At 39.9% G+C, this 131,209-nt stretch overlaps 5 protein-coding genes across 6 annotated transcripts; 2 read left to right on the top strand and 3 right to left on the bottom strand.

Annotated features, from left to right (window-relative positions):
• Positions 1-52,493: 52,493 nt before the first annotated feature.
• LOC146708426 (uncharacterized) lies at positions 52,494-59,025 on the bottom strand. Its single transcript, XM_085460303.1, has 4 exons — positions 57,822-59,025; positions 57,586-57,719; positions 57,256-57,358; positions 52,494-56,307 (listed from the first exon to the last, which is right to left on the bottom strand). The coding sequence occupies exons 1-4, from the start codon at positions 58,123-58,125 to the stop codon at positions 55,106-55,108; spliced, it is 1,743 nt and encodes a 580-aa protein (XP_085316429.1). The 5' UTR covers positions 58,126-59,025; the 3' UTR covers positions 52,494-55,105.
• A 4,820-nt stretch (positions 59,026-63,845) lies between these two features.
• Positions 63,846-67,377, bottom strand: LOC146708427 (uncharacterized). Its single transcript, XM_085460307.1, has 4 exons — positions 67,113-67,377; positions 66,014-66,147; positions 65,439-65,535; positions 63,846-65,288 (listed from the first exon to the last, which is right to left on the bottom strand). Exons 1-4 carry the CDS (start codon positions 67,375-67,377, stop codon positions 64,120-64,122), a joined length of 1,665 nt encoding a protein of 554 aa, XP_085316433.1. The 3' UTR covers positions 63,846-64,119.
• A 54-nt stretch (positions 67,378-67,431) lies between these two features.
• On the top strand, positions 67,432-84,488 carry LOC146708428 (uncharacterized). 2 transcript variants are annotated; one of them, XM_085460306.1, is made up of 5 exons: positions 67,432-67,495; positions 77,506-77,666; positions 77,759-77,852; positions 78,536-80,895; positions 81,075-84,488. In XM_085460306.1, exons 2-5 carry the CDS (start codon positions 77,580-77,582, stop codon positions 83,085-83,087), a joined length of 4,554 nt encoding a protein of 1,517 aa, XP_085316432.1. In that variant the 5' UTR covers positions 67,432-67,495; positions 77,506-77,579; the 3' UTR covers positions 83,088-84,488. The 2 variants fall into 2 exon arrangements, with proteins under 2 accessions (XP_085316432.1, XP_085316430.1); XM_085460304.1 differs by lacking the exon at positions 67,432-67,495 and adding an exon at positions 68,639-69,298.
• Positions 84,489-85,877: 1,389 nt separating this feature from the next.
• Positions 85,878-94,308, bottom strand: vwa11 (von Willebrand factor A domain containing 11). The gene is made up of 18 exons (XM_085460309.1): positions 94,214-94,308; positions 93,379-93,568; positions 92,880-93,016; positions 92,634-92,778; positions 92,406-92,499; positions 91,879-92,013; positions 90,271-90,457; positions 89,983-90,152; positions 89,662-89,774; positions 89,423-89,539; positions 89,151-89,324; positions 88,901-89,033; positions 88,647-88,799; positions 88,418-88,510; positions 87,747-88,018; positions 87,433-87,566; positions 86,687-86,846; positions 85,878-86,551 (listed from the first exon to the last, which is right to left on the bottom strand). The coding sequence occupies exons 1-18, from the start codon at positions 94,306-94,308 to the stop codon at positions 86,171-86,173; spliced, it is 2,883 nt and encodes a 960-aa protein (XP_085316435.1). The 3' UTR covers positions 85,878-86,170.
• Positions 94,309-105,936: 11,628 nt separating this feature from the next.
• Positions 105,937-111,560, top strand: LOC146708430 (prostaglandin D2 receptor 2-like). The gene is made up of 2 exons (XM_085460308.1): positions 105,937-106,076; positions 109,083-111,560. The coding sequence occupies exon 2, from the start codon at positions 109,100-109,102 to the stop codon at positions 110,444-110,446; it is 1,347 nt and encodes a 448-aa protein (XP_085316434.1). The 5' UTR covers positions 105,937-106,076; positions 109,083-109,099; the 3' UTR covers positions 110,447-111,560.
• The last annotated feature ends 19,649 nt before the right edge of the window (positions 111,561-131,209 follow it).

Raw genomic sequence — 131,209 nt, forward strand, 5'->3', positions numbered from 1 at the left:
TGCATCCCAGTATCACAGCAAAACGTGTAATTGACACACCGTTCCTGCTTTGCCTCTCTAAATTGTGAAATAGACACAATGGCAAAATTTGTTCCAGTAATCTGCAGTAAGACCAGAGGGAGATATTTACAGATATTATTACAGATGTGTCAATAACAGACACTGTGAACACATTTACATATTTGCCACCTAGCTTAATCATTTCCGATGTTAAGGACCCTGGAATGTACTTCATGTGTTTTTTGCTTATTGCCGACTTTAAATATATTATCTAACACTGCTGGTAATTCAATCTCTGCATGCAGTAATGCAACTTCTGCATGCATGTCTATGTCCATCCCATCGTGTCCATTGGACCGGTGTATCTATTACACATTTTGCCATGATATCGGGTTGATTCTTCAGTTGAATGAAGATGTGCAGGATGTGTTCTCATCATGCTATTGACTCATGGAAGAGAAGATGGAATGTCGATGATCTCACAGCATCCTTTTTGAACTCACTCCAGTTCCTCCGGAGGGCTTTTGTCAGCCCAGCTCAAACTGGGCTGGCATACACAAAGGCTGGACAAATGAAGGTCAGATGAACTTGCTATACAATTTCACACAGGAGATCAGAGGTCTATCCTACAAAGCAGAAACGGGTTATTAATAAGGTTGTGCTCAGTTTATCCCTGCTATTTTTTTTTCTTTATATACATATATTGGAGTCTAAAAAGGTCCCTATATAGGGGCATAACAAAGAACACAATGCTAAAGCCTTAACGTTATGTACTATTTACATAATCGTGGGCGATCGTGGCTCAAGAGTTGGGCGTTCACCTTGTAATCGGAAGGTTGCTGGTTCGAGCCCCGGCTTGGACAGTCTCGGTCGTTGTGTCCTTGGGCAAGACACTTCACCCGTTACCTACTGGTGGTGGTCAGAGGACCTGGTGGCGCCAGTGTCCGGCAGCCTCGCCTCTGTCAGTGCGCCCCAGGGTGGCTGTGGCTACAATGTAGCTTGCCATCACCAGTATGTGAATGGGTGGATAACTGGATATGTAAAGCGCTTTGGGGTCCTTAGGGACTAGTAAAGCGCTTTATAAATACAGACTATTTACCATATTTGCAAATGATCCTATAGTTAACAGTTTTGTGTAACATTGCTTCTTGCTTTCTCTTACCTGCTCTGAGACTTCCAGAGTTGCAGCTGAAAGAATAGTTAAAATAAGGCACAGTTATGCATCTGAGCCTGAGGGAGAGATGTTTAGGAGGCAATCACACACATAAGGCTAACCCAGGGATACAAACAGTCTTTTCCTGGTTAACTGTGGTTCAGCTACGGTGTTCTAGAAAGATGACAATTGCAATTGTATATAGTGAGCAAAACATAATGTTTGAATCTTGTTAGTCTTTATAGACTAGTATAGAGTTTTACTGGTTTCTGTGTTGTATAAGTGACTGTTTAACTTTAATTACGATGAAAACATCATAGTTAGCTGACAAAGGCTCCAAGTTATGCACCGCTAATGCAGCTCTTTGTGTCTGTGTGCTGTATTCTGTAACCTCAAGAGTCTGCCAACTGTCCCAGTTATGTTCCTTTGGCTCCTTAAACCTGTTCCGATGAGTGTAAATATAGGACTCATAGAATCCCCATTTAGTTCCATTAGCAGTGACCTCAGTGCCATTTGACCTCCACACTCCACAGACCTGTCATAGAGAAACATGGCAGGGCCACCACAATAGGGGTTTTTCACCCACGCACACAATCCAGAACTCTCTCTTACTTTCTGTGTCCATCTCATATACACATGCAGCTACACGCACAACACAAACACACACAGACCCTTTGCTTCCGTTCTTTCTTTCAATCATCACAAGTGTGAGAAATGTGTACACACGTTAGGAAAACAGAGTGTATACACATACACTTGGACTGACCACACACAAGCATGCACACACAAACACACTGGGCTCTAAGGGGACCCAGGGAGACATACAGGGACCGCAGGTTTCAGCTTCATCCATCACCACTAAGCCCACCTCTCCATTTCACCACCTTCTATCCATCCATCATTTTCTCTCCCTCCCTCTCGCCATTGTATTCTACCTCCTTCCTCTCCCCTCCCCTCTCCTCTCATTCTCCTCCTCCTCCCTCTATTTCTGTCATCTCTTCCAACTCTCTCTTTTATGCTCTCACTCATCTCTTTCCCACTAACCTTTAAGCCAACCTCTGCCTTTGAGCACAGTGCTCTCGATCCATCTTAGCCACATCTCTCCCCTCTGCTTTCCCTCCCAATCTTCTCCATCTACCCAAAATTTCCTTTAGCGTGTCCATCTGCTTGCTTCACTGTCCTCTCCATTTATCTTTCTCTGAGCCTGCTTCTCATCTTCCATTTCTGAATTTCTCCCTCATTGGGCGCTTTCTACCCTTTTTCCAGCATGTTGCTTTCAATTTTATTACTTCTACCCCTTTTCCAGGTCAGCTTTTCTTACCTTTTCTTCTACAGCCATTGTTGTTCTGCGATACACCTACATCCCAAATATCAAACCTTCATCAAACAACATTCACGTGAAGATTATTTTGGAGGTGTATGGTAAATCAAAATTAGTTTTTTTGTTTCCAAGACAACTCCTGTCTTCCACTGGCTTCACCCATTTTAGTGCAATCATGTTTCAGTTGTTTTAGAGCGTCACCTTTCATTGTGAACCTGCCTCCAGCTGTTCATCTTCATCAACCCTGACTTTAATTTATCAAGTGATCTGGATTTGATGTGGATTTAAGTAGAGAAATCAATACTGGATCAGGGCTTTCACCTGGATTCTCTATGTCAATCAGTTTAATGGAGCAAGTATTTAGAAACGTAGCCCCTCTTTTACGATCAGTGTTTTTTCCATTTGAGAAACACAGTGAACACACAAACAAGCTTCTGTCATCCTCCCAAAACTTTCACGAGTCCTTCTGGTGTTATTATGTAGCTCTTTGTGAGTGTGGTGGTGACGGTGGACCTGTGTGTGTAAGTGTGTGTGTGTGTGTGACATTTAATATCATAGCTCTCCCTGGCATGCTCTTCATTACACTGCACTCAGTCTAATTTCATCGGGGCCTGCAGCCGTTTGAAAACAGGCCAAATACTCGATGAGAGATGAAGAGAGGAAGAGGAAGGAGGGGAAGAAAATGGGAGAGGTGAAACTCAGAATGGGTTGTTGATATTAACCAGCAGCTGGTGGGACATGATGTAGCTATGTTCGGCCACGCATCCACATCTGCTGCCTCCCACACAGTTCTGCATTAATCCAATTCACAGAATTAAAAGCTGAAGGATGTTTTGCTTCTTTACCCCTGTAACCCCCTTCCTCCTCCTTTCTTTCTTTTCCCTTTTCCTCTTGCTCTCTCTCTCACTCTCTCTCTCTTGCTCTCTCTCTCTCTCTCCTTCTCTCTCCCGCTTTCGCTCTCGCTTGCCGTCTCTCTCTGTCTCTCAGCAAGAAGGATAGGCGCTAAGATTAATTCCCTATTTTTCCTAGGGTATTTGATAAACAGCCATTCATCTTTGGGACATAGGCGAAAGACACTGTATGAATCTGCATAGAGAACAGAGAGAAGCACCAAGATGAGGTATATGAGCGAGCAAAAGTACAGGGGAGAATGAATAGATGGAGGTGAAATCAGAAGAGCAAATGAGAACGATTAAGAAAGGAAAAGTTGGGGGGAAAGGCAAGGACGTGAGGAAATAAGTGACTGTTGTAGCATGAGGGCAACAGATTAAGATCAGATGAACAGACCATAAGCTTGCCAATTCAAGAAAAATCGAATTGAAACTTCCCATTCCTGTTTAAATAAATGAGAATACGACAGAGATTATCAAGACATTTCAGCTCAGTTGGTATGATCAATAAAAGAGCAATAAATTCTTATATGGTTGCACAAATCTGTTCTGAAGACCCACCTTTCAACTTTTGCATGTGCATACGCTGATGAAAAGAGGATTTGGAGGGAGGTTGCAAAGTGGCTTGCATATGCAGAACAACTGTTGTCAACAACTGTTGTCAGGATCAGATATTTGATATTTGCAAATTGGAAGGGTAGGAGAGCAGTAGCAGAAACATTAGCTGACACAAGCTGGCACTGAAATCACTGGATCTGCATTACAGCTGAGCCCGACTTCCTCCATTGTGACATTTTCACGGTTAGTGTGAACCTTTGGTACTGACCTATTTACCAGCTGTGGCACTAACAGCAGCTGCCTCATACAGTTTCCCTCTTTTACACTTTCCTCTTTGTTTTGAGCGTTTGGCCGTGTGTTATGATACCAGCTGGGCAAAACACTAATTAGCTAGCCAGCTTGCAATTTTTTCGAACGCGGGAAGAACACAACACAGATTGTGCAGAGGTTGCCAGTGACTCAGCAAGGGTGGTGAATGAAAAGTGAATGAAAGTCATTTCATGTACTGTAATCACTGCTTACATTAGCAAGACAGTCTAATGAGCTTGGCATAGTTTGCCAAGCTCATTTAATTTCCACTTTATTTTTAATCTTCTCTCTTTTTAATCTTTTGACAGGAATACTGGAGATGGGTGAGGAATTAAAGGTATAATAAAAGGTTATTTATAATAATAATGGATTGGATTTATATAGCGCTTTTCAAGGCACCCAAAGCGCTTTACAATGCCACTATTCATTCACACACTGGTGGAGGCAAGCTACGGTTGTAGCCACAGCTGCCCTGGGGCAGACTGACAGAAGCGAGGCTGCCATATCGCGCCATCGGCCCCTCTGGCCAACACCAGTAGGCAAGTAGGGTAAAGTGTCTTGCCCAAGGACACAACGACCAGGACAGAGAGCCCAGGGATCGAACCGGCGACCTTCCGGTTACAGATGCGATTCCCAACCCCTTGAGCCACGGTCGCCCCGTAGTAGGTTATTTGGAAACACACCACACCACAAGTGTGCTTAAAAAACACTTAAGCAACTTTAACTTTAGATTTTTGGCGTGAGTCAGAATCCAGCTGTCAAAGAGTTTCCACTGCTTGTTGTTACATCATTTTGTTCTCAACAAACTACATGGTGTATGTCATTAAATATTTTCAACTTAAATATTTCATTCAACAAGCTCTGATCTGCAGTTTAGGTGTAAATTTTTAAGCAGTTTATTTGCAAGCATGATATAAACCCAGATGTACATATTGCTCTGCCTCATGAAACCCACCCAGCAAAACGTGAATACAATTCAATTTTTAACTGTTTATTAGTTTGACTATCTCAGCTCAAAGAGTTTTGTGTATGTGTGCTTATGTGTGTGCATGACAAGTGCTTTAAGAAGTGAATGACAGCTGTCGTTCAGCTGCTTACACTGGACCGTCTTGCCACACTGATAGAATTAAACAGGACATTCGTGCCTCATTAACAGTTTGAGTCCAACCTCTGGTTTATACTCACCGCATTAAAGGCTGAACCTCTTCTAACTTCCTGTTTGAAAACTCTAAAAAGATAAGGTGTATTTTTGTCTCAGAGCAAACCGAGGACATGTGTTTGAAAGCTCTAATTGTGTTATTTTTATTGATAGATGCTGGGAGGCTGGTGTATCTCAAAGTGTTGAAATAAGGTGAAAGCGCTCTCTCAGCCCCTGTGCAAGTCAATATCTTGACTTTAAAGCAATTGACAGGTTGTTTTTGTGAACAAATCCCTCAGTTTTGACATGTAATCCTGTCTGCGTAGCGCTCCGTCCCTCATCTAGTCTTTTCCTTGTCAAACAGGGCTAGTGCCTGATTTTATTTGGCTGCCACAAAAAAGGCAAAGCCAGTGACGACGGGAGTGGAATAACACAAATGTGATGTTCTTTTTTCTCAGCTGTCTCGCTCTCTCTTTCTTGTTGACTGTTTGTTTTCCACTTTCATTTTTTTATTTAACTCTGCCTAACCCTAGTTTTCTCTTCTGTCCTCCAATTTTCCATCTCCCCTACCATTTTCCTCTCCATAGTTGTTTTTCAGATCTCAATGAAGAAAGAAGTAATTATTATTATAAAAACTCTGGCCTTCTCCTACTCCACTCTTGCTTCATTCTCTTCTGACAGGCATTTAATTTGTTTCTCAGACAGCATTTCACCTTGATCGGGACACTAAATCCTCCAATTAAATCACCCAAATTGGCACTCTGGGCACAGCCAGAGGTTGGGAGGGTGAGCAACAGCAAAGGTGATATATACAACACCACTGTATACCACCGTTATGTGTGTGTGCGTGTGTGTTTTGACAGCAGGGATTGGCTATAGCTGGTGAGCTGACTCCATCTGTCAAAAGGCCCCCAGCCCAAGGCTAAAGGTGCTATCTGTCATGCCAGATGACAGGGACTGGGAGTCCATGACAGGGGGGTTATCATATCACAGCAGCTAAGAACGGAGGCAGAGAGTAGTAGAAGAAGGAGGGAAGAACTGTAAACTAAGAAAGGATTATGGTTAGACTGAGAGAGAAAAGATAAAGAAAGCAAAAATGGAACAGTAGAGGGGAGCAGAGGAAGGAAGAAATTGGATGTATTGTATGTATTGTATCATAGGAGGAATTAACACGTGTCTTGGGTGATTTAATTGCAAGATGATCATTCTCAGCACACAGGATCGCACTGAGAAAAAAAACTAACAATAATGCACCACTTTGGGTACCTGTGGCTATCGTCAGCCGTTTGGCCACTGTGTTGTGCAAGTAAAAAATAATCTGCTTTAGAGTGAGTGACTGGCCAAGCTTGACTCAAGATTATTAGGGCAAAAGTTTGGCTTTGATAGTTTATAAATCTACGCAGGTTTGCAAAAAAGGAGCTGTGCAAGGCTATGACATTTGACCTTGTTCATGTTCATTTGCAAAGCATAGCGTAATAAAGTGAGATCCTATTTCAAGTCATCTACAGGCGTATATGGAGAAGCATTCTAATACTAAAAACTAATACGCTCTCAGCTTGTGACTGGATCAGCCAAGATGCATGTCAATGTCAGGTATGAACAAGGGTCAAACATGCATAGATGGAGGACGGATGAATCGAGGAAAGACCTGCTTGGAGACTAGCAAAGAGGAGGAAAAGAGAATCGGGGTGAGGAAGAACACTTTGAGCAGATTGGACTTGAATCAGTAATAAGACAAGGTAGGAGGTGAGGTGAGAGATGAGCTACTCTATCTATGACCAATGGAGGATGGAGGATGAAAGGGAAAGGTATAGCTGGGAGAGAGGCAAAGGAAAATCGAGGAAGAGGAAAGTGCCGTTAAAATCAGAGAAGATTTGCTTGGATGTGCTTTCAGAAACTCACACAGCCCTTGCACGCACACACACACACACACACACAAGCACGCACACACACACACCTTAGGTGTAACTCTCTTTTCAATTACTTGTGACAGCTGCTGTCCCCCTGATCCATGCAGCTACTGTGGCAATGGTGACAGGAATTATGGTGGAGCAGACAGGTGAGTCAGAGGGGAGCACGGGGTGGGAGAAGGCGTGCAAATGGACAGAAGGCCATGGATAAGTCTGGAAGGTATAAGTTGGACAGGAGAGATTCAATAACAAACTTAAGAAACAAGATGGAAAATACATTATTGGTAATATTTAAATAGAAGATTTGCTAATAAGCATGGATGATTTATGTACTGTGGCAGTGGTGCCAAATTTTTAATAAATAAATAGACTGATAGAAGAATGAAATGGAGTTACATCTATGTAGTGTTTTCTGTTACTAATTACTCAAAGCACTTATCACCACTAAGTGCATTTCGGCCACCTTTTTCACACATACAGTATACAAACACGGCACTTGATTCTATTCACTTAAGTGCTTTAATTACCTTGCATGAATACCAACGGCCAGTTTTGAATCACCAGTAACCTGATAAACACATCTTTGGGCTGTGGAGGGAGACCAGAGTACCTGAGGAAAGCCAAGACACTCAAACAAAGACGATTCTTGCTGAAGTGCTAATATATTTCTATGTATTTGAATAAAACATCTTACCACTGATATTGATTGAATGGTCTGTGACCTACATTTACCTTTACAGTGTGCAATTTCTGCCACTTAGTTTAACTACTTTGACCACCACACTTGAGCAGACTTTATTATGCCAGCTTATTTATTTTGCTCTTTGAATTGTCTTACTCTTTTTTTTATCACTATTTCTTACTCGCCTTTACGATCGTCACGCTGCACAGTCTCTTTTGATGTCACCTGCCTCACCATTGAGGTTTGTCTTTGGGTTCAAGCCCTGACAGTTATGGACCTTGCAGGCTCAGAATGGCTCTAAAGTGTTCTCTCTTCTGCCACTTATCATGAGGAATAACAACTTCCTTTAACCGAATGACTGGCTGCCTCCAAGGTATTAGCTGCATAATCTGTGGTGTCAGCGTAGTTCTAGAAACAGTTTTTCTTGTCTATAGCTCTTTGCACCTTTCCAGGTCTACATTTCAAGGTTGAACAGACAAGCTTCTGTCACATTTGCTTTGCCGTGAAGATTCCTGTTACCCAGCTTATGTGATAACTGTTTCATCTAATTCCATTGAGCCTCAATCAGCTGAATGTTCCTATAAAACCGTAAGTCAAGTCAAACATCCTGATTATCCAGGTGGACAGGATGGTTCTTCTTGCCTACACCTCCAAGAGACATGTCTGCAGAATTGTGCCCACCACACACTTCACAGTTCCTCCCTCAGGCTCTAAGCTTTTCAGTGATTACCTGCCTTCTCCTTCTCAACCCTAAAAAGCAAGTCAGCATCCTTTCACTCAAGCTGTACATGCTGTCACAAGTACAGTACATGTTATAATTAGCCCTTTTGACTGGATGCCAAATGTCAAGAAGGTACATCTTTTTTTAGGAAGAGAAAGACAGGAAGCATCCACACAAAAGCAACAGCAAATGCTTTTAGTATTTCTTTCTTCTGCTAGTCACCTAACGTTGTCATTTCCTTCCTGCTCCTTACCATTTTTGTATTTTTTTAGTAAAGGAGACTTCACCACTATCTCTGTTGCACTTCAGTCTGGCTGTCCTTGTCTTGACCATCATTCAGACTTCTACTAGTTGCCTATCCACTGTTTGGTTTGTGTATCTACCCGAGTATTCTGAGCTAGGAGAGCTTGAATAAAAATCTAATTTAACCACTGTATCTTGGGTCATTTAATCTAAACAACACAGATGTGCAGTCATCAGCAAAAAAAAACTGTTGATGCTGTCATGAAATGTTTTGATAACAGTATTAAGAAGCATAGGGAAACTGGAAAAAAGGAAAAACTATATATATAGTTTGTGCTTTGGCCTCAAGATGTTTGGATTCCATACGGTTGTCTAACACTTTATGGGAGAGGGAAACAAGAAGTTGTTGGGTTGTTGTCTTATTTTTAGTTATCTCTGTTACACAAGAGAGTATCACAGAATCAACATCTGCAGGTATAATTTGAACTGGATACTGCAGACAGGGCTCAAAACAGAGAGCCAGAAACATGCCTTAAAAGCATCTCTGTTGGGCTTTAAACTTATTTCAGTCATGTTCGGCTGATGTTTCAAACAACCCAGCGTAAATAGTGGGAAGCATCGGTGGTTGCCTGTTAGCAATTGTTATACAGTAGGGATCGCACACAGGCATGCATGTGTGCACACAAATACACACAAAGATGAATGGCTTTGGGATCTGAAGAGAGTAAACTGTTTGCTCCTTTGGAGAAAGTCTTCAGCATGTCTGTGCACCCGGTGCTGCTAGAGTGTGTTGCTCACTGTGTGTTTAACCCACCACCCTTTAGGGAGGCTTGTGGGTGGTTTTGGAAAGGGATGACAGGATCAAAAATAGGTGTACCATGCATACGCTAGAACACCTGCACACCCAGATAGACACACATGCATGAACACATGCTTACACACATGCCCCGTACACTAACTGACTGCTTGAGCTTGTTCCACTGGGTGCCTGCAGGCCCACCAACATACCCATCATTAGCCAGGTCTATTTTAAGAGATGAAAGTGACTTTTCCACGAATTGTGTAGACTCCATATATGTGATTATTATTCACGTAAGTATTGTAGATTCAAACATCCAAAGAATTATTCGATATCACTAAATTTATTATAACTGGGAATTTCCCTGTGTTATCAGTGAAAGCGTGTTGAAAAACCCCCCCAATAAAATTGATGTTGCTTTTTTGTAGAAAAAGTATATAAATATGTACATTTTAAGTGTGTAATCAGAATTTAATGATCTTTTTAGTAACATGGAAAATGATGCGCTCATTTCTCCACAAGTATATTTTCATGCTTGGTGAAGCGCGCAGTGTTGAGAATCTTCCCAGAGATTCTGAGCACAGCAGACTGATCCCTTTGAAATGTTTGCTGTAATTAGAGTTTTCCTAAATGCAATGAAGTAAAACAAAATTATGGGAAGACTCTGCAGTCTTTATGAAACAGAAATCACTGATCACGTGCTGAGTAAATGTGGCAATGTGTCAGCTGGAAACATTTCCTACTACATTAAGTTTCAGATCATCTTAAAGGGATTCCTGCATATGTACTCGTACACAAACAGCAATTGCAGGACCTGGAGGTGTGGTTTGGCTCGCTGTCCTTTTGAAAAGACATAACGATGCAACTAAGCTTAAAACAGACGAAATGACATGTTGCAGAAGCTGTGGCAGCCACTGTTGCCTTAAATACTGAAAAATTGACCAACAGTAGTACCAGCAAAGCCCCAACTAGATAGTAATTCTCCAACAAAGCAGTAAAAAAGGCACATTGCTAACTTTTCCTTGTGTTGTGCATTTTATCAAATTTTCTGTTAAATGAAATGAAATGAAAATTAAATGTTAATTGAAATAACACTAGGCTAGGCATGAATAAATTGATAATTTCCCTTTACTCTCATAGTCATAAATGCGCAGTATGCACAATAATAAAGTGTCCAATAATATTCTTGAGGTGACTTCAGATTACATGTATATGGTCATATAAAGGTGAACAGTGAAAGACAAAATAAACAGGACGATCCAAAGCTCAGTGTTGGGAGCTTGGCTCGCAGCTATACTGCAGCTACACAGCAGTTAATCTGTTCTTATAAGAGTTGGATGCACTGAATACATATTTCACAATATAATCACATCTCAGCACACAGACTGGGTGCTGTTTCTTCCTCATAATTCCTAATCTAAATATTAGACAACACACACACACACACACACACACGTGCACTCCCATCCATAACAAAGTGTGACCTGGCCTCTGTTTATGAGCAGATGTTAATATTTGTCAAATTACAATCATCTTGCGCAGGGTTTAATAATCACACAGTTGCACACAAACGCACGCACACACACACGTTGTCCAGGTGGAGCACTACCCCCAGCATTCAAGAGGAAGAGGCAAAATTACCTCGCCGTTGGCATGGCAATGGCTCATTGGAGAAAATGGCTTCTGCTCCTCCCCAGCTGAGCTCCTCACATCCTGCCAGGGATGATGGATCAGAGTGAATAAATGAATACGATAAAAGAGCACGAGAATAAAAGAAAACAGGTAAGAATGTTTACTGAGGCCAAGAAACAGACGAACAAGCGGATGAGGAGAAGACAGAGCAGTTGCTGTGATGAGAAAAAAGAAAGAAACAAAGTCTAAATGAGCAGTTAGTGGTTTTTCAGAAGCACCTGTGGCTCCAATACTCCTGCTCAGAAAAAGGCTCTCTGTTTCAATGCATTATGTGAATTTGAAAAATGATATCTATTTGGCTATTTACACAATAGATTCAAAAGATTGAATCTGTGCAACTAAAACTATCAAGTTGATTTCTGTAGTGCTGTAGTCCAATAAACTCATACAGTACTCCAAAAAACAACCAAGATATGAGGAACTTGAAAGCATCATACGATGGTTTATATTCATCTCACTCTTTTCTTCTAATGAGCAACAAATGATCCTGTTGTTAAAATTAAGGCTCAAGAAATGTACCGTCCCTCTGAGCTCAGTGTTTCATCTCATTATTACAAAGGCTAAGATACTTGGGATATTCACTTCGTAATTAGGCCATACTTTAGGTGTGAGGTGCCCAATTAGAGCGCCACAGTATGCTTATCATCTAATGAGCAACATATTTTGTCTAATTTGATACAAAGTACACAGTGTTGTTCATTTCTAGTAACAAAAAGGGGGCAATCAAATTATGACCATAAATATTATCAGTCTGGTTTGATTTTATCACAATCTTAAAAATTATAACCTCAGTGAAAAAACATGCATCTACTAAAATATCGAGGTATTTCATCTCCGAAGCCCAAAACACGAGTCAAAAACAGAACAGAAAAGAAAATAAGCCTAACCTTGTTTTTCTTTTGGAGCCAAAAGGAAACACAAAAAGGAGCGCTGGGCCACAGGTGGTAAAATGCTTCAGGTAGGAACTACTACAAATTGTTCCCAATTGACATTTTTCTCCATTCCACATCTTTTTGGGATTTGAATCTCCATGGCTACAGGGGAGAGGAGTGGATCAAACCTAATTCAGTTCACTTTTAGCCCTGTTATAATGCTGGCACTGTTATAAACCAGCTGTTCACGGTGAGCAATCAAGTTCAAAAGTGTATCAGGGCCTATGCTATGAGTGAGCCAGAGCCACGCAGGTATCTTATAGTACAAATGATCACACTGTTAAATAAATACACGTGAGTATTCAGCAGTGAAAAGGTCTCAATGTGTGTGTAAAATCAGGTTCTTTCAGCAAACTTTCTTTTCTGATTGGAAAAAGGCACCTATTGCCTTACCTCTTCTCTGGATATGAGGAGCATTTCTTTGCTCTACTTTTAGTTCCGACACTCCAGAGCCCACCCAGGGAACCATTTAGGAGACGGAAAGGCAAAGAAAGACAAAGAAAATGCCTTTACTTCTACCTCATCAAAGCCTCCACAGGGGACCTGTCTCTGTTTTTTTGTTCCCTTTGTATTGCTCTGCCCATCAGTTCCAACAATGCTTCACAAAGCAACCAGAACAGGCTGTAATTTCATTGCGCTACCTGGTTGTCTTGGAGATTCCTTCTGACCAATCAACAACTTTGTATCTTGTTTGCTCTCACAGCTTAAAAGGTAAAAAAGAAAAGAAAAAAAAGCAGAGCTCACTATGTTTTTTTCCCCTCCCCTCAGGGGTCAACTTTAGTTTGGGCTGGCTGGCTTCTTGTTCTACACTTCTAATTGGGCAGAAAGCTCACTGATCAGTTGACACAAGTTTACACCAATTCTTTCTAATGAGTCATACACTATAGTGGGCTATAGCTAGCCAGGGTTAAACCACAGTCCAGAGTGTTTGAGTTCTCTGTTCAGGCTAAAACCATAACAAATACCCTTGTACTGTACAAATATAAGATAATTGACTTTTGTGTCCTTTCAAATATAAAGTTTGAAGAAAATAACTAAAAGTTTGAACACTGGGAACAGTTTGCAGACGATTTTGTGCCAAAGATATAGTATATGAATTGTACTTGTCTAGCCCAAAAGATATCTGCCCTTCAAATTCAAGGACATAAATTTAAAGCAGGAACAGTCAGTATCAGACAGTCAGCAATGATTACAAGGATTCATTGGAGTAAAATATGTTTTTTCCTTTTCTTACTTTTATTTCTGCACAAGGAAAAGATGCTGTTTCTAAGATTTTACCAAGTATTTCTGTTTGATTTTGTGTTTATTTTGCATCCGCTTATTCTCATTCTGCCACCATATGTAAATACAAATGCAAATTTGTGGGGATTGTCTTCAAACAGTCTATCCTGTTTGTGCCTGCATTACCTATTGTGACACATGACCAAGAACGTCTGTATTTGCACTGCCGAGAAGTAAAAACTGAGGGATTTACTTACAATGTGATTTGTCAATAAATGAGCTGTACATCCATAATTATATTTTTAACAAAATTAAATATAGCAGTCAACAACTTCCGGTGGAAACTGGTTGGTTGTTGCAGTTCAGTGGACACAGAGGTCACTAAAAGAATTTTAGCCTTTCCATAAAAATGTGATGCTTAAGACTTTGGTTATCAGTGATTTGATGGCATGTATAGTTTTTGCTGTTTCAGCACACAAGTAAGCACACACACTGGTAACCACCAGTCACTTGAGGAAAATGTGTCCTCAACTGGTTGGTAAGTTGTTGCAGGAGGCTGCTGCCGCACCAACAACTTTCTTGTGTTTCTGTTAGTTGCTGACAGATTGATGAAGTTAAACATCATTTGAATGGAAGACACCATCTTATCTGCAAACACTTGTCAAGTGGTGAAATGTGCAACGAAAACCAGAAACACGGACATTAGACCTTCATAGAAAAATTCGACTTGTTGAAACATGTTGGTTTCAGCTGTAAAGCAAAACTTTTACTTTGAAAGAAAACAGTCTCCATTTTCACTTTGCATTGCACTTTTTCAAGTTTCATTGAAGCTCATGGGTTATCAGAATCAGAATCAGAATACTTTATTCATCCCGAGGGAAATTAGGGGTTACAGCAGGCAGCACGCTAATGGCGCATGCGCACTCACAAAGGAACCTTCTGACCAACTTTACACAAACATCACATTGGGCAGGCATGTCAGAAGGTAGGCTGATAGGAAAAAAACAACGAAAATACACTACATGAGGTAAGAGGAGGAGAAAAAAAAACTCCACTCAGACTGAGCTCCTAGTGGGAGAACAGTTTGATAAAAGAAAAAACACCTCAGCACAAAAGCACATGATTATCAATATACCATAGAAACACAAGACAAGCAACAGGGGCGGGTAAAGGGTAAGAGAGAGCCAGCGTAGACAGCGCATCCGGTCCTGCAGCATCTGTGCTGGTCCAGTTGACTGCTATCATCCCCGGTAGGGCACAAGCATCGAAGGCGTTGGAAAGGGAGGGGGATGAGTGAGTGCTTATCAGTGTAAGTGTGTGTGTGTGCGTGTCCATAGTTTAGCTGAGACAGTGTCCTTCGGCCTATCAGGCTAAGTAAACAGTCCTCCAGCCAATCCAGGTGTCCTTCATGGGGCGGGAAGAATAGTCATCACACAGTCGTTATCAGGGAGTTGTTTTGGTGGGCTCCAGCCTTGGGCCTGCAGCTAAGGCCGTGGTGTCCAAATGTTGAATATTGTTGATTTCTCCTTTGTGAGCAGCTCGAATTCTAGCACTCCGAGGCTGGTCTCTCGATCTCCCGTTGAAGAGATGCGAGCCTCCCCATGATGGTATCAAACTTCTGTTCCGTGGTGTTGTCAGTCTTTTGATTCTGAGACCTCACAACTGCAGTGATCCGTTCCGCGATGTTTTCCAACTGTCGCTCAAGGGTCTCATTTTGAGCAGGCCTCTCTCTGATGTTTCCCCTCATACGCTCAATGGTGTTGTTTTGAGCCTTCACAGCAGCTGTAAGCGTCTCCAAGGTGTTGACCATATTACGTTCGTTGTGAGAGGTCGCACCTCGTCCCGTCGCTTCGAATCCAGCGGGCAGCCTTGTGGGGGTTTGAACAGCCGGTTCCGCTTTCTTATTTCTCTGATAAACCAGGGCTAAGCCAACGCCGATCAGCATGAACCCTGTTATCATGGTTCCGAATAGGTAGATATCTTCAGCGTCCTCAATCGACAGTCCCGCCAGGCACACGGTCCTCCAGTTCTCCACCCGTCCATCGTGTAACCAGCAGGGAAAGTCCCTCCAGGGCACTCAGGCTCTCCCGAGCCCCGACTTCTCGTTAAGGGTGTCAATAGCACTCAGAGACCAGTTGATCAAATCCATAATTCTCTTTTAGGTTTAGAGAACGACAGTGAGAGACTGTTCCAGGGAAAGTAAATTCACACAAGACAAGACAAGGACATAGAGGCGAAGCAGGGAAGATAAGGGTGAGGAGGAGAGGAGAAAGTGCGACCGCCTTCGCTGAGAGCTCAAGAAAGAGCTAGCTAGTTAGCAAGCTAGTTAGCAAGCGTTTGCAGATAAGCCAGTGTCTTCCATGTGCAACTATATCAATCTGCTGACAACCAATGCAATCACAAAAAGGTTTTTGGACACTGAAATGTCTTTGCGGCCAATTTCACAGTGCAACCCCCAGCAACCAGTCAACACCTGGTAAGGGGCTATCATTTTTTTTCCCTATGGACCAGAGGTTGCGAACGGTTCTGCTACAGGTCTTTAGGCCTGTGTGACTAAGACCAAAGTTTGTTCAGACAAGCTACTCAACTGATTCAGTGTCATATACATTACAAATGCAGTATTTTTCATCTCTACCTGTAATGAACCATATCAAACGGAAAATGCAGAACACAGGATGCAACAATAAAAATCCATAACAATCCTGGACTTTCCTTCCATGTAGAGGAAATACCAATCGGTCAGTCAGGTCAATCCATCTATGCCAAAAATCTACCAAAGGTCACTTTCTGCTTCCCTGTGAGATGCCAGTGGCTTTGAAAAATTGCAGCATCTGACACCACAAGAATGACAATGGGTCAAGTTGAATCTAGCTTGGGAATGCCAAACTTCTAAACAAAGAGTAATGACAAAATAGCCGATGGCTGAAGCTAATAAACGGCTTCTGGTTTGTTCCCTTGGGTTTGCTGTTTGTTTTTGTAAACACAAAAGAAGATGAACTACTATCAGAGTGAAAAGTTTCCCAAATACTTTGTTCTTTAAACAAAAAAGCCTTATAGCTCAGTGTCCAAACAAAACTGTAAGTGGCTTCATGAAATCTCCTGAAAACATTAATGCGTCTGAGTTTCTCCATAAAATATCAAAGGTAAGGTAGATTTAAAGCCAAGCTTTTCTTTTTCATAAGCTTTGTCTGATAACTTTCCATTTGGTACCTGGTGCTCTTTTCACCTTCTACCGTTTACTGAAATTTGAGCTTCTGAATTCTAAAATGGAAATTTGTGCACTCTGTGGTGGCCTCAGAAGTTTCCACAATGGAGTGTAAAATCTGGTGTCAAAAGCATTTTTCTTCTTTTTGATTAAAATCCCACAATTCAAGGCTTTGACGGTGCTGCAGTGAATCCACAGCTGCAGCATTTGTTCAGTATAGTCTGAGGAGAGCGATCTGAGAAGCTGGGAACACTGTCGATTAATAGTTTTTCAGGGAAGACATACATGAGAGAGACAATACTCTTGTTGGAGAATGCCTGTTAGGTTTGCACTTTTACACTTCAGATGAACTCAGAAATGACAAAAACAGTTTCCAGAAAGATTTCTATGATAATTACGGTGGCACTGGCTGTCAAGCTAAACAACAAAAACTATGTTTCGAAGAACAACAGAGACACACAGCAGGAGCTATTTACTGTCGCACGTAAATACTGAGATTAGCTCTTCTAGTTTTAAACATTCAGTTATGTTTTTGTGATCATTCACAATATACACAGGCTGGTTTTCTCAGGCTCAGGCTATCCAAAGAAGAAAGTTCATCAAGATGAGGAAATTTACAGGGGTGCCTCCTTGACCAACTGAGGTGGAGGATAACAATTTGTAAAACACTGCTGCCTTCAGGCAAAAAAGGAAATACGATGAAAAATATGTAGGGAAGATTCAAAAGTCTGATTTTTTTTCCTTTCTTCTCTTTTCATTCTTATCTATATTTAACACCCCCTCCCTCCCTCCCTTCCTCCCTTCTTCCCCTCTGCAAAGCTCTCTGTGCCTCTAACTCTTTCTTGGTATCTTACACCTCAAATGGTGCAGAGACAGACTCACAGTTCACTTCATCTACTCTGCTTCCCAACAGAACAGACAGTTATGTGCTCTCACAACATGCAGTTATGGAAGCGCACTTACGTGTAACTTCCACACACACACATGAATACACCCTCTGACAAGCACAGAGTTGCGCATGGCTATGTGAAAAGTGGTTCACGCACACAACTGCCTAGTGGTAAGCTACATAGTCACTTGGCATGACACTCACATACACAAGCACACACATACATGAGTCATTTATATGGGCAGCCAAATGGACTACCAAGTGCTGCTTCACCTCCCATAAAGCTGCCATAAACCCTCTCTGCCTCTGACAGTTGACTGATTGGTGTTATAACAAGGCAGGTATGTGTGTGAAACTGGTGGCATATATGTGTGTCCATACACTGAGGTGGACAAACTGCCTCTTACTGCCAGGTGTGGATCTAAAGAAAGACAAATGTTTCATAAGGCAATTATCTTAGTAAAAATGGCACCCACAGTTAATAATATCTCCATAATTATTGGTGTAAAATGCAAATTTCAGTTCTTGTGAGCCATATATAATAGTGGGTGGTTTTTACTGACATTAATGTTTCGATTGTCCATCTTAATTTATTTTCTGCTCATTCAGACCTGCTGATGGTTCCAACACCATCATTAAGTTTGCAGATGACACCACGGTGATTGGCCTCATCAGTGACAACGATGAGGCCGCCTACAGGGAGGAGGTGGATCGTCTGGCTGAGTGGTGCGACAGAAACAACCTGCTGCTTAACACCGAGAAGACCAAGGAGCTCATCGTGGACTACAGGAGGAATGCTGACCCACATCCACCCATCCACATTAAGGGGACGGCTGTGGAGCGTGTGAGCAGCTTCAAGTTCCTGGGAGTCCACATCTCCGAGGATCTCACCTGGACGACCAACTGCTCCAAGCTGGTCAAGAAGGCTCACCAGCGCCTCTTCTTCTTGAGGACTCTGAGGAAGAACCACCTGTCCTCAGACATCCTGGTGAACTTCTATCGCTGCACCATCAAGAGCATCCTGACCAACTGTATAACAGTCTGGTACGGGAACTGCTCTGCCTCGGACCGGAAGGCGTTACAGAGGGTCGTGAAAACTGCCCAGCGCATCGCCGGAGCACCACTTCCTGCCATAAAAGACATCTACAGGATGCGGTGTCTGAAAAGGGCTGGGAAAATCATCAAAGACCCCAGTCACCCATCACATGGACTCTTCACCCTCCTGCCCTCTGGGAGGCGCCACAGGAGCCTCCGGACTAAGACCACCAGGTACCGGAACAGCTTCTTCCCCACAGCTGTCAGACTCCTGAACTCTGCCTCCTGACATCTGACCCACGTTAAACTCATGGACTGAGCATACACACCCCCACAATGGACAACTGTACCCTCAAACACAATAATAACATGGACTGAACCACCACTCACAACCACTAGCACTTTATATAGCCTCTGTAGAAACTATCTACACCCTCACTTATCTTAACTGCACTACTGTATAGCTCTGTGTAAATAATCATTCTGTACATTCGATCATTTTTAATCCTACAACTGTTTACAACTTGCATAGTTCCCATTTCTGTATAGCTGTATATCTCAGATTCTGTAAAGTTATTTATTTCATATTCTGTATAGTTTTTCATATTTATATCCTGTTCATAGCCTGCACATAGCTTGTACTCACTACAGCCTGTACATACTTATAGTTATAGAATATTCACAACATACTCCATACCGTGTACATTATAACATACCATAATAGACCCATTTCTGTAATATACTCACATATCTATATTATTGCTAATATATATTGTAATATATCTATATCACTAAAGTACTTCTGGATGGATGCAAACTGCATTTCGTTGCCCTGTACCTGTGCATGTGCAATGACAATAAAGTTGAATTCTATTCTATTCTTCTATTCTATTCAGAGTTTTTTTTCCCAGTCAAATCAAAATACCTGAAACATATACTTTAAAAAAGCTGCATTGTCTATGTTTCTCTCCCTGTAAACAAGGTCTAGATTTTTTCTCTCTCTCCTCCACAATAAATGTGTATTTGCTTGGAATTTGAAGCAATGATTCTCTCCCATCCAGCCACAAGAGCATACTGATATTGGGCATAGGTCGGGCATTAAGGTCACACAGTGATGTCAGATGTTGAGGTTTGCTTCACAGTTGGCATTCCAATTTATCCCAACGATGTTATATGGGGTTGAGGTCAGGGTAGTGTGGAGTCTAATTAAGTTCTTCCTCGACAAACCCAGAAAACCATTTCTTGTTTTAATTTTTTTTTATTCGATATCTTACACTGCAGAGGCAGAGAAAGGAGGAAAGAGAGACACAAAGAAGGTCCCAGACAAATATTAAGCAGGCCATATTAAAGTCCCACAGTAACAAAGTGTTAGCCACTCAAGACAATGGAGCCATAGGGACTGCTGTTGTTGTGTCGTGTATGAGAACGCTGTCATGTTAAGACAAGACTAAGATTTTCTAAACTGTGCACTATTGTCTGTGATTCCCAACCAGGGAAGAGGATAAGATACCCTTAGGGGTATTTTTGTAGTACACGCCCTACAACAAACTGTCACTTATGCAGGCACAAAATGCAGTTACAAGCAAAATATGTCTGAACTCTTACCTAAAAATGAGTCTACCTACTATGTGTGTGTGTGTGTGTGTGTGTGTGTGTCTCGACCTCAATTGCACTCTGTCTCACCTCTCACCTCGCCAACTAAAGCTCATAACCTCTTACCAGACAGAAGCCACTCTCATATATGTAACAATCTAACTGAAACTGTGTACGGAATATATTGAATAAATGCTTTAATCAAATGCCACTACTCAAAGCTTAATAAAAAGGATATAAACGAATAAAAGATAATAATGAATAACATGGCATGTATGTCTTGTAAGCGTGTAGGCAATCCTTCCATAGCTCTAAGTCACTTTGCACAATAGATCGTCTGGACCTAGCGCCAGACGAAGCTTCTGACCCTCAATTAACTGACTGAGCTTCAACTCTTTAAAAAGCACAAACTGCAGGGTGTGTATAAAAACAGTTATAACTGCACCAGAGCTAAAATTGGTCATTGCATGATGAAAACAGAGTAATGCCATGCAGTGACTAAATTGTATATTTGAATCAAAGTTTTTAAAAAGTCAAAGTGGTTGATAAAGTATAGGTAAACAGCTGAAGTTTTAATTTATCACAATGGATGGACAAACTGAATGAATTGTTAGCTGATTGCCAATAAATTAGTAGGTGAAAATAGTAGAGGAATGGTTAAAACGGTGAGTCAATAGTTAAACAGTTCACTGACAGTTCACTACCATAGCTCTATGTGGCATATATGAAGGGATCCTTCCACCTCCACAGCCCTATTCATGTGACAGGGAGGTGGAACCACTAACACATAATATAGTTGTAGGTTTTTAGAATGAAGTCCAGTCAAATTGCATTTTTAACTTCTACTGTCATCTCATGGAAATCCGCCCAGCTAATTGAACTTTAACAAAAAGCATTCCTCGACACCACCAAAGACTATCGGCTGACCCGATGCATCCATCAGTGTGTGTGTGAATGTCAGATAGAAAGCGCTCTGACAGTTTGCTTCCAAGGAGGCTCAACAGGTAAGTTTTTCTTCTGGAGTGTCAGCCAGGTTTCTCTACTGACATATAAGGTTAATTTAGGAAATTTGCAAACCACACAAAGGATGTGTTTGTGTTAACACAGCTAAGACCCAATACCCTGACCATTGAATGAAAACCAATCCAATACAATTTGTAAAACACCAAATGATATATTCAAACACATCAATCACAAAAGCCAAACAAACACACCAGTCAACCAGAAAATTCAGTGCGCACAGCCCATAATTTTGCTTCACAGCAGTTGCTTCAGTTCATTCATAAAACAGAAAACAAAGAAATCCACTCCAGGGTTTTTTGTTTTTTTTTATCCGTTCCTCGGTTCATTCCAGTAAGGTAATGTAGATCCCTCAGAATACTTTTTAGTTCTTCTGCTCATTTATCACACTCTTTATACAAACAGCCGAGACCCTAAATCCACCAGGTTTATAGTAAGTTATAGGAGATAACTTATGGCGCCCAAGCAAGCTGACAGTCCCTCCTGGTCTGTTTCTTTAACTGTTTCCACTGTACTTCAGGGGAAATGCATGTCACTAACGCAAGATTAGCTTAGCCTGTGAACTCACTGTGTGAGGAGGTTAAACAATGGCGAATTTCTGCCGGTATGCACATTTGTTTGGCCACAACCAACACAAGGTCTGTCTGTTGATAATTACGGACAGAATTACTACTAAAACTAAAAAAAGAAGGTCTTTGGTAGTGAATGTCTGCCTGACGTCTGAAGAACCATGGGCATCACCGAATGCTGCTTTTCCTCTCATGAGATGCTCTGCAAGGCCTTCAGTTGTGGATTGTTTGTGGAGCTTTTTGCCTTCAATTTGTATTCAGTTACAGAAAAACATGTTCTACTGGGCTGATACCTGTCCACTGAAGAATATTGCATTACTTTGAGAAACCTTGAGAAATTCTTGGATTTGCTTTTTGCATTATCCATTTGCACTGTGGACTACTGCGCAGTTTTGTAGCATTTAGCTCAATCTGACTGGAGAATAGCCTTGTGCACTTCAGTCTGGTATTTCTATCAGCAGTCACGTCATCAATAAATTCTACAGATCTGGTTCAATACATTCCCTTGCCATTGCATTGCCTCCACAATGTTTGACTGAACTTGTGGTATTTTAGGGATTATGAGCTCTCACTTTCCTTGGTTCATCTTGGTTTCATCTGTTCAAAGAACTGTGCAGAGATTTTTCCCTCTAAATTTATTCTGGGCGTCCTATTCTCAACCAATGGCTTGCACCTTGTTGTCAACACTCTGAATTTAGATTCATGCAGATGTTTCTTGATTGCAGACTTTGACATTGACACTACCCCCTGAAGAGTTCTTCACTCTTCAGTTTTTCATTGGTAATCCACTTTATTTGTCTTCTGTGGTGTCACAAGCCTTTTGATGTTGCTGAGGTGGCAGAGTGCATTCTTTCTTTTTTAAAAATACATGAGATTGTTCAATAACCACTCCTAAAATTGTTTGCATCTCTCTGATGGGTTTATTTGGTTTATCAGTCTAATTATGCCCTCCTTCACTTGCATCCGCATCATTTTGGACCACACATTGGGAGATCAAGTGAACAGCTACCAAATGTTAATTCAACACTTGGAAACAACTCCAGATGTTTTATCAGCTTACCAAACACACACACGCACACATGCTTTTGCATTCCTTAACCCTTCAGAAATGGAGCAGTGGTCTCTCTGATTCATATTGTCTCTCCTCTGCTCACATTAAAATTGGTACACTCACTCTTACTGACTCCCTCCCACTCTCTGCCTCGAACACATACACACACACACATCTGGCACAGGCACACGCACACAACAGCCCACAGCGGTAGCAGTGCTACCCGGTGTGGACAGCTCCATCTATTGTCTGTGAATAATGTCCAAGGTCACTGTGCACTCAGAGGGTGATCATAAAAACCATACGGCTGCTAACCACAGGCCCAACCACTGAATTAGACAGATGCTGGGTGAAACAGGGAGAGATGAAAACAGAGGAAAAGGAGGAGGTAAGCGAGAAAGTGTGCCAGTAAGTGAGCGATGGAGAAAGAAAGGGTGCAGCACAGAGAAGAGGAGGGATAGAGATAAAGGGCGGAGGGAAAGCAGGGAACGCAAGCAGTGGATAAGCATGGGTGAGGAGGAGAGAGGCATCTGATACCCTCTCTGCCTCTCTCTCTCTCAGATCAGCTTATCAGATCACAGATCACAGAGGAAGACAGCAGATCTGCACTCCTAATTTCACTCTTGCTTACTACTTGCAAATGTGGGAGCTTTTGAGTTTTTGTCACATCCAGGGACCAAATCTGAACTTCACGCCAGTTGACCAAGGACAGCTTGTCAAACCAGAGACACAATCTATTTTCCAAATTTGACTTCAGTGCACTTTCACTCAGCACACTAATAGACGGTCTCTCCCTTAATTGGGGTTTCTTAAGGTCAGGCCTCATGGAAATTAACAGAAAAGATTGCAATATTTGCTAAATTGACTGTGTGTAACAAAAAATCCATCCATCCATTTTTTTAAACAATTTATCAGTCTAGGGTTGAATAGAGCCTGGAGCCTATTCCAGCTGGTTGCCAGAGGTTGCCAGACCATCACCGGGCTAGCATAGATGTGTTTGGATTTCAGAAGATGACACATAAAGGCACACGGAGAGCTTTCAGTTTCCTAATGAGTTAGTTAGGAGACCAACAGCACTCCGATGAATACAAGGGTGCAGTTAGGAGCTGGTTTGAGTTGTTATTATTGTAGATGTATACTCTAGGCACAAAAATAATCAAGAATATGAAACTACAACTTAATACTTTGCTTTGCAAAAAACAACAACAGCAACAACAAAAATACATTACCAGCACTGAAGGTATTAAATAGTGGTTAATGGTTCCTGTTTGCACTTTCCATAATGCAAGATTTAGTGAAGATTGTAAGAAAGGCAATAGCAATTGTAGGTAACAATACTAATTAGTGGTAAGTTGAATAGCAGGTTTGCACATATATTGAAATGCAAGTACTGCCATTTTTTTCAAGGTTTTGTTCATCAGCTTGCAAAAACTCTTGAACTCCCTCCATCTTTATGAAGTCTCAAAATCGGATCATACTTTAGTCAAATCCTCATGAGGCAGAGCAATGCTAAAAGATATACAATCCAGGGAAAACCCATTTTTTCCTTGGTTGTACCGTCACTAGCATCAGATTAAAGGTTCTAAAAATAAGCAAATACAGTTAAGATTAATTATATATTTTAAGAGTCTCATGCACCACTACTACACCACTACTACTCAGTGCACCACTACTAAAAATGAAAGGCTTAATTTTAAGAAAATGTAACATTGTATGTATGACCCAAATTGTCTTAAGGCTTACAATGAATCAATCACTGTGAGGGTACTAGGATCACATCTGCAGAAAAGGAAAAAAAAGTTGTTAATTCATATTTATCTCACTAATTTATCGTGTTTTTTTATTCTTGAGCTTCTCATTTTAATAGTTCATGACAGAATATAACTTTTACAGGAATGTTTAGCAATTTTTTAAAAAAGGAACACATGAAGCTAAAACCAAGACAGGTAGACAGAAACATCACTGACTGGTAATGTTGCTGTGTATCTTTTGTACATAAGCATTTGTTACAAGGTTCAGCCACTTAAGCACTTAAGCTTAAGGCCAGGTTATGCTCTACAAAATCTAGTTTATAAGCAAAAGGAGTTTATGGTTTCTCTGAACAGTCACAGACAGAAACAAGATGATACAATCATTTAAATATGTAGATGAGAGCACATATTTTTTAGACAGTTTCTCCTGGAAGGCATTAAGAGTGTTTCACTTGGTTGTTCATGTAAAAAATAACCGAAATGCTTGTGTAAATGATCAAAAACCAGGGCTTAAGGGAGAAATTCAAACTCTGCCTCTTTTTGCAACAACACCTTGCCAGTTGCTGCATAAAATAGGTGGGAATGCTGGATTGTTAGTAGTAGAAACTTAAAGAAATGGTCAGATAAACTCTTCACACATTCCATCACAACCACCAACACCACCATCAATAAATGGTCACATTTCATATTCCAGAGTCGCAGCTGCATTTAGTACAATCATTATTTCCTTTTCTTTCTTTCTTTCTTTTTAAATGAACAGCAGATAACAAGTTTAGATTTGGGGCTGCTGCATATTATATTTTCACACTTAGAGGGTACACCACAGAAACGGGAAACCAGATTCATCTGTAAGCTTTTCTTTTGTAGTCCACACTTGGGAAGTTTTCTTACAACTAGACCCTCAAATGAAGCTATAATACACTCACTCCAATTAATTCAATTTGAAAATGATATTGTGGGCTGTTGTAGAAGTGAAGAAGTGTTGCTCGCTGTGTCAATGTCTAAACCCAGAAATAAAGATGCAGAAGTGTGTCTGCTTGGCATATTGGCAAAGTAAGCTGCTGGGTACAATTTTCACTCAAAGCAACATTTTCTTTCATATTGGAAGGTATGCAAATTAAGATGTACCCGAGGCTACCAATGATGAGGAATTTGTTTGCGTGTCAGTCATGAATGAGATCATTTCAAGCACAGCGAGAGCATGAAAATGGCATACCGAGGCACAGCAGGCAAAATATCTCCAATTAGTGTCTGCACAAAATGTTAGGACTGATGAGGGAATCTCATATATGTGATCACCCAAACAACCTCTACCTTGCATGTGTAAGTAGTTCTCCAGGTCCAGTGCCATATACAGCCTATGTATGGAATGCACACGATCTTACTCTCTTGGGAAAGATAATAATTTAGTGGCTTTTGACAAATTTGGAGAAAAGAGAAAAGGAACTATAACTTCAAAAAGACATTTGATGCTCTAAAGGTCTTTTAAAGGAATCAAAATAGGTTCCGCTGAAATAACTCCCACAACAGCCATGGAGAAGTGTGCAATAACTACTACATGTTTATGGATTACTCTACTGACCTTTTGTTATTGTGAGTGGTTACAATAAAGTATATTGAGCATTCAATCATAATATACAACAAGAATTATTAATACCATTAAAAAAAAAAAGCAATTACATTGAAAAAGTTACCTTTAATGAAGCATGTGATTAAGTGTCATTTTCATTTAATAAACTGTATAATTATGGCACCAGGAATAGAACTAGTTATTGGCTTTGCTCCTGTTTAAAGATCATGACACAACATATACTGCTCAAAAAATGAAAGGAACCCTTTCTTTCTCAAAAATGAAAAAAAAAAGTCGTGCTGGATATCTATATTTATATGGACTGGGGAATTAAGGCATGCCACATTGTTTAATGGAAATCAAAATAGCGTAGGCTAATGGCATTCATTGCCATTGCCTAATCTGTACAGCTCTGTGTGTCTCTCCATGAATATGCTTCCCCAGACAATCACTGACCACCACCAAATTGGCTACCAACAAATTGGTCATGCTGAACAATGTTATAGGCAGTATTATGTGCTCCACAGCCTCTCCAGGGCCTGTGCTGGACCTGCCAATTCTGGTATTCTAAATGACTCGACTGCACCAGGAAGTGTACGCAGGGCTCACTAGAGGACGCTGGGCCCTCAGGCCACCCTCATTAAGTCTGTTTTTGATTGCTTGGCTTGAGACTTTCACACCAGTAGCCTGCTGGAGGTCATCTTGTAGGTCTGGCAGTTCTCATCCTGTTCCTCCTTGCACAAAAGAGCAGATACCAGTCTCGCTGATGGGTTATGGACTTTCTACAGCCATGTCCAGCTCTCATAGAGTAACTGCCAATCTCTGGAATCTCCTCCATGCTCTTGAGACTGTGTTGGGAGACAATGCAAACCTTCTGGCAATGGAACAAATTGCTGTGTCATCTTGGAGGGTCCTACCTGTGCAATCTCTGTTCCTCATGCTACCAGTAGCACAACGCCAAAGCAGCAGAAACCGATTAACAACCCCCTCACCTATTTAACAGCCCTAATCAGTATCCCAGAAGTTTTAATGACTTGTTTCTATACCCGGATTAAAACGAGTTCCTTTAATTTTTTTTAGGTATTTTAGTTTAAGTAGCTAACACTTTTTCACACAGTAAGACTCGAGTTCCATTGGGTACAAAATTCTTTACCTTGAGTTTAAAATGAAGTCTGCAGTGTCAAAATAATTAGATTAGATGTGTGGGAAGTCCAAGTATGTATGACAGATGTACACTATTACATGTTATGCATATATGATTATATGGCGTGTATGCTCATTTTTAATGTATTAGGGGACCAAGATAAATTTAAATGCTATACACTGCCCATCAGTTGAAGTCAATAAAAATCAAACAATCATGGGATGCCACCCCTTAGTGAAAGTACGTAATTTAAAGCTAATAAGCATCACAAAAACCTAGAAAAAATTATTACTATTGCAAAATCTACTGAAATGTGCTGTACAGCACACATATAGGATACATTTTGGGATACTAAACATAAACATTTCACAACAAGCCCAGTAAAATACACTGTATTATAATATTATAATATAATATATCATTATGTTCCAAAGTAATTTATGACAACTGAATGTTAAAGCAAAAAATTATTTATGAAGAACTCGCAACATCAAAGTCAGAGCAGCTTATATAAAGCCAATATCTATGGCGCCAAGTAGACGTGAGGTTGGAGAGTGAGGAAACGATTTAGAGTGGGTATTGCAAATCAGAGGGATTCCGAGGAGAAACCCTGAAAGCACAAAGGGTCAAAACCAGCTGGGGGAATGCAGGCACCGAAAGAGAGAGCTAGAGAGGAGATAAGGGAACGAGGCAAGTATAGTGATTAAGTAAGCATATGAAAGACACTAAACTAGAGCCTGACGTTTACCACTTAAGCATCAGTGCAAGCTGATGAAGAGTGGGTGAATGAACTTGCTGTTAAATGGATAGGAGGCTTGTGAGCTAATGGAAAACAGGTGCGCAGTTGGAGGCCCGGCCAGGCGCTGACTGAGAGCCGCACCTCCTGACGGGCCTCACCGGAGCTGGAAGATTCACCTACATGAGAAGGGTAAGAGATTAAGAAGATAGCAAGTGCAAAAAGGAAAGAGGGAAGGAGGAAGGATACTGATACTGCCAGCCTGTGACATTATATTATTAATGATAAAATACAGCAAGTAAATGAGCGACATGAACAGTGGGAGGATCCATAAATATTGAACAGAACCATGCTCATAAAATAAATATAAAACATAAAGAAGTAATGAAAAACCTATTAACCTGCTATAAAATATTTGTTTTATATATGTGCATTTGTTTTGTATTTAGTAGGTACGTATCATCTGATTTTATTGGATTTTAAAATTGCAATGTTTGTTTTTAATGCCACTTTTGGTTTTTTTTATTCAACAGGTGTGATGGTGCCATATTTGTCAGAATGCGCGTTACTGCATGTGTGAATTATTGTGTGTGTTTTGCCTGCTTTCCCCCATATCCCCATGCACCTTCGTAATTAGTGTGTTCTTGGTAATGTAGTCTAATGGCTTCACGGGAACACTCTGAAATGCTGATGAACATCTGTTTGGCAGAAAGCTCAGAAAACACACGTTCCGTCTATGTTGGTCTCAAACCCAGATAGAAATGCACATTTCCTACAGTTTGCCATCCAAGTGACTTTGTGTGTATGCAAATCTATGTGAAGAACATAAATGTCATGAGCTCGGAAGAATTGATCCAGCTGAAAAACTTAAACACCTGTAATTATACAAATATCCCTGCATAACATTTTGCTTCGTTAATGTGGCTGCATAGCAGAATCAATTAGCATTTTAGACATGCTCAAACATTTAAGTACACACGCAGAAACCAAATCCTTCACTTGTTTATCTCAGCGGTGAAGAAGAGAATTGTGGATGATTTTACACTCTTTCCATTCCCTTAATGCCCATTAAGACACATACAGTCATGCTGAATTCATAGCAGCTCTCTGACATGGAACACTTTCTACATGAGAACAGGTGGCTGTGTATGTTTGTGGCCTTGTTAGGGCTGTACAGTGTGCTGCCCCTACCAAGGTCAAAAAATGTCTCAGCACACCCTAGGAGAAGGAACAGGGCATTTTGTGTGTGTGTGTGTTGGTGTGTGCACCCCTGCCAGCTGGCAGGGACCCAACCTGCTATCAGTGTCGCGCCTTCTCCTGGAGACAGATCCGCTGCCTAGTTAAGAAGGTAAGCAGAGAATCTGATGCCTTCTCTCACTCTGGCCTCTCCTCCTCTCTTTTTGTCCTTCTGTCATTCTCTCAAATGTCAGGGCAAAGCAAAAAAGGGCAAAAAGTGTGCATGTGTGGGTGGTTGGCTCTGCAGCAATGTATTATGGTGCAACCAGCCATAGTCATGTCTAGGATCCAACAGTTTGCATGCTATAACCTGAGGCACATCCTTCAGAGGGACCAAAACATACAGTTATTGTGACACAATATGACTGACATTCATTTATTTCTTTCTCTCGAATACTCAGACTGCAGCGTGGAAAGATGAAGGGACGGTGGGATGCAGGGATGAAGGAGAAGACGGATGCCAAGAGAGGGAACCATGCGACGACGGCGGCTTAAACAAGCTGCCTAATTGGACACAAGAGGCCTCACAAGTTTAGTGGCAGAAGACTTCAAAAACACTTTTCTAATACAAATACAACCAGGAGAGGCACATAAAGGGGCGCAGATAATTACAGACAATTGTCAAAACATGTACATAAACACACAGCAGTAAATGCAAAACAGAAACGGTGATGCGAGCAGCAAACTTGTATAAAATAATTATTGTCAGAAAACATAGTGCACACACACACACACGAACAGAAAGTAAAGAGCAGTGCTGTGGAGGGCTTGTGTCTTCCACTGACACATGTACATGTATAAGCTTACCAGCACACACACATACACACACACTTAATATAATAGGAGTCCCTCAGATCACAAAGCAGCTGCATTATTTAACAGTAGGACTAGGATAGCCTCCAGTGTGTGTGTGTGTGTGTGTGTGTGTGTGTGTGTGTGTGCGAATCTCCTTTTCCAGCTATAAATACACCTGCATCTGAGAATCCCCTTGTTCTTTTTGCTGTTTTCCTCTGTCTCTCCTCTGCTTTATTCACTGTCTCTCTCCATCTGCACCGGAACTGTTATACTCCACAGCGATTCATCACCATTTGAAATGTTTCTCGACTTAAATCTAAACGTTACCCAGCATGGAAGCAGGATTCAGTAATATATGATATTATAGGAGACGGAAAAGTAGTGTCACTGTCTGCTGTTTTTATTCAAAACCAGCCATCAAGATGATATGTATCATTTTCCCACCAGGTTAGGGTGTGAGTTCACCTATGTTTCCTGTGAAAATGATTGTTAATACTATAAATGTCACTGATATGTCTCTAGAGTAGAATGCAATACGAGCTGTTGCACCCACACACTGGATCAGTCTCAGGCAGCGTCTGATCCAGTGCTGCTTATAGCGCCCATGTTGTAGATGAAAGACATGTGCTTCATTTCTAAATGGAAAATATTTTAATCAAGAACACGTCCCTCCTAAATGAGAGATTTTTACACTTGTTTACTGGCATATTTATAAATATGGTTAATATGCTTTAACACATATAGCATGATGGGCTTTCTCTTTCACATTCCTGAAGCTTGCAGATATGTTTAATTGAGCATCTCATTTGCATACTCCACTATATCCGGACAGACATTTCCTAAGGATTGCTACTGTACTGGTGCATAACAAAATAGCTGATCTCCTGGGTGATGCATTTCAGAAAAACCCATAAATTTCATGTCCTGCTACTTCGGTGTCTGTTCCAAGTTATATCTTGTTCTTTTACCACTTCCGGTTTTATTTTGTGTATTTAGCTCAACTCTGTGTCAGATCCTCCACTTTCTGCCCTTGTGTGTTTCCTTATGTTGTGACTGTGCGCCACCCTATTATGTTCCACCACTGCCAAATTATCCTTCCCCCTTGTGTATGTCTCCCCCTGTCTCTATGTCAGATTGTCTTTGTATCATGTGTTGAGCATTACAACAGTTTCCTCCATGTGCAAGGCTTCCTGTGAGCCTGACATTGTCTGTCTTTGATTTTTTTTTCTTCTGCCTTCTCCCTCTGGTTGTGCTTGCATGGTTCAACTAATAACCCGTGTACCGAACAGTTTTTGCCTCAAGTAGAGTTTTTCTTTTTCAATTTTAATACTGCCTCTGGTGTCATGCATTTAAGTCTACCTGTTCCTGCCAACCAATCATTACCGGTATCTGTTATCTGTGATAATTCTAACATATTGACTGCAAGATTAATTTACCATGACAATCAGCTTTTCTCATATTCTTGACTTCTTCTTGTTCTCGCATGTTAGAGAAAATTCGCAATAAGAGGAAAATGTTCAGATCATCGGCACCAAATTTCATTGCAGAAAACCAAATTGTTGAATAAGAAAATCAAAATAAAATCTTATGATTGTCCTAGAAAGAAAGTCGTGTGATGACTACAGTAAATCGATGTCATCATCTGAAAAACATTGATTCTTCTACAAGCATTTATGGCCATCCATCCTATAATTGTTATTCAAATTCTAAAGAGGAAAACCGCGGCTCATTAACAGAGCCACACAAATTAAAGCTTAATGATCTAATTCCATAAGTGTTCATGCGACACCGAGCCTTCAGAATCCTTCCGTTTTCTCCAATTCATCATAAATATGAATTATAATCACAAATGACTGTCAGGGGAAGTTTGCCAGTTCACTTGAATTTAATTAGTGCATTGATAACTTTCTCATTTTCATGTTCTGTTCTGTTTTAATACTATGTTGCAGATATTTTGTAGAATCAATCCAGTATCTCAAACTGAGAGTAAAGAATACCCAGCAAACCAATACTTTCGAATTTTGTCACATGGGAGGCAATTAAAATAATGCCAAGCAGCGTACTTTAGATGGGCAGACATGCATGCATGTACACTATCAACTTATGGCTGGATGTGGTCTCTTTGACTCTACTAACGATCAGAAACTGTGGCAGTTGATGGGAGCACAGCTGGATAAATATTCAGCTCAACTAAAAAGCTGAGACACAGCTAAAGACAATCTTACAATTGGCTGTACCCAAACCCCCTGACTCGCTGGACCACACAGTCGTGTGGGAGCACACACACACACACACACACACACCGAGTGAAATGAAAATATTTCAGTCTGGAGAAATTATTACATAATATAGCGTGAACTGAAATGGAAGGGAAGTCGCTTACAGCTATCCAAGGTCTTCATTTTGTCATAATATTTTATTGAACTTGAAGTGAAGATAAAGTGAAACAAAACCAGTAAAAAGCTGCAGCTCTATTAGAAGTAAGACGTAACATATATTATAGATGATTTATTTTATCTCAGTTACTTAACAGGATTGTTTTCATAGTTAGGTGGTGGAAAATTCTTAATAAAATATCACTGGGGCAATCATGGCTCAAGAGTTGGGAGTTTGTCTTGTAATCGGAAGGTTGCCGGTTCGAGCCCCGGCTCGGACAGTCTCGGTCATTGTGTCCTTGGGCAAGACACCTTACCTACCGCCTACTGGTGTTGGCCAGAGGGGCTGATGGCGAAATATGGCAGCCTCGCTTCTGTCAGTCTGCCCCAGGGCTACAACTGTAGCTGCCTCCACCAGTGTATGAATGTGAGAGTGAATGAATAGTGGTATTGTAAAGCGCTTTGAGGGTTCCTGAAAAGCGCTATAGAAATGCAATCCATTATTATTAGTATGAAAAGACTGTGATCTCAGGTAAAAACTAAAGTCACCATGGAAACCTCTGTTTGATGGCACCAAAAGGAGTGTATCATCAGCAAAGAGCAAAAATGCAATTTTAAGGTGACTAAACCTTAGCAAAAAAAATAAGATTATTAACATTCAAAGGATACACTTTAGCTCACACTACCTTTCATCAATATGTTGCAGGTTAACGTGTCAGAAAAGATTCTAAGAAGATAATTGCTACTTTATTTTAGCTATTCTTATTTAAACAATATTCATAGAGTTTTTGTGCATTTTGTGACTCTTGACTTTTACCAGCATGTTGCTGAATCTTTTCCCCAATGATTTTAGATTGCTCTCGAAGGAATAAGGAATCTTTATTTGGCGAAAGAAAGGTGTATTAACAGACATGTACACTCAGTGCACATGAGTCAGTGTTGACGGGACTGCTGAACGTCACGTTCAAGTCGTACCCCTTCACACTCACATGAGAACACACAGGCCATTAGGACAGAAATGCATTTGAGGCACTTTGTGGTATTGATTTTTGTTTACTAGTAAAAATAGAACAACTTTCAAATGTAGATCAATAGTCACACTATTTCTGCTTTCACGAAACAGTACCAAAAGGAACACAAATGTACACATACTCAGTCTAAGAACAGTCTTGCACTTACCGTAGATGAGGGGTGGCGAGGTCCAGGAACCAATCAGATAACAAAAGAGAAGACAAAAGCATGTGTGGGGAAGGAAAAATATGAGGACACAATAGCTGAGAACAGGCACTTCGGCTGCGGGGTACAAATGCACTTAAGCTGTAGCCTACAATCTGTCAGTCCACTGCAAGGAAAAATAGAAGATGATTGAGAAGAGAGCACAGTGAAAGAGCATTGTTCTTTTTCTTTTTTTCCGTTCAATAAGACCAACAGAGAGCAAAGACGTGTTCCACATAAAGCTAATTAATTTTTGCTGCCTCTTGCCACTAATATGCCAAAAGAGGGATTCTTGTCAAAACGGTGAGATACAAAGTGCTTGCTCTGACACAGGCAACTGACGGAGTCCAGCCACAAAAATAAGTGGGCCCAGTGCAAGTCATTGTAAACTGAGAGGGTAGGGTGAAGGAAAATAACTCTGTGTTTTTGCCCTTCTGGCCATGTAAGTATTTCGCCTTCTGAGCCATTCTGATAGTTGTTTTTTATGCAGATGACTTGTAGTTGTCTAAAAAAAATTTTTAATATTAAGTAGAATTTGGCCTCAATTTTTTTTAGTGTTGCTAAGGGTTTATTTTGATTTGTCTCCTGTTTTTATTTTTCCCCGCTGTTGCAGCTGTCTTCCATGGACAAACATGGAAAAACAAAACGTGTTTTTTTCCTCTCTTTCTTTCATTCCCAGCTCAGACTTCTTTTTCAGTAACAATGTAGAAGAAAAAATATGTGATGGCATTTTCCATGACATGCAAACATTCAAACATATTCTCATTTAAAATCTTTTAACATGCATAAATGTATATTTTCAAGCAGATTTGGAGAACAAATTCTAATAATTTTGCCAGACTTTGTCTCTCAGTTATTTTTGATTAAAATGTTGTTGTTGTAGACAATCTGGCTGGGGAAACATAAACTGGGAAGCAAAACATAAGCTTCCCACAGATTACCAAAAAACATTTGACAGCAATCTTCTTCCCTGGAATAAACACGCAGAGACGTCTCCCGAAAGTTTCTGTAACTACTCTAATGGAAGAGGAAAAACAGATCCAATTTGCCATCTTTGAAATGAGTCAGGTTGACCTATGGTTAGGTCTGTCGCGCCACAGAGGATTAAATAGCCAATATAACTCTATTTTAGCTGTTGGGCTTACTTCCAGCTGACTTTATGTTTCTCTTTTTAAGGATTACTAGCTCTTTAAATTAAAATAAAACTATTTTTAACCATAAGTGACTGAATTGAATTACATTCATAAAAACAGAGGACAGCGCATATGCTGTCTTTGAAGAAAACTAATAAAAACAAGTTTTTTAAGTGTTTAAACAGCTGCAAGTATGAGGGGTTTTGGGAGTGTGGGAGACACTTTCAGAAACAGGCTAAAGTGTTCAAACTGTGTAACCAGTGTGCTTTCATGTAGTTTTAATGGACACCTGCTTTCCAGTCATAAACAAGTATTCACTGCAGGTGCAGTAACACAAAACTCCTATTATATCTCTTGCAAGAAATGGGTATTTCTTTACATTTTCAAAACTGATATACTGTAACAGACCAAAATGTTTAATGGGTAACTAGACAACAAAAGGCAGGCTTTCATCTGTGTCTGTGTGCACGCTCTACCTCTAGCCTATGAGCAGCATGTATATCATTTGAGTATCGCATATACTGCACCCCACAGACAGTGTCTTCACAGTGTAGCCAGTTTGTCAGCAGACCCCCTTTGGTGCTTCGGTCACTCTGTTCTATTACTGCACAGTATGCATGAAACCAAACAAACACCATGGCCAATAGGCAAGGCAAACAGTTTCTCAGCATCCTGCTGCCATTTAAGGCACAGTATGAGGTCTGTGCTGTGCGCGTGTTGTGTATTTGGGATAATGGTAGTTGGTGAGCTTGAGAATTTTTCCAGTAACTGGATGAAGTTGATTGTGTATGTGTCACAGATGTGGGAATATAAAAGAAAGTTGCGCTTTGCAAATATGAAAATTTATGAGCATTGTTATGTCGCCGTGTGTATTTCTAGACGCTGCTGATGTCCTGCGGCCAGAGATTCATTGTCCTTCTGCAGCCGATGAGATCAAACTCCATTCTGTCCTATTAACACCATTGTCTCCTGCTGATAATTATCTGCAACACTGCACTCTTCTACTCAGCTGTAGTTTAAAAGGGAAAGAGCAAGTTTGTAAAACAGCCTGAAAACTTAGTTAGGGAGTAAGCAGGGGGAAAGAAAGGCAGAGCGACAGTCAGGTGGAGTGGCGTGGAGCGGGGAGGGTGGGGGTTCGGGGAAGGGGCAGACAGACGAAAGGAGAGGAAGGAGAAATGATGATGATGAGTGTGGATAGGCAGGGAGAATTGAATCTTTTAATCTCCCAAAGTGGGAAGAAAGCGACCTGAGGCATTTGTGATTGGATTTCCTTTAAGTCCACAAGTAGGTCAATAGAACTAGCATTGCTCATTAGCAAAGAGGGAGGAGAGGGGTAGCGAGGAGAGTGAGGGGAAAGTTTTTTGTCAGTACAGTGAGCATCATTCATTTGCCCTTTCTTCAGAAAAGGAGGAGGGGCAGGAGAGAGGAGACAGAGCAGCGTGCACTGGGACATTTAGTTTTGTTGACTCTCTGAAAAGGGTAGAGGAGTGACAGCAAATATAATGAAGCAGAGAAGACTTGCAAAACTGTATTCACACTAAATATTAGCCAGCAGGCCTCCAGAGGAAATAAAGATTTCTCGCTGTAAAATCTAAGTGAAAAACAGAGAAAAAGAGAGGCCCTATTAAGTCAATCGAAAATCATCCAAGGTTGCTTCTAGCCTAGAAGGATATAAATAAATAAAAGCAAGCCAACATGTATAAAGTCTTGTATTTATCAAGCCTTAAAATGACTGCCATCTACACTGGGGTGTGAATGAAAGCATTAGCCACTGGTTTTGACATTTGGCTGAATAATAAACAAGTACTAAGAGCTCGGGATAATTCTTTCAACCCGGATTTGTTTCTGCACAATTAGATCTTCCTTTTAAAGCACAATTAGCAATATGGTGCCAAAGCCAACCAGGGAGAAGAAGGAGAGGTGTGGCAGAGCTCAGGGAAAGCAATAAAGAGAAGCAAAAAGGTTAAGTTGAGTGGCGCACAGTTTTTATGGAAATGTCACAATGTTTTTAAAGCATTTATTGTGCCTGGGTGCTAGATGCTTTCTAAACTGAAAGCGCTTTATCCTAATTCATTCCAAAACAGCCTCCAAAATAAACTGGATAGAACAGCTTAATTATGGCTGTGGTAAAATATTCAGTACATGTTTAATGAAAAATAAACCTCAGAATTATCGTATGGAACGACTTAACTCGCAAGAATGATGTGTCCACTAAATTAAAATTATTCTTCTACTTTATATTAAAGAGATGCTAGTGATTCATTTTATTCTTTATTTGGATCTCCACTATTTGTTACCACAGCAACAACTATTCGGTACAGTACAAGATATTCAAACATTACACTATATTCAGTAACCAAGTAAATTGAACAGAACAGCGTGAAGTTCCTTCAAGAGTCTAAAGCAAAACAATGATGCCACAGATACATACCTAATTAACTCATTTGTCTTTTATTTTTTTCTACAATTTTTATTAATCCAATTTTAAAAAGCTGTTCCAGTCTGACACGGCCCTCTTCAGTAGTTTACGGTTTTCTTTAAAGCACAAGATGCCATGAAGAAACATCTGGCATTATGACACTGCCCCTCATTATTGTATAATAGTTCTGAATACAAATACACAATTTTTTGTCATTTAAAAGACCAGACCAGAAGCCAGCATGTCTTTTACCATCATCCAAAAACAGTGCATCTCTTCTATGGTGTCCCTCATTTAGAGGCAGAGAGTGAAGATGGTGAAGCTCTGCTTTGAGTGAACTGGATCTTAATAAGGTCTTGTTTTGAAGTGTCAGACCATATTGCTGGACAGTAATTAGGGTGGCATAAGACTAGGGGTGGGTTTTTATAATCGATTCATTGATTAAAATCGATTATGGCTTGGATAACGTAAAATCGATTAATTAAAATCCTGAATCGATTTTTTTAATATAAATTTATTTTGCCCGAAATGCCAGAATCTCTGGTGACATCTCACAAAATTTCAAGAACCACCAAACAGCTAAGACAGTAAATGAGAGCAGGAACACGGATTCTGCACAAAGACTTTTGCTGCTGGTTCGGTCAATATTGTTTGGAAAGAGATCAAACTAACAGCTTTAGAATCAGCGCACAAAGACTTAAACACACAGCACGACCCGCGGATCAGAATCATTTAGATGTCGCCTTTCTCACCCGACCGTGTCCGGGGCTGAAAAGCCGACAGCTCACTGATTCTGATCTGTCGACGGGTCCGCGCTTTGTGTTCACGCCCTTTATGCGCTGATTCTAAAGCTGTTAGTTTGATCTCTTTCCAAACAATATTGACCGAACCAGCAGCAAAAGAAGATTCACATAAACATCGTCATGAATTCACTCTGACTTTTACTGTTTTGCTTCCACCGCGATGCCAGAGCGTTCTCACTCCCGAGGCGTAACATGTCGACGTTTTGTCACGTCCCGCGGCGTTCCTGAGGAACGCGAAAGGAGACCTTCAGCGTTCTTATGGTACGCGGTGGGTTATGGCTGGAATCCAGTGCAATGACGCTCCCGCGGTAATAGACGTTCCTGCCCTGTATTCCAGCCCTAAACCTAACCTTATCCCTAGCCCTAACCATAACCTTATTCCAGACCGTAACCAGGACTTTAATGATGTTAAATAGCGTGTTTCTAAGCGATTTGAAGAAAAAGAGCGAACATGTGTAGGTTCAGTCCAGACGGTTCTCATATTTCCTCTTTTTCCGAGGTCGTCATTTAGGAACGTGGTGGGTAGCCGAAAACGTAATATGGTGACGATTTGTCACCTAGCGTAAAATGTTACGCTTTGGGAGTGAGAACGGGTTGGGCGATGCACAGCTCTCTCTCTCTGTCTCTCTGTCTCTCTCTCTCGCCCTCTCTCTCTCTCTGTCTCTCTCTCTCTCTCGCCCTCTCTCTCTCTCTGTCTCTCTCTCTCTCTGTCTCTCTCTCGCCCTCTCTCTCTCTCTGTGTACTTCAAGAACAGTTTCCCTTTCTTCATTATTCGCTTGCTTGTTAAGCACAAGTCTACCGTTGTTTACAGCGCTGTCGGCCGCTGTTTTTTTCCCTTTTACATTCTTCCGAAAAGAAAACCTAATTTCTGCTGTTCAATACTGAACAAATTTAAACTTTTTAAAATTATTCAAAATGCAAAACGCTTAACCGTGTCTCTAATAAAACCGCTGTAACTTCAGAGGTAATGTTCATATGTTGATTAATGGTTTTCTTTCGTTTTTGATGTACTGCAGAATATTTTTATAAAATCCCAGGCCAGGAAAACCACCTTCATGTTTTTCTGTGTTTTATCTTCAGCTACTTTGACACAAAGGCATCTGCTGTGATGCTTACACCTTTGATAAAGTCTTGCGTGTGTCAGCTTCCTTTTTATTGATACAAAAATATGTAAATGTACTGATCTGAATTATAATATTTCTGACTGTCAAAATTTCCCAGATTTAAATCGAATCGAATCGAATTAAATCGAATCGTGGATCGAATCGATTCGGGACCTTGTGAATCGGAATTGAATCGATTCTAGAAATCAGTGACGATACCCAGCCCTACATAAGACCATGGATTGCAATACTTGTTAAACTACTATTGTTTTTTATATACATAAAGAAACATTTTCTAATCGTGGAAACGCTCATTTTAGCACCTATGTTATGAACATGAGCTGACCATGAAACGTGACACTTAGCAATTTGGCTTCTTTAATCTGCTCAACAGCCTCCTGTTCCAAAAAATACACCGCCTGTGATCTGTCCTGAGAGCATGCCTCGAGCTGAGTGCAAGAGTCTTTGAGATGTTAAACTTTAACCTGCTCTCCAAAACCCTTTGATCAACTACCATCAAGTCTTCTTGAAGCATTTTCTGAAGTTCCTTTGCATTTTCAGCATATATTTACGTTGCAGTGGCATCAAAGCACATAGCAAAGCGTGTTGTGTAAAGATGGAATAAGGTAGAGTTCTTAACAGCTCCTCTGGGGAATTCCATATTATAACGACTTTAAAGTTGACACAGTGCCACTAAACATAAAATGCTGCTAACTGTTGAATAAATTACTCGTTCCTGGGTTCTATCTGAAGTCTAGTTTGTTTTAATTGTTTCACTCCTGCCACTTAGCGATGCTTCCAACTCACTAGACATCCGTGGACTATGGTTACTATGGTAACTGAGAGGCACTATATACAACAACAAATCTGACATTCGTTGCACAAATGGGCGCTTCTTTTACAATAAATTAAACCAAGTTGCATTCCCTGACAGCGTGTGACTTTTTTTGTATCATAGTTAATTTTCTATCACAGACACACAAAACAGCTTTTATTAACCCAACTAACTCTCTTTGGATTAGTTTTGAGTTCAACGTCTTCCAGTATGCAGTAATTGATAGTTTGACTAGCACTGAATTTTCTTACCACTTGTTGAGCTGGTCTTGTCTGATTTCGTGTTTTTCCAGTTTTATTTTGATCTTTAATGAAAGCAGTTAGAGTAAATGACACCTGCCTACCAGTCATGTCTGCATTTGGTTCCTCCTTCTTGCTCCAACCTTGGCAAAACATTATCACGTTGAGTATTTTAAATCTAGCACCTGGTTACATTTGAATTGGATACCATTGTCTTATCAGAGAGCTAAATATAAAAGCAGACAGCAGGCAGTAAGCTTAGATTAGCAAAGGATAGAGGCAGGCATTAAGCCATGGTAAAATAACTACCTTTACTGCCATTTCTAAGACTTATTAGTAATGAATATAGTTTCATTTATTTATTTGATACACTAGGAGTCATTCAGTACGACACAAATCAAAAAAAAAGGATTGTGTTTGTTGTTGGCGTTATTTGTTTTTATGTTTTGTGAGATAAGAGCTCACAGTGCTTTTTAAAGAGTGACAGTCCATTAGAAAGAAGGAGAGGTGCAATGATTTCTCAGCCACAAGACTCTTGTTCTGTCTGGGAGCTTTGTTTTCACTTGCTGATTACTTTAGCTTTCACCTGCTTTTTGGATTAGGTTTGGGCACTCTAACTATGTGGTTAGGTTCCCAGACAAGCCTCCAAAATGTTAAACTTTAGTGCTGCCTGGGCCACGATGCCCAACGTCAAAGGATACCTTGTCTGTAGAACTGAGATGGCTTTAACAAAGAGCAGTACTTGACGATGTGAAAAGCATGATGTAGGACTTTGCATTATGAGATAGGCCACACCTCCTAACAAGCAGCAGAGTTTTGTCTTTGTGTTCAAAGATGGAGTGGTGTTTCTGTACAGTAATTGTATAATAGCAATCATTTTGGTGCTATTTTCCTAAATTGGACCGTATTGGGTAAATGCATGTGTTGGAACATAACATTTCAAAACAGTTTCAACAAATTGCAGCTCGACAAATCTAAATGATGGACAGCACCCTCGCTCTGCTTGCATAAATTAATACAGAGGTTTACGGCACTCACAAAAAAGACAAGCTCAGTCGAGCACACATACACATATTAAACATTTACACACTCAGTCCTGTGCATATATTCATAGACCTTGTCTCTGTCCCCCTGCCAACAAACACACACACACACACACACACGTGCACGCACGTGCACTAAATGTACAAGGAGCTGATGCTGATGAAGCAGTGGCAGCCTTTGGGCTGAGACAGATGATGGATGGATGGGAGTAGATGACTGTGTTGGGTGGCTGCTCGCTCCCTTTCTTTTTTCTCTGCCAGCCCTCCCCATAAAGTATCCCTCGCTTTGTCCCTCCTTACTTCTTGCTATACCCTCTCTCACTCTGTCCTTTCCTCCCTTCACACCTTCGTCCAAGTCTTTCTTTTTCCCTGCTGATGAGTGATGGATTGAGGATCTGTTCTGGCTCCGTGCTTCCTTCCTGACACTAAAGGTGTCAGCATCTCCACTGTTTGGTTCCTGTACAATTTATAAGACCATTGTTGGACAAGAGGATGAGGAAACCAGACATGTGCTGCAATGGACAAAGAAGGAGAGAGGGATAGAAAATCTAAGATAGATGAGGGAACAGACAGAAGAAGGGGAAGAAAGTAGTGGGGCAAGAGGAGGTTGCCACAGTGGGCTGAAATGTCACTGAGCAATGAGGAGGAAATTTGCCAAATGTCCATACAATTTATACCCAAGAATCTCCAAGTTAATGATCTCTAAAGCTGCAATTTATTTCAATTTTAACTTAAAAACTTTCATCATAAGTGTAAATCTAACTTTAGCAACATGGGAGACTTTATGTCGAACCACACTGATGCTGCGGTTGCTCCAGAAAGTGACAACCGATTAAACTGTGTGAGATGGTTATTAGGATTAGCACAAAGTGATTAAATGTTAATGATATAATGAATAATGGGCCCCCACTCATTCTCATTAGCAACCAGTTGATAACTGTATACAAGGCCACTGTGAGCTGTAGCAGAGAGGGAATGAAGGAAAGAGGAAGCATAATTAGAAAAGGGGGCGAAAAACTTGAGAAATAAGGGAAGGAGTGGAAGACGCTCGGCAAAGGGGTTGTAATAATACTACTTAGTTGTGATTTTTGGATTAGCAAACACTACGGACACTTTAATCCAAAGTCAAACAGGCCTGCCTCAGTATACTTCCTGACATTTAGTACAGACCCTGGAGCAGATTGTAGAACTATGCAGCTGCTCTGGGAGCACAAAATCATTTCCTGAAAATGCCCAGAAATCTGAGACACCACCGATAACAAAAGTAGTCTTCTCAAAAACAGGATTTTAATAGAGGGTTAGGTCCTGTTTCTTACAAGCATGCGCTATTTCTTGCGAATAACCCATTTATATATTTATTTCTTTATTCGTTTGGTTGTCCCGAGGAGCTGAATTATTCAATATAACCAGAGCACCCCCAAGTGGTGAGAAAATGGAACTGCTGACTGTCCAGGGGGATGAGCATCACTTCGGGGACCTGGCAGCAGAGCACAGGAGTAGATTAAGGGGGGAAATTATTTATAAATTTCCCTTCAATTATTTATTAAGCAATTCCTCGCAGTGTTTACTAAGGGGTTATTAAATATTATGCTGCTAAGCTACTCAAAAGACAGAATCGTCAGAGGACATTCCAGGATACTTTTAATTCCAGTGCTCAGAGAATTTAGAGCTTCTAAAACCAGCATTCAGAATGCAATTAAAATAGGGGCTGCTCTGTCAGTTTTCATACCATTTCACTTTTTCATCTCTCTCTTTCTTTATTTTTTCATTTTTGTTCAGCCAGAAAAACTTGCAGTCTCTAGCCAGACACCGTGTGTGTGTGTGTGTGTGTGTGTGTGTGTGTGTGTGTGTGTGTGTGTGTGTGTGTGTGTGTGTGTAGACACACGTGTGTATGTATGGCTGAGAGGTAATGGAATAACTGCAACTCAGCTAATCCGATCTGTCTCTCCTTCTCCATCTCCAGTCCCTGTCTTCCTCTCTCTCTCTATCACACTTGCTCAGTACACTGAGAGACAGACCCCTGTCTGCTCAATAGTTTGTCCAGATACTCGCTCCAGGCTTAGCCAGGAAGAGGTAATGTAGCCTTGGATTTTTTTTCCTTCTCGGCTTCCACAATAAGCCATCTAATAGACTTTGTTAAATGGGAAAGGGAACAGGAGAGTAACTTTAACCACACAGTACAACATTACGGAGTCAAAATTATTCTGGCTGACATGTATAACACACATTCAGATACATGTCCACACAGATACACTGGTCAGTCCCACAGACACTTCCATTGTAAAATGAGATAAAAATTTACAGAGAAATGGACACTTTCATTCCAGTATGCTTCTTAAGCCACTCTTCCTGCCTGTTCCCCCGTTGTTACATCTGCTAAGTGCCCTCATGAGAAAACAAAAATTGTATATATCTGTCTGTGTGTGCGCGGAAGTTTGCTCTAGGTGGATCCCTTTACCAAGAGAGAAAAAGGGGGAAAACACAAAACCATAGCTATCATCACTCTCCACTCTCACCCACACTCTCAGCCTGTCTTGCTTCTCCTCCCTTGCTTTGCTTTGCTATCGTGTGTGTCTTACTCAGTGTGTGTGTGTTTGTGGTTGTGTGACCAGAGGGTAGAACACTTCAGAAAGCAGAAAAAAGACCAAAAAGTTGGAGAAGAAGAAGCATGAAGAAGCATCCAAAGAAGAAAAAGAGGAAGTGTCATCTGCTTTATAGTTCTGGGAATCAGAGCTGGAAACTAGATTAAAGAGTGTGCTTTTGTTTGTGTGGTACCGTGTCAATTTGCGTTGTTAAGATTTACTTTTTATGGCACATTTGCACACACAGCTCAATCAACACACCCCAGAAAAGACTCGCAGTGTCACAGTTTTCCATGGAGCAACACTGACCCCTGCTGAATGCAGCCTATTTTTTAAATACACCGCATCACTATTGGTATGACGCTCCTAATCGCAGCATTTCGTACCGAGCCTGTGAATACCTAGACTCGAGGAATAAGAAGGCTTCCAAGAACAAAGTAATGAATGTGGCTAGCAATAGTGATGTAAGGTAAAGTAACAGACAGGCCTAATTGAGAAAAGCAGATGTGAGATGTCCAGTACAGAAAGGAGTCCTTTGAAGGGAATTTCCTGCTGTTCTATCTGTACAATCAAGGATAACTGGATTGAGAGGTTTATCTTTTTCTTTGAAATTATTAATTTTGACTCTATCAATTAGATTGACTTTGAGAGCAAATGTAGAGAATTGGTAGGAAAAGACTTAATTTCCTGTATTTTCTCTCTAAACAGTTAAACCCCACATTAATTATGCTTGGTGTTATGGGTATAACTTTTAATCACTTCTCAGTTTTCTTCTAATGTAATAATTGTTCTGGAGCACGAGCTGATATATTTCTCACGACATTTTCAAATGGCAGTTTGGGGATTCAGCAGATGTTGGCTGATTGAGCCTCTAATGTCAGAGTGCTTTTGATTTCTGTCAGCAAGTGCGTGTGTCCAAGTCATTGAGTCAGACAGCTTTGCTAAAATACCAGTAAAACAGAGTTTTCTTTCAGTGGTTTGTCAGGGGTTTTCTCCTGGATACTGTAGGATCTTTACGTCTTAGTATAAAGTCCCTCAACCCTTTGTAAATAAACCTGAACTGAACTGGGTGTGAATCGATGGAGCCGGTTTTAGTTAAATTTTTAAGAAAGGTTTTTAGCTTCACCACTGCACTTCACCAATTCCACCGACGCTCCGTTCTTGTGTTGTTTTGGGAAAATAATAATTGTAATAATTAACACTGCAAGCAAGCATTTTGCCCATAACAAAATAGGGAAGCAGTTGCTTCTTTTCAGCCCTGAGTAACGCCTGGAGTCATCCTCTCAGGACTCCAATAACCTCCAGTAAAAAGATGAGGTAGAAAGCCACCTGAGAGTCAAACTCAAGGAAGAAAAATGCTTGACAATCACATAGCTGCTGCTAGTTAACTTTATTGCTCTGCGCACAAGGTAATAACTGAACGTGATTCAGATGGATGAATTCATCAGCTCATCTCTTCTTTCTTCTGCCATGTCAGAATATATTTAAAAGGGTTTCTGTAAGAAAAATGACCTGAAACTTACCTGGCTGAAATTATACCTTTGCACAGAGCTCTAACATCTCGTTGAGCAGTATGTTGTATATTCAAACTGACTGAACCTTCAGAAAGTCTTGTACAAGAAGTATGTTTTTATGGAATTATTTCAAAGGTGAGTATTACGGTATACATTTTTACTTATTCCTTGACATATCTCAGTATCTACTGGACAGAATGGTAAAAAGCCATTCTTGGTTATAAGATGCTGTATATTTTTTTTTCTTTTGAGGTTTTGAGAGAAATGTTTCAATAATTGGAGTCTAGCTTGGCATTCAATCTGTCAAACACATTGAAGCCCCTCTAAGAATACATCACTTTTAATGTCCTCTGAATAGTTCCATTCATTATCAAATACCAGCAAAACTAATACAATTCCAGTGAATTTTGGCCAGGTTTTGTGTTTAGAGTTGAATAGAAAGCATAAGCATTGCAACATGCCTACTACGATGCTGAACCATTTATTTTCATTGAAGACAGGTTTTAAACTATACATCTTTCATTTTTAGCATTAGTAATTGATCATTTTTACCATCAGTGGAAGTATTTTAAATCTTGTAATGTTGCATGTTTAGCATTGGAAGAAACAAAAGGAAAAAAGGGAATCCTGCCCTTTTAACTGTAAATATGCTGAAATTCCCTATGTCACAAAAGTACCAGTTTCATCTTCTTGACAAGGACACAGAAAAAGTAGTTAAACATAGTTTAAAAAACTGCTGCAATGATGACAGTTGCAAACGAAGCCACTTTGCTTTGAGTGTGTGGGAGGATATGTGCCTACAGCTAAACAAGGGGAAATGACAAGTCAAAATGGCACTTTTTAAAGTCCTGGATCCTGCTATAGGCAGATTTTCAGATGCTACCAGAGTTATATTATGATTGGCTGTGGGTGGAGAAACATGTGCAGGGGGAGCCGAGAAGGAAGGATGAGGGTCAAAGAGGTGAGAACGAGAAAACATAGGAGGTGGGGAAGAGGGAGCTGTGCAAATGAGGACAAAGAGAAAACAAGAAAGATCAAGACATAGAATATAGCATGCGGATAACATGATGAGAAAAACAAATGAAAATGGACTTTAAAGGAATAGACACGGCCAATCTGTACCACGCTGGACGCCGATGAGTATTGACAAACATCGACAAACACTGTTTGAACAGAGAATGCTTTCAAAATCAACATTAGACAATTAACAGCGCTCCAGAGAAGACAAAGAAATCTTCAATGTCCAAATTACCAGGTATGGATTAATGAAACTGCAGAACAATCCAGTGTGATGGAGGAACTCTCTGGACTTCTCAAATGTGCAAATACTGTGAACATGACAACATGACAAAATGCATTAGCAAAAAGGAACAAAGGTCAGGAAAAAACTACATAATGGTGCCAAAATTGATCCACATCATCTCTCGCAGCATTTGCACAAACTGTACTGTGCTTAATGATCATCTGATTGACAACAGAGTGGGAACATATTTTGTATCCGAACTCAGATTCAAAACTAAAATGTTCCAATGGAGGTCTGGTGCTGTATGTCTAAATATGTGACAATCAACAATCAACAGGCGATTACAGCTGCTCTATTATTATTTAGTAGTAGTAAAATGGTTGAAGTGCTTCCTCCTAAATTATCACACTGGTCACAAATATCACCTCTTCAACACCACCGAATCAAACCTCGCAAAGTGGCAGGCCTCAGCTGGTTGAACATGATTTGATTAGCTTTGCTAATATGAGCAGATTCTGGATTTTTATAACAAATGCTGTCATGATCTTTGTTACCATACAATCTTTTAAGAAGCTGAAGCAGATAAAACATCTTTTTGCAGAGTCACAATGGTGACCTAATACACCCTTACAGACTTGATAGCTTTGATTTGGAGTCATATTTCTGTCTTTGTTACAAATAAATGCCCATTTTATCCTGTTTTAACTTCTACTAATTCCTGCAAACAAATGTTAGCCAACATTTATTAGGACAGTTTGCAAAATTCCTAGTTTGTAATAATTATTTGGAGGCTAACCACTAAAAAAAATCCCAACACTGTTAACAAAACGTTTTCCAGTTTGTTTCAGGAATTTTCGATTTCCCAGGTCTGTTTGTTGATCTTTTGCCATTTCAGTATACAGTGGAGGAAACAATCGTTTCATATCCTGTTGAATTTGTAAGTTTGGTTTGCAGATATCTCAGGAAGTATTTTGGTGCACAGAAATGCTCTAAATCCTACGTTTCTTGGCTGCTGTTCACATTGAAGCTTCACTTTAGTTTTGGGCTGATCCGCTACCTTTCTCATAACCATCTTCACGCTATGAAGCAATTTCTTGCGTGGAGCTCTTGATCGCAGGTGATTCACAATCATTTCTTCCATTTCTGAATAATCATACCAACAGCTGTCACCTCATCACGAAGCTTCTTGCTGATGTCTTGTAGCCCATTCTACGGATTGATTGTGATCTGTGTGTCACTTGGGCACACAGCAAATCTGTAGGAGCCAGAATTTTGCCTGGGTGGTCGGGGGATCAAATACTTCTTACACTCAATGAGATGAACAAATCAATTTGTAACTTTTAAATAATGTAATTTTTTCTGGATTTTTGGTTGTTATTCTGTCTCTCTACATTAAAATGAAACTGCTGTAAAAATGTATTTATAAGTGAACAAAGTCACAAATTCAGCAGGGTGTCACATAATTATTTCCCACAATGTATAGCGGCACAATAGTGTATATGGAACTGACAATAATGGTGGCCAAACACAGAGAGTTATGCAACAGCCAACTCTGGGACCTACCCATATCTACAACAGTTTATTAGATTGCTTCTAATATATTCAGGGACAAAATTGAAATTATTACTAAGAGAAAACACTCCAGGCTCTCTGATTCATTTCAGAGACCTTGTTAACAAGGATCTTGTTGACCCTGTGCTACTCTTGTCCATGCCAAAGGTTCTCTCCTGACAAATACATAATGAATGGACATGTAAGGTGCTTAATATTACAAATGTAGTACATTGTTAGTCTTTATATAAAAGGACTATTTAGGCTTTTGGATTTATTCTTGCATAGAAACAGATTTTTCTATTATTGTGACTGTCCACTGCAGGTGCACTTACACACACAGCAAGAAAGGTTATGTGATTTCAGAAGCTTTTGCCAAACTTGAAGGACAAACAAGCATCACACTGTGAGGATGGCAGGGGAAAGAGTCAAGCACAGTTATTATTACACACACAAAGAGCGATGAAAGATGTGCATGCCTGTCCATTGGCAATGACAGTGTGAACCCCACCAGTATGCACGATTCTCCATCCCTTTCTCTCTCTCTGCACACAGGTGTAGAGAAAAACAGACAAATAGAAATAAATTCCTTTTTCATAAATAACTCCCAATGTCAAGTGGCTGCTCTCATTGCTATTCACTGGGTATCAAAGAGAAATGCTTATTTGTGTCCGGTAACAGTAATCACAGTGTGTTTTATCTTACCACCAGGAGTTCTCCTGAATGTCGAAGCTCCTCAGAGCAACAGTTATTTGTCAATGAAGAGAATACTTCATCTAAAATGCAGTGAATGCTTCTTATTCGGGAACATGAAAACAAGTTCTTGAAAAAGGATCTTCTTTCAAGGATGCTTTTATGTATGCCAATCAACCACAACATAGAAACCACTGAAAGCAGAAGTGAATAATAACATTGATCAATTTCTTACAATAAAATGCTCGTCATTCATTTGGATGTTATTCTGTCCAGTACCGCCCACGCTGTTGCAGATCAGCAGTGTAGCAATGGCACTTCCCAAAGGCAGTGGCCTCCCCAGCAGGGCGAGGCGCTTCATGAAACTACTACAACTGATCCAAACTGCCAAGATCTCAATCTGACTGCACATGCATTGGATGCTTGGTGAAAAACACGATCCGCAAAGGACCTACCCCGTAACCCACTGTGCCCATAGGATTTGTTGCCAATGTTCCAGTGCCAGACTCCACAGTACATCAGTCAGTCAGAGCTATGTCGATGGCATAAGGAAGACTTACACAATATTAGGCACGTAGTTACATAAAAATAAATGTAAAAAGTGAGAGGGCTTTTTTAATCACCGATTAAAGCTAAACACTCATGTTAGCATTCTAAAATACTTGCAGTAACAATATTATTATGCTGATGCTTTTTACACCGGTCTTTGTCACTGTGCAGCAGGCTAGCATGTAAACATTAACAGCCCCTAAACACAAAGCACAGACTAGGCTGATTGGAAAGATTCTTCTGAAGACAAAACAAAAAAAAACAAAACTGAAGAGAATGAAATTTTGACCTGACAATTCACATGTTATTGCATCGTTATAGAAAAGCCCACCTGCAGAGCAAAACAAGGCTTTCCTCTGCAGCCTGACAGTTATTTCAGATTTGTTTAGCCAAAATGCTGGATAGCTGTTAAATTGGATGCACTAACAAGCCACTTGGTTTGCTCACAAGCACAGAGTACGGAAAATAGTGCACACAGCTCCCCTAGTCCTGTTATAAAATGCCATCTCACATCAATCCTCCCCTTCCGCAGCAAGACAGGTTGTCAGTGTGTTGATCTTTTAAACTGACTTCGATTAGATTTATGCCATTTAATCTTTTTGAAAATATTACCGCCTTTTCACTACAGCTCCAGAACTAGCTAATATTTGCTAATTAGCACTCACCATTGATTGGACAGTGAAGAGTTTTGCGTCATTCACCTCTCACGGCAGCTTTATTGGCCTATCCAAATCAAAAATAGAGATAGGAAACCAATGGTTAACATCATAGTGGCTACATCCATCTTTCATATGCAATCTATGATTGCACCAAGCATCAGTGTAACCCCCTACTCAATAAAGCAGTTGCCAAAGCAATTCATTTGAGCCCACAAATGGAGGCCTTGAAAAGGAAAGGTCAGGAGTTCATAAAAGACACGGGGATTGATCTTTAGAGAAAAAAATCTATATAAATGTTGGTAAGGCAATGGTTGTAAGGTAGGTGTTGAAATAGGAAAGAAATAAAAGAGAGTGATGCACTGTGCAAGCATTTCTCAATTGACTGAACATCATATCTAAAAGATTCAAGTCCGGTTTCCTATCAGATTTGAGTCTCTATGGAAACTTTCAAGATCTTCCCTTGAGTATTCTCTAAATGTTTGTGAATACAATCCAAGTTCATATTATATTAGGTAAAAAAAAAAAAAAAAAAGTAGTCCCAACACCATAGCTGTACTTATTCATTCATATGAAATAAAATTAAAGAAAGGAAGCTCAAGGTCTTCAACTCCCATCTTAATAGCTTCAGTGGTCTTACAACAATGAATGTTAAGACATTAAGACAGGGTGTGTGAAGTAAGAAATAAGCTAAAGTAGTGCCGTGTTCATAGTTGCACTTACTCTTTAATACACAAAGAATAAGGTCTCATGGTGTTAAACTTACTTCTAAATAGTTTTAGTGAGCATACAGGGAAGAATAAACAGAGAATAAAGGTTGGAATGAAAAACACATCATACTGCTTTTATGAAATATGAAGGTGTGATGAATAAGGCACACTAGCCTTGCAACATGACAAATCTTCCACAGTGCGCTCCTTGGCCTGGAAAGTACTGAATATAATATTGAAATGGTTTGACACAGCAGAGAAAAGTGCTTTTTTCCTTTTATTGTATAGCCATCGCTTCAGCTATGAGGACAAATTATTAGGTCCAGTCAAGCACTTCTACTGTTATTGTAACTGGGTACGAGGGGGTGACGGTTCTTTGAATATTAGGAATTTTACATGTCTTCTTTATGGTGCATTCTTTCAGCATCCTTTCTTGTCAGATTCTTTCAGATTCCTTTGTCTCTCTCCCAGCGTTGGGAAGTGTTAACAGGCTCAAGGTAATGAAAGGCAGTAGCTAAAAAACACTTGACAATGCTGAATTGCATGTTACAATTAGAAACATATTAAAAACAGTGGGAGATGGAAAGGCAAGGCCAATATGAGTCTTGAATGTGAAGGAATATACTACAGGCTTCTGTGTATTTAAGTTTAAATAAAGGGCTGTCACAATAAAGTGTCATTTACTGTGGAGGAAGAATAGCTTTTCTGGAAGAGTATGAAAGGCTTCTTGCCCTATTGATTTTGTGTGATGTAGTATTTTGCTATAACCTACATCTGGTTCACTTATTTGACTATTATGCCCTTTTCTTGAACAACTCAACAATAGCAGGTGACTACATTTTTTGACAAGTCCTCCAACTTAAATATGGCAATATACAGTCTGTTTATGCTCTCCAGTTATCATTTGTCCAAACATGTCTTAAAAGATTCACTGGGCGATCATTTCTTTGGTTCTTGAAAGCCACAAAAGGATCAGATCAGCCAAAGAGTCACAGACGAAAGGAGACATGGTGATGTGGTAATAACAAATGCAAGGACTTACAGCTTACACCAAAAAAAATAATAATAATTTTTAGGTGTTTTATACTACGGGTGAACTCACACAGCAAGAAAAACTAGGAAAAAAACATTTGCAGGCCAGGGCAAGAGAAAACATTACACAAAGGTTTAAGGTAGCTTATTATTTAGACCAAGATACCAGACACCAAGGCCATTAAAACAAAAATGGAAAATACCAAAATATTGTGCATACAGATGTGCTTGATTTTTCTATTATGCTACAGTCACACTAGGAAAAACAGTGACTGGAGACAGCAGCCCAATGAAAATATTTGCCACGGGCCCTGGTCTGTGACCACTCACAGTCTGCTGTCTTTCACCAGGTGACCTGCGCAGTCACATTGAGATTGAAAGTGGTTGTTCACAGGTGGAGAGTGTTGCACACTTTAAGAACCAGCTGGTTGTCACACAACTTGCAATTGTTTGCAAAGTGCAAAGAATTTCAATAAAATCCACAGTCCATCCCTGATTTTTTCTAGTTGCCATCAGTCTCGGTCCTATTTTTGCTCTAGTTTGACTGAGCTATTGATTAGTAAAAATATAAAGAAATTATTATTATTAATCTGCTTTTAGGAAGAGGAAGGTGACAAAATTAAAAGAAACAGCAGCACAGTAGCAGTGATGACTTTATTTCCAGTAGATCAACTTACTGCAGGCCTCGTTGTATGATTTCTTTATTTTGTTTTAAGCATTTAAAGTCAGAGGCAGAGAGCCCACATTTTTCCTTTTATAACCACCATTACAGGCCTTTGTGGGGGCGATTACAAATGTTCTATTTCTAACTACTGGACAAACAAAAATGTATTTCATGCTTGAATAAATGAAACTCTACTTAACAAAATTGGTTTAAAAATGCCTGTATTATAATTCTTGTCTTGGCTCAGAACAAAATCTCTGTGGAGGGTTGCCAAAAATTTCCTCCTCTCTTAGAGTATGTTTTCTTTTTTAAGCCAAATCAAGCTTAACAGCATCCCAGCTTGAAGTGGCTTTCTGATGTCACCAAAGAAAAAGTCAGAAAGACCAACCTGCACACAAAAAAAGCAGCTTCCTATTCTTCATAAGGCTACCAACTTAGTGAGGCTTATGATTCCCTGACAGGCCAGAAAGAGTCTCAGAAGAAAGGGAAACGTGTTCAAATCAAAGTGCAAAAGAGAGCAGGAAAGGGAAAATGAAAGTATAATTGTGGTTTGGTCTTTTTTGTATTTGCTTTTTTTTTAACCAAATAAACATCTTCAGAAAAACCGCTCCAGCGATGGAATTAAAACAAAACGATGACTCATACAAGAGTGTTTGAAATGCACAGGCAGAAGGTAAATGTTTGCGCGATGCATACAGCAATGTTTAGGTATACTGAGCACCGCACACATTAAACAGACTAGTTTCACAATCCCCCACAAACAACAAGCACTATCTATTATGCTCACTGCAGATTCAGCTAAGTAGGTATTTCTTAATTACACCTCACAGATAACTTCTCTTGTTATTGGGTTCAAACATCAAAAAGGAAAGATACCATCTGTAGACAGAAGCACAGCTTTAATCCACATTTTCTCTCTCCACACATACATGTACACAGGGAGAAAGAGATCAGCCTCTGCTAGCTTTTTCCTCACCTTGAAAATAAGATTAAAATGTTATCGGTTGTACCACCTGCACAGTGCTGCTCTGACTTCACAGATACAACACATCAAGCCTAATCCTGAGTGTAAGATATGTAACACACACAGGTCTGGGCACACAGATCAGCTAAAACGGTGCTTACAGACACTTGTTACCACGGATTGTTACTCTAATGGAGGGGTTTTCTTTGAGAGCACCTCTATATTACATTATTACATTAGAAGCAAGACAAGAGGATACGAAATCCTCAAAAAAAAAATAAAATCTCTGCCAAGGTCCTCGTTGCCACAATAAGTTTGGTGAAAGGATGACACCAAGTGTTCAATTAAGATACTGCAATATTGTTTAAAACCTTAATATCAGGGTTATTTTAAGGCTTTTTTTTTTAACTTAAACAGATACGATTAATGAATATTTAAATATGAATGTAGTCATCACTTATGATAAATCGTTTTTCAAAAGAAGCACTTTTCAAGACATTGGTAAAGAAGTCTTTGCATCTTGAAATATCAGATCATCGATCATTGTACAATTTTAAAACTAAGAAAGGATGCATCTACATTAAAACTGTTTCGTTACCGGAGGGAGGGTTCTTAGATCAAATGATTTGGGCCTATATTTATTAACAAGTTTTAAAGAACAACTTGGAACCATTTATTAACTTACTCTGCAGGCAGTAAACTCTTGTATTAAAAATTATCTGCTAAAAATTAATTAAATGGATGTTCTTCTTGATTATGGCAATCGCGACTTTTCTTACTTTATGATGTAATCAAGAGGGCAGCGCTGTTAACACATTCCCTCAACATGAAAGATCCCTGGTACAAGACTGGGAGGAGGCACAAATCCCCGAGAGCAGGCACAAATCCCTGGGAGGGTTGCATCAGGAAGAGCATCCAGCTTAAAACTCAGTGCCAAATCAAATATGTGGCTCCATCTGCTGCAGCAGCTCCTTACAAATAAGAGAGCAGTCATAAGCTTTTTCTTTATGATGTAATTTTCCTCATTAAAAACAAAATCTAAGCACTGATCAATAAACTTACATTTTTTAATGCAAAGTTGGCATAACGAGAGGTATAGCAAGAAAAGTTGCTGTTGCAGACATTAACTACTGCACCTTAACCAATTTTAGTGTCCTGTGGATATCTGTTTAAATTTGTAGTATTTTGCAAAGTATTTTTAGAGCTAGGCTTACCAGTTTGAATAAATGTTACAGCTGATAAATGTAGGCTCTGATCCATGGCTGACAAGTGCTTGTGTGCTCACAGGCACATTGCAGTTGACACAACACAATAATATGCATATTCACAGTCTTTTACTGACCAAATGTATCAACTGCCCTATCTTTGCACACGGTAAACGACACAACACATTCTTGTTTTTCATCCTTTAGTAACATTAAAACATTTTTATATGTTATTAGATTAACCTTTCTGGAATGCACAGTATTATTCAGGACAATCACTTTAAAAGATAAATATACAAAAAGAAGGCCTGCAAAGCCTCACACAGACTGTATTGCAACACAACATAGCTCTGTAGCATCTTAAAGAAATACACATATTTAAGTTGTCCTTTCATGATGTATGTTGGATCTCTATCAACATGCATCAAGGTGGATCCTCTGGTGGCGTTTGAGATTACATTTCTGGGTAAAGCGTTTGCCACAGGCCAAGCAGCAGTATGGTCTCTCTCCAGTGTGGACGCGACGGTGTGCTTTAAGGTTGCTCAGCTTGGTGAAACTCCGGCCACAGAGCGAACAGCAGAAAGGCCGCTCACCTGTGTGAGTCTGCAGGTGGGCCTTCAAGTTACTGGGGTGGGGGAAGCACTTCCCACACTGCCCACAGCGTAGGAGATGCCTTGGAGCGGCGTGAGACTGAGAGTCTGGATGGGTACCAGGACTGACGTGGTGAGAGTTTGCAGGATGGTGCTGGGACCTGTTGCTGACCCAGGAGTCTCCAGTTCGGTTAAGGGTTGATGTCTGTTTGTCACCCAGGTGAACTCGCTGGATTGAGGATACAGCAGGAGATGCTTTGGATGTGGAGGGAATTCTTTGAAGGTTATTTAAGTTTACAACTTGAGAGGGAGCTATAGACAGTGCCGCAGCGGTACTGTTCGAGAGAGTGTGAGACGGCTTTTTCATCGGTCGGTGGAGATGCTGTAAAGCGGCTTGCAATCTGAAACCTGAACCGGCTTTGGAATGTAGCTTCATAACCTCTTGCACAGCAGCTTTTTGAGAAATGTGGTTTAGTCTGTGTGCTTCTGAACTCACCTTGTGCTGCTTTACTGAACATGAAAAAGAGGACATACCTGAGTTTGTTATTTTCTTTTCTATATGCTCACCTTCCTCACATCCATCAGAATCAAGAATGACTTCCTTCTTGATAGTCAGGCCTAAAACATCACTGTTTTTTAGTCTTGCCTTAGGGGACCCTGAGGATGAAATTTTATCTCTGCCTGGGGTAACCTGAATGTCCGCTCTGACAGAATCAGACAGCTCATGTTCTCCTTTAGTTTTGACTGGATCACGTTCCGTTTCAGCTCCAAGTCTGGGATTCTGCAACAACTCAGCGCCTGTGACAGTCAAGCCAGCCCAACTGGTATCTATTTCCAAAGATGAAACACGCGGTCGATCTGTAGACGGGTGTTTTTCTTGCCTGTCTTCAGGAAAGCCATAACCCGAAGCTATCTGTGGGTCTTTCTTCATGACATTTCTCAATAATTCCTCACTGTTTTCTTCAGTCTGTTTGGGTTGTACCTGAACTGTTCCACTCTCGTTGTCTGATCCAGGTCCCTCTTCATCTAGAAAATAAGGATTTTTCTTTTAAATTAAGGAAATAAAAATTAATTAATTAAAAAATGCAACAATGTTATTGTTTCTTTCGGGCCTGAATCCCTTTTAGGTGCACTGAGGTAAAGTGGACAACAAAAATTCTATCTTCATTTTGGAGATAGGGACCAGTCACTTTAATGTCATCTGCTAAATTTGAAAAGCCATTTTATTCTAATTTACTTTACTGAATTTATTATACTAACGTGTTGTATTATATCCTACTATTTGCATTATATTCTATTGTACTTTATTAAGATTTTTACCTTATATTGGCTACTTTGTTTTATCATATTAGGCTTATTGAAGAAAAAAACCTAATCTTTTGTGTTCTAGGTTGTGTTTAATGTTTTGCATGGTGAAATAAAGGAATTTCCCAACTTTTCAGATGTTTAAAGTCTATTTGAACGTATATTAGCATGCACATCATTGTAGGTACCATTAATGCTGGAAAAACACCAACTGCAATCCAGGCGACACCTTTCTGAGAAAATGTCTTGCTTAATTCAACATTCTTCATGTAAAAGAGTCTGAATGTTAAAGTGGCCTACCTGCAACACAAACCTGTCATGTACTGGGGTGGGGAGTTTGAACAACAACAAAGGATGTGGAAATTGCCTAGTGGTCACTGTTTGTCTGGCAATTAATTTTCCCCAGGAGCCACAGAGATAACAAAAAAAAATTATATAAATTTATTAATGTTGAGCAGAACTGAGTTGAGGTTAACAAGTCAAGCTCTCCTAAAGCAAAGAATAAATTATAAAACAATGTGTCAACCATAACACCTGCTTGAGGGGATAGGGAGCTATATCACGGCACACGGTAGGGTCGAGAGGGAATGTGTTTGTGCAATAAATAATGCTTAATGTTCCTTTACTATGGACAGACTGAAAGAAAGATAAGATCCTAACAATACGTACCACTACAGTTCCACCCTCCCATATGCACAGAGGAGCAAGATGGCTGACTAACTTCTTCCTCCTTCGTAGCAACAGCTGATCTCACATCCTTTTCTTCTGCTGCCTGAAGACATACAGTGCATGAAATACTGTGAATATCTACTGGTTCCATTTCACCAATTTTTAGAGCCATTATCGATACTGTTGTTTTTTTATACAACATTACAGCTCTTATAGCACTTGAAATGTGTCCAGAAGCACCCAATAAAATGCAGATACATAAAGAAGATGATGATTATTTAATGTCAGTACAACATAACTTTGCTCTAGTAGTCATTTAATCTGGCTCACCTCTGGCTCCCTTTCAGGGCTCTGTGCAGCTGTAGCACTGTCTGCCTCTGGTAGCGACTCTGATGTGTCTTCTAGTCTGCAGCTTGCTGTCCATCTTTCAAAAGAGTCACTCTCTGTCTTCACACTAACTTGTTCTTTAAAAAAAAAAAAAAAAAAACAGAAACACAACAGTGTTTACAATATTTAGGGCATCCCATGACCTATATAAAATTCATTTTACATCTGTTTCTTCTTACCTTCCTGATGGTTTTTAGGCCTTTTTTCTGCAGTGTCAGTGGACAGTTCCACACCATGCCTTGCACAGTGCACGCCCCTTCCAGTCTTTCCTCCTTCTTTCCCTGCTTGATCCTTGAATTTGCTCTCAATCCACTGCAGCTGCATCCTCAGGGACTCTATCTCCTGGCTCCTGCGCTTCACCTCCACCAAAAACACATCTTCCACCAACCTGGTCACCTCAAACATGGCTGTCTTCACTACAGCCTCCATCACATCTGAAAGCTGGGTCTGAAAGGTGACTATGAGGGTGTCCAGGTCCGACATGGTGCACTCTATCAGCCTCCCTTGTCTTAGCTGTTACTCACGGGGCTTATGTGCTTTAGTGAATGAATGCAAAGGAGAATGACGTTTGATGTTTTATTAAATGGTGTATTGTGAAAATCCTGCTACATGTTGTAAGCTGAAGGCCATAACCGCAGAGTAATTTCTATTCAACAATACACCAATTTTCCGCTGTCGGTATTCCTCGTGAGGAGGGATAAGCTTTTATTAATAACATTATTAATGGTAAAAAGCAGCCTAACGCGATGTTTACTGATATGAGACGTCGATTTGAACTGTCAGCTAGCCAGCTAATATTTAGCTGTAGCATTCGTGTGATATCGTGTCCGGTACGAGTGCTACAGACACTTGTAAACGGGAGTGAAATCTTAATTGTCGAGATGTTTCACGCGTGGGTTTTTGCTTTCGATTGTAACAGCTGTTAAAGGAATTAAATTGCGTTGAACGGAGCTAGCTACTCATCACTCGCCTGTGGTCCTTGTTTTTGCTCGTGGCGTCACGCACAACGCAGTACGGTGGCCTCGACTGGAGACGAGTAAAAAACGAAACGCGTTTTACTAAAGTGAAACCATCAGGCTGCACCTGGCAGTCAGTTTTAACTTGCGATTTGCGGACATTTTTTTTTCATATTTTCTTTCCGGCCGACTGGACAGCGTTGTGAAGAAGATTGTAAATTTTGGACTTTTCATACTACATGAAAGTAATTAAGTATTAGATAATTAAATGACAGAAAATCTCCTATTTTTTTACTGTCTACTACAGAATTTATGGGCAGTTAGAACTAACAGAACTTATTCTTTTGCACATTATTTCTTTCTTTTACTAAAAAACTATTAGTTTTGTCGTAGTTTTTCTATCATGTAGAAAAACTAAGTTTTCTTCCACTTTTTTTTTTAATCTTGAGAATTAAATATGTAGCTAAACTTCTTTACACAAACAGAAGAGGCAGTGGTTTTTCCCACTTGCCTGCTTTAGGCCTTTCCCTGAGTCCAGACCTTAAATTAAATCTACTTCACTGAGTTTACAGTTCTGTCTCATATCCCCACAACAAACCTTTGAGCCTCAGAAAATTAACTTCCAGCATTCTTGTGAGGATAGTATGCACCAATTTTTACCACCACAAGGTGGTGGAAATGTCTTTAAGGAAAATGCTAGTGTACATAATACTAATAATAATATCACTTCTTTTAACAGCAAAATAAAAACATTAGGTAAACAAATGAAATCGTAACTATAAAATGAATCAAAGTAATTTGATTGTACTCTTTCTATTCCTTTAAAAAAATATTTAAATGTATCAGGCCCTAGATTTCATTAGGCAATAAACAGACAACATGACTTTTAAACTATAAAAACAGTGCCTCTGAATTTGTTTTGAGAACACAGGCTCCTAATAGACATGGGACCAAGACTATTCAGCTGCTGTCTAGATCACAGTGCTGTTTGGTGTGTGTGGTAGGGATGGTTACATTTACCATAAAAGATTCATCAGTTGTATGAATTCATATTTCATGAGCAAACAAAACTGACTGTTGAAGAAAAAAGCCCCTGTTAAAAAAGTATTATTCTGACATCTCTGCTTCTTTTTTGCGCTTCATGAAGGCAACAAATGTGTGTATTTTAAATATTGGGCAGAACATCTTCTTTGAGTCTGTATCTATCAGCTGTCAATTGTTTTATTTGTATGGCTCTTTATTATATACAAACATTTACAAAAAAATCTTATTTTGTCATAAAGGATTCTCTTTAGTAGCTAACTGGAATATGTTCACCCACACAGACCTGGACCAGTACGCCTCATCTGTACTGGATTACATCTCCAAAACCACAGACAGTGTCACCACCCAGAAACGGATCACCATGTACCCCAACCAGAAGCCTTGGATGAACCGGGATGTTCGTCTCCTCCTGAAGGCCCGCAACACCGCCTTAAGGTCAGGAGATGCACACGCCTACAGTACAGCCAGGGCTAATCTAAAGAAGGGCATCAAAAAAGCCAAACACCATTACAAAAAGAAGGTAGAAGAACACTTCTCCAACTCCAACCCCCGACGCATGTGGCAAGGACTCCAGACCATCACAGACTACAGGACCACCAAACCCTCCCCCGCATCCTCTGATGTCTCCTTCCTCAACGAGCTCAACAACTTTTATGCTCGTTTTGAGCGAGGGAACCCCACAACCACAACCAAAGCAGACGTGACGCCAGACCACCAACCTCTGACTCTCTCCCCCACCGATGTAGGAGCGGTGCTGAGCAGGATCAATGTCCACAAGGCTGCAGGTCCTGATGGCATCCCCGGGCGTGTTCTCAGAGCGTGTTCTGGGGAGCTTGCAGGAGTGCTGACAGACATATTCAACCTGTCCTTGGCCCACGCTGTGGTACCGGCCTGCTTCAAATCCACCTCCATCGTCCCGATACCCAAAAACTCCAACCCATCTTGCCTCAATGACTACTGCCCAGTAGCACTCACTCCCATCATCACTAAGTGCTTAGAGCAGCTGGTCCTAGCACACTTCAAATCCTGTCTCCCCCCCACCCTGGACCCCCACCAATTCGCATACCGCCAGAACAGGAGCACAGAGGATGCAGTCTCCATCGCATTGCACTCTGTCCTCGCACACCTGGACAACAACAACACCTACGCCAGAGTGCTGTTTATAGACTTCAGTTCAGCGTTCAATACAGTCCACCCCTCGCAACTCATCAGGAAACTGACAGACCTGGGCATCAGTTCCCTCATCTGCAAATGGTTACTGGACTTCCTGACCAACCGCCCCCAACATGTCCGGCTGGATAACCGCTGCTCATCTACCATCACAATGAACACCGGTGTACCACAAGGCTGTGTGATGAGCCCTTTCCTCTACTCCCTCTTCACCCACGACTGCAGACCTACTGATGGTTCCAACACCATCATTAAGTTTGCAGATGACACCACGGTGATTGGCCTTATCAGTGACAACGATGAGGCCGCCTACAGGGAGGAGGTGGATCGTCTGGCTGAGTGGTGCGACACAAACAACCTGCTGCTTAACACCGAGAAGACCAAGGAGCTCATCGTGGACTACAGGAGGAATGCTGACCCACATCCACCCATCCACATTAAGGGGACGGCTGTGGAGCGTGTGAGCAGCTTCAAGTTCCTGGGAGTCCACATCTCCGAGGATCTCACCTGGACGACCAACTGCTCCAAGGTTGTCAAGAAGGCTCACCAGCGCCTCTTCTTCTTGAGGACTCTGAGGAAGAACCACCTGTCCTCAGACATCCTGGTGAACTTCTATCGTTGCACCATCGAGAGCATCCTGACCAACTGTATAACAGTCTGGTACAGGAACTGCTCTGCCTCGGACCGGAAGGCGTTACAGAGGGTCGTGAAAACTGCCCAGCGCATCGCCGGAGCACCACTTCCTGCCATAAAAGACATCTACAGGAAGCGGTGTCTGAAAAGGGCTGGGAAAATCATCAGAGACCCCAGTCACCCATCACATGGACTCTTCACCCTCCTGCCCTCTGGGAGGCGCCACAGGAGCCTCCGGACTAAGACCACCAGGTACCGGAACAGCTTCTTCCCCACAGCTGTCAGACTCCTGAACTCTGCCTCCTGACATCTGACCCACGTTAACACATGGACTGAACATACACACACCCACAATGGACAACTGTACCCTCAAACACACAATAATAACATGGACTGAACCACCACTCACAACCACTAGCACTTTATATAGCCTCTGTAGAAACTATCTACATCCTCACTTATCTTAACTGCACTACTGTATAGCTCTGTGTAAATAATCATTCTGTACATTCGATCATTTTTAATCCTACAACTGTTTACAACTTGCATAGTTCCCATTTCTGTATAACTGTATATCTCAGATTTCTGTAAAGTTATTTATTTCATATTCTGTATAGTTTTTCATATTTATATCCTGTTCATAGCCTGTACATAGCTTGTACTCACTACAGCCTGTACATACTTATAATTATAGAATATTCACAACATACTTCATACCGTGTACATTATAACATACCATAATAGACCCATTTCTGTAATATACTCACATATCTATATTATTGCTAATATATATTGTAATATATCTATATCACTAAAGCACTTCTGGATGGATGCAAACTGCATTTCGTTGCCCTGTACCTGTGCATGTGCAATGACAATAAAGTTGAATTCTAATTCTAATTCTAATTCTAATTTAGACAAAAGTTAAAAAACACACACACACACAGTTGTTGCATCTTGTGTTTTTCCTGAGTCAACCTTTTCTCTTTACTCTTGTAAATCTAGAAGCTCTTATTGACTTTTCCAATCAATACCAGATCTTACAACATCAAATAAAGCATTTGAAGAAGCTGAGGTCAGACTTATGCTAGGCTCAGTCTACAAACTACAGATGTTTATATAATTTCTTGCTCCACACAGATGGTGAATTGACCAAGAAACACAACAAAGTACACAGATATCCATCCATCTCTTCGACTTAGCCTTTCCTGGGTCGAGCGGGGGGGCCCTATCCCAGCTGTCTAAAGGCAAGAGGCAGGGTACACCCTGGACAGGTCGCAGGGCTAGCACATAGACCAGTGGTTCTCAAAGTGTGTGGCAGGTGGGGCACAAGTTACCTGGCAGAAAAGTTATGTGGAACTAATGATTAACATCGGGATCACTTTCATGGCGGTACAAAGAAATTCGCAGCAGTTACATAAATAATATGCGCATCCGCTGAAAAGCTGCAGCCGTTTGTGTAAGTTGATAGTCGCAATAAAGAAGTGTACTGAAAACTGCGAATATGTGGTCAGGTCAAACCCAGAATTGGGGCAAAAAAAGACCTGACCGCGTTTGCACTTTTCAGTACACTTCTTTATTGTGGCTGTCAACTTACACATGCAGCTGCAGCTTTTCAGCTACAGCCTACACACATCAACAACAACAGGACCTAGTTCAAGCCGGCGAGACGTGATTGGGGATGCCGCTCAGGTGCGTCCGCCTCCCCCACAGACCATGCCCCACCACAGCTCTGCAGTCAAAAACAGGCTCACTGCAACCACTAAGTGAATAGTACTAAACTCACACTAAATTATATATACCCTTCATTTCTGTTCACAAGTTTCTGGATTTGTTTGTTTTTTTAATAAAAAGTGTTTTAAGACTAAGACTGAACTGTATTTTTCCATGTTTGGCAATGTTCAAATTCTGTTTAACTGGTTGCTTTTTTGAAGAAGTGTTGCAGAGTAATGAAGTAGTGTAGTGACAAAAGTTACAAATAGTTGTTTGAAATGAAAGTTGTTTGTTTAAAGCAAAAATAACTGAAGGATTCATTGTGCAGCTAGGCTTTTCTTTCTTTCTTGTGTTTAGAGGGGGCGTGTCATGTGGGGAATGATGTAAAATGTTTGAGAACCACTGACATAGACAGCCATTCTGACTCACATTCACGCCATGGGCAATTTAAAGTTTCCAATTAACCTATCTCCACTATCTGCATGCCTTTGGACTATGGAAGGAAGCTAGAGTAGAACCCACGCAAACACATGCAAACTCCACACAGAAAGACCCCTGCTGATGGTGGAATTGAACTAAGTACCTTCTTGGTGGGAGGCAACAGTGAAAATCAAAACATTACTCCATTACTACCTGGGTGACGTCATTAGGAAGTATGTGCCAAGAACTAACTTCAGGAAACAAGAATATAAACAGACGATGGCATCTAAAGCCAGTTTTATTTTCAATCAGCTGAGTAATCACAAAGATATTGTTGGTCAAGTTCTTCAGTTATACTCCAAGGCAGTATATTTTTAATGAGTATAAAATATGCAGCAGTAACTGATTACAAATGAGACTTGTTTAACTGAATGTGATAGACCTTATCTATCCATCACAGGCTCATTAATATAAATATTCACTTAAACCTTCAGATAGCACAAATAATATTAAATAATTTGATACTTCTTCTCCCAAGGAATTATAGATCTGTCATGTGCTTGCGTTGATGGGATTTCAGATGATCCAGGCGTTTGAAGCTGAGACCGCAAACAGTGCAGCAGTATGGTCTTTCCCCTGTGTGGGTACGCTGGTGAACCTTCAATATGTCTGCTCTTGTGAAGCTCTTGTCACACATGGTGCACCGATGAGGTTTTTCCTGTGTGTGAATTCTCTGGTGCAACTTAAGATTCCATAGACGGCTGAACTTATTCCCACATACTGTGCAGCAATATGGCTTGTCCCCTACTTGACCACATTTGTGTGCCTTTAGGTCAGAAAATGAAGGAAAACCTTTACCACAATGGCTGCAGAGGTGAACCCCTTGCCCTAAATGAGTCCTTTGGTGGACTTTAAGGTTACAAGCTTGAGTAAAGGTCTTTCCACACTGGTTGCAGGAGTATGGGGGCACTTGTCCAGTGCCTTTGTGTGTGTGTTTGTGAGCCTTGAGGGAAGCAGAATCCGGAAAGGACATGGAGCACTGGTTACAAGTGTATCTCCTTGCTCCTCTCACTGTTGCCTGAGGTTGCATCTGTTGTCCCACGTTTAAGGTATCGCTGTACGTATCTGAAGGCTCATACATATCCTCAGTGCTGTCTAGAGAAGGGCCAATACGAATACCCTGGCCGCGGAAGCTGAATCTACTACCTGAATCACTGGACACTTGTTCAGGGTACAAGACATTTGTGTCCTGCAGATACCCCTCCTCATTAATTAGTAAACAGCTGAACTCTCCACTTACATCAATGTTAGTCCTAGAGGGGGAACCTGAGGGTGAACCTTCCTGATCCTTTCTATTCCGCTGAGTGCCTGTTTGGTAAGTTTGATGATCAGCTCCTTCTGGTGTTACCACATCCTCATCATAATGGCCCACATAACTCAGATCTTTGCCCAGGTGCGATGGTGAATGTATCCCATCAAAATTACCCATGTCTATCATTCCAGTGTCTCCATATCCAGACTTGTCAATGCCATCTAAGTCTTCCATGCCGTACCTGTTTGGGAACAGAGGTTCAGTCGGTTCACCCGAGTGTCCATCATTGTTTGATTCTGCTCTCTGCTCAAATCCAGTTTCCCAATTTACTTGGCACTTTGGGATCTTTTGGTCATTAAAACATTTACTGGGTCCTGGAAGAGCTGACACATCTGCTTCTGAAACACGAGTAGTGAGAAAAAGTTAAAATAGCCTCACTGCATTCAATATACACCATACATTGTGTTGTCTCTATTTGTACAGCACTTGAAAAATTAACGAGAAATTAATTTGTTAAATTTTCTGCATGTACTTGCACAGAGACTTACCATCTAAGCTGATGTGCCACCCTTGCGACTCATCATTTTCTGGTTGGATCTGAAGAGCTTCTTCCTTGAACAGTCCAGTGCCTTGAATACCTGATGACTGGGGAAAAAAAGTGGAAAGGCAACATTAATCCATCAGGTTTTACCTTAGTTGCCTTAAGTAGAACCCTAACTTTGGCAAGCAGATCTAACGTAATGCTTAAGGGTTTTTCAAACAAAAAATAATTAAAATACTTAAAAATATTACATGGATGCTGTGTAATGTGCACAGTCAGTTCCCATACCCCCACAATTTTTAACAATATAAATGATTCAATTTTCATGGTGCATGGCTCACCAAGAGAACATTAGTGAACATGTCTCCCCCTCACCCCCCCCCAAAAAAATAAATAAATAAATAAATAAATAAAAATCACATTTCGTCAGTTTACCCATACCACAAATGTTTCCTTGGTTTATCACACTCCCTGCAGTGGCTCTATACCCCATAATATGAGACTAAGTGGCTTAAACACACATTTTATACACTTTTGTTTTGTAAATTTATAAAGCTGTATAATGTAATAAAACTATCATACCTGCGTTGCTTTTGTGGCACTTTGGCGCTCTATTTTTTCCTCTCCTTCCTTCTCATGGCTCAGTGTACATCCATCAGCTCCCTGGGAACTATTTATTTCTTCATGAAGCACAATCTCCTGTTTCAGGCTTTTCTCTGAAAATAATAGAATTTCAAAGATTTAGAAAACAAAATAAGGCAAAGGTCAGTTGACTTATATAATGTCAAGAAGATTGCCTCTGAGCTCTAGCAATCTTCTTTAAGCAGCAAAAAAGGAAACAATTTTTGGTGATTAGTAAAAATCATAATTAACAGTGGGTGATCAGAATCTCTTTATTTTCCCCAGTATGTTTAACTTAGGGTTACAAATCCAAAAGCCAAAAGGAGAAATATGTGAATATGTGGCTATGAACATAGTCAAAAGAAACATGATTATGTTTCTCTTAAAACCCACAAGAAATAGAATTATAGATTTCTTCTTTGGGGGAAGAGATGTAGCAGTATATTACAAAGTTGTACAGACAAAGTTCAAAGTATTTTAAATTAACTTTTTTCCGCATTCTGGTGCTTGATTTGAACTTAAGCACGTTGTCTTGACCATGTCTGCATGCCTAAATGCATGGAGTTGCTGCTATGTGATTGGCTCTATATTATTTGTGTTAATGAACAGCTGAACTGGAGTAACTAATGAAGCAGCCAGAAAGTGTTTATTCATTTGTGATCAAATTCTCCAACCTGGCTTCATAAGTACTAGTTACACAAGTAAGATATGCAGAAGTCAGGCACCACAGTGTGAGTAATGCAGATTAAAGAATATGTAATGCAAGTTTATGCACTGGAAGTACCTTTATTTCCAGGCAAAATTTTAAAACAACCACAAAGTGTTTAAAATGTATTCTGTGTATGCTGCATTTATACAGCTGTGGCCTGAGGTAGTGTAGTCCAACCCCAAATACTTAAATAATCACATTTCTTAAAATATTTGCAATATTTATACACCTAGTTTTGTTTGTAATGGAATTGTTAATGTAATGTTAATTCTAATGAAAGGTTAACTCTTCATTAGCCTTAAGAAAATAAATACAGGTAAAACATGGACGACTAACCCTAGAAAGACCCACCTGAGGTTCTGGGTTGGTTCTCACTGGATATCCCGACTTTTCCACAGTCAATGCATCTCCCTCTCCAGTCTCCCTCTCGTTCTTTGCGACGAGTCTCCGACCACTTCAGTCGTCTCTTTAAGGACTCAACCTGCTCCCGGCACCGCGTTACCTCTTCCAAAAAACTGTCCTCCACCAACCGGGTGATCTCATACATAGCAGCCTTGAACACCGTCTCCATGACGCCAGAAAGCTGTGACTGAAACGTTAGTATAGTCTCCGCCATTATAACTGCGCTGTGGCTTAAAGTCTTTTTAATAAACGGAAAAGGAGGAGAAAAAAATGACTGGCAATTCAAAGCCTGTTGTTGTTGACTGGCTACAGCTAAAGTCGGTGTCTCTAAGGTAGATGTGTCCGTTTCTTACACGTGCTTTTTGTGTAGTTAATGATTTATGGATTGTATCGGTTGTCCGAGTTTACAGCTTGGTTGCTTTCATGAACCCTGCTGTTTAAACAAAGTGTCATGCTAACGTTAGCTGCAACTAGCTCGCTCCATTAGTTCTGATTTATGTTTAACGGATTCTGGACACTATTTAATTTGAAAAAAACATAAGCTCGCTTGAGATTTTTGACATAAATGATCGCATTCTTTACATATCGTGTATTTAGAACTCAGGCTTAGTAGAAAAAGTAATTCCGTAGCTTAGCTTTACTCTTGCGTTATGACATTTCTCCCGATTCCGTAAACAACGACACTTCCGGTATCTAAATACGGGTCGTCGATTGGAACAATTTTCATGCTACGGAAGAAAGAAAAGAGAACTGGTTCCAGTGGGGAACGTGCTTAAAGAGCACTAAATGACAAGGGTGGAGAAGTATTGTCATATTAGGATACTGTTCCATAAATAAACAGTTTCACATCCAAATTAAACCTTTTTGTTGCTTCAGTTAAATCCCATTTTGCATCTTAAAGTTCACCTCTTTCACTTATGAGACAGGAAGTGAAACGTGTTTTCTCCGTGTAACGTGTGTGCTTTTTGTGTCATTTTTTAGACAACAAGTAGATTAAAAAGATAACTGTTTTAGCATATGAGCACGTGTTATGTGGGGCACAACCAGCCCATGAAAGGGTTCAGTTTGGCTTGATGAAAGGCAAAATTTGAAAATTGCAGTGCAGTCATTATTACATAATTTTATTAATGTCAAAACGAGCGATAGTAACTACAGAGATGGTTCCTTAAACTAGTCAAAGAGGACATGCAGAGGCTGTGTGTGACAGAAGAGGATGCTACAGATACGATGAGATGGAGTCTAAGTAATGACTTATTTGGAAAATATTCTTTACGATTTTAAAGATCAGTTCATTCACTTTTGGAGGAAGAGGAGTAAGTAAAAGTCGGTAAATCAATAAATAAAAGTAAATAAAAAAGCACATGGAATAAATTAAAGTTATGCATGAACTAAAACAAGTTCGACACCCCGGATATCTTAAAGTTCCGATTAATCCTCCAATCCAGACGGTGGCGGTAATGCTCTTAAAAGCTGTTTACCAACTGCGGTTAAAGCAAAATCGACGAACAAGAAAGCATAATCTCAGCTGCAACGAAAAGATTGAGGTCTCTTGGTGTTGTGTGGGATTATACGACGGTAGTAATAATAATTCGGCGCCGACAGATTTCCTAGTTTATTTTTTGTTCACTGACTGAACTTCTTCAAAAAGCAAAGTTTGGCTTGAAGTGAAACACCGGATGCTTGCGTAAGTCAGTCATCCAATGTGCGTCACACAAAGCAGAGATCGCGTCCGTCCGTCCGTCCATGTGAAGAAGCCATGTTGGCGGAGCTTCTGACGGCGTGCCTTTAAAAAAAACGCCAGAGTAAAGACACTCTTTCAGGTGGGCTCGTATCTGTATCCAGGAAGTACAGTACGACAAACAAGATGTCTTCGGACGATTTTCAGACGAAGTATGCCTCTTTCATGGAGAGCATGCTGAAGAGCGCTGTTGCAGAAACCACGAAACTTTACGAAACTATGGTTGACGAGCTGAAGGCAGAAATATGCAAAATCAAGAAGGAGAATGAGGACCTCAGAACAAAATGCAGCCAGTTTGAGAACGCGAAAAGCCAATCGGGCAGTTATCAAAGAGAAAAACAGCCTCTTCCTGGGCAAAGCAACGACTTCGAGAAATGCGACACAGCCGTGCAGTGTGGTGAGTTGCACAGCATGTTAGCCACCCCGAGCTAACTAATATTAAGTTATAACTGGCTTATGATGGTATGTGTTGTGTTTAGCTAACATTTTACGTGTATTCATGTTATCTGGAACACACTGAACATCATAGTTGTTAATGCTTGCTTCTCAGCATAGTCATCTTGAGCGTGGGATCCAAAATGGGAGGGAAACCATACTAGTTTCTCCATTTTTAGAGGACAGTGAACGTTGGTCCAAACTTCAAAAAATCGTCTTTTTATGGCTACATAAAGCTCAAAAACGTTTTACATATATATATATTTATAAGGAACTGAACAGATGCTCCATAATTATTCAAATGAAATCGAGCATTGGTATAACTGATTTGAGCTAAATTGACTGCTCCTTTACAGCTCAGACTCACCACTTCTATCTTTATATTGGTTTTTATCTATAAAATACAATTAGGATTAGCTAAAGGAAGCCAGAACCTCTTCTAAATTGGCCAATCAGTTCTTTATGCCCCCCCGAGTATATTTCTTTTTGTTCGTTCTGCTGTAGTTTACAGACCGTTACACATTACAAATTTTTTACGTCAGCATCCTGGTCGTGGACACCCATGTCACATGCAAACCTGTTTCTTATTCTGTTTGTAACTACGTTCACACTCAATGGTACTAAGGTTTTCCCACACAGGAAGCTGGTGAGGTGCGAATGAGGGGGCTGATAACGAACTGCAGTCTTCTAATGGCACTGGCATAGTGCCAGGCAAAACCACTAAGACGTGTATTTAAAAAAAAAAAAATTTAACTGAACTGAAATCTTATCAATGTATAGCTTTATTCCACACTTGTATTTAGATATTGATAAGTTGTGTAATAATTCTGAAACAGAAACTAGAATACAAAGGTCCATAAACTTGTATCACAGATGTTTTTGTGTACTCTAATGTAGTGTTTAAAGAGCATTCAAAACATCAGAATGTTTTTTTCCTTTAGAGGAGATGATTAAGACGAAGTATTAACCAAACAATTGTTTAAGAGAATTGCTGCCTCTCTGTTGTTGTTAGAATGTTTTGCAGAAATTAGAACCCTTTCTCACTAGTAGCTACTCAATGTGACTCGACTCTACTCGGTTACTGACATTTTCTGTTATAATTGAGTTCCACCTAGTGTGCGTGGGGTCATTATAGCAGTGCGTCTGGAAGTCCCAGATTTGAATCTGCAACAACAGTATTAAGGTCTATACATAATGACTGTGTTGCGAAAAAAATAAATGAAACTATGAATGCAAACTTGTTTAGACACTTGTGTAGAAGGGCAATACAGATTAATGAACATTTTAATAAATGTAAATATGCCAGATTATACCATTGGGCTGATTTTCATCTGCAGACCCTCTGGCAGGTTGGAGTTAAACAAAAGTTAGTAAAAACATACAGAGACACTATTTACAGATCATGTGGCAAGGACAAAAACAGTGATCACATTATATTAGAACAAACAATGACAAGAAGAGGGGACACAGAGGACAGTATAGATGACAATAACGGAAACACATCAGTTATTAGGGCTGTGCGATATGACCAAAATCTCATATTCCGATATAAGAATTCTATCGTCCCGATAACGATATAAATCACAAAAATGTAACGTTTTCTGTCAATTCTATGGATCTCGGGCAGCTCGACTTGCGGGAAGTGTTTCCAGTTGCGCGTCATGTAGCTGGAGTCGAGTGTGTTTTAACCGATGCATGAAACGATACATTTTTAGTAGAGCTGGGCGATAGAACGATAACGATATGTATCGCGATATAACTTTTACTCGATAGAGAAATTAAGCTATCGCTATAGACCTCGCCGCTCTTGTCCTCTTAATTATGAAGCGCCTTGAGGCGACTTTTGTTGTGATTTGGCGCTATATAAATAAAATTGAATTGAATTGAATTGAAAAAAAAAAAAGGTCAGCCAATCCAAATTAAGTAGCGCAGAGCCGAACCAATCACAGCCGCAGCGTCACGTCGCGTGACTTGTTACGTACAGCACAAGTGCCAAGCCGCACGTGTGTTTGTTTGGGAAGCAGCCAGCGGGTAATGGAGCCAGCGCATAATGGAGGAAATGAGTGTGCCGACTAGAAAAATCAACCGAGTGTGACCCGAAGAGAAAACAGATGATGGTTCCAACGCCGGAGAGATTGTCGAACGGAAGAGCCATAGAAGTTCCGTAGTGTGAAGGTATTTCGGCTATTTCAAGTCTGACAAAAAAACAGAGTAGCGTGCACTGTAAATTGTGCCGAAAGCAAGTCTGGAAATACAATAAACTGGTGCATGCGTCACACTGTGCGCCACGTTATTGTTTCGGTGAAATGAATTTCTACAATACTGTTAATTCTACTTTCTGCAGTGTTTAAATGCTTACATATACACACAGTTACTGTCCGTCCACACATACGACTCTGTTCTGCTTCTATGCCCCAGCTTTGTTTACTTTTTCCCACCGAGGCTTCTAGACTTCTGATTGGCCAACATTTCTGCACGGTTAGGAATCTAGCGCCACCTGCTGCTTTGGCATGTTCATAGCAGCGTTTTCCTTCATTTCTGCCTTTATGTGTGGACGGGATTATTTTTTAAAACGAAAACGGAAAATCTCTGTTTTCAAAAATACCCGTGTACGTGTGGACGTAGCCTCAGTCTCTGACTGGAAGCGCTAATTCGTCATTGGGCTTTTGTCAGACTAAAGTAACTGTTAAAACTGTTTGAAAAGCTAAGCTATACAACAAGGAGAGATTGAGAATTTCCTTTTAGTTCTCTGTTTATTTGATATTGACAAAAGTTAGTCAGTTTTGTCTGTTCTTCTGTAAAACAAACTAAGATTTATTTTTAGAATTCATATTTTGTTTCTAAGTGGAATTGACAATTTAGTCTGTTTCGTTTGTTCTATTTTGAATCTTAAACGCTTTAGCGGCTGCCTTTTGTGTAGTTTGCAATATTTGCCTTTATTTATCTGAAAAAGTCTCATGTTCCTTAAGTACATCTACCCTGTTGAACTTATTATGGGAAATAAATATTTAAATAAAAACAAGCTGCTGATTATTTCACATTTTACTTGTGAGCAACGGCACATTTAAATCTTACAAATATAGTTATTTGGCTTATATCGTGATAGATATCGTTATCGCCTGAAATGAAAAAAACATATCGTGATATGAAAAAATCTCATATCGCCCAGCTCTAATTTTTAGACATAAGTTGTAACGGCCGCTGTTTTCTTTGTGAGCATTTATTACACGGCGTGCTGCGGGGAAAAGCCTGTTCTAACGTTTGAGTCTAAGGTTTATTTTTTAGCACCTGGCGGCTCTTTTTTTACTTTTCATCCGTAAATAATCTGCTCGTTCACGTGATTCAGTTTATTTTGAAAAGTCTCAACAGGATCTTGAGCTTTATTGTGAAAGGTTTATGTGGAGCATAAACAAGCGGACACGCGATGGTGTTACTGTCGTTGTCGCTAACCACAACGCATAAAAACAGGCGCTTGTCCGCCCGTAGTGTGGTTATATAAAATATAAGAGAAAGATAGAACTTTAAGAAATTAATATAGCCACTACAGTGACCATCAAAACAATGAAAAATATTGCCGTAAACAGCTTATTTTGCGACACCACAAAACAAACGATAGCGTAAAATAAAACGATAGACGTTTTTATACTGTCATCCGATATATATCAGTTATATTGCACAAACTCCAGTATTGCACATGGCCTGACTGTCCTGATATTGCGCTGACCCATTACACTAATAGTTGGTTCCCTTTTTTTTTTTTTTTTTTTTTTTTTTAAATACACTCTTTTTCGCGTCCAATATAAAGCATGATTATTAAACATGATCACATGTTTGTGTGTCCCTCATCCACCCTTTTAAGTGACTCTTAAAGATGGGGATACTTTTACTTTCCCTCACTGACAGTGGAAGGCTATTCCAGAAGCGCACTCCCTGATATGTGAAAAGGTGGTCTGTCTAAATGCCAATTCACAATCACCTCTAATAGTGGCTCGAGTCAGTCGAGACCCAGCAATACTGCTAGACTTTTGTTTAATACACTCACTCACTGGTGGAAGCGCCAGACGATGTATAACTTTGTATATTAGACAGGCAGATTTAAATAAATATAACGCGTTGCATTTTTGCAAAAGAATCATGCTCAAATAATGCACTGGTAAAAAAAAAAAAAAAGGAAAGAAAATGAAGTCGACATCAAGTTATGATGAGCTGGTCCTGATGCTTCTAAACAAGAGAAGAAAGAAATGGAGATTCTGGTTTCATCCAAATCTCAAGTAAAGGCCACATCAGGGATAATTTCATGGTTTCATTCCGGCGCTGAAGCCGTATCACGATAGCTTTCATACTGGCTCAGGAGGTCAGTGGGGCAGTTTGAGCTTGTTGGCAAACTTAGGACCACATTGACGAGGTAGGGAAATAATTTTACAGATTAACATTGACCCAATTGGCATCCCAGCATCTAGTTGTGTGTCTGAATTTTAAATGGTATTGTTCTACTATTATCATATTATTGTATATGCAGTACCAGTGCCTGTTTTTACCATCGAGTACAACATTAATGCAGTGGTTTGATTGCTCAGATCTGTTTATATGCTTCCAAAACACTGAAAGAGGTGTCACTGCCATCCTTTAGAACAAGCACAATGTAAGACTTCATATGTATTGGTGGTTGTTCATACTATTTGTCTTATAGTCCAATCGTGACTATATCTTAACTTTTTCCCATACTGTACCTTTGTCTACCTACAGAAGAGAAAGACTGTAATGTTACTTCTTTATTGTAACAAAAAAAACATGACGCAATTTAAAATAAAATAAAAAATACTGATTTAAACAGCAGATTAAAGTTATTGACTCTTGTTACCAACTCACTGGCAGTAATCATTTTTCTCAGACGGCACTTTCCCAGCTATGCACAGAACGTAGAGCGACTGTTGAGCAGCTGTGTCATACTTGGCTACCACATTGGGTTTGCGGTAAAGCCGCATAGCAGATCCATATATGAGCCTTAATTGAGATAGTACTGCACTTATTGTGCAATTTAACCTCCCCCCAAATTAATATTTTCTTGCCTTGCCATTGAGTTAATATGTCTGTTTATTAATGTTCTCCTTTGTTTACATTTGAACATTTCTTCAACTTGTACTGGGGATATATATATATATATATATATATATATATATATATATATATATATATATATATATATATATATATATATATATATATATATATATAAAAGAAGTTGTTTTTTTTTTGTTGTATTTTTTTAAATCTCTGTATTTGTGGAATTGTTCCATACAGTATAGTTGTAGTATTTTCCTAAAGACTTACTAAGAAATAAATCATCTCTGATTTTTATAATGGTTTTATGTTAAACCTTTAAAGCCGGTAACTATTTTTAAATCACTAGAACCGGAACCACGTAAGCTAGCGCAATAATTACTTTTTGCATATGAAACCAGAGGAGTTGTACTTACATCTTATGCCATCAGCTTGTCCTAGGTCACGGTTTCCTTCCACATATAGCTTGAGTACAATCCTAATTGTACTCAATGATATGCAAGTCAATTTATAACTTTAATATGCTTTTCTTAGTAAAAAATAATACTTAAGCCAAAATTAAAATTTTATCCTTACTTAGGAGTAAAAACAAAGCTTGATAGGGTAAGACATAGGTGAGTTATGCAGACACCCACCAGTAGCCAGAACTTCAAAACACAGAGTAAAGCGGTCTTTTCAGTGGACCTGGCCTCTTGACAGTGGTCCGAGGTGTGCATTAGGGCTGCCACGATTTGTCGACTAGTCACGATTACGTCGACTATCAAAATCGTCGACGACTGATTTAATAGTCGACGCGTCGTTTGAAGCTTTGTAAGATCACAAAAGACGCAGGAATAAGTGGCAGGATTTAAGAGTGTAATAACGGACTGAAACAGAAGATGGCAGCATTCCATGTACAAGGATGTCAGCTACCGTTTAACCCCGAAGAAGAAGAAGAAGCAGCTGTGTCCCAGAATTCATAGCGCGGCCCAGCGCAGTTTCCAACAATGGTGGCAGCTAGTTAGTTTTAATGTTACTCTTATTATTCTTTCTGGGTCACAAAATAAACGTTTAACATATTTTCAGGCGAGAATGTAGTCAAAGTCAAGTCAAAGTCACCTTTATTGTCAATTCTGCCACATGTACAGGACATACAGAGAATAGAAACTACGTTACTCTCAATCCCTAGATAAAATAGCAAATGAACATTTAAATATAAGAGTGATTAAAAAATGCAGGTAAAATAATTAAAAAGTAAAAATTTAAATAAATACAATACAATTTTACATATCGTTAGCTTCATAGCATAATTGCCTAAGTCATTGACTTAGTCCAATGACTTAGGCAATTATGCTATGAAGCTAACGATATAACAAGAAAGCTATACAATATACAATGTAGCTGTGTAAACCTCAAATATCTGCTCAGTTTATCAGGACACCACATATTTTCAAAAGTGCTCCGACGTTTTCGGAGACATCTGTTACCCACTAGCTCGTTAGCGAGCCGGGGGCTAGGCTCACTAGCGCCGTGAGAACACCGGACTCCCCGCAAATCGTTTTCAAACCCACCGCCGTCTTTCGCTACTCAGGTTAGATATATATGAGTCACTTAGATAACTTAAAATGTTATTGTTTGGCTTTTTTTTTTTAGTATTTTATTTGTTCCTGAGTAAATCAGTTTGTCTGAGATTAAAGTTATAGTTTTTACACAGCTGAATAAACGTCAAGCAGACAACTGATTATCAGAAGTGTGAGATGCTCCAGAATATACTCCAGTGTCCTGTTATATTTTAGATAGCAAGGAGTTTATTAAACTTCACCGAAACAATCTCCAAATTTCATTAAAATTTAATAAACTATCATCTTGTCTTTATTTTTAGTTAGCACAGACCTTAAACACTTAAAGCTGTAAGCTAATGATAGTTATATAAGAGCAGATGCTGGTGCAATAAGCTGTAGTTTTACGTCCAATGGATGATGATCTGATTAGTCGACTAATCGCAAAAATAATCAGTGACTAGTCGACTATCAAAATAATCGTTTGTGGCAGCCCTAGTGTGCATATATGTGCAATAGGGCTGCCACAAACGATTATTTTAATAGCCAACTAGTCACCGATTATTTTTGCAATTAGTCGACTAATCAGATCATGCGTCCATTGGACGTAACACGTACAGCGTATTGCACCAGCATGCATCTGCTTTTATATAACTATCATTAGCTTACAGCTTTAAGTGTTTAAGGTATGTGCTAACTAAAAATAAAGACAAGATGATAGTATATTCTCGAGCATCTGACACTTGATAATAACTGATAATCAGTTGTCTGCTTGACGTTTATTCAGCTGTGTAAAAACTATAGCTTTAATCTCAGCCAAACAGATTTGCTCAGGAACAAATAAAATACTGAAAAAAGCCAAGCAATAAAATATTTAAGGTATCTAAGTGACTTATATATCATGTTTAACCAGAGTAGCAAAAGTTCATGAATTTGGACACAACTATGATACTGGACACAGCTTCTTCTTCTTTGGGGTTTAACGGCAGCTGGCATCCTTGTACATGCAGTGCTGCCATCTTCTGTTTCAGTCTGTTATTACACTCTTAAATCCTACTACTTATTTCTGCGTCTTTTGGGATCTTACAAAGCTTCAAACGACGAGTCAACTATTAAATTAGTCGTCAACGATTTTGATAGTTGACGTAATTGTGACTAGTCGACTAATCATGGCAGCCCTAATGTGCACACAATTTTCTCCATAGTGAGCTCAAGACTTCAACTCCAGTGGAGTTGAAGAATACAGTAGCCACCTGGACTCCAGGTGGCTACTGTATTCTCTGTTCTCCAACCTTTGTGAGCATAGTATAGCAGCACTACCTCTATACCTGTTTCCACTTCTGGTTAGAGTAGCCTTGCAGCTGATCTCTAGAGAATTGCAAGGTCTGCCACTGCCAGCTCCAGTTCAAAGCGGTGACATTGCGGTCTTCACTTTTTTCTGCTGGTGCAATAAAACTAGTTCATTACTCCCCTGGAAATTGTCGCTGTACTCAACTCTCTTCTGAACTCTATTCTTGAACAATTAGTTATTCTGTTTTTTCTTTGTGTGTTTGCATGTTTCTCTTTACAGATATTGTCTCCTTCCGCACAGTGTTGGTCGAGCAATGTCAGCCACTGGGGCAGTCATCATTAAAAAACCAACAAATGTTACACGCTGGTGAGAGGTTTGGATATGGTTTGCAGGAGCAGGGAGGAAATTCTCAGATGACATTTATACTTGTCAAACAGGAGGTTTGTGTGTACCATAGCAGCATTAAAAAAAATAAAATGTTCTGATTTTTTTGCACCTTCTCAAAACCTAAATTTTTGTCCTCCTCCTACAGGAATCATACAGTGATACTTCTCTACAGTCTGAGTTAAAAGAAGAGGAAGTTGAGTCAGCAGTGGCCTCTGAACAAGCCCTTAGTAATGTTTCAGGTGAGGAAATTAAACTGATGGTTTTGGAATAAAGAAAGAATTGTAAGAATTAAATAATGGCATTTTGAATTTGCTCATCAGCAAATGTATTATTTCCCAATTATCTTGTGATGGTCAAATGTGTTTAGTTAACTGAATGTTATAATCAACTGCTACTTCACTGAGATTCTGCCTCTGTTGTGTGAGAGAGCTGTTTGAAACCGTAGTGCAGGTCTTCCCCACCTGCTGCAGATTGTGTTAGAGCACAACAGCAACTGCCATCCTTAGCTACAGTTTAATTTTTGTGTATGTCTAGCCTGGAGATGAAACCTCATTTGGGAAGCAGCTTGACGACAACACTATAGCAGTCAGTAGGGAAAGTGCAAGGTAGAAAGGGTTGAGGCTAAATGGTTGGCAGAGTTTAAACATCCAAAATAATAGTGGAAGATTATTCACCAGTAAACAGGTTGTGTGTGCAGCATTTCCCAGTGGTAGTATATGAGTGCCAAATCAAAACAGGACTTAGCACATCTTTAAAAAAATAAAATAAACAGTTCCCTTTAAAATAATTGTATGGACCATGTAATGTTAAGGGGAAAAGGAAAAAATGTCTAACTAAAGTTTCATTGTTCCAGAGTTTTCTCTGCCTTAGTAACTTTTTCCTCTTATGTTTCTTCTGACATCTTTATCACTGTGGTGCCTAGGTTCTTTACATGTCTCTTTAAATGGAACTGAAAATGAAGGGATGCTTATTAACCAGGAAGATTCAACAGAAGAAACTACATCAGCTCGAAAAGATGAAGAGACCAAAATGGTCCGGGAGGTATCCTGTATGGGAGAGAGTAGCCGTTCAGAGGGAACGCAGAGCCAGACCACTGATTCAGAACATTCAATAGTTATTTCACTTGCTGCAATGACGGACAATATCAAAGAAGAGTCTGAAGTTGATCAGGAGACATCAGAAGTAGAGACACAGGTTCTTCAGCAATGTCAAAGAGATGGTGAAACAGTAGAAAATGAACAAACTGCTATTACTGTTAAGCCATCTGCACATGTGCACTGTGCAGATGAACAGTTAGGGGGGTCCATATTGGTCAACAAAGAAGTTATTTGTGAAGAATTAAAAAACAGCTTGGCAGAAGATGAAGCTACTTCCAAAACTAATGTGTCAGTACGGCGTAGAAGAGGACGGCCACCAAAGAAAATTAAACCAAAAGAAGCACTTGTGTCATCATCTTTTGATGCCTTAAAAGGCCAGGAACAGTTGAACACACCTTCAGAAATAGTTGACAAATCCACTGCAGTAGATGCAGTGAAGATTTCTGCTTTTGCCTCTCCAAGATCATCTGGGATTCAGTCGAAAGAGACTTCCTCTACTGCCAATCCATCTGTACAGGAGATGGCAAGCACTGATTTGAAAAACATGGACAATAGAAAGGCTGGTTCTCTGCCTGCTTCAGTTTTGTCTTTGAGTAGCAGTTCTTCTGAAAAGCCAGTAGACCCTGAAACTCAGCAGCTTCCCACGGGTGTAGAGAAAGAGGCAGTTGAGGCTCCATCCATTGAAGCTTTATCTGCAAAGAAAACATTGAACTCTCCTCCATTGGACTCACCACAACTGACACCCGGTCAGCACAAGGAACGTCGCACTTCTGCAACACTTCAGGATGCAATGCTGCTAGTTGAAGCAATGAATCAGTCAACAATGGGAAATATTATTCCGTCTTCCGAAAAAATTTCATCACCTATGACTCATTGTGCTCCCTGTGTGGATACCCTACAAACAGTGGACAAAATCCTAGCTAAACCACAGACACAGAATCTTACTGTAAAATCTCAGTCAAGTGTAGAGGCCAATGAAACCCTCAAAGCATTTGTTACACCACAACAACAGCAAGTTTTATCAAATGCTGCTACTCAAACTTTTGTCCTGCCATCTTCCCACCCCGTAGCACCCAGAAAACTGACTAAAATTAGGCCTAAAATAATAACTGTTGTGCCAAGAGTAGGACCATCTCACAATATAGCATCGTCTACAACAAAGCTTTCTTCTATAGAGTCGAGGACTACACACAATAATTTACTTGCAACTTCTGGAGTTGCAGGGTTGCCTCTGGAAACGCCTTCACTTTTCTGTCTTCCTCAACAAACAAATACTACCTCCATGACATTAGTCCCAGTTTCACAGTTGACTAAACCATCAGAAAATCAGCAAACAGGTGGTCCACCACACAAAAAAATAACAATCATAGTTCCAATACGGTTGGCAGCAGTGGCACCAAGTAAACATCCGCCACAGACAATAGTTGTGAAAGCAACGCAAGAGGCAGCAATGCCTCGTGATGTTCCTGTCACATTGACATCTACACAGTCGACTGCAGCTTCACAGGAGTTAAGTGTTTCAGCTTCCGATGACACAGCATTCTCTCAAAGTGAAAACACAACCGACAGCCCTGAATCTCCTGAACAAACTGCCTCTGTTTCTGAAGTGATAAGCACTCCTACAGAAACCAGTTTAGAACAGTCAGTTAAGATAATACCAGCATCACAGCCGACTGTTGATAGGAAGCTCACTCCTGTGGTCAGATTAACCAAACTTCCATTTTCAGTATCCCCCAACGAATCTGTTTTGGTATCGAAACTGCTTTTAAAGGGATTTTCTGAAGGTACTATGCAAGAGATGTCTTCAAAACCAGCAATCTCAGAGAAGCTAGATTCATCTTCAAGCAGTAGTTTAGATGTAACCGAAATGCTTAGTCCTGTGACTCTAAATACACCTCAGAAGTCAGAAGAGTCAAATAATCATGAGCGGGCTCAACTGTCATCTGAAACATTCACTGTCATGAGAGAGGCAACTGTCGGTGAAGATTTGCAGCCATCTACATCAGCCACATCTGTTGAACCCATTCCTAATATGGACAGCAGTGACGTACAGGAGAATGAATCTGCCATCATACAGCTTACCTCCATGTCCAGAGAGGCATCTGACCCTCACTTCCAGATGACTAAAGCACAGTTCTTGGCACAACTGGCAGTTTCACCGATCGTTCAAGATCCAGAAAAACAGGTATATGCTATTCAGTACATGGGGCTCATAATTTCTGTGGTTACACATTGAAATTGATAGTCATCATGTTATGTTGTTGTTGTTGTGGGATTTTGTTATTGTTTTTTTTTAATTAGAACCCCTACAGAATGTGGTACCTATTTATTTATTTTTTGTTTCTTCTTTCCATTTTGATACAGGCCAACTCTGACTTTGCAAATGGTAAAGCTTCTTTGACGGAGAGAAGCTTACAGAAGAAAAGCTTACAGAAAAACTCCTTGGTCGTTCGGCTGCGAAGTCATCTGAAAACTCACTTGCAAGTTAAAAGAACTGAAAAAAGTCTGGAACAGAATTCAGAAAGTGAGACTACCACTCTCATCTCTAAGAAACTTGGAATAGAGAATGGCAGTCTTAACGATGAAAAGTCAACTAAGGAAACCAGTCCTGTTTGCCTTGGAAGGAGAGATGTGGTTAAAGATAATACAGCTCTAATTAATAATGCCCCATCTTCCATCAGTCCTGTAAGATCTGTACTGTGTAATGGTGGTGATTTACCCAAGATGATTGATAATGAGCCAACTTCTAAGAAGAGCAGGGCTAACAGTGATTCCACCACCATGACTCCTAAGGCGGACAGTACACATAGAGATTGTTTAGGCACAGATAATAAAAAATCCACATCTGTGAGTCCTAGAGAGGGTAATTTAAATGAAGAAATTGCTAGTCCTGAAATGACTTCAGTGACTCCTAGGAGGTCTTTGGGTAGGGATAGTCCTAGATATAAAAAATCCAGTTCTTTAAGTCCAAGGAGGTCGCCTTCAGGTAGAAAAGGTTCTTTGAGTTCTAGAAGTCCTAGCTCAACTAAAGAAAGTGGTAGCCCCAAAATGACTAACAATGATACAACCCCTATAAATGAAAAATCAAGTTCTGTAAGCCTTGTAATGTCAACCAGAGGAAGCACTAGTCCTAAAAAGACTGACTTGCCTTCTGTTAGTCCAAGAACACCTAGTTTGAGGCAGTCTGGCATCCGTAGGAGTTCACTTTTCAGCAAGGATGACTCAAGGACAAAAAGGATTAAAAGGGAATTAAGATCTTTTGGTATAACCACAGGTGGCGCTATTACTAGAAGAAATAAAGGTGAAACTTGTTCCCCAAGTGTCAAGTCCCCTACAATAGCTAAAAATTGCATCAGTCCTACAAGGACTGAGGAATCTACACCTGCTAAGAAGCCCAGACTAATCCAAGATGTTACTGGTCCTAAAAGGGGTTTTAAAGTTGTTAATGCTATGAAGTTAGCTAAAGCAGCAAAAGCTAAAAAAATTGCTTCAATGAAAAAGTCTAACAAATCTAAATTGGCAAAAAGTCTGTTATCAGAGAGTCGGACCAACTGTGGGGTTGGGAAAAAATGTCGAGCTAAAGTGTGGATACCTCCTGTCATGACAGAAAGTGAAATGGCTCCACCTGGGGAAAAGGAGTCGTCTTTGTTAAACGTAAAGACGGAGACGGGATCTGATAATCAAAACCCCAGAGGCTCCCCTGATTCACCCCAACCCAAATTTGTTACGTCACCAATTGTATCACCTCTACAGCCTTTGTCAGTCATAGGTAGGCATCTGCTAAGGAACCAGTGTGGGGAATGTGGTCGAATTCTTAGCAGCAGTGCTGCACTGGAAAGCCACGTTAGTCTTCATACGGGACACAGGCCCTTCTCATGCACATTCTGTGGGAAGAATTTCCCAGACTCCAAGAGCTTTAAACGCCACGGCCGGGTGCACCGTAATGGTCGGATACATATCTGCCAGCATTGCGGGAAGGGATTTGTCTACCGCTTTGGCCTTACAAAACACATACAAATGGTGCATGGCAGGATAAGACCTTTCATTTGCCAGATCTGCAAAAAAGGATTCTTCACAAAACGAGACGTAGAAGTACATATTAGGATCCACACTGGAGAGAAACCATTTCAGTGTACCCTCTGTGAAAGGAAATTCATAAGAAGAGTAGAACTGAATGTGCATTTGCGATGGCATAATGGAGAGAAAAGACACTGGTGTCCATTCTGTGGAAAAGGATTTTTAGACTACAATAACCTTAAAAGGCACAAATACACCCATACAGGGGAGAAACCACATGCCTGTCCACACTGTTCAAAGAAATTCACGCAGACGGGTCACCTAAAAAAACATGTTAAAAATGTACATGGTGGTCCGTGAGAGATGGACATGTAAGAAACCATGTTCACCTTGGAACAATGGTATGCTTTGAAATAGGAAATATACATTCTTGTAATTCAGAAAATGCATGCTGTGGAGCGGGTTTTTGTTTGTTTGGTTTTTATAATGGAATTTATATGCAAATGGAGAATTTACTTATTTTGCCTTTTTGAGATAATTATTTTGTATCTTTGTAGAATGGTTCGAGAGTTTGGGAATTTGTACTCATTTGCTGCTTTGTTGGAAATCCATCCATCTGTCTTAAAGAACGGAAGCAACTTAACTAAAGCCAACAGACGAACATGCGTGCCACTTGGTACTGTTGAAAATAAAAACGATGCAATATAGACAGGCTAGACAAGTAAATCTCCCCAAAATCACAAATTGTACTTTAAAGTGATGCAACATAATGATTAGTGACAGTTGTTCTTTATACTAGCTACACTTTTGTTCCTCCTCACTTGCAAGCAGATGAGGAAACTTTCCAGAGTGTTGAACTTTATTTTTTTTTCTTTTTAAAATGTTCTGTATGGCACTGTGTGCTCTCTGCAAAGTAAAGTGTAATATAGATGGAGATTGAGGTTTTTCAGAAATATACATCTTTAAATTTAAGTTGGTTTGTCAGAATATGCAGGTATCCTTTTCTCATACTTTTTGATTCAGTAGGTGATGTCACAAGATGTGTGAGAGCATAACCCCAGTTTGGCATGGTATTTCTTCCCGAATGTTGTACCTGAGTTAGTTTAGGGAAAATTGTTAAGGTAAATTTGGCTTCAACTCAAGTAAGCCTTTGTGGCATACATAATGCTTTTGTTTTGGACATGGACTTTAGTGTCCTAGTGGCATTTTAAAGCTGTCATCTTTTTCTTTTCTCATTTTGTAATGAGTTCGCCATAATACACTTGCATTCGTTTTTAAATATTGTCAACTGAACACATTAAAAACAGATGTTTTGTTAGTTTTTTTAATTGGTAATTTATTGATGTTGTTTTCATATATACAGTTACAAAAATTGAAGCACTTGCCTATCATTAAAAAAGAAGTATTTGATAATCTTTCCACAATAACTCTGGAAAGCACATCTTGTGACCAGTGTTGGAATTTGGATGTTGGATTTTGAAATATGCACTAAGGTTAAAACATGTCTTAATTAAATTGAGACTGAAAATACGATCTAATTTCCATTACCCATCTTTCAATTTCTGTCAGTATGCCACGTCATTACTGATGTCTAAATGGCAATGAAGTCTAATTGTATTACTTGCACAGTAATTAACCACCTCATTCAGGGAGGACTAAAAGTGAATCTTTTTTTATTTTTAAACATATTTTCATTCTGTTCAACATTGTGCTGTATTTAAAAAAAAAAAAAAAAAAAAGATGTCTTTACTTTGGTGTAAATGTCTAATTTTTCTCAGATATGTTTGAAAAGCTAACTTTCCCAAAAAATATCAAACACAATATTAACACATTCTTTTACAGCCCTAAACCTCATTGTACATACTGTGAATTTACATTGATTTGATTTTTGTCAAGTCAAGTTGCATAGTTTGTTTGTACTGGCTGTTAAAATGAAAGAAATGTAAATAAACATTTTGTTTATAAAATTATTTTGTGATCATTTAAAAATGTGTAGCACAAGTAATAGCTTTGCAGTCCTGGAGTTTAATGATGACTTTGACTTTATGCTGTATGGTTTCAAATCAACTAATGCAAACCAATATTCTCCAGTGGGGGTAATACGCAAAAGATCTTGCACTGTTTGTTCTTCACCTTATAAGTCCACACTGCACTCAGGGCCGTTTCTAGACAGGCATATATGAGGGGTAACTGTTTTTGTCAGGTAATTGGATTGCACTTTGTCAGGCCTCTACCCAAAGACCTGACCAACTTGGGTGTCCCAACTGAAGGCTGAGCTGCTGCTGGTCAAGCTTTTATGGTCACTAACGCGTGCGAAACCCCGACCACGTTAAGGTGGCAATCCCTCAGGGGGAAAACAGAAAAGCAAAAAATAAAATAAAATATTCTAAAAACATGACATTTAACTTAATTGGATAGCCTATGTCGAATATATTTGAAACCAACAATAACACTTCACACTATTGCCAATATTAACAAAACTAAAAAGGGTGTGCCCAGTTATAAAAAAGAGAATTCACAAAGTCTTGAAAAATAAAACTTAAAAATAGAAATAAAAAATAAAATATCCATTCAGATCTTTAAAATCAACAACATAAAATCTGTCTTAATTGGAGGGCCTTATTCAAATACATTTCATGGAAACTCAAATTAACACAGAGACATTAAACGCACCTCATTGCCTGCTCTGCCAAACGGGAGAAAGTACGTTCTTTGCAGATGCACTTCGTCTCAGAGGTAGGTTAATAAATTGGATTTAACTTAACCATAATAATAACCACAATTTGAAGGCAATGGCAAGATGCGCGGCATGGATGTTTAGCTGGGGGAGGGGGAGTTCTCTGCCGAGTGCTGTGAGCCTGCGCACAAAGAGTGCACGGAGGCAAAGAGCGGATGAGACGTGAAACCTATCATTTAATTTGTGCCTTTTCTAGCGGATTATTCAGCTACTGTAGTAAATCTTGTCCATATTTAGTTTGTGGGTAATTTATTATTTTCTTTCTAAACTTCTAAAAGTTTGACTTAATGGGACATGACGTTTGTTTAAGGGGGGCATTGCCCCCTCTTGCGTATAGCCAGTAGGCCACCACTAATATTTCAGAAACCAAGAAAGTAGCATTATTTAGATGAAAAAGAAACACCACCAATCAGTAAATTTTGGAAGCCCATGTTTATTGTATTTATTTGGACAATGTACAGTCTTCAGCTTTTAGCCCAAGGAATTATACCCCGATACATGACTTCTGTAAGGCATTATGAAGCATATTTCACTGATGTTTTTAAATCTGACTAAAAATTATACCTATAATTAACCTATACCCACCTATCCCCCCCCCTGCGACAAACTGGCGACCTGTCCAGGGTGTCCCCCGCCTCTCGCCCTATGATAGCTGGGATAGGCGCAGATTAAAGACACAAGATTAGCATAATGTAACCTGAGTCTTTCAAGGCCTTACTAAGAAGGCAGATACCAACAGGCATATCCACAGTGGCAGCGACAGAGTAAGAGCAGGAGGGACACCTGACCGAGCAATTGATTGGTAGCATTTTCCCACATTGCCAACTTTATCTACAGCTATTATTTCAACAGTCTGTGAGCAGCAGGAGGCATTGTAGTTTGCCACGATGATAGGAGCGCTCAATGAGGTGTATGTGAGGGTTCCATTACCCTGATGGAGGGAAATGCTCTCTATCCCAGTTCCGTTTCCATCTGTAATGTTAGCTGAGAGCCCCCACTGGAAATGTTCACACTGGGACAGATCATGAGGGCATTTGTTATTCTGCACGCTAACCACTTTACATAATGGCTGAATAAAATCTGTAATCTGGAAAAGAAGAAAGATGTGTTTGACATGTGTGAAAGGACTGTCAACATTCAGCTTTTGATCAGTAGGACATGTCTTTACCAGCAATTTGTGTGGATATGTTCAGAAGCGCTTTTGCTTATTTCACTGACTTACCTTGGTAACAACAGACAATCTCAAAACAGCATAATTTGAGTCAACGCCATTGGATGACTGTGCGTCAATAGTCAGTGTGACATCAGTGCCTGACTGCGTGCTGGCAGGTGGTGTTATGGTCAATGTAGCATTGGCATATTGCCCAGTTACCAGGGTGAGTCTGTCAAGACAAGAGTAAAATATAATAATACCACAGGGGCTACATTTGTTATATGCATTAAAGATGTGACAGAAACCTAATGTTGTATAGCACATTTGGGCGGAGCAATAACAACTATTGCTTACCCTTACCTTCTATACCAACTGATTATTGGGGTGACACAGGTCACTCAACCCTTTTATAATTTTAAAGGCCCAACAAATTAGACTCAAACAGGACATAAGGTAGCTGTGAACCCAATTTATGTGTTTTGGTCTAAGTTACGCTAACTAAGCTTCAAAGATATAAAAATGCTGTAAATATTAGCAGACTATCAGTGCCAGTCTTTACAACATTTAACATTTAAAGTATTATTTTAGCAGTGAACCTCTTACTCATTTGGGAAAATCATGGGGAATTTTCTGTCATTTCTGGCACTGATGGAATACTTTCCACCAACATTTAACATTTAAAGTATTATTTTAGCAGTGAACCTCTTACTCATTTGGGAAAATCATGGGGAATTTTCTGTCATTTCTGGCACTGATGGAATACTTTCCACCAACATTTAACATTTAAAGTATTATTTTAGCAGTGAACCTCTTACTCATTTGGGAAAATCATGGGGAATTTTCTGTCATTTCTGGCACTGATGGAATACTTTCCACCAGAGCTCTGAGTCATCACACTGAATGGAAGCTTAAAGGTCTGTCCTGGCTCCACACTGCTGTCCACCACAGCCTAGAGTGGACAAGGAAAAGCAACAACTTAAAAGGACTGGTATCGTTCTTGTACCTTGTGAATGCTTAATTATTCTGTATCTATTTATGGAATGAATTTGATTCGAATTAGACTCATTGTATCTGATATTATAGTCAAACAAAACACATTTACATTAAAGGGGAAATTGAAAAGACAAACCTGGATCTTCACTTTGGAGAGAGACATTTGGGTGTTTGACTGCCTCTGAAATTGACTGTTGGACACTTTGTCAGTTCCTTTTACAACGACCACAAACTCGCCTTTAGGGACAGCCTCAACAGTCACCAGAATTTCTCCATTGTCCATCTGAGTTAGTACACCATTGCTAAAACTCTCAGGACCTGAGACTTTTGCCAGGCTAACTTGTTCAGCAGTCATCGAAGACGGACCTCTTCTACCCATAACTGACAGTATTAGTGTGGCTGACTGGCCTGGATTTTCAGAATTAAGAAGAAAAGAATCAAAGTGTGAGGAAAAGCAAACGGAAAACAAAATTATATTAAAGATAAAAATAAAATATTATTACAAGATCTTTAAAAATCCTCTTTTGAGCTAAACAAGGTGCCAGTGGTGACGTAGTCATACATTTCACCACTAGATGATGCTCTTGTAATACAGAAACTTCACATCAATTAACTACACTTGTTACTTGTGTTGTAATATAAATACGTTATGTGCAATGCTGTTAAAATGTCAAAAGTTACTCTATTGGTGGGGTGTGGAGCACATTTTTTTTACTGAAAATAAATCTCTTAAAGCAAAATAAGGTCAGGTTAATGAAGTTACCTTCAACCGTAAAAGAATAAAACTGCTTTATTGTGGTGCTGTACCTTCTTGTGGACGCCCACTGAGCACTGCGTAACCTGGGTGAGGTCCAGCAAAGCTTTCCACAAAGTCATAGATAAAGGTAATTGTACTCTGACCTGGAAAAGCAAGCGTTTACAGTAAATACAGACTTACAGGAAATGCACATACACGGCAAAAACTCATTGAACCTGAATCACTTCTGACACTTGTATAATAAAGACTTGTAGTAAATAAACATATACCCGATTCTACCTGTGATTTTGAGTGTGTAGGGTTGGTTGGAGTTGATGTTGATCTGCCAGTTTCCTGCCTGCTTCTCAGAGTTGAAGCGAATCCTGTGCAAGTTGCCCACAGTCTGAATGGTGCCCAGTTTACCACTGGCCTCACTTTGACTCTGGGTTACACCTGAAAATGTTTAACATCCATTATCACTAATGGGTATTTTGCAATTACATTTGTTGAAATTGGTTGTGTGAAGCACGGAAATGTTTGGAAATGAGAGGTACCAGCAGGGTTTGTCAGCGTGAAAGTAATGGATCTTCCTGTGATGTAGATAGTGATGTTTTTCAATGACTCATCCAGTGTGAAGGGGAAGGTCTCTTGCGTTCCAGGATTTCTTGCTCGCTGAAGAACTGTCACCTGACAGAATTGAGGGAAAGGGGGGGAAAATGAGCGACTTACTCTGCGATCTCTATTCTTCAAACAATAGTCCAGTCATATAAGTCTCATTATATTCACTGAACTGTAGAATCATACCAGAGCTGAAGTTGAGGTGTCAAGGATAATATCTGTGGCTTGAGGAAGCTCTGATTTGGAAACATGAATGGCCTGGCCTCCAGAGGTCAGAGCTATGTCTTTGTAGTCGTCAAAGGAAGCAGCTCTGAGGGAACGACGGCGTCTGCTAAATGGTGTAGTAATGAAGAACGACACCTGTGGAGATCAGTTAATGTCACAGTTATACCCACAGCTGCCATGCCTAAGTAGGCTTAATGAATACTGATTATCATGAAGTGTCATTCTGCATTTACCTTTGACTTAGTGCTACTAATGAGAGCATTGATAGTGTCTTTGAGCTCAATGTCTTTTGCTAAAGCATCAGTGAAAACATAGATGTCAGAAGAGGAAGGAGCACCTGTCAGAGCAAGCTGGAGAAATAAAGTATACATAAAATCTTCGATGCATCCACATTTTCATCTTTCTGAAATGTTTTTGTCTGATTAACCAAAATCCCAGTTACAAGTGAAAATGTCACAACTGATTGTAGTACCTGAAGCCCTGACAGGCACATCTCAGGTTCATCACCTCCACCACTTGCTGTAAGCTTCGAGATTTCTTCTTTCATCTTATCCACGTGTGTTGTCCTGATCATAGGTCCAAACTCTACATACAAGAACAAAAAAGAGCTAACCATGTAGACTGACCTGAGGACTAAATATAGCCGGTTGTCTACAAGCACATTGGGACAATATGCAGATTTGCATCACAAATGCACTTTATGTTTCATAAAACAGAAATTAAATACAACTAGTACAGGTCGTTTAAATACCAGTAAATGCTAATATCATTAACGGGATAGAGGAGTTCATACCAGGGTCATTGAAAGGCACCAGGATGTACTCGGAGGGCTCGTCTTGTGTTCCTTTGTATGCGTCAATGATTTGATAAACAACTGATCTTGCTTCTTCAATTTCATCTGACATACTCCCAGTTGTGTCAATTACGAAGCACAAGACAGATGAGCGAGCAATCCCCATCATTCTGTGAGAAAAGAAAATTGAGTTTTCATTTCAATCCCAGAGTACTGAAATACTGAAGTAAAATACTTCATACTTCATAGTATACTCTGAAATACTTTGTTCATGTGTCATTATAGTACCTCAAAAAGTTACTGTCTCCTACAGCTAAGCGAAGATCCTGCAATAACTCGAGACTGGCGTCTGTTGCTGCTTGCACAGCAGCGTTGTGAAAAGCCAAGTTGTCTTGATGACGCTCATCTTTGCTGATGCCTCCTTGAGGATTGATTTTGCTAGTACGATCAGCTGCACCTCCATGGCTGCATTTACCTTACATAAGGAAGAGATCGTTGTACCCATATCTTGATTAGATATACTGATCTTGCATGTGTGTTTAAGTACTCCTAAAAAACCCTAAAAGCATGTAATAATAGTAAAAAATTATATGAAAAAAAATTGTGAAATCAAACTGATGTGTGTGTTAGTTTGGTTCAGTTCAGGTTTTATCAGTGGTACAGAAAACTGTCATACATGTCTGATGAATACAAAGTCACAGACAGAAACAAGTTAGGTTAGCTCAGCATAAACATGGCACTACTGAGGTAAAAAAAAAAAAAGAAAAAGAGTCTATCCTGTTAGTACATCTAAAGCTCACTGACATACAGTGGTCCCTCGCTATAACACGGTTCACTGCACTTTGCACCGTCAAAGGCTCCTGTGGTAGCACCTAAAAGGCAGAGGAAGATGCTAACCATCGCACAAAAAGTTGGACTTCTGGACATCCTAAAGGAAGGTAGAAGTTACCGTATTTTTCAGACCATGAGGCATTAAGCAAAACAAAACAGTCAGATGAGTCAAACTTTACTCAACTCATTGTTCTTGCTTCCTCTATTTCCGTACCATTGATTCATTAATGTTGAATTCTCTGGCAGCTGCTCTATTCCCATGTTCTGGACCTGAAAACAGGGTTTGATCTTTGGCTTCATTCTGTAATACTGGACTTATTTTTCCACAAAGTTTCGAACTTTGAGAGTCTTTAAACAGGAGAAAAGTGTGACAATGTTCATGCCTGTCAGAGTAAAGTGTATAAAGTATGTAGTGAGGGGTTTTACAGTCTTAAAACATGGAGAATAAAAAAATAAAGCTGGCTACTTCGTGAATTTCAATTTTCGTGAGTTATTTTTAGAACGTAACTTCCACGATAAACGAGGGAACACTGTATTCTGTTTATTATTTTCATTGAGAAGTAGAGCATTATGTAAAAGCACAGGTTAAACGGAAAATATAAATAATATTAGCATAACTCGATTTAAATGTTCATGGGAGTGTGCGTGTGTGTGAATATTAGATAAAAAGCACTTAAGCATTGCAAAAATAGTGTTTGTATGAATGGATATGAATTGGTGAATGAGACATGTTGTATAAAGCGTGAGTGCTTAGGTAGAATAAGAACTATATAAGAAGTTCATTTAACATTTTAAGCTACAGTAAGTGAAATCTGAAAACTTGAAAACTGAAGCCCTTGGGTGAGAGGTGAAACTTGTTCAGGAAATTTAAAGAAGTCCATTCATGTTCTTTCCAAGCTTCTTAGATGTTCTCAATCATCATGGCCTTGATGACTGAGAACCTACACAGGCATTGTAGACATTGTTTGGGCATCTGCAAAATGCTCAGATTGTAGTGTTAACTGCTTCGAGTACGCACTGCCTTCTCAACTTGAATGTAATTTATCTATGTGTGTGAAATGATACCTTTAGGTTTGACAGAAGAAAAGACTCCCATATAGCCAGATGTGAGTTTCTTGTCTTTTAGGATGTTGGGGAGCAGCTGATTGGGGCATGTTCCACTGGCACTGTCACAGTTACTGCAGGTGGGGGTGTTCACATCTACACACACACACACACACACACACACACACACACACACACACACACACACACACACACACACACACAAAACAGGATTACTGTAGGAGACGAAATATCCAGATATCTTTTAACAACTAGTGAGACTCTAAGCAACTCATCTCTTTAATTCATTATTTATGTACACTGTTTGGAGTTGTTTTATGAATGCAGTGGTCTGAAAATGAAACGTAATGACCAGCCAATGATAATCAGCCACTGTCATGTCCTTAGCAAGACTTCAGTCTCTGATATTTGGTCTATACATATTCTCTCGAGAAAAGAAAAAAGCATGGATGTTATCTTTTTATGGCACTTTACCCATCCCAAGGGAATGGGTTGGGTTCATAATAGTGGTGATAATCCACACTTACCTGCCAGGTTATCCAGAGGGAGGCCTGGGTTTATGAGGTTGCTGTATGGCTTTGTGTACCCCAGCTCAACCCAGTTACTGTGACTGTAAAAGTCCTGAGAGTGCAGAGAAACACATGTTACACAAACCTCATATAACCTCCATGCTTAAATTTCTGATTGTATGGCTGTTCCAATACCTTTTTAAGTTAATTCATTTATGCCCTGGTGTTTTGTTGCACCCCTCTCACCTGTAGTGTGTGAAGGGCTCTACCCAGTGTTGTCCTTGCAGCCTGAAAATTCTCATTGTGAACGTTAGCTTTAATGGCCACCATGCCCTGTGTGATTAGGCTCCGCCCCTCCAAGAAAGCCTCAGAGTTGAAGTGATGTGGAGCACTAAAAGATTTTTTTAACATATAAGTGAGATCCTTGCCTTACCATTTGTAAAAATGTAATTTAATTATTCCATAGGTTGTTATTCCACGATTTTGCTTTACCTGTTGACAAAGTCGCGATCTACCAACACATTCTGGGCGTAGATCTCTTGAAGAGCAGAATGAAATTTGGCACCAGACACCTCTCCTGTTGCTGTGGGACCTAGACAGGCTTGCACCAGCTCTTCAGGAGAGGAACCCTAAAGGGTAAAGTTATGAAGTTCAAAAAAATATTCCTGTTAAAAATGAAAAGGTGAGTACAAAATACATTTTACTTTATGAGGGGAACTGCATTTGTCAGAAAAAGAAAGCTCAAATTGTTAAAAAGCCTATAAGTTCTATTAAACACACACACACACACAAGCCTTGGTATTAAGTTTAATACAATCATAAAAAGGACAATAAATGGGTACATTTATTCTGTGGGTTTCTTTTTTGCTTTTAAAGCTTATCCAGACAAACATCCACATTAAAATGGATCTGACTTTGTGTTTAAGTGTTAATGTTTTTATCTGTGGCAGGCGACTAAGTTTATGCTATTTTGTACATATTGTATACCTACCGTGGGGTTGAACTCATAACCATTTTTCTCAGCCACCGCCTGACACGTCTCTCGCACTTTCTGCAATATAGCCGTTCCTGTAATGCTGACATGAGTGGATGCTCCACCCCCAGTAGAGACAAAGGCCATACCTGGCCCTAAAAGAGCCAAAGGCAGCAGCGCTATGACCAGCAATGAATTCATGACAGATCTATTTAAAAAAAAAGAAAAAAAGGAACAGCATTTGTTAATTTAGCTGATTCAGTTAATTTTGATTAGAGTACTGCAAACATACTAAAACTGTGTGGTTTGAGATAATTACAAAGTAAGTAATTAAGTAGTTTTTTTCAGAACAGGTTCAATCATTTATAAGGATTTTAAAAGGTTTTTATTTTAATAAAATATGTTAATAATATAAATAATCATTGGAATCTTTAACAAAAACTCTACTTTACAAACAATATGCAGCTGTTTCCAGTGCGTTACATTCAAGTACAATACTGTTCTTATTTTATCTTATTTCTTTATAGTTGTATATATGTATATTTTAATTTTAATTTTTACAGTTTGCACCTTTGATCCAGAGGACGATATTTCATCCCACTGTATACTTGAGTGTATATTGTTGGGTTGACAATAAAACTCTATTTTACTTGTGCTTTTTCATCCTGTGATTTATATTTACACAGATTTCAGAGTAAAAGTTATTATGTAGTAATGAATAAAAAGCCAATGAAAAATAATGAACATTTTCAAATTAAGTTAAAGAAAAAATAATTTAAAAGCTACCGTACATGCAATACGGGGAGAAAATGTCATTTCAGTTACATAAATAAACTATAAAATACAATCATACCTTGATGTTTCCAACCTATGACGACTCCAGTGGGCTTTAAAGTGTGCTGCCCTGTCACTGAATATATACTGAACTAAGGGAGGGGACCTGAACATGACATAAAGAGCTGTAATGTCATGTCATGGGGGTTGTTACATAAAATGTCTTGGTCCTTTTTCTGATAGGAAACATCTGGCAGGAAACATCTACCAGGATGTCTCTTGGGGCAGAGGGCAACCTGCCAATGACGCCAAGGCTTGTTATGCTTGGTAAAAAGTCATTTATGAAAATGTTCTGTATATTTTAGATAATAATTTGGGGGATTTAAGAGTAAGAAAATGTGCCGCACTTAGTGGTGTTTGTAATTCAACTTGACTGAGGTTAAATTTCTTTTTTACTATGGATTTAATTTGTTGATATTCTAAAAACCTTGTCTTGTTGATCCCATATTGTTCAACTAGTCTGTGTTACGTTTCGGTGTGTCAGTGTTTTGTTTTTGCGTGACTGTTATGTATTTCCTGCTTTACTTTGAAAGTCTGTGTTATCTTAGTGTGTTCAGTTTACATTTTCCCTGTCTCGTCAGTTCTAATTTGCCCCAGCTGTGTTTCCCTCCTGTGGTCCATTCCCTGATTGCTCCTTCTATGTATTTAAGCCTTGTGTTTCAGTATGTCATGGTCGCGATCTCCCCCGTGTTGTAAATAGTTTGGTGTTTGTTGTAAATAAATAGTCTGTTGTACATAGTTGTGAATGGGTTTGTTAATATTTTCGTTTGAGACACCTTTGTTTTGGGATTTTGGTGGAGAGCCTTCGTGGTTTTACTTTTCTTATCTTTGTTTTTCTACGTTGCACCCCGGTTGCCTAGGCCGGGGTGTAACATATGGGGGCTCGTCCGGGATTGCCTTCGCTGGGGGGTCCGGGGACCGCCCTAGCCTTTGTCGTCTGCTGGAGGGTCTGAGGGACCGCTCCATCCTTCATCCGCCTTCGCTGGAGGGTCTGTGGGACCGCTCCAGCCTTCGTCGTCTGCTGGAGGGTCGGTGGGGCCGCTCCAGCCTTCATCAGCTTCGTCTGCCTTCGCTTCAGCCATCCGCCTTCGCTGGAGGGTCCGAGGGACCGCTCCAGCCTTCATCCGCCTTTGCTGGAGGGCCCGGGGACCGCTTCAGCCGTCCGCCGTCGCTGGAGGGTCCGAGGGGGGGGCCGCTTCAGCCGTCTGTCTTCGCTGGAGGGTCCGAGGGCCGGTCCAGCCTTCATCCGCCTTCGCTGGAGGGTCCGAGGGACCGCTCCAGCCTTCGTCGTCTGCTGGAGGGTCCGTGGGACCGCCCCAGCCTTTGTCGTCGCTGGAGGGTCCGTGGGACCGCTCCAGCCTTCATCCGCCTTCGCTGGAGGGTCGGTGGGACCGCTCCAGCCTTCCTCCGCCTTCGCTGGAGGGTCCGTGGGACCGCTCCAGCCTTCGTCGTCTGCTGGAGGGTCAGTGGGACCACTCCAGCCTTCATCAGCCTTCGTCCGTCTTCGCTGGAGGGTCCGTTGGAGGGACCACTTCAGCCTTCGTCCGCCTTTGCTGGAGGGTCCGAGGCACCGCTTCAGTCTTCGTTTGTCTTCGCTGGAGGGTCCGAGGCACCGCTCCAGCCTTCGTCTGCCTTCGCTGGAGGGTCCGTGGGACCGCTCCAGACTTCATCCGTCTTCGCTGGAGGGTCCGTGGGACCGCTCCAGCCTCCACCAGCCTTCATCCGGTTTTGATCAAACATTTCACTTGGGGTTACATGTTTGATTTTTGGGTAGGGGGAAATGTTACGTTTCGGTGTGTCAGTGTTTTGTTTTTGCGTGACTGTTATGTATTTCCTGCTTTACTTTGAAAGTCTGTGTTATCTTAGTGTGTTCAGTTTACATTTTCCCTGTCTCGTCAGTTCTAATTTGCCCCAGCTGTGTTTCCCTCCTGTGGTCCATTCCCTGATTGCTCCTTCTATGTATTTAAGCCTTGTGTTTCAGTATGTCATGGTCGCGATCTCCCCCGTGTTGTAAATAGTTTGGTGTTTGTTGTAAATAAATAGTCTGTTGTACATAGTTGTGAATGGGTTTGTTAATATTTTCGTTTGAGACACCTTTGTTTTGGGATTTTGGTGGAGAGCCTTCGTGGTTCTACTTTTCTTATCTTTGTTTTTCTACGTTGCACCCCGGTTGCCTAGGCCGGGGTGTAACATCTGTCAAATGGAATAAATTCTGTTCCCTCTAATATATGTTCTAAGTATTTAATTCCTTTACAACTCCATTCTGGGAAATTAATCATATTATTGTTTTGTAATATGTCAGGGTTATTCCAGATAGGTGTACGTTTGCATGGGATTAATGAAGACTCCGTTATTTTTAGAAACTCCCACCATGCTGTTAGAGAAAAGCTGATGTTGATACTTTTAAAGCATTCATGTCTTTTGATGTTTGAGCTAATAAATGGTAGGTCTGAAATCTCTAGATCCTTGCATAGTGCCTGTTCAACATCTAGCCAGGGCTCAACTAAGAAGGTATGTTTTAACCATTCTGAGATGAACTGAAGCCTGTTGGCTAAGAAGTATTGGTGAAAATTAGGCAGATCTAATCCTCCTCTATCCTTGGTTCTTTGTAGCGTTTTTAAGCTAATACGCGGGGGTTTATCTTTCCAAAGGAATTTGGAAATATATGAATCCAGAGATCTGAACCAATCTTGTGATGGTTTGTTAGGGATCATCAAAAATAAGTAATTTATTTTTGGCAAGATCATCATTTTTATAGTGGCGACCCTTCCCATGAGTGATATGGGTAAAGATTTCCATCTAGTCAGATCGCCTTCTACTTTCTTTAGAAGTGGGATGTGGTTTAGTTTAGTTAAGTCTGAAAGCTTAGGAGAGATATTAATACCTAAATATTTAATATTTCCGGATTGCAGTGGGGCAGAGGAAGAATTATGGAAGGAGCAGTTAATGGGGAGAACTGTAGATTTTGGCCAGTTAATTGAATAATCTGAAACTCTTGAAAACCAGTTTATTAAAGTAATTACCTCAGAGAGGTTGGTTTGTGTGTTTTGCAGAAAAAGCAACACATCATCCGCATAGAGACTGATTTTATGTTCTATGTTCTTACATTTTATGCCCTTGATTGTTGTAGCCTGTCTAAATGCTGCTGCTAGAGGTTCGATAAAAATTGCAAAAAGTGAGGGGGAGAGTGGGCATCCCTGTCTGGTGCCCCTCAGGAGACAGAAGCTGGAGGATGTCTGGTCATTTGTTCTGATACGAGCCGTTGGGGAATTGTATAATATTCTTATCCAGTTTATGAAAGAGTTTCCAAAACCAAATTTGTGTAAAGTTGCGAATAAAAATTTCCAATTAACTCTGTCAAATGCTTTTTCTGCATCTAGAGATAATATTATGGTTTCGATGTTTTTATCGTATGAGTAGTCTATTAAATTAAGTAATCTACGAGTGTTTGTTGAGGAGTGCCGACCTTTTATGAAACCAGTTTGGTCAGGATGAATTAAGAGGGGGGTCATTTTCTCTAATCTCTTTGAGAGAGCTTTGCAGATTATTTTAAGGTCTACATTTAAAAGAGAAATTGGACGATAGCTTGAGGGAAATAAAGGGTCTTTGCCTGGTTTTAGCAGGAGACTAATGTTGGCAGAATTCATATTTGGTGGTAGTCTGCCCTTTTCCTCGATTTCCTGCAACATGCTGTGGAATACTGGTGCCAAAATTGTCCAGAATTCTTTGTAGAATTCTGCAGGGAAGCCGTCTGGACCTGGAGCCTTATTATTGGGCATACTTATCAGGGCTTCCTGGAGTTCACTTGGCGTCAGTGGCGAATCCAGTTCCATTGCTTGATTGTCTAGTAATTTTGGAAGAGTTACGTTGTCAAGAAACAGATCAATTTCATTTTTAGATGGGTTTATTTGTGGTGAGTATAAAGTTTCATAGAAATCCCTAAAAATGTTGTTTATTCTTCCAGGATCATATATTGTGTTCCCCGATAAATCTTTAGCAGCACATATAGTTGTTTTTTCTTTATTTATTTTTAGCTGGTTAGCTAGAAATCGACCTGATTTGTTACTGTGTTCAAAATTCTGCAAGCGAAGTCTTTGTATAAGGAATTGTGTTTTTTTATTAATAGTTTCATTTAATTCTAGTTTTGTTTTGCATATTTTGTTCAATGTTTCCTGATCTTGGTGGGACGCGTAGGCTTCTTCTAGTGATTTGATGTTCTTTTCTAATTCCTGAATATTTTTGTTTTCTTCTTTCTTTTTGTGTGATGAGAAAGAAATTATTTTACCTCTCATCACAGCTTTCCCTGCTTCCCATAGAACAGAAGCAGATATTCCGGGAGTGTCATTAAAGTCTAAATATGAAGTCCATTCCTTTTTAAAGTATTTAATAAAGTCTTCATCTTTAAGTAGTGATATATTAAATCTCCAGTTTTTACTAAAATATACAGAACATTTTCTAAATTAGATGAATCAATATCCCTTCCTACTGCAAAGTGGGAAGCAGATTTATCAGTCAACCTAGACCAAAACTTCTGGTCTCAGATTTGCTTAAAAACTTTTAAATTAATTAAAAATCCCAGTCTGCAATTAATACAATACAAAATACTTCATAGAGTGCACTATACAGGTCATCGGATGTTCAAGATGGGCTTTACATCTTCCAACAACTGCTCACACTGTCAAGGCAATACACCAGACAATTACATCCACGCTCTTTGGTTCTGTCCACCAGTGCAAAAGTTTTGGCGCGAGATATGTGAAGACTTATCAAAATGTCTGAAATGTAACATTCCAACCTCCCCCTTAGTGTGTTTGTTGGGCAGCTTAGATAATGTCACTTCAGAAAAGAATATAGCCCATATGATCTTCACTGCCCTATGCATAGCCAAGAAAACAGTCCTCATGAACTGGAAAAATAAAAATAATCTTAATTCTAACCAATATAGAAATTATCTATTAGATTACATTAGTCTTGACACAGCCTCTGCCACCACATTAGATCAATTGCTCTGGGCCCCTTTTATCAGCTCCATCACCTAGTGGGGGTGGGGGGTCATAGTTTGGTCCCGCCTTCACTGTTGTGATTGGTGAGGGGGTAGGGACAGGCTTAGGGCGTCGGGGGGTTCCCCGGAGGCATCTTCCTTGGGGGGCTCAACCTGGGGTAGCGGTCACGTCCGGTTGAGGGCTCTGTTGGCTCTCAGGTGACTGTTTCCTCGCGGCTGCGTGCAGCGGGGCTAGGGGAGGGTCTGTGCTGACGGACGTGGGTTACTGACCTGGCAACCTGGCTGCCCCTGGGTGGGTCCGGGATGGGCGTGAGGTTCTGGGGGCGCTCCGTCTCTGGGCTGGGGCCCGGGCCGGGCCTCGGGGGCTCGGGTCCTGGTTGGTGTGTTGCCGGGGTTGTGGGCGGGTGGGTGCATGGGGGCCCGGCCCTGGAGCAGGGTGCCGCCGGTGCATCGAGCCGCCTGGGGGGCTCTTCAACTGGTGGGGGGGATGGTCACATCTTGCAGGAGCTTTCTTCTCTCAGGAACTCTCTGCAGGAGGGGGAGATACAGGAGAGGTGGAGGAAGATCTCAGCCTGGGCGTTTACCGTCTTATGTAGTCTGGAAGATGTGTGGTTGGTGGGGTGGGTGCAGTTTTCTCTGTGGTGGGGTTGGGTGGACTGTCCAGGGCTCTGTGGAGCCGGGGGGCGCTACTGCACTGGGCCCCGGTCTGATGGGCCTGGGCCCCCCTTCCCTGGCGGGTCGCGGAGGGTGGGAGTGCCTACTGGGGTCAGCGGGGGAGCTGGCCCCAGGGAGGGGTTACCTGCCCCCCCCTTCCTTCCCTCCCCATCTCCAGCTGCCTCCCTCTTCCCGCTCCTCCACAACCACCCACACATGCAGGGCCTTGGAGTGGGGGTATGTCACCAGGGTGCAGAGGAGGCTACCCCCCCCCCCCCCCCCCCGTCCCCTTCTGGCTGCCTCTGCCTCAATTTTATCCCACAACTTAGACATTCACATTATTCACACTCTCATTACACATACATATAGGATCTTGGGGGTGGGCACAATCACGGAGTCCAAATCACCATCAGGGTGTATACCTCACCCCTGACGTCGTTGCCCACCTCTCAATTTTAAATACACTTAGTCATTGAGGGCTAGCAGGAGGGACTATGCGCTTACCTGCTGCTCCTTGGCAGGTAGCTCCATGCCCTCCTGGGTTTTAATTGCACCTTAGAACACATATGCATCAACACTACAATGAGCGGGTGGAGGGAGGTTTGGAGTCTTCTCCCACCCCCATTCTCTGCGGCCTGCTGGAGCGGGAGGGCTAGTAGGAGGAGTTGGCCGTCCGACTGCGGTCTGGGGTGTGGGGCCTCCCTGCTGCTGCGGAGTCGGGGTGGTCTGCCTCTCCCCACCGCAGGGAAAAGGGTAACACCACCTGGGTCTGGGTGCAATTCCCCCCTCCAGGGGCAAGGGTACCTAGACCCGGTTTGTAGAGTACGCTTGGGGAGTGTGATTGTGTGTACAGCGTCTCTTTATGTCTGTCTCCACGTTGGTTGAGTGTGGAGTGAGTGCATATGAGAGCATGAGGGTGGGAATGGATGTTTGTGTCTTTGTGTGCCTGTATGTCTGTGTCTATATGTCAGGTTGGGTATCAGACGCCACCTCTCTGGGGACACCTCAGGCCCTCCAAGGTTTGGAGGCCTATCTCCACCCACCACCACTTCCCCTGCCGGTGGCGGACTCCCTCAGGTGTCGGTGTGTTGGTGGTTCTTTGTGTCTGGGGGTGGGCGTCCGGGTACACACCGGCTCACTCCTTGGCGGCCGCTTGTCGGGGCCTGGGGCCTGGGGCTCGCTCGGGCCCCTTTGGAGGTGGGGTGCCCCCAGCCTCTCGGCCTAGGGCTCGGTCACTCAGGCGCAGCTGGGGGCCGGCGGAGCTCACGGGCGCGTCACTGCAACTCCCCCTGACTTCTGCTCCGCGGCTGCTGGGCGAGCCCTCATCTGGGACTCTCCTCAGCTCTTACTGGGACAGTGGCGCGGCTGCCCCTCTGTTGGTCTTCCATGGTCTCTTGTGTTCTGGGGGCCTCTGGATGTCTGGAGTTTTGATCTCCTCCATACCCGCTTCACACCCTGGAGGACGGGGCTGTGGCCCCCCCACACTCCCTAGCAGATCATTACATGGAGAAACCTTTGGAATGCAAGCATGCTGATCCACACAGGTATGCACACATGGGTATTCACAGACGCGGACTAAAGCTTTCTTGGCTGCTGCCTCAAAGCACACTGTGCGCTGTCTATCTTGCGTGCTGCACAATATCGTTTATTACTTAGTAAATACTGATATCTATGACTAGCTAGTTTATTGTGATGGTGCTTTGTTTTCTCTATTATTATGTTGCTCTTTGTTGTTTGCTGTCTCCTCTGTTTGTTTTTGTTTGTTTGTTTGTTTGTTTTTTTCTCCATACAGGTGACCCAGGAGTTTTTTTTTTTATTTTTTCTCTCTCTTCCCCCCCCTTCTCACCGTCTCTTCTCCCCTTTGGTTTTCTTTCTTTCTCTCCCCCTCTCTCTCTCATTCATTCCCCCTGTCCTATTTATTAAAAAAAAAAAAAAAAAATGACAAAGGATGAACTGAAGCTCTGCCATCACGTAATGTCGCATACTGCTGTTTCTGATGTCATTTAGAAAAAAAAAAAAAAAAAAAAAAAAAAAAAAAAAGTCATTTATGAAATATAGCTGATTAGACAATATTACAATTTCTGTTTGGCACAGGAGCTTTTCGTGGAGACAGGTATCCAGACTCTGTTTTGTTAGCTCTCATCTCTCTAATTTCCTTTATAAACAAAGGTTGTTGGACATGTGTCTCAGTGAATCCAGCAAAGTAACCATCAAATTTCACATTACATATTACTGATCAACATGGTAGTCTAGCTACACCAACAGCAGAAATACTGAATTCAATACTGTAAAGTTTAACAGCAGCACCAACTATAAATTCCAAAATAACCATACAGCTGATGCAACTCCGGTAATTTAATTGGGCTGACTCTTTGTTAGGTGTGTTTAATATGCAGAATAATTCCCAATTATGTACAATCATAATATGTTAACTTATGTACATAAGGCCATTAATAATTAACTGTACATAGCTATTTGCTTTACGATTATCTATACAGTGTGAAGAAGTGAAGTATTGGAGTTATTTTATGTTGCATAATGACAATGTTGCCCCTATAAATTTAAGGACAAAGTTCAATGACTGCCACCTGCTGGATGGTGAGTGCAGAGGGGCTTGTAATTGTTGAGCTGGACAAAGAGAACACCTTTGCTGATGCGATGTCAGTCTTCTTTGGTTCCCTCTATGTATTGAACCTGGAATACCAGTAGTCAGCGTGTGCAATATTGGAACTAATTCAGAGGTATGTTTGAACAGTTAGCTAATAGTGATAGATGATGAATAAATAATCTCTGAGTAACTCATTATTTCACATCACAACTCAATGCTACTGTGTGTTACTATTTATTATGGCATGCTTTAAGGTTTTTAAGGATAAACCCTGAAGATAGAACAAAATGTACCTCCAACAATGAAGACAAGCTCTCTCACCATCTTACAAGAAGCTGTCTCTGTCCAATAGGTTTTTTAATTGCAACAGTTTTTTTTCCTTCTTTTACCCGTTTGTTAAAAATGATTTCAGCTACTTACACTTTGTCACATGTATTGGCTCACCCTACAAATCAATGAACTCAGCCCACAAAGCAAGGTCAGGGTTCAGTGCAGGACAGTAAAGTTCCTTCACACCACACATGCTCATCCATGTCCTTGTGGACCCTGCTTTGTGCGTTGATTTGGTGGTGTGAGCCAGTATTTTTGGACAAAGTGTATATAAAGGCAGAAGTGTGGGGCTTGATATTCTATTCATAACAATTCAGTTTATTTGAATGGTGCCAACAAAATAAATGCTAAGGCACTTCAGAGTGTAGTTTTAAGACCCTAAAAAATATAACTAAGAAAACCCAGCACTTGTGCACATGTTGTCTGTCATGATATATACAAACCAGATTCCAAAAAAGTTGGGACACCAAACAAATTGTGAATAAAAACTGAATGCAATGATGTGGAGATGGCAAATGTCAATATTTTGTTCAGAATAGAACGTAGATGACAGATCAAAAGTTCAATCCGAGAAAATGTATCATTTGAAAGGAAAAATATGTTGATTCAAAATTTCACAGTGTCAACAAATCCCAAAAAAGTTGGGACAAGTAGCAATAAGAGGGTGGAAAAAGTAAATTTGAGCATAACGAAGAGCTGGAAGACCAATTAACACGAATTAGGTTAATTGGCAACATGATTGGGTATAAAAAGAGCTTCTCAGAGTGGCAGTGTCTCTCAGAAGCCAAGATGGGTAGAGGATCACCAATTCCCACAATGTTGCGCAGAAAGATAGTGGAGCAATATCAGAAAGGTGTTACCCAGCGAAAAATTGCAAAGACTTTGCAGTTATCATCATCAACTGTGCATAACATCATCCGAAGATTCAGAGAATCTGGAACAATCTCTGTGCGTAAGGGTCAAGGGCGTAAACCCATACTGGATGCCCGTGATCTCCGGGGCCTTAAACGACACTGCACCACAAACAGGAATGCTACTGTAAAGGAAATCACAGAATGGGCTCAGGAATACTTCCAGAAACCATTGTCAGTGAACACAATCCACCGTGCCATCCGCCGTTGCCAGCTGAAACTCTACAGTGCAAAGAAGAAGCCATTTCTAAGCAAAATCCACAAGCTCAGGCGTTTTCACTGGGCCAGGGATCATTTAAAATGGAGTGTGGCAAAATGGAAGACTGTTCTGTGGTCAGACGAGTCACGATTTGAAGTTCTTTTTGGAAATGTGGGACGCCACGTCATCCGGACCAAAGAGGACAAGGACAACCCAAGTTGTTATCAATGCTCAGTTCAGAAGCCTGCATCTCTGATGGTATGAGGTTGCTTGCATGTCTGGAAAGGCACCATCAATACAGAAAAATACATTCAGGTTCTAGAACAACATATGCTCCCATCCAGACGTCATCTCTTCCAGGGAAGACCCTGCATTTTTCAACAAGATAATGCCAGACCACATTCTGCAGCAATCACAACATCATGGCTGCGTAGGAGAAGGATCTGGGTACTGAAATGGCCAGTCTGCAGTCCAGATCTTTCACCTATAGAGAACATTTGGCGCATCATAAAGAGGAAGGTGCGATAAAGAAGGCCCAAGACGACTGAACAGTTAGAGGCCTGTATTAGACAAGAATGGGAGAGCATTCCTATTTCTAAACTTGAGAAACTGGTCTCCTCGGTCCCCAGACATCTGTTGAGTATTGTAAGGCAAGGCAAGGCAAGGCAAGTTTATTTGTATAGCACAATTCAACAACAAGGTGATTCAAAGTGCTTTACAGAGACATTAGAAACAAGAACAAATAAAAAGCATGATTTAAAATTGAATAAAACAAGCAAATTAACTAACTAATTAACAAACAAACAAACAACTATATAAAATCAAAACAGATAAAATCAGAACAGTAAGTTTTGAAATTTAAGCTTAAAGTGTGGATTTGGTGCTTTATTCAAATGCAGCTGAGAACAGGTGAGTCTTCAACCTGGATTTAAATAAACTGAGTGTTTCAGCTGATCTGAGGCTTTCTGGGAGTTTGTTCCAGATATAAGGAGCATAAAAGCTGAATGCAGCTTCTCCGTGTCTGGTTCTGACTCTGGGAACTGATAAAAGACCAGATCCAGATGACCTGAGGGATCTGGAAGGTTCATACTGGGTCAGGAGGTCATTGATGTATTTTGGTCCTAAACCATTCAGAGCTTTATAGGCCAGCATCAGAACTTTGTAAGAAGAAGGGGAGATGCCACACAGTGGTGAAAATGGCTTTGTCCCAACTTTTTTGGGATTTGTTGACACCATGACATTTTGAATCACCATATTTTTCCCGTAAAATGATAACTTTTCTCAGTTTACACTTTTGTTCCGTGATTTATGTTCTATTCTGAATAAAATATTGACATTTGCCATCTCCACATCATTGCATTCAGTTTTTATTCACAATCTGTTTAATGTCCTTTTTTGGAATCCGGTTTGTATGACATAATATCATTATTGTTTGTACAACCATATCAGAAAATACATGGGTTAAATGGTTTAGTAAAAACAAGTGCTTCCTCAATGAAAATATGTTTTCAGTTTATTTCAGCTTTTGATTTGCGAAATGCATATTTCTGCAGAGAAAAATCAGAACTGAAATAAATAAATGGTGTAATTAAATGGTGTAATTATACATACATACATATATATATACACACATATACATACATATATACATATACATATATATATATATATATACACACATATACATATATACATATACACATACATATATATATACACATACACACATATATATACACATACACACACATATATATATATATATATATATATATATATATATATATATAAAACCCAGCACGCCCCTGCGGGCGGTTTATCCTTCAAGCTCGGGTCCTCTACCAGAGGCCGTGTTACTTACCGTAACACGGCGGAATGACTCTGGCAACAGTGACACCAGTATATTACTGCAAAGTGGAGACAAAAAATCTAACAGTGTGTTACACCCACTGTGTCATTAGACATTTTTTCAGTGTATGGGGTGGAGCAAAGGGAGGTATGTCAGCATTCATCTCTGTGTGTCTGGGATTCAGTAGGTGTCTCTAGGACTGGAAAGTACTATAAACTGAGAGAACTGAAGTGCTGAGTAAGAAAAGTAGGCTCACAAGAAGTGCACAACAGAAATTTTTGAAAAGTTTCAACTTTCTATTTCTTCTGTGAATCTGACCGACTATACAGGTGAGTGTTTTCTACAATACTAAAGTTTAGTTATGAGTACAAGCTATGTATGCAGTCATCATGGTTTTGCTCTACTTCTTGCTGTTGTTGAGCAATAGTTATGTTTGGTTTTGAGCTTGTCACCTGTCCCTTTATACATTTAATTTTAGCAATGGACAGTAAATCTGATATATTGATTATTGCACATTTAGTTAGCAGGTTTTTGGGGGTTTTTGTTTGTTTGTTTGTTTTTTAAAAGGCTACACTTCAATGTAATTTAATTCACTGAGACAAAGGTGTAACTCGGTTTTATGGCCAATGTAGAGGCTGTATATTATGTTGCTGTTGAATTGAATTGCTGTTACTTAATAAAATATGACCTGACTATATAGAGCACACATAAAGCATAAGAATCAATAGAATTCACATAAAAGTGTAATGTGTAGCAGCTGTCAAGTAGTAAAAATAGAAATAATTTCACACTGATAATATGCTTTGACATAATAGACTCAATGTTCATAAAAGCACAAATCTCTATTTTCATAATCACTACAGCTGGTGCGAAAGCAGGCAGAGTTGCCTGGTGAAATTGTTCTGTCTTGTATTAGATGGGCCTCTCATAATGTAGGTATTCAAAGACTGAGTTCACCCAAGTTCTCCAGAAAGATAAAAAAAAGAAAATTAGTAGTCCAAGAAAGAAACATGCATTCACGTCAGCATTGTGTCTCGTTTTTATCAACTCATCCGTCTGTATTCATGTGCAGACTTGGTGTTGTGTTTACCTCATCTACATCATGAGTGCAGGGATGTGACTAAGAATGTAACCATAGCTAAGGGAGAACAATGTTGCTTTGAATTTTATACGTGAATAGTCAAATGTTTTTATTATAAAAATCTCAACCCATAATTCAGTGCCTGTAAAATGTCTGGAATCTTTTAGAAAATAAGGGAGAAATAGCAACAGTAGAGAACAATTAGAACAGGCAGAAACTTAAAGTTCATATTAATAGTGTATTTCTTTATTTTACCTCCCTTAATGTTCAATACTAGAACTACTAAGAAGCTACTGTAGTAATCAGATAATTTTTTATTAGCTACACTGTCTCTTTTGTAAGGGTGTCACTGCTTTGTGTTACTCCCCTTAATCTAATCTAACAATAAATACTTGTGTTAAAGCTGAGCCACAAATTATTCAAATGTATCGGCCCTAGGATTTTTTTTTCCTTTGAAGCCAGGTGTATTGGAATTGGAAATCCATAGTTCTTGAAACAATGTGGCATGTGGTAATCAGGGGGGAAAATGACTCTTCGTTTAAGACGCAGTTATCTTGATTCCATTTACTACTTCATCTACTTCCTACTTGCGTAAGTACAGTGATCCTGGTGTTAACGTGCCAGGTAACTGTCAGTGGGTTTTGTGCCTGAGGTGCAGATCATGTCTTCAGTTATGACTTTAAATAGTTCCTAACCGTTCACACTTACAGGAGAGGCTTACAACCTTAAAGTCAAATCTCTGATGAGACAAGCATATAAGCCACAACCAATCTTTGTGAGGAGTGAAGTGATAACGAGTGTCTATTTCTCTAATTTGAACATCATATCTCATTCACGCACTGTGAATTATGCAGTCATGATCTAGCAACTTCATAATCATGTCCATTTTAAGAAATGACCCTTAAGTATGTTGATAGTAGTAATATCAGGAAAAAAGAAAAAGTGATTATTTGATGTCTTCCCTTGTCTTTTACAATTTTAAAATGACTTTTATAATGATTTATCATAACATTAACAACAATCACTTGAAACCTTAAAAATAGGTGTTTTGAATTGTGTACACAGTATGGTAATGTTTTAAAACTGAAAAGTGCCCGTACATTTAAGTTTTGGCTACCCTTATGTCTTTAGAGTGTATATTTCACTGGAGATATTATGGGCTGATAATGACAGGCATCCTCACAGATTGTTGGTATCTCTGTTGTCTCCTATGGATTGTCTTTAACTAAGCATGTGTAGTTGCCCAATAGATGGTATGTGGCTAGTCCACAAAAACAAGCTTTGACATGTTTCAAAGAGACTGTGTCGCTGTTTTTCTTATTTTTTTCTCACAGTGAACTTCCATGACAGTTATGGTGAAAGGTAACTCTAGTCAGAAAACGATGCTTTAATTTGCAAAAATATTACTACCCAGTGATTTACTATTCATCAATAATCATATTAGTCATAATGCTGAAAGCAAAGTATGTAATTGCTCAATAAAAACAAAAAGACAAATAGGCAAGAAAAGTTGAATCAATGCACCTTAGGGTGTGGAAGGAGTGTCCGTGGTAACCACAATCACATAAAAGTTTCATAACATTATGTCAAGAGGATGCACCTCCCCAGCACATTTATCTGTTGTGCCAAATCAAAATCATGAGTATCAAAAGGGGAAAAGGAATCACTAATGCCAAACCACAGGGACAGTTGACAAATCTCAGCTTATTTTTTGCCTTTCCAGCAAATATGCTAATTTTTTTGCCTTCAACAGAGCTTGTATATATATATATATTTATTCAAGCTCTTGTGAATATATGTTGTTTTTAATTTACCTCAACTCGTTCAAAACAAACATTTAAAAGTGAAACCACAATTCAGTCCAGCAGGTGTCACTATAGCAAGTGCTGAGATCCAATACTTCTCTCTCAGAGACAGCAACTTGGATAGATACTCCATGTATGTCTGGCTATAACATACGTGGAGTATGCGGCAGCCGGGTGTTTAGCTATGAAAAACTCCATGTTCCCAGTGCAAATTGCTGTTTTGTGCTTTGAAATGTGTTGTTAGAGTATCTCTTTGCTTGTTCAGCGTAAGCTTGCTCACAGGGGCATTTAAACACATAGATTACTTATTACATTCTCACAAAGATGGATATGAGATCAGGAAAGTAAAATACCTCCTGACCTTTTGTAAAACAAATGGAACCTGCGTTAAATCTGACTTTAACTGGTTATTCATAAGCTTCGTGTCTGTGTCTTGTTTCACTTTTCAGAAAAAGTAATCTCAAACATGTCCAACAAGACAAATGTCTCAGAGGACCAGGTTTTCTGTCCCCAGCTTGAGATGATGAGGAGGCATGAACTTAATAACAACACACAGGTCAATCTGACTGTGGTTTGCATCCATGGACTGGTCTCTGGCCTGGGGATTTTGGAGAATGCCTTGATCATCTGGGTGGTGGGCTTCCGCCTAAGACAACGCACCGTGGCCTCCATCTGGGTGCTCAACCTGGCCCTGTCTGACTTCCTGGCTACCCTGACGCTTCCCCTGTTCACTTTATACCTAAACTCTGGTCACAGCTGGGAGCTCGGCAACCCACTTTGCAAAGTGCAGACATTCATCTTTTTCTTCAACATGTTCGTATCAGCCTTCCTTTTGGCAGCCATTTCGCTGGACCGCTTACTTCTGGTCACCAAGCCAGTGTGGAGCCAAAATCATCGATCAGTAGCAGGCGCGTGGAAAGTGTGCATATTGGGTTGGCTATGGGCAGCAGCTAATGCATTGCCATATTATGTTTTCCGCTCAGTAACTGAAACGAAGCATAAAAGAAAGTTGTGCTATCACAATTTTGCCATGTATTCCTCATATGCCACACCTGAGAGAGACTGTAACATGAGGCAGTGGACCACAGCTATCTCCAAGCTGCTGCTGGCATTCATATTGCCACTGGCAGTGATTGCAGGAAGCTACATCAAAATTGGTCTCAGTCTGAGGAGCAGGAACAGGAGGAGGAAGCAGAGTGCCCCTAGACTAACTGATGATCTGATTACGTTAAACAGAAATCAACAATCAAGAACTACACATGGAAGAACTGCAGCCACAAATAAATTATCTCTCAAATTTCTAATCCCTGGTCCATCATTAACCACTAAAGAAGGCCCCTTGACTCCTACCACCCCTAATCTGACGAGTCAGAGCCAGCTATCCCAGAGTTTCACTAAAATGGTGACATCTGTGATTACAGCGTTTGCACTGTGCTGGGCTCCTTATCACATCTTCTGTATGATTGAAGTGGCAGCCCAATATAATATGGATTATCTCAAACTAGTGGAAGTAGGTCTACCTCTAGCTACAACACTGGCATTCTTAAATCCACTACTGAATCCTATTCTCTATGTCTTCAGTTGCCCACGTTTCTGTGTAAGAATACGGCAGAGTCTGGGAGCAGTGTTTGACGGACTGGTAGAAGAAAGAGGGGTGTTACTGATGACCCCAGGAAAGAGTTTAATAAGTCACATTAGGAGGAAGAGCAGTCGAGATGTTGGCCTAGGAATCCCAGCATCACCCTGTCAGTCATACAGTAGCCAGCCCATCGTCTCACCAGCTTTGCAGGACAATATAGTGGAGCATAGCTGAGACATCAATTGATTTTTGGCTTTGTGCCTCGGGAAGTGCATGAATTACATTTAATCAAGCACACGTGCCCTACAGGTACTGTAAGACATACACTATATTACCAAAATTCTACTATCCAAATTATTGACACACTCCTAAAATATGTGGAAGAGTTGAAGCTGTTATAGTTGCAAAGGGTGGTCCAACATCATCAACTTAAGTTTATGTGTTTGTGAAGGCAGACAATCAATACTTTTGGCCATATAGTTCAATTCAATTTAATCTATATAGCACCAAATCCCAATAACAGTTGTGTCAAGGCCCTCCCCATAATACAAAGAAAAGCCCAACAATCATATGACCTCCATGAGTAAGTGCTTTGGCGACTGTGAGAAGGAAAAACGTCCTTTTCATACAATTAAATAACAATGTGTAAATGTATGGTTTGTGTTGTGTTTGTGCAGCAAACTATAGTTATCCATATGGTACGGTGCTTTGTTCCTGACTGAAATCACTGCTCACACTGTTGCTGAAGTTTCAACACCTGAAACTAAACATTTCCATGTTAACATCATTGATTGTCCCACCAATCAGTGTTTTGATTTAGGGCTTTAAGAAGAGTAGTTCAAATGTGGGAAATGATACATCATCAACAACTATATAGTTTTGTTAGTAATCAGTGAAGTTACATTTCAAATGTTTTTATATGGCCTTTTAAAATTGTACTACATTGTCACTACTACCCCTGAATGGCGACCCTATAAAGATCAATACATCAGCTTGTGCATGTGACTGAAAACTGGAAAATGTATATCCTTCTGATTTAGTGCAAGACCATGGCGATTTGTAGTTAGCTTTCCCGAGCTCTATCATGAGGTCGAAATTCAGTTTGTACCGTACAAAATATATTGTTCCATATCCTGTCTCATGTAAAAGTTACAAAATCTTAGCATTTATGCACAGCGTTTAACATTGTAAATGTGTCAGTGTTCGAATTTCAAGTATTTTTATACTTATCTTTTTATAGTGATGTATAGCTGTTTTAAATGTTTTAAATAAAAAGCTGTAATTGTTTGTATCACTTTGGTGGAACTTTGGTATTAAACTCATAAACATTTTTAAATGACTGGATGAATTTAGAGTGGAATTTAGCTTGTTTGTCTTTTCAGTCACTTTATTAACCTTTTTGTAAGAAGAAAAGATGCCATAGATAGATGGCCCCGTACTGCCAATTCATACTGTACAGCCGCAGTCCCCAACCTTTTTTGCGCCACGGACCGGTTTATGCCCGACAATATTTTCATGAACCGGCCTTTAAGGTGTCGCGGATAAATACAACAAAATAAAACTAGTACCGGTACCGAAAAAAAGAAAATTTATTCATAACACACATGAAAAGACCAAGGAAAACCGAGTAAACGATAAAAACAATAACAAAATAACGCTGAAAACCGATAAAAACCCTGAAAACTATTGTACTAATTTCACACCTGAGCCTCAACTCTCGCGGCCCGGTACCAAACGACTCACGGACCGGTACCGGTCCGAGGCCCGGGGGTTGGGGACCGCTGCTGTACAGTTTTTAGACACCAGAGGGCATGGTAGCACTGATTTTGAACAGGAGCCATGAAACCACAATGCAGGATTATGCTTTTCAGGTCCTGTCCTCCAGTAACACTTTAAATCTAAACTGCTGATTGCCCAACCACCTGAGTGATTGGATTTGATCATATCTGATATCCATTTTGATTGACTATCTCATCACTGCAATAGCAATTGTTTGCTTTCATCACACTGAGCAGAACACAGACTAACGTATAATGTAGGCCACAGAAGGGTGGGATTACCATAGAGGTAGTTGTAATTTGAAAAGAATATTAGACAGTGGAGAGCCAGAATATAAAGACAGAGCAGGATTAAACAGGTCAGGCAAGCATAAAAAATTCCTCTTTCCCCTCAGATTTTCACTTTGAACAGATTATCATTCTTTCTCCACCTCTGCTTATGACTCACTTCTTTTTTCCCCTTCAGTAATCATCTGTTTCTGACTGCATGTTTGCGTTGATTTCCAGCAATGATTTATTTTGCTTTGTAAACGATAGAGTAAAAGAAAAAGATCACAGTAAATCAAAGACACAGAAAAAAGAAAAGAAATGCAAAAAAAGGAAGACTCAGACAGGGATGGAAAGTGTTGCCTAAGCCTGGCATTTCGTTTATTAGTTTTACAATACACAGGGTTGCAGAACAGTCAAAGTAATTACTAGCATGAGGGGAAGTAGAGTTTCTTCTGTATTCTGTCTATTAAGTAATTTTTTATTATCATTTTTTTGTTGCCCAATATTTACATTCTGCTTATTTGATAATACTTTGTATATTTGATTACTTTACATATTTTTTATTGTTAGCCAAATAGTGTGTTTTGGGTTTGTTTGGGGTTTTTTTCTTGGTAATTGTAAAAATCTGAGGAAAGCATGAATAACCCTGAGTTATTGATATTTTACAAAAACTGTATATCCTAGTATTTAATCCACTACTGTGCTAACAAATTAAATTTCATATTCTATCTAAGTGATCGAGTGTTGAGTGGAGAGAGGGGCTAATCTTTATAGTCTGAATATCTCTTTAAATTCTCAATAATTCTCAGTAATTGTCAAAACCGAGAGATGTGAATCTAAAGATGAAAGATATAGAAGTAATAAAGATTAAAGGGTACTGACAGTCAACAAGAGACAATGAAACAGCAGGCCAACAGTGAGAACACTTGCAGCATAATATGCAGCAAATGATATCATCGGAGAGATTATATAAAATCTAAAAAAAGAGAAAAGGATGAAAAAGAGTATGGTGAGGTTAAGTATTGCTTTAAAGTATGTAATGCACTGCTAGAGCTGACAGATGCTGCCTAGAGAATTAAGCAAAGCTGAGGTTTATCACAGTGAATTTCCCATGACCATCATGTACTTAAGTGTATGCCTATGTGCACATTGGGTGATAAAGGTACAAACTGTCATATTCATATGTCTATACTACAGTGCCTCAGCCTTGGGGATAAGGGGAAGAGCTCAGAGTGGAGCTAGTGGTCCTCTGCAGCCCAGACAGATTGGTGAGATAAAGCATTGCCCCTCAATAATTCAAAACAGATGATTGGATGTATAACAAAGTGTTCTTCAAAGTATTTCTAAGCATTAGTGTAGAAATTTCCAATTTATATGGCTTTTTTGGTCGTTACAATGTGAGGAGTGTCTAGCTGCTACCAAAAACCTCAAATCAAACTGTTAAGAGCATTTTTCCTTTAAATGTTACACAGTTGTTGACAGAAAAAGTGTAAATTTGGTATAAGATACAAACCAACTAAATACTCTCAAATCCCAAGAACATTAATATTTACAAACAAGATAACACAATACAAAAGAACAGGTGACATTATGATTTATACATGCTTACTGACAGTGGCGGTCCTAGCCTGTTTCGCGCCCCGGGCGAACACTCCCTCTGGAGTGTTCACACAAACACACACATATGAAGAGAGAGAGAGAGTATGTATGCAAACGGCTACCAAACAGCCATCATAATTCCTCATACAATGAGAACAGGACAAATCAACAATTGACAATGACTAAATATTAAAATCTGTAACATAATGTATTGTTTGGAGTTTAGTCTGTCACTGTTACTATTTTTACCATTTCTTCTTGGACCAACCCATATAACCCACATAATTTCCTTAGGGATTAATAAAGTATTCTGATTCTGATTGTTTCAGGATGACCTGCCATTATCCAATGACACATCTACTTACCTGTATCTTTTGCTCGTTTCTCCTCCTCTTCTTTTCTCTTTTTTCTAAACTGAGGACCTGATGGCTCTGAACTTTTCTTGTCCATCTTCCATTGGATTTAATTTTGCACTCCAGTATGAACACCCATCCCTCAACCCCAGGATCACCACAACATAACCTAATAGACCTACACCTTAGTTCACAGATTCACTTTGTCTAGGGTGCATTTCTGAGATTTCACACAACCCAGGATTTAAATCATGAATACATAATGGGCTTGGATTTACAACATTATGAATGTTGTGTGTGAGCCTTTAAATCATCAAACTGTAAATTTTAAATTTCAAATTGTTATTGATCCCTTTACCCCGAGTCCTAAAGTGTATATTTATTTTCTTACTCTTCTTATATTTATTGTTTGTTTACTTGCACTGCTGTAACTGGAGCCTTGTCGTCTCTTCTCTCTATATACTGGACTGTATGTAGCGGAGATGACAATAACGTTTACTTTGACTTCAGCAGCGAGCAGGCGCACGGAGGGCTCTTCCGCTCACTTTTCGAGTATAGAATTTCGAAAAAACATCGGTGCAAATTATAAGTCTGTATCATAATGTCCGCTGTTTTCGTGTTTGTTGGTTTGTTTGTTTTTCTGTTTTATTTTGCGAGTTGGTTATTAGATGCTGCTCAAGCCGGTCAGAGAATTCCCCACCTCCGCCCCCCTCCCCCCCTCCTCCCTGCGCCGCCAGCAGCAGGCTCACCTCGGAAACGAAGGGCGCCCTTACCCCCAGCAAATGGGCGATAGAAAACCGATCGGTGCATATGTCATTCCCAGTATGCGCTGACTGACGCCGATGCCCGTGATGTCGCCCCCCACCACGATGCCGCCCGTGTCGCCCGTATCTAAAACCGCTACTGCTTACACATTCCAAAAATACTCTTAAGTTATTTTATTAGGTATGTTGTATTCTTGTACAGCACTTTGGTCAACGCTCCTGTTGTAATTAAATGTGCTATATAAATAAATAAACTATAAACTAAAACTATAATAAAAGATCACATAAACTGGAGAAGTGGAAGTATTTTACTTACCCCTGCATAGAAGAATGAGTCATCTAGGGTTTTTGTATGGTTACGAAGAAACTCCTGACACAAAGGCTGTTTGTTTGTGGTCGAGGACACTTCTAAAAGTTTGCACTCCTCCTCTTTTTTACTTGCCACTGCACAATATGTCTCAGTGCAAGATCAGGCGTGTGTGTGTTTGTCAATGCTTGAAAGACAAAATTTCCTGTATTACATTAGCCTACATATAGTTGTAACTGAATTTCATTTACTTCTTTGAATTTTATTTTAAAGGAAGTACATTTTGTAATCTTCTTTCTTCATTTCTTCTTTGTCTTTAGGCAGAATTAAGGTCAAACATAGGTGAAAGTTTTAAAAGTTGATAACTGGTTCATTACTGCTGAACTGATCGATTCTGGCTCCATTCTGTTTTTTCTTGTATTCTGCTGGAATCAATGTGCATGATTCACAGTTTATACAGCTTCTCGATTCATTCTTTCTCTTAATCGAGCTGTTTTAGCAGCACCCCCTTTAAGCCTCTGTAACGCGTGGTTGAGCAGTGAAGGCAGAAATGAAGGACCTTTAAAAGAGTTCAGCAGTTCAAGCGTCTTTTTAACTGTCCCTTTCCCATTACAACAGTGGATTAGTGCAGCAGATTAACAGTGCAGGTCAATTTGGCCAAAACTAAGAAAATGACTTAAAGTAGATTGGAAAAAAAATGTAATTGGGAATCTCTAGCAATGAAGATGAAAGTCTCACAAATATATTAACTAAGAAAACAGATTTGTATCATGCATCAATTCAGTTGTGCCTTTGGCAGTACAGTCGCTGTGGCTTGCTTAAAACAGTTTCCTGAAATAAATGGATTCTTAAGAAAAGATGTCGATAGGAAGGAGATCCTCCCATAGGAAGAAATAACATTTTTTTCCACTATCCCAAGTGAATTATGTAACTAATCGAAAACCTGATTTCAAATATTTTGAAAACTCCCCGTCCTTCATGTCAATTTTGGCTGATTACACAGGAATCCATGGGTGACCAGAAAAGGAATTCAAAATGTTGCACAATGGTTTAGTTGTTCATGAGTCAAACCAAAGGAAGTCAGCAAAAGTAGTTATTTAGAGTGGCGTGGAGCCTGAGCTTATGGCTTACAGGGTTAATACATATTTATGACAACTTCATTATTGCAAACTCTCATGTTTAGCATGAGAATTCAGCAGTGAAACAGTAAATGCCACTAAACAAAAACACAAGGAAGGAATTACATGAAGACATAATTTGCGGTGCATTCAGAAATATACTCTGTTGTGGCTTCTGCTATCTTTTATCTTTTATGGTGTGGTCTGCTGGGGCGGCAGCATCTCTGCTGGGGACAGGAAGAGACTGAACAGGGTGATCCGAAGGGCCAGCTCTGTTCTAGGATGCCCTCTGGACCCAGTGGAGGTGGTGAGTGACAGGAGAACGGCGGCTAAGCTGTCATCCCTGTTGGACAACATCTCCCACCCCATGCAGCAGACTGTGACAGCACTGAGCAGCTCCTTCAGTGGGAGACTGCGGCACCCACGGTGTGGGACGGAGAGATTTCGCAGGTCTTTCCTCCCCACTGCTGTCAGACTCCATAATAAAGACTTTAACTGATCAAGCACACACATCCATACATATGCAATAATACTAAGTGCAATAATCCTTTCTGTCATCGTTGTATTTTTACTCAGTTGTATATAGTATTTGTATTTGTATTCTATTTTTATCTTATTGTATATTTATTTTATTTTATTCTACTGTATATAGTATTTTATTCTATTCTGTACAGTTGTGTACTGTATTTATTCTTATTGTATTCTAATTTTTGCCTCATAACTTTTGCACTGTCCACTTCCTGCTGTGACAAAACAAATTTCCCACGTGTGGGACTAATAAAGGTTATCTTATCTTATCTTATCTTATCTTATTCAGAAAGCACACATCAAAGTCACAAATATCTTATTTCTTTGTTCCCCAGTGCTCAGGACTTTCTATTTTATAGATATTTTAACAATACCACTGCTTAAAATTTAAAAGACCCAGGTACATCAAAGTGCTTCACAGATGAGCTACATTTGCAGGGTTACAATAATAAAGGAGCAAAGAAAATACAGTTATCATTACAGATGGTGGCGTGGCACAAGCGCAAACCGGGGAAAAGTTAAAATCTAATTTGTTTAGAAGGCTGGAAATGGATTCTGGGATATTGCATTTCATCATTTCGAGCTGATTGAAGACCAAAACAGCCAATCAGATTTTTTTGCATCCAAGTCTGGGATTGGTTGGTTTTGTTTCACAATTATAACGGTGTACAGAAAGAGTTGAATGCGCACGGGCAGAAATGTTGAGAGCGCAAGCAACACGTTGCAAGCAAGCGCAAATGTAAAAACTGAGCGAGAGGGGCTGCTATTGTGTGTGTGTATGGATAATAGCAAACACTGAAATACATCTTTTGCACGCAGCAATGAATTTTGTTCACTCAAATTTAGCTTTTCTTCGCTCAAAATAAATTTCTCCTCAAAATACAACACTTGCACCTGCAGATTTTTTTTTACGTGCACTCAGAATAGTGGCACAAAAATAACGCCATAGAATTTAAGCGTGCACATGACTCATAATAATAATAATGGGTTGCATTTATATAGTGCGTTTTTGGGACTGCTTTACAATACCACTATTCATTCACTCTCACATTCATACACTGGTGAAGGCAAGCTACAGTTGTAGCCACAGCTGCCCTGGGGCAGACTGACTCAACAGTTAAGTTATCAGTTTGCAATTCTCCCAGGCACAGAGACAAGAGGAGTTAGGCTACACGGTAAATCACAAACTTAACTAAAAATGCCCCACAAGTAGCAACATGAAACTAATTTTTGTTTCACTTTTTCTACATATGTGAAGCCCAATTCCAATTTGATTAATGTGAGCAAAAGGGCCACATGCTTTGGTATATGTCTAACAGCATTATGGTCACAGATATTTTTATAAAATATTACATTTAGTCTGTTTAATCCATGTGCAGTTATTTTGATAGTACCAAAAACGTTCAGCCAAATGGAGCATATGCCACACAACTAACATAACTTTATTTTACCAATTTCAGTGTAAGTTCTCTCCCATTGTGTCCATCATTGTTAATATGTGTTTTGCAAATGTTTCGTCCTTGCTCCATTTCAAAAACAACACCAAATATTGAAACAGATGAATGGAATTCAGCCTCAATGAACATTTTCCAACTGTTTCTAAAAATGTCTTCTCGAAAACAACTTTATATTTTAAACCACATAATGGTTTAAATGATAAATTACTGTAATTATGCAGAATGAAACATGTTGATAGTAGTTTGGCTTGGACGGAGACGGAAGTAGAGTGTTCTTCATAGATCCTTACAGTAACTGTGCTTCATCTTAATTTCTTCTAACCGCACCAGTTGGATTTTTCTCCTTTCCCACCCCGCTTTGTCATCGTTTTGGCTTCTCTTATGGGAAAACTGTAATTGCAGTTTCTAAATCATTTACTATTACCATTCCTGCCCCAACAAAGCTAGTAATTTGCTTTTTTATACACCCAGTAAGTGAAACATGGAAACATTATTTACAGAGATGTATTGCAGCATTAATCTGATAAACGTCTTAACCTTTTTAAAATAAGACAGACAGACAGACAGACAGACAGATAGATAGATAGATCCCCCTACTGTAAATCTATACTGTACAGAGATATAGATGGGTTGCAGGATATGAAAGAAAACAACCTTCTTCTTCTTTTTTAATCAGCATTTTTCGTGTCTACATGTTGGGTCTTTTTCTGTTGATCCCTCCTCTGTTTTTCTTTGAAATCCTTTTGGATTCTCTTGTGGAATCATGTCGTTTTCTTTCCCTGAAACTATTCCTGCCCCACCTATTTTAGGAATGGTTCAGTTCTAAGGGAGTCCTTCCCTCTAGATCTATGTCTGCATCTTCACATTTTGGTCTCGGAGCCAAAATTTTAAGAGACTTCTTACTATCATTCTGTACACTGTTTTGCGAGATACATTTCTATATTGGGAATATAGTAAACAATGGGAAGCAGTATTAGGTCCAGAGGATTGAGGACAAGCCTACATCAACATCGGAAGAGACGAGATCAGAGTGAGAGTGAGCAAATAAATACGGGATTACTGGAGATGTCACAAACACAGACAGGAAATGGTGTCAGGCTCAAAAAAGATCTATGTTAACCACTGTCATTGACACACTTATAAACATCTCAATATTTTGATACCTGCTTGTTAATTGGTCAGTTTCTACATAAACTGGAAAGAGACATTTAAAAATATATTTATTTACATTTTGGGAAGACTTCTGCTTATAATAATCTGTGCCTTGATGGGCTTTTCTGGAGAATTTAGCACATGTGTGACACAGAAGTATTTACAGGGGAACAACTACGAGCAAAGGATAGTAGAAACACACCGATTGAAAAGTGAGTGAGGGATGTAGATACTGTACAGGAGGAGTGAAAGATAGAGAGAGTAAAACTGAGGGATGAGAGAAGGAGGAGCGATAGCAGCAGGAGATATGCCTCAGATTATCAACCGGTGTCAGATGCTCTGGGGACAGATAAAGAGGAGGAGCGTGACACAGAGAGAAAGAGGACGTCTCTTTGAAGCAGGACTGTAAAAATGACTGATGTGAAAAATTCATCATCTGTGGAGTTGCCAGAGGGGAAGTTAATGAAGAAGGTCAGTGCATGTAGATGCAAAAATATGCAAACTCCTGTCAATGATGCTCTTAAACATCCCACGTGGTTTAACTTCTGAGGTCTGGCTGGTACTAATTTATTTTTTAAGTTAATGCCACAATGCTTAACGCTCATAATGTTACAAACCAAATGGAGTTTTATGCACTTAAACACAACATTATCACAGAAGACGCTTATATTTGTCAGAAACTAAACCATCAATGATCAACAGCTACATTTTTATTAATTTTGTGAGAGCCAACTTTTCTGAGTTGGTACATCATAAACTGTGTATTGAACGCTTATGATTTGTTTGTGCTCTCTTCTCCAGGGTTCAATCAAGAAGAAAATTGAATCATTCAGGAGATGGAGTTCAGCTAGCATCAAGAGACCACCAAAGCCCAAGGCCAAGACTTTGAGTCTGTCCTCCCCAGTGGGAGACCCAGATGACATCTGGCTGGAAGAAGGTGACAAGAGGAAGCTACGCCCTATTGTTGACTCTGTCTTTGGACAGGTAGGTGACTGAACTGGGAACTATGTAAAGCCAAGATATATAATTAGACTGTCATTTTTAAGGGTTCTTTTTTTTTTAAGGGTGTGTCTTTCCTTATAAGGCATGGGATGTTACAATATCATATTGCTATATGTATAAATCATATATAGCAGCACCCTTTTTGAAAAATGGCTCACAAATATAGTGTTAAAACATTATATATCCATATCTCTTTAACTATTTAGATTACGTTTAGATCTGTTGTGCAGTAGCGTGAGGTGTTTGTTTGCAGTAGTGAAAATTGTGCGCATAACATTTTTGCAACAGTATATTTTGACTGGTTACACATTAGTAAGAACCAGCCTGTATTATTAAAGAAGGATTATTTAAATTTAGATCAGCAGAACACTTGGAGGAAACACACATTCCTTGAGGATTGGAAGGGTAATAAACCTGCCAGGGCAAGCTTTAATTCAGACATAGTGTGAAACAGATGAAAAAGATAAAAATGTACCTAAAAAGTGTGTATTTGTTAGTGGCAGCCTTGTGAACTTGTTTTGCAGTCTTTAATAAGTAGTCAGCGTAGTTAGTAATCTGTCCCATAGTAAAAATTTCTGTGGGTATAAGCCAAGACTTCAGTTTCATGTATAATTTCTTGCCATGTACTTTTTTCTGTTCTCACTGGTTTGATCCAGATATTTTTGGTGTATTTTAATGTGTTGCAATAGCAAATCTTCCACATTGTTTTTGGCAGTTATGGCTTCCAGTTTCATCCACTTCCTGTTTATGTTTGTGGTGTTACTGAAGAAAAGACAAAAGCTTGTTATTTATATTCTCATATATATAAAATATTTCTTTTGCCTGTGTAGCTTCTTTTAGACACCAAAACTATTTGGCAGAAACAGCTGGAACCAGTGCATATGGAGCCAGTTTTCCCATCAATAATAATAATAGTAGTAATAATAATAATAATAATAATACACTTCCTGGGAAGGTTTCAAAAAACCTCCACGGATTATAATGGAAAGATTAGAGTTGACCTTGTTTAGAGGTGTCCTGACAACAGGTTTGCTTTTTTGTTGTATATGGGAGAAATGTAAAAGCATCACAGGAATTTCTTTTACCTTAAAAAATAAATCCCTGATGATGACTAACTGTACCCTTGTGTACCCTGTACCCTTTTAACATGAAAGGCAAACACTGCCTTACGGTAGTTCAAGCAATCAAATGTGTTTAAATTTAAACAAAATAACAGTTCTGAGGCACAAATGATAATCCTGCTTTGTGCCTTCCTTTCACTAGGCTGTTTTGAGACATGTTTTTATATTTCCCCTTTTTTTCTTAGTTTCATCTCCAGTTCTCATTATTCAGATGAGTCATCCATATGTAGCCGCTAAACTGGTGGAACTAAATCTTCACCACCACGCCTATACAAGCAGAAAGGGGAGTGAGTGGGTCAGCGCTCAGAGCACAGAAATTTAGCTGGCTTCAAACACACCATTTATTTTCAGGATAAAACACAGTCAGAACCCCAAATACAAGCTAAAATCCCCGTATACAATAAAAATAGTGTTTACAACCCGCTAAAAACCCTGCCGGCAGGAATGATTAAACGCTAAAAACACAAAGCTAAATGAATGTTTTTCCCTATACTAAAAACTCCCCCCCAGGGTCCTAATTCTCCCAGTCCAGCAACACACGGGCAAATTCTCCTGAGCTGAGAGAGACAGGAGAGGAACTCCTCTTCCGGGATGTGGACTCTCGCCAGCAGAAGACCAGGGAGGAGGCTCCTATCTCCACCTGACTGTGCGCAATCGTGCAGTCCAGCTACTCTCCACCTCCGCGCACGGCCTCCCTCGTAGCTCCGCCCTGAAACAACAGACACGGGCCAGCAACGTTGTCAGCGCAGCCGCTGTTACCCTTCCCCGGCAAAGCTACTCCTAGCGCCCAACAGTGGGAAAGCGATACTCACAGATGCAGGCAGAGGCGTACCCCTGCCCTACTGTGGATTTCACGCGTCGCCTCCCACGGTCGCTATTCTGTCCGTCGGGACTGGATCGCCGGGTTGTGCTGGCCGATCGCCGAATGTCTCGTGGCGCCCCACAGTCAGGCCAGAGGTCCTTCTTCTCATATGCTGGCTTGCACACGTTTTGTTTTCCAGCTCTCCACTTTTCGTGTGTCTCTCTCTTTTTTGTCTTTGCGCTCACTATCTCCCTTAAGTCAGTTTGGTGGCTGATAGGCCACCTCGGGGAACGCCCCCACCTCACAGGTGCCTACAATTGTCCGCTTAATCCACAGTGGAATAATAAAAAACATATTGTTCAATCAACACTATAAATATGGAGATAAAATCATGCAATAGGAATATCAATAAACAAACATGCAATATCACTATTACAATAAAATCATGCAAATAAAATCGACACCCTGTACCAACACAGTCTGATCCAAAACAAGATATAAAAACACAATTTTCCACTGTGTGACACATACACTGAGCAACAGACTGACTGAATAATGAATTACTGGATGTCTGGGTCTGGGATAAAGGCTTGAGAGTGAATGATAGTTGAATGTAATAAAGGAAGAAAGAAGAGACCTATTGCAACATAAAGCGAGATTAGAGCTAGAAGGAAGGAACTAAACTTTGAGCAGACAGATGTAGTTTAGTCCAACATCAGTGCTAAAAATGTCACGTCTGGCGAAGCAGACGTCATGGCATGAGGAGAGCTACATGTATGTGTTCCAGCTATGTGGGGATGCAGGGGGTGTTGGGCTTGTTCAAGTGGACAAGAAAATGCAGAACTCAACAGTGATTGGCAAAAACAATGTGGACCCAAATGCAGGCACGGTGGCGAGGGCAAATAATAACAAAAGGAGAGCCTTTATTTTGGCGGTGAAAAAAATACAAAGAAACACTAACACGACTGGAGGTACAGAGAAACTAACAAAAAAACGAAACTGGGAAAAGGTGAGAATAACAAATGACCTGAAGATGGCGAGTTAAGGCAAGGAACGAGGCAAGGAAAAAGGGCAAGGATACCTCAGTAGGTAGAGTGGTGGCCCCATGATCGTAAGGTCGGGGGTTTGATTCCCCTGAACAGCTACCCTGAGGTACCCCTGAGCAAGGTATCGTCCCTACACACTGCTCCCTGGGCGCCCAATGGCTGCCCACTGCTTCACTGGGTTAAATGCAGAGAGGAATTTCCCCACACGGATCAATAAAGTATACGTTATTATTGAAATAAAGAGGCGGACAGATCGACCAGGGACCGAAGGAAACACGATATATATACACACAGAAGGTAATGAGGGAATGGGAAACAGGAGGGTAATCAGACGGAGAAAGCAAAGCAGAAAACACTGACATAGGACAAGGACTATCAAAATAAGACAGGAAAACCCAGAACAGGCATGGAAACACAGACCAAGGAGACAGCTGACCAGGAAGACAGATGACTAAACGTATAGACAGAACAAAACCTATACTAGAGACACGACACACTTACACGGAAGGCCAGGGAACAAGCCTAAGAACCAGGAATCACAAAGACACTGACTGAGGAGATACATTGTGCACATATTCAGGGATTATTTATTTACTTCTGTTTATAAATGCGTTTAAAAGTTGGAATGTTTTTTTAACTGTATAAGGTGTACTTAATTACAGAAAAACAGCAAATAATTATAATTATATTGAGAGCTTTATTTGAGTGAGGAATTGAAAGAAGTTAATCAACAACTCATTTCATATGTAGGCAAAATCCAAATATCATGCACATGTCACATACATCCACCACATGAAACCATAGAAAGAAAAAAAATTATTTCAATAAATCCTAAAATTTATCCTCTAACTGAAATGTTAGCAGATGCCAGTGATTAGCTGGCCTTCTTTTTAAACTAATATATTCTAGCAAACAAGATTCCACACCTCACTTGCATGAAGGCATAACTGAACAGCAAGGAAACACTGTATAACAGTACATCCCATTGTTTACCCAGTATGTGTGAATAGCCGTTTTATAGGGTCTAATTTACACCACTCCACACATTTCTGGTAATTAGTATTAGTAACTTAGTATTCAGTGGCTTTGAAAAATATTGTATTATCTCACTTCTGAATGATCAAACACATTGGCTATATTTGAAAGATGAAAGACGAAATGCTACAGCTGCAGCTTTACGTCATAATATCACGAAACAGTAAAAACTACACCTTTATTTCTGATATATGTTAAAAATCACACACAGTTTTCTGAACTGGTCAACATTTTTAACAAAGCAACGAGGACATTGGTATAATAACCAGCACAGCTTTAGAAAAATGCTTTATAAGTGGGTTAACTGTTGTTCTATTTCCACTGGGGCAAAGCAGCAACAGTTGTTCACTGTTCAAAAAACAAAAACAATCCAACAAACACATATTCCGACATTACTGCGACTTTCTGACCCTTATTTTTGTTTGTAAGAGAAGTCTTTGATTTAATTTAACAGGACAGCCACATTTATCTTCTAGGTCACATGAAAATGCAGAAATAATATCTGGACAGGTGCAAAAGGCATTATCCTCCTTTTGGGAGTGGGGAAGTGGGCGAGAATGAGAGCAGAGAATGTGGGACAATCCAGACAGCCATATGTGGTCGCAGCCTGTAAAATGATGTCAGGTTAAATGGGAATCCTTTACTGACTATACCAGCATGTTATATTCCTCCTGTCAGCACAGTGCTGCTGCAATTTTGGACTTAGTTCAGGTTTGATTAGCGTGTCTATCAACCTTTTAAACAGAAAGCATGAGATTTTGATGAATGTGTGCTTAAGCATCACTAAGCCAATTCACCGTACATTCCATAAAAGAGCCAAGCTCACGTGGTGATCATCATTTAGTTATTCCTGGTAACATTGATCCAGCATATTTAATTCTTCAAAGCCACAAAAGGCAAGCCAGAGCCAGTTATAAATAATCTGATCACAGGCTAGTGGAGACATGTACTGAAGCTGTTAATTATAGCAAAAAGAAGGGGGGGGGAGGAACGAAGTTCTGTTAAAACTCTTACATGACATCTCAGTTTAAAGTATGTCATGAAAATCAAAGTGAACGACAAAAAAACAAAAGTGGGTAGCAATAAAAAACAGCCAATGTATGTTCTTTTCAGTTGTAGCAACCTGCAGCAATCTCTCTGTTTTACTGTTACTGTTTTTTTGCTCCCAGTTCAATTCAATTCCATTTTATTTATATAGTGCCAGATCCCAACAACACTTGCCTAAGAATGACTTCATACTGTAAAGTATTGTATTGTAAATAATACAATAATGTACCAAATGCATAAAATAACCCAGTACTCAGATGACCCCTATAATCAAGCACTTTCTTACAAGAGAAACTGAGGGGTTAGACTGGATAATGATAATGGCCAGAAACAGGTGAGAACACAGCTGGGATAAATCTAACTAATGAAACAGAGGAAGTAGAATAAAAAAATGCTGCACACAGACAGATGATTAACACAATATAACAGGTAAAAGGCATGGAAACTGACAAAGGCTCCATAACTGAAAACACCGGGTCAACAACCCAGGTACTCTGACAACAACCAAAGAAATTATTAGGTCATAAATGTCATTAAAATTCTCTCTCCTTTCAAAGTAAATAAGAATAAAACGCTACTATTATTGCACCACTTTAAGGGTGATAAAGGTGGAATTTGCCCTCTAAGACACAGGCAGCATATCTCAGGTAAAATGAGTTAATTATGATATTTTGTCATATCACAGGTCATACTGTGGTTTCAGTTGTATTCTTATCACACTTTTACCTCCCCATGTGTTTTGCTAATATAAGACATATTAGATAGTATTATTCTATCCTGACTGAATCAGTAATACGAGAGTATACTCTAAAGAAACATGATGATCATGCACTAGTTTCTCCACTTGAATTGTTCTTTGTTTTATCAGTGCACAAGTCGCAACCACTTCCTCCCACAAACATTTTTTTCTGTCATTTAATCTTGTTTAAACAGACAAGACTCAGAGACGATGTAACTTTATGCTCAAGCTGCTGTGATAACTGATCCAAATTCTGGTCTGAAGAACTGACATATTCATATTCGTCTACAGATTGATCTGGCTAAAATGATAAATCACTGTCAGAGGTCAGGCCCATGGAGCCACATGTGTCTCGTTCTACTTTTTTTTTCTCCACTATGTTCCCAAGCTAGTGTCTGCTAGGCGCAGTGTATGTTTTATAGTCAGTTACTGGGTTTGTGACTGACTTTTAGTGGTAAGCAGGAAGTCTAGAGTGAATTATAAGTAAAAATGTGGCTTGTAAAACCAATAAAATAAGATGGAGACAAAAAGGCTCACAATTTGTTGCAGCCACACTTACATTAAAGTACATTGATGCAGTTAGTTAAGTTGACTTCATAAGTATTATTTTGTACCTAGAGAACACGGTTTGGATTCCTTATTGCATAATGGTATTTGTCTCTACAATTACGCTTTGAAATGTAATAGAATGGGAAGTGCTAATACTCAAAACAGAGCGTGAGTTCTTCTAGTTTAATAATTGTCTCCATTGTTGTGTTGTCGCAGATATATATTTTCACGCATTAATATGTTTGCTGTGAGCTATGTTTGTGTTACAGCTCAGTCTTATCTTTGTTCAACAGGGTTAAGCTCAATTTAGCTTAACTTCAGCCACAACTCAAGAGATTATCGCACATTGAAGGTCAAAGGTATGAAAAGAAACAGAAACAGAAAAGAATAGAAAAAAACCAAATGAAGAAAGGACTCTTAATGTTTCCATTAAAGATGGGACATCAAACATGCTTAGTGTACTATACATATTCCCAGTCTTTAATTCAGTGAAAAACTTGTAAGAAGTGCAGAATGCTAGAATGGGTTGATGACACCGATGTTGTTCAGGCTGCAGCTTATTTATATAAGAAAGACTTCAAAACGGTTTTAGCAATTTTTCTTTAGCTTTTTGTTTATTTGTTTGTTTGTTTTGTGATAAACTTGTGTGTCTGCACATTTTAAATTGGAAAGCACCCTTTTTTGCTCATCTGACCTTACTACTTTTTTGTGTGTGTGTGTCATTGTGCAAAAAGTGGGCATGCAAATACACATAGACATCCCCCATCTCAAATGGCAAAATGTTTGACCTGACCCACCCTAAAGCTGTTTGCATAGCATGCAAAATCCTGGGTTTTGGAATCTGTCCATCATGCTGTTTACAGCCCAGCACTGGATTTTCAGTTGGCCTGTCTTCCATCCTTGTCTTTCAGGCATCTGGTATGCTTGCAGTTGTCGAGGGATGGCACATGAATTCTCACCCAGCTGCTTTGTTTGGGGTTTTGTGGCTGAAAGGCTTTGTGCTCACACCAAGCTGCTGATGAAGGCATGGTGGAAACGCTTCTTTTTTGTTGTTGTTTGGAGAGCAAAAGAACCTCTGTTCTGTATTCTGGGTGCTTTTCAATACCACTTGAACTCATTGGTCTAGTTCATCTAAAGTAATCTGTGCATGACTACCTAAGAGGCAGCACAAGCACAAAGCTTCAAAGAAATAGCAGGAAAATCTCACCAATTTTTTGGCATGCCAACAAACAAGCTAGCATTTCTGCCTTGTGGCCTTCATCAGAGCATGAAACAAAACTGAAGGTTGTAACATTTACAGTAATCTGACATTGTTTCTGATCTCATGTGACGACCTTCATACATTTTAAAACAGAGCAGAGTGAATACAGCCGGGGTTAAAGTTTTCTATACTATGTCACAACCCGGCTCATAGAAAGTGACAATTAAGAGGGAGACCACACACAGGCTTTTAAAGGCTGTAAGACATATTTAATGAAAATAAGGTAAAGCAACTTAAAGACAATTTAAAGGACATAACAGCTATAACTGAAACTTCCAAATGAACAAGATGGGTGCCAGACGGCGAGAGACAGAGCCAAAGCCAGCCTGCTGGTTCAGTCAAGGTGTCTTTATATACACTGGGACTGGTGTTGCATCACTAATTGGGTCAGCTCCACCTACCTGCAAGAAACGGGTAAAAGAAAAAGCAAAACACAAGGCCAGCCCACTGGCCGTCACAACTATTACATTTCATTTATATACTTATTCAGAGAAGATCTGAGCTAAAATCATTAGTCAGCCCAGCAGGTGTCATTGTGTTTAGTGATGAGATCCAACATCTATTTATTTGATAAAATTCCCTGGCAGAAATAGCAGAAAGAATTACATGTTCAAGTCCAGTGAACAGCAGGAGGAGCAGCAGGAGAGCCATGATTGGCTTCATAGTTGTGTTTGGCTAAGACAGACTCTATGTGCCCAGTTCTGTAACTCTTGTTTGAATATTCTACTTAACATCTAAAGTGTTGTTACACTCACTGCATTTTCCACATCTGAAGTTTCCTTTCGTGTATGTTTTGGTTTGATAGGCTGAAAAGTGTGTTTACAATTATCTCTGATTGTTCAAGCACTTCAAAATCACAGTGATTCCACTTAGTCATCACTCAGATTTTAAGATGTGTCAGTATTAGTAATGTCTCTGAGTTTCTTGTGACAGCAGTTAAATTAAGTGGAGAAAATTATTCTTTCCAGTTGATATTTTAGGTGTAAGCAGTTCAGATTTTAAAACATTATTGTAGGCAGTGCTGATTATTGATCGATGATACGCTATTTCATTAAATCTTGATTTCATCTGATTGCCATGCTTTAGAATATTGGGAGGTAGACTACAGGAATCACTTTGGGAAATATTTGAAAATTGAAATTAAAACAGTTTCATTTGGACTGCAAGCATAAAGACTCTCAGTGTCAGTGTTGATTTTGTATGATTTTTCAAGCAATTTAGTCCATCTTTGTCTCTTTAAAGAAATGAGGTGTTGATGGTACAATATCTTTTAGAAAAAACTTCAGTAGAGGTTCAGTAATAGATTTTATACCAGAGACAATAGTTCTTGATTAGGAATTGTACTGTTGCACTTTGGGTGTATTGCACTAAGAGGAATTCAATCTCTTGTGTAGCTCGTGAGAGCTACGCTAGCATGCATGAAGAGACTTTTAATTTAACTTTTGATTTCATTCACTGGATTATTTTTTAGCTCTTTATAGCACTCTCTATGCTCACTATCCCACTGCTTCTTTTGATACAATGTAGCTTTTTTTTTCTTTTACTAATATGATGGATTTGGGTCCTCCATAGTTAGGGATGATACTGGCATCTAGTGGTAGTGCATATGTATTACCGTTAAGCGTGTGTTAATCCCACTATTTTCAACAACCAAGCTTTGCTGCACTCTACTGGCAATACTGAGGCAATGCAGAGTGTTGTCTAGGAATACATTTTACATAATAGGCATATTAAAAATTGCTGAAACTATGTCTTGTAAAAAAAAAAAAAGCTTTACAAACTGCTTTATAACAAGTAACTGTGGAGTAATTTGTGAACCCAGAAGAGATTACCAGCATCAAAAACATGGGATTTTGAGAAAAAGATAACTAGGTTAAACTCAGGAAACAGATGGAAGAAAATGGGTGGTCTAATGACCAGATACATGGGAAAGTAGATAGACACAAAAAATGTGTTGGTTCTCCTGAACTGACCACAGAGGATTAAGGCTGCAAGCGATGAGCCTTCATCAAACTGCGTAAATCTCTGGCACACATATTACACCCAATACACATGTATATAAAAAATGCAGTATATATAACAACAGTGCTTCACATCTGGGATTTGGTTTCAACAAAGAACAGTAGATGAATTGGACTGGACAAAATAATCAAACAATGATCCTAAGAAAACAAGTACCAGTATTTTTTATTTCTAGAGGGAAAGGAATAAGCGTTGATGGTTTTAGAATGTAATTGTAAGGGAAACAATTAAAAAGCTGTGGTGAAGAGAATCATCTTTAAAAGCACAGATATAACAAGATAGTTTCTTAAACATATTCCTCATACCAAAAAAAAAAAAGCTTTTCAATTGTGCCACAAGACTGAAGCGAGACTCCATCAAGATTAATAACACTGGCCCCTTCTTTGGTGCCATCTGGTGGCTTTAGAGAACTTTATTTATATAACTTCTACTTAATCAGGGTTGAGATCAAAGTCAAGAATATAAACAGACAAGCAGCAAAATCACAGACACCAATGAGCAGAAGGCAGGTGATGGTGAAGACTTACATTCAGAGACAGATGCTGCAGGTGAGCATCTGCACCACATCAATGCTCCCACCGCTTCACGAGCAACACAGTTATGATTATCAGTATAATCAGCAATTTCATAAAGCTATAATTATTTTTAGTAGCACTAGTAGTAGTTGTTGTGGTAGTGTCTATACTAAGTCAGAAGTTTACATCATACAGTTACACTCACTGGTTTTATTATACACCCCTGCAATTTTACTTTCTAAAATGTTTTCGCATGCACTGTTATGTGCCTCTCTTTTCACTTTTCTCTTTCCCAGCGTGTCTCCATGTGTTTTAATTTTTTTTAATCGCCTTTTTTTTTGTCTCACAGTGACTAGTTGTGTAAAATAAATATTCAACTTCTATTTCTTCTACTTGCAGCCCCATGCTCTCGTAGCCTGTCAGCATAGTTCTTTTCTTCTAATCTGAACTGCTGGGGATTAAACAGACAGCCAACTCTTCATCCATAATTCTACCACCCCCTCCCTCCCTCTCTCTCTATCTCTCTCTCTTT

The sequence above is a fragment of the Copadichromis virginalis genome, linkage group LG6 (assembly GCF_057382275.1).
Source record: "Copadichromis virginalis isolate Kocher_CV1m ecotype Utaka linkage group LG6, C_Virginalis_male_GT1.1, whole genome shotgun sequence".
NCBI lineage: Eukaryota > Metazoa > Chordata > Actinopteri > Cichliformes > Cichlidae > Copadichromis > Copadichromis virginalis.

Excerpts from the sequence above, each read along its gene's own strand:
- LOC146708426 (XM_085460303.1), bottom strand. The coding sequence starts at position 58,125 with ATGTCGGACCTGGACACCCTCATAGTCACCTTTCAGACCCAGCTTTCA. Across the intron at positions 57,720-57,821 it reads GCCTAAAAACCATCAGGAAG|AACAAGTTAGTGTGAAGACA; the intron begins GTAAGAAGAAAC and ends TTTTTTTTAAAG. Across the intron at positions 56,308-57,255 it reads GGGAGGGTGGAACTGTAGTG|ATGAAGAGGGACCTGGATCA; the intron begins GTACGTATTGTT and ends CTTATTTTCTAG.
- LOC146708427 (XM_085460307.1), bottom strand. The coding sequence starts at position 67,377 with ATGGCGGAGACTATACTAACGTTTCAGTCACAGCTTTCTGGCGTCATG. Across the intron at positions 66,148-67,112 it reads GAACCAACCCAGAACCTCAG|AGAAAAGCCTGAAACAGGAG; the intron begins GTGGGTCTTTCT and ends TATTATTTTCAG. Across the intron at positions 65,536-66,013 it reads GTGCCACAAAAGCAACGCAG|TCATCAGGTATTCAAGGCAC; the intron begins GTATGATAGTTT and ends TTTTTTCCCCAG.
- LOC146708428 (XM_085460304.1), top strand. The coding sequence starts at position 69,028 with ATGTCTTCGGACGATTTTCAGACGAAGTATGCCTCTTTCATGGAGAGC. Across the intron at positions 69,299-77,505 it reads CGACACAGCCGTGCAGTGTG|ATATTGTCTCCTTCCGCACA; the intron begins GTGAGTTGCACA and ends TTCTCTTTACAG. Across the intron at positions 77,853-78,535 it reads AGCCCTTAGTAATGTTTCAG|GTTCTTTACATGTCTCTTTA; the intron begins GTGAGGAAATTA and ends TGTGGTGCCTAG.
- vwa11 (XM_085460309.1), bottom strand. The coding sequence starts at position 94,308 with ATGTTCAGGTCCCCTCCCTTAGTTCAGTATATATTCAGTGACAGGGCA. Across the intron at positions 89,325-89,422 it reads TTAGTAGCACTAAGTCAAAG|GTGTCGTTCTTCATTACTAC; the intron begins GTAAATGCAGAA and ends TGATCTCCACAG. Across the intron at positions 86,552-86,686 it reads GATTGTCTGTTGTTACCAAG|ATTACAGATTTTATTCAGCC; the intron begins GTAAGTCAGTGA and ends CTTCTTTTCCAG.
- LOC146708430 (XM_085460308.1), top strand. The coding sequence starts at position 109,100 with ATGTCCAACAAGACAAATGTCTCAGAGGACCAGGTTTTCTGTCCCCAG.